This window comes from Caretta caretta, chromosome 3 (genome assembly GCF_965140235.1).
Source record: "Caretta caretta isolate rCarCar2 chromosome 3, rCarCar1.hap1, whole genome shotgun sequence".
Taxonomy (NCBI): domain Eukaryota; kingdom Metazoa; phylum Chordata; order Testudines; family Cheloniidae; genus Caretta; species Caretta caretta.
The window spans coordinates 195,457,838-195,602,016 of record NC_134208.1 but is presented as its reverse complement, the minus strand read 5'-3'; the positions used below and the strand labels follow the sequence as shown (position 1 = coordinate 195,602,016).

Sequence of the window (144,179 nt, the reverse complement as noted above, 5' to 3'; positions counted from 1 at the left end):
TTCTGCAGACGATAAAACTTTGTTTGGTGTACTATTACGATTGCAAGAATGTGATGCTGTTTCAATAGTGTCTGCAATCAAAGAGTTTTATAAAAAACACCAACTTGATCTAATGAAAATGGTGATGTTCACATCTGATGGTGCCTCTGTGATGTTGGGCAAACTCAATGACGTGGCGGCTCAGCTGAAATATGGTATTCCACACTTAGTCCAGCAACATTGCGTTGCACACCGGGAAGACTTGGGGATTTCTGATGCATAGAAAGAGGTCAAGCTGATAAGCGACATCGAAACCTTAATGAGAACTGTTGACACGGTGTTCTTTCAGTCATCCAGGAGAAAATGCAAATTTCAGGAAATAGTGGATGCTTCTGAATGTGAGTCACTGGCTTTCAGGCCACTCAATGAAGTGTGCTGGTTATCTAGGCACTTTGCACTTCGAGCAATTATTCGCAACTATAATCCTCTTCTGGAATATTTTGAGCAAGACAAAGATACTGATCCAGTTTCTAAATACTGCCACAAAAAGCTGAATACCATGGAATACTGAATAACATTAGAAGTTTTGAATGATGTTTTGTCGGAGCTGACTTCACGATCCACGCTGCTCCAGAAACGGGGCCTTACACCTCTTGAAGCATTTCACCTTGCCCGAGGTAAACTGAACAAGATCAGAAGACAGTACCTTGGAGATTCAGTCTTATGGAGTGACAAAGTTAAGGCTCTCTTAGATATGACCTCTCAAGAAAATAATGAAATTGATACCAGTTCCATAATAACTTTCATAAACATCTTGTGTGCACATTTGGCAGACAGGTTTCCAGAGGATGAAGTCCAGGAGTGGTCCGCTTTTGATTGTGCAGCAATAGTTAAGTGTGACTTCAATTTTGGAATTCATCAGATCAAATCCCTATGTTCAAAATACAAAGACTTTCTTGCTGAAGAGTTTGTTACAGTCAGTCAGTACAATGACTTCAAGTTTGCAGTAGCCAAAAGAGTCAAAAGCCAATTGGTTTTAAGTTTCCCGGATATGGTGACATTTGCTCACCAGAACGAACAGTTTCAGGATCTTTCAAAGTTGATGGATATTGGAGGAAGATTCCTAGCATCAAGTGCAGACTGTGAGCGTGGCTTTAGCTTAATGAACACTCTAAAAAACAAACTATGGAATTGTTTACAAGTAGATCATTTGGACATGCTGATGTGTCTTAAGAGTTATAAGCTGGATGGAGGACTGATAGATCTGGACAGAGTTTATATTGAATGGGCAAATGAAAAAGATTGCAGGGAAAAACAGTAAGATTAGTTTAACAGTCTTTGACATTTTGACCAATAAGGAAATTAAAATGCATTTGTAATTACATATCTTATTCTTGGCTGATAAAAATTTATTGATATTTTTTAGGAAAATTTTAAATTTAAAACACAAACTCTTGTTTTTCTTTTTTTACTTATGATGTATCTATCTGAAAACCCATATAAATTGATGTAATGGCATACTTATTAAATTGTCTTTATTATATGTTTATCAAAATCTTTTCAGATGTGTATAGAATGAAAGGTGAAAGTGGACACCAATGGGCAGAAGCCTATGGACTGATAATGATCATGATTAATATGTGCTTGATATATGCTCGTGATTGTCTATAAAAAAGATCATAAAGCGTAATGCTTAAAACTAACTTCTGCTTCATGAAGAATGGTTAAATTTCCTTTTTCTGAGTATTTAAAAATGACATTTATAACATAACATGGTGTAAAACTATTATTATCACAAATTGCAAAATAAAACTTTTTAAATGTATAAGCATTTTAACTTGCTTGGGCGCATTTGCCTCATAGCGCACAAATTTGAACTCTGCTTCAAAAATTTGCACAGAAGAAATTTTTTGCGCACACAGCCTGTCAAAAATTAGAGGGAACATTGATCACACTAGGGGAATTTTAAACTAGAATTACAGCACCTTTGTGCTGAAATGATGCAAAGGGCAGAGTGGGACCAAGGGTCTGGCCTAGTGGGTCAGACTGATTTCAGTTAAGCCAATGTAAATCCAGAGTAACTCCACTTCAGTTACTGGCGCCATTCCCAATTTACATGAAATATTGTTGTTATTACTGATATAACACTTTAATTATTCATAGCACTGCACAGACATTAGTTCATTAACATTCATGTAAATAAGAGCAGATTCTGTCCCTCTGAATACTGATTCCGATCCTAGGAAGAAAAGCTGCTAGGTAGGCACCAGCAGTATCTTTGGATTGCAGACAAGTAGGTGACTGTCATTTTTATGGTAGGCAAATATTAGTTTAGAACACAAATTAGTTAATAAAACCATTTTTATGACAGAATAGATTCCCGGCTTCCTCCCAGCACAAATCATGGGGCATAAGAAAGGGGCATTTCCTGATGGCTATGCTGCAAGATAAAATATTATGAGCATCAGCTGAAATTTTAACAGAGAGTTATAAACAAGTCTTTTGTTTCCCTGTCCTTTCTTCTTGACTAGAACAGTACCTAACTGTTTAACTTGTGGTTAAGGGTTATTTATGTAGGGCACTTGTGTAGGTAAAGCATCGTGTATTTGGCACTTTGCCCATGTAACACTGTGTAGGATCTCTGGTTACAAATTGCAGCTGTAGAACATAACAGGAAATGTGGGGCTTTAAGTTATTCCACTGGAAAGATTAATTATTTGGAAAATAGTTATGCAGCAGCTTTGAGTATTTGTGGAGCAAAAGTGACCAAGACCATCTGAAATTTAAAGAAATAAAGTCATTTGCAATATGGTGCTTTAAAAACCTGTAACCTTTCTTTTCCAGGACAGCACACTTTCATGTTAGAATTGTCTACTAGTCTTGATTAGAAGCCCTGGGCCAAGTTCTAATCTACTGGGGTTGTCCAAAGTGTAAGGGAGCACAGCATTTGGCCCTAGGACTATGAAAATGAGAGACAGATGGAGAACATAGGAATTGTCATACTAGATCAGACCCCTGACCCATCTAGGCCAGTATCCTGTCTCCATCAGCCAGACCCCTTTCCATGGGAAGTTCACCTAGAGTGTAGAGGGCTGGGTTCCAGGGGCACCCCCTGCTCCATTGGAGGTCCTGGATTTTGCCAGAGCCACCCCAAAAGTTCTGTCCATGGAGGGCTGTTTGGTCTTAGTGGCTGGGGATGTGCTGAGCCAGTGCACTTGTCCAAGCAGCCTTCCCAAGCAGGGGATGCCTATGGAGATCCAGTTGCCAATTAAATCTGCTTCCCTCTGATGAAACCCCCTTGGGAAGATAACAGTGCATTCAGGAGGGGATCCCCTTGAGAGGCAGCGGGTGCAGCTTGTGCAGATTACACTCCTCCCCAGATGTCAATGACTCAAACCCTTTATGACTAGTGATCAGCATATTTACACATTCTGATTCAAGGGGCTTTAATTTGCTCAAACACATGAAAACTATCACTAAATGAAATCACTAAAACCACATATTCACTGCAATGGGCAGGCAACATGGGCTAAGGCCCAGTTCTACACTCAGATCTGCTAAGAGTCCATCTATACTCCTACAAGTCCATCTACACTGCATTTCAAAACCCCCGTCGGTGAGTCTCAGAGCCCGGGTCGACAGGCTCGGGCTTGCATTGCAGCTCTAAAACCTGCTGTGTAGACATGCGAGCTGGAACTCGGGCTCTGAAGCCCGGGGAGTGGGGTGGGTTGCAGAGTTTGAGCCGCAACGTCTACACTGCGTGCCATAGCGTGACCCCAAATCTGTCAACCTGAGCTCGGAGAGTCACTGCCACTGGTTTTACAATGCAGTGTAGACAAACCTTAAAGTGACTTGAGAGAGGTCTCTTGTGACCAAATCCAAATGTCTCACCAATTAGGGTTCCTCTAGGCATAGGCACTGACTCCATGGGTGCTTCGGGGCTGGAGCAGCCAAGGAAAAAAAAACAGTGTGTGCTCAGCACCTGCCAGCGGCTGTGCCGATCAGCTCCTTCGCTCCCGCCCAGCACCTCCCATCCACTGGCAGCCCCTCCCATCAGCTCCTTCCCTCCCGCCCAGCACCTCCCATCCACTGGCAGCCCCTCCCATCAGCTCCTTCCCTCCCGCCCAGCACCTCCCATATGCTGGCAGCCCCTCCCATCAGCTCCTTCCCTCCCGCCCAGCACCTCCCATATGCTGGCAGCCCCTCCCATCAGCTCCTTCCCTCCCTCCCAGCACCTCCCGTCCGCTGGCAGCCTCGCCGATCAGCTCCTTCCCTCCCGCCCAGCACCTCCCGCCCACCGTGGATCAGCTATTCAGCGGCATGCAGGAGGTACTGGGGGAGGTGGCAGAGCAAGGGTGGGGCAAGCTCGGGGGAAGGGGCGGAATGGGGCAGGAAGAGGCGGGCGGGGGTGGAGTGGGGGTGAGAAGAGGTGGAGCAGGAGTGGGACGGGGGCAAAAAGGTGGGCCAGGAGTGGGAATTGGCAGGGCGGGGGTGGGGCGGAGGTCAAGCACCCCTGGAGAAATGAGGAAGCTGGTGCCTATGACTCTAGGCATCCAGATGTGCTTAACTGCTGGAGCTCCCTAAGAGCACATGGTTTGGACAAAAGGGGGGCAATATTTGAGGTAGCGCTTAATAAAGGTTTTCCACACAGAAGTCACTTAACTGGAGTCCATTTCAGCAGTGCAAGTTATTCTGCAGCTAGCACTGCATGTTCTGCTCTGCAAGGCTTTTCATCGGTGGCTCAACTCGACCTGCCAACAAGAAATCCCCAATGGAGAAGGTTCTGTGTTCAAGAACTTCAGATAGATATATCATCCACCTGCATCAATGGGTGGGGGAAATTGATGGGGGAGGGGTGAAAAGGGGGCAGGCCCACTAACAAAGGAGGGAGGCACTTACCAAGGGACAATAGGTAGCTCCTCCCATGGAAATCTCTGGCACCCATTGGCCGGCTGCGGGAGAGAGGTGCTGATTGGACAGCATTCCCCAGCTCCCAGGATTTAGCCTAGCGCAAGGGCCACCTGGAACCTCTTTTGGCTCCATTTCAGCAGCCCACCCTCTCTACCCGAACTAGGAACGGGAACCCGGCCTGACAGACAATAGGGGTCTAGCTGCAGCAGATCACCTGTTTAGGGGGTTAAGAAGGAATTTCTTTTTCTCTCATGGGCCAAACTGGCAGAGTACTAGGGTGACCAGATCACAAGAGTAAAATATTGGGACACATGGGATGAGGGGGAACAGCCACAGGCTCACAGTCCCCACCAGAGCCATGAGGGAGGGGGCGCACAGCTCTGGGAGCTGTGAGGGGGCTGTATAACCCCAGCTCCAGGCCCCACCGCAAGCCATGGGTCAGGGCACAGGGGTGCACTGCCCTGGCTCCAGCCCCCACCGCAAGCTGTGGGTCGGGGATGTGCGGCCCCAGCTCTGGCCCCCGCCACAAGCCACGGGTCAGGGGCGCACAGTCGCAACTCCGGTCCCCATTGCAAGAGGGGCTCAGGGCAAGGGCAGGGGCAGGGGGTTGAGGTGCGGGCTCCAGGCAGCGCTTACATCAGGCAGCTCCCTGGAAGAGGCAACATCTCCCTCTGGGTCCTAGGTGAAGGCGCAGCCAGGCGGCTCTGCGCACTGCTGCTGCCTCCACCTGCAGGCACTGCCCCCACAGCTCCCATTGGCCAGGAGCCATGGCCAATGGGAGCTGCAGAGCTGGCGCTCACGGCAGGGGCAGCATGCAGAGCCAGAGGGACATGTTCCCGCTTCCAAGCAGCTGCGCCGTGCTAGGTAGGGAGCCTGACAGCCCCTTGCCAACCAGACGCCTGGCAACCTTACAATATCAGGACAAATGACGTCCTGGTTGTACATCGGTCAGGATATGGGACAAGGAGTTAAATAATGGGACAGTCCAAATTTTATTAGGATGTCTAGTCACCCTACAGAGGACCAGGGAGTTTTTTGCCTTCCTTGCAGCACCTCCACGCCACAGTGGGTTAAGAAGGAACGTGCATGGTACCTAACTGAGGTACTTGGGTTGTGTTGCTTACTCATCACAACTTGTGGCCGGTTTCCAGGGCGGAAAGAGAATAAAATGAATGGTTCCCAGAGATAAAAGCCTGGGATTTTGGAGATGGGCCTTGGGCTTATCTGACATGATGAGATCCTGTGGCCTTTGCAGGCTGAGGTCAGACCTTGTGGCTGCATCCTCTGTCCCCCTCGTGGTGGAGAGAATGCTAGGACTTGGAGAGAGCTGAGTCATGGGGGTAGGCTGAGGAAAGCCTACCCCGTATTCTGTGTTACATGGTAAGGAGCCCTGTAACCCTGGTACCAGTTAAGGACTATATGGTAAGGAGCCCTTTAACCCTCACACTGGAACCAATTAAATGCTGGTACAGAAGAGTATCAGTGATGGAAGGGTAGCGCCCCTCCCTTGTGCTAAAAGTTTAACAGTTGCGGCCTGCCACTTAATTCCATGCACGTGTCTGTCCTCGTTTTGCTTCTGTATCCACATCAATTTGCACAATCACTGGAGGGGTTTCATCCCTTAAAAGGTTACAAATAATATAAACCTGTCTGCCCTCTAAACCTGTTCCCATGTGTTCTGTGCTGTTAAATAGCTTGGTTGCCACGAATGGATGATTCTATTGACAAAATACACATCAACTTGGAAGGTGTGATTCTAGCTAGCTAGCTAGGATGTCCTCTGTAACCCCTCCTGCAGATTAGTTCTGACAGCAGCAGGAGTAAGGCAAATGGGAGTGAAGGTGTATAGGAGTCCTGGACATACTGGAGGAAGGCAGGAGTGTTAGAGTGCAAGAAACATGTCCTCTAACCAGTGATCTGTACTCTGAAACCTCCTTCCAGGACTGGATGTATAGGAGCCCCATGGAGTGTCAGCAGTGCAGATTCTGAGAAAACCAAGAACAGGGCATGACTTTTTACGCCTGGCTGTTACCCTCTTGTATTCCTCTTTTCCTGTACATGCAAAGGGGCCAACCAGAATTAGGCCCAAAGAAAATTACAACACCTGTATCTCAGCAAGGTGTGTCAGGCATAACTTATTCCGGACAACAGACACAGACAGGGTAGAGTTCAAAATCAGTGTAGTTTTTCAGTTACCTAATCACTCAGAGGGGTTTCTTAATGTAAGTGAACAGCAGAGATGAAAGTACGCCGGTACGCCCCAGTACGGTGTAAGAGCCGGTGCGCCGTACCAGGACTGGCTTTCAGAGAGGGCAATTTAAAGCCCTGGGGTAGCGGCAGCAGGGCTGCGGCGGGGATTTAAAGAGCCCCGGAGCTCCAGCCGCTGCTACCTCCCCCCCGCGTCCCCCGCGGGGCCCTTTAAATTCCGGCCTGAGCCCTGCTTCCCGAGCCCTGGGGTAGCGGCGGCGGGGCTCTGGTGGGGATTTAAAGGGCTCCAGGGCAGTTTAAAGGGTGGCTGGAGCTCTGGAGCCCTTTAAATCCCCAATGGAACCCGGCCACCACTACCCCAGGGCTCGGGCAGCAGGGCTCAGGTGAGGATTTAAAGGGCTCGTGGCTCCGGCAGCTGCTACCACAGCGGAGCCCCAGGCCCTTTAAAGCTCTGCCAGAGCCCAGAGCCCTGGGGTAGCAGTGGCAGCCGGGAGCCCCCAGGGCTCCTCAGTGATTTAAAGGGCCCAGGGCTCCGCTGCAGTAGCGGCAGCTGGAGCCCTGGGCCCTTTAAATCATCCCCGAGCCCCTGGGCTCCCAGCCGCCTCTGCAGCTGGTAGCTCGGGGGTGATTTAAAGGGCCCAGGGCTCCCAGCCGCCACTACCGCAGCTGGACACCTGACCCTTTAAATCAAGATTTAAAGGGCCTGGGGATTTAAGGCCCAGCCTCTTCCGGTTCAGGCCACATCTCTTCCGGTTGAGGCCACGCACCCTGCTCAGGACTCCAGCGTACTGGTAAGTCCTCTAACTTATTTCACCCCTGGTGAACAGGCTGGATTAACTTTTTCCGTGCGTGAATTTTAAGTGTAAGGTTTTTAGGGCAGGACTGTGTCGTCTTGTGTGTTTGTCTAGCACCTAGCACACTGCAAGTGCAACTAGAAATAATAATAATAATGGGCTGACAACAAGCACAAGAAATTTCTGCCTAAAAAGTCATTGTGTTAGAAAGTTGTAAGCAATTGAATATAGGGGCTAGAGTTTTCCTTCCTGAATGCTATATTCAAACACTGAGCATCACTGTATTAAACCCAATTTGTATTAAAGTATTGTATTAAATACATCCAGCATGTAAACATTTTAAAATTAATGGAGTTAAATCATGGATGAATTTGGCCCATTATTTTTAACCTTACATCCTAGTTCCTGGCAAAGAACAATATCAGATTAAGGAGGGATAAAGAGATTTTCATGCAAGATCAAAAATGACAGTTACTTAAATGATAGACTGGACGGAGAGATTAGGCTTTTAACATTCCAAGTTTTCTACTTTTGCCTCATTTGCTGCTACCTCAGACTAACCAAAACTCCAGGCTTGTCTAATATAAAACAAGTATTTTTGCAAAACTGGTCAAGCCACAGTAGTTTAGCTCTACCACACTAATTCACTGCTCCACTGTATGAATGTCAATGTACTGAAACAGCTGGTGGGTATATAAAAGGAACAAAATTATTTAATGCTACTACCTTTCAGTGCATTTGATACATGACAAGAGGGCTTATTTTTCATCAGCCAAAGAATAAAGTTAGTGGAGGCCTAAGGCCTAATTCTCCACTGCCCTGTTTGCCCCCTGCACCGGTCATTTACACCGGTGCAGGGTGCAAACTCTACCTATCTGAGCTGAGCTTTACACCCAGTGGGCCAGATTCATTGCTGCAATTATGCCAGTTTTATGGCAAAGTAATTCCATTCAAATCCAGATCCAAAATCTGAATGGTAACATTGGATACCCATTTTGCACTCTGTACAGGTGTAAACGATGACACAAGGTAAAAAGCAGCAGAAACCCAACCCTTTGTTGGTAGAGATATGACTTATCCATACCCATCATCTGTCTTGTCTTACTCTTTGGGGCAGGGGATCTCTTTTATTATTTTAAATGTTTTTCACAGTGCTTTATGCAACGTTGTTGTAGCCGTGTTGGTCCCAGGATATTAGAGAGACAAGGTAGGTGAGGTCATAGCTTTTATTGGACCAACTTCTGTTGGCGAGAGAGACCAGCTGTCGAGCCACCCAGAGCTCTTCTTTAGGTCTGGGAAACTAACTCAGAGTGTCACTGCTAAATACAAGAAGGAACAGATTGTTTAGCATAAGCAGCATGTTTCAAGGGGCCATTCAACTACTCATACTAAACAATCTGCTCCACCGTGTATTGAGCGGTGACACTCTGAGTTAGTTTCCCAAAACCTGAAGAACAGCTCTGTGTAAGCTAGAAAGCTTGTCTCTCTCACCAACAGAAGTTGGTTCAGTAAAAGGTATTACCTCACCCACCTTGTCTCTCTAATGTCCTGGGACCAACACGGCTACAACAACACTGAATTACACTTAAAAAGTTAGCCAAAGGCAAAAGGAGTCCAGAAGATCACGGCCTGCTTTTCACCACATTTTCAGCCACAACCATGTAACTGGAAGCAGCTCCAAAGCTATTAGCACTGTTGATTACAGTTTGCCAACGAGCCAGATGTTCATTGCTACAGGGAAATTATCTTCTCCAGCTCGGCATCCTGGTTCTGTGACTGCCAGTAAAAGAACAGAACTGGAAGTGTTGGATGGTGGGGCAGGTGGCACATTGAGGTGGCCTTTCAAATAATTCGCGGGGGAGGGGTTGTTTTTAGCTGACATGTTAGGGTAAATGCTGTGCAAAAGCTTTCTGAATGTGGCCTGGGAGTCACTGAAATTAGCGTTTATCACTTTATTTTCCCCCTAACTTTGGCTAGAAGCTTTCAAGAATGAAAGATTATTTCGCAACAAAACCCCCTCCTGATAGCGTGTTCATCAACAAGCATCTCTCTAAATGAAGTAGCAAGGCAGGCAGGTGCTGAATTACTGGACATTTGGGAAACGTAAATGCAAATAAAGGAATTTTAAAAAATAATAACGTTGTGTGCTTCCCATCCAAGGAGTGAAAAATGCTTTACAGGCCTTAACAAGTTTAGCCTCACAATGCCGCTCTGAGGCAGGTGGGATTATTAATTATTATTAGTTTATCAGTGACCCCCCCGGCTGTGCATTAGCCATCCCGTGGCCCTGGTTAAATCCCCCCCAAGTCTCTGTGCAAGACCTGAACAAACACTGGGGCAGGCATCTGGCCCCACAGCCCAGCGGTGACCCCATAGTGGGCCCAGCCCTGCAAGCTTCAGGCAGGCACAGAATTTGCCCCCCCGCCCGCCCCCCCCCGGGCACAGCCCTGTTGGCCTTGGCTTGAGGGTCGCAAAAAAAGAAATAAAAATATAAACCAGGGCAGAACTCGGGAGAGGGGGTGGAGTATGTGCCCCCACGTCTCTCCGCCCCCCACGTGTGGGCACTGGGGAGAGGCCAGGGCCTCAGGAGCTGGGCCCGCAGCTGCTGGGACTCCAGTTGAGGTTCTGCACGGGTGCCAGGAGCAGAGTTGGACGCTGCAGTTGCTGGTCTTTGCTTGCTGAGCCGGCGCTAGGCATAAGCAGACTAACCAATTGCTTAGGGCCCCAGGCAGCTCAAGGGCCCACCCATGTTAATTATTAGTATGTGCTTTGGGGGGGGGGGGGGGATATTCCTGCATAGGGCCCCCAATAGGTTAGCACAGGCTCTGGCTGCTGCGCTCTGCACCCTGCTGGGGACGTGGGCAGAGACTCTGCGAGTGGAGGTGCTACACCCCAGAAGTACTGACCCCCCACCAGATGGAGCCCCTTCCTCAGCCTGGCCCTTCAGCACCGCTCCAGGGCACGCAGCCCCGTTCCCTTGCTCGGCTAGGCAGAGCCTGCAAGGGGAAAGCAGACAGGGCAGCACTCAGGAGCTGGAGTCAGCAGGAGGCCAGTACGCACGGGTGCATCTTTCCACTCTGCTCCCGACCCTGGCCCTTCAGCATGGCCCCGACTGCTTTCCCTGCACAGCACTGAAGAGCCAGGGTTGGGAGGGGAGTGGGAAGATGCACCCGTGAGTATTGGCCCCCTGCTGTTGAAATGCAGGATAAAAGGTGACCAGTACCAGACAGGCAATTTGCTATTTAAATAAGGCATGTCCCTTGTAATACAGGACTGTAGCAACCCTAGTGGGAAGAGAGGTACCCAGCCGTAGGGAGTTAAAAGATAGCTGAGGGGCAGGCAGCAGTCAGAGATGCCAAAGGGGCCTGGTCTGGGTTGTCTCCTGCCTACCAGTTGCTCCACATATCCTCAGCTCTCCTGGTCTCTTCCTAAAGAGCTGACAGCCGTTTCTGCTCTGCAGGCTAGGCCCATTCAGCCTTCACTGTCTCCCTGATCCGTATCACACTAACACAGTGGGAGAATCACCACCTCCTCACACCACTCTCCAGCAGCCCCATGGCTCTGTGTATTAATGTGGGGGAGGGGGGGTCCCTCCTCAGAGCAGGAGAGCATGGTCATTGCCAGGCCAGAGGGCCTACATGCACAAACATGCAAAAGTAGGGCCCTAGCCCCTGGGTTGTGGTCTGGCTTCATCATCCCTCCAGCCACTGTCTGGGTCTGGCTCTGCCTATACTGGAAGAGCAGCTGCTGCAGGAAGGCAAGGCTACAAACGTGTCTGAATGGCGGAGAAATCATGAAAACAGCTCCTCCAAAATATCTTTGGCAGGGAGATTACAGAGAAAGCAGTGACATTAAAAGCCTGCTTCAGATCCCATCCGTCTGAGCACAAGCCTTGCCCAGTTTGGCAGAGAAGCCTATTTCCCTTGTTGTTAAGTTTTTGTCTCTAGTTTGGCGGATATTTTATCACTCTCACCCCCACACACAGCACGTGCTTTGCACTCAGGAGGAGAACTGCTTACAGCTACAAATTACACCTTTCACACGGGTTAACAGAAATGACTAAAGTGTATATTCAGTAATGCCCTATTAGTTGCACAGCCCACACACACACTTTGCAGCCTTCACTGGGATCTTTCGCTATTGCAGCTTGCTTCCTGACAGGCTCCTCCCACTGTTAGGTTTTGTTAACTGAGTTTTTCTCCCTCTGTTCAAACTGCCTACCTCCTAAGGACCATTTTGATCCTGGAGGTGGAGACTGTATATTCATTTGAACAATCAACCGACAATTAAGTGTAATTAACCAATGGTGGGGAAAAACCTGTATGGAAACATGGTCCTGCCAGGAGCTGTGTTTGTTTTCCGAAGGTAAACATGAGAACAGTTGAAGAAATAAAAAGTCAGCTCCTTTTTACTTTCTTTACAGAACCTTCTGTTCGAGGTTTAGAATCTAGGCTTGGGATCACGACATTGATTTTAGAGCAGAAAACAGCTGTATAGTCAGATGAAGAATAGACATACCCAGGTGCAGTACAGTAGCTAACACCACTATGAACTCCAAAACCACAACCTTGATTTAATAAGAATGCAGTAACTAATGCTAACACGTTACTGATTAATAAATCTGACCAACTAGCTTTTACAGAACCTTGCACCAGTAAAAAATATATATATATATATATATATATATATATATATATATATATTGGGTTCCACTTGGGGCATGACCTGAAGGGGAGGGAGCAGAGATGGTTATCTATCACCTTCATATCCACCAAACCTGGGGCCAATAGATCTGGTTCAACCCTGTCACAAATTAGAACAGCCTCGGGGTTGCTCTAACTCACACCTGGCTGCAGTAGCTCCCAGTGGGACAACAAGATAATCAGTATAGCAGTGCTCCAGCCATGCCCCCTATGTCAAACAGCCACAGCGAGAGCCAGGCTCTGACCCATAATATACCATATCCTTGTCTTATGAGAAGTCAGTGTGATTTTGCCATTAGAAATCAATGCCATTTTTTCCAAAAGCTTATGCAGGCACAAGTAGCTATTTGAATACCCATTTACAGGTGAAAGTTCAAGGTGGACTTACCTAAGGCTGGGAAAGATTGGTGTGGCAAAGTGGGAAATATCTGTATTAGTTTTTTATGAATATGGTGCATGCCTCTGTGTGCTTGTTCCTGATGGGTTACTTGCTCATGGAGTTGGAACACAAGGATTTGTTAAAGGAACCAAGCAGGAAAGGTAAACCCCTAGATAGGGGTCCTGGAAGAAACCACTGGGGAATAGCCTCACCCTTCCTGGAATCAGGTGGAGAAGAGCTTACTCTTTCTCAGGCTAGGCTCAAAACAAGGATACTCAACATTAGAGGACCCCATGCCTTAGAAGAGGATGGGGGTTGAGTCAATCATAGAATATCAAGATTGGAAGGGACCTCAAGAGGTCATCTAGTCCAACCCCAGGACCAATCCCCAATTTTTGGCCCAGATCCCTAAATGGCACCCTCAAGTATTGAACTCACAACCCTGGATTTAGAAGGCCAATGCTCAAACCACTGAGCTATCCCTCCCACCAATAACCAGAGATTGCCCAGGGATGGTCAGTCATTGAGTGCTGACAGGCTGGCAAGGCGATGCAGAGAGAGCAGGACAGCCTGCTCCTCCCAGCCAGAGAGAGAGTTAGCTGGGCTGGGGGAATTTACAAACACTGGCAAGGGAAGATTAAAGTGTAACTAAGACCCGTGTATGGGGCTTGTGTTGTTTTTACCCTTTGCTCTACGTGCTTTGCACCTTTGGGAACACGAACACATAATGCTTTGTTCTGAGGCAGCTGGTTTTGGATTGCATTAGTCAGCTCGCTGCTCACAGGGTCCCAGGGTGAAAGGCTTGTCACGTTAACATGGTTGGGAGCCAGGGGACTGATGCCCAGAGATCCAGCCTGCACGGTAGGGCCATATGGTTCCACCCGCGGGGTGCTCTCGAGAGGAATTTAAAGGGTTCAAAGATGCCCTGTAGCTGTGACAATTGGGCTTGCTTTTGGTGAAATGCCCACTGCGTTCTGGGCCTCAAGTCATGTGCTCCAAGGGGTGTCGGGGGGGAAGACACTCAATCAGTATTTTCAAAAGCACGCAAGGGCTGCTTCAGGTGCTTCAGACTTGGTTGGGCGAGTGGCTGAGAAGTCAGGAGACACAGGGCGAGGCACTCAAACAGCAGCCCTCTAGAGAGTGCACCCTGCAACAACTCTCCCAAGAGAACGTAAACCCCTCACGACCACAAACAGGCTGACAGGGACAGGGGTGCACATGCGCGGCTCCAGGAGAGGAGTTGCAGCGTTGTGGGCAGACATTAGAAAATCAACGGAGGGAGATTGCAGTGCTGCATTCAACCAGGCTGGGGCGGTAGAGAAGGATGCAGCTCAGAGGGAAGCTCCTTGCACCCTCATGCCCAAGCAAGGACCAGCCCATCCCAGCTTATGGCTGTGCTCCACTGTTAAAACTGGCTGTCTGTACTGAACACAGAAATCTGACATTGGGCTCATAGGTGTGGTAGGAACAAGCAGTTCTCAAAAGGCGACCCAGGGCATGTAACATCATAGGTGCTGGAACTAGAGGTGCGGAGGGTGCTGCAGCACCCCCTGACTTGAAATGGTTTCCATTATATACAGGGTTTACAATTTGGTTCAATGGCTCTCAGCACCCCCACTATAAAAATTATTCCAGCACTCCTGTGTAACATATGTTTTCCCACTCGTTACTAGCCAAAGCACTAAGAAATAGCTGATGTGCACGTATTTCATGACTTAGCCAACAAACACAAACGGTTGGATGAAGGAAGACTTAACAAAATACAGAATGTGCAACAGTGTAAGGCTGAAATAATCAGAGTGTGTTGATATGTGGGATTCATGGTGTGGCACTTAATTACACAGCAACTTGCTTTATGCTGAAAACTGTAGAGTTTAATAGACCTTTCTCCAACAACAAAACGCTACCACCCATCTGTAAAATGGAATACTCTTTCCCTTGGAATACCAAACTGCCCTTGCTTTTTACCCTTCTTCTGTTGTCTTTCACATTTTTCCCCCAGCTTCATTAGCTCTTTAGTAACATTCTAAGTCAATACTCAAAGATCATTTTCTTTGGATGGACTCTGTAGTCCTGAGCATTCAGGCCAAGAACAGGCTGAGAGATAGTTGGCAGGGCCATTCCTCTAGTGCTTTAAGGGAGCCTAAAGCGACTTATCAACTTGTGGTGATTTTCATAAATTTGGTAGTATCCACTGCATGAATGAGACACTAACAAAATACATTTGCTGAGGGAACCAAGAAAAAAAAAGCTTTTTGGACCAAGGAACTAGCAATGAGAGATCAGATTTTGGGTCCCTCAATATCCGAGTGCCCATCTTGAGACAACTTAAAAGGGCCTGATTTCTGGAAAGTGCTGAGACCCACCCTCAGAAATCTGGCTGCGGAAGGGAGTCACAGATTGGGCACCCAAAATCACCGGTCACTTTTGAAAATCTTGGTTATAGTGCTAACAGTATGGCTTCCACTGGGCTGACTTTTCAGAACACCCAATAAAGACAAGAAAACAACCTCAAAATATGTCTACTTTATACCAAATATGCCCTTCACAGAGTAACTTTTAGTTCATTAAAATATTTGGTGTCAACATGCCAAATTTGAGCTCTTCAGCTCTACTTTTTGGATTTTTAATGTTTTCTTTCAACTTGCCATACACAAAACAAACCCCTGAATTCAAATCAGAAATGTTAAAACAACATTCAGTGCCACATTTCCAAAAGGGCTTCAGCTCAGCTAAAATTCCTTTTTGCATGTCCCAAAATTCAGAATTGCAAATGAAAATGACATCTGTGAGGGCAAATTGGATAGTCTGCTCATGCAAAGCTGAGCTCTGAAGCATGCAAAAACGTGATCTCCCAAAATGGATTTGGGTCACACAAATTAAGAGAAGGAGTACTTGTGGCACCTTAGAGACTAACCAATTTATTTGAGCATAAGCTTTCGTGAGCTACAGCTCACTTCATCAGATGTGAATACAGACTAACACGGCTGTTACTCTGAAACAAATTAAGAGATTGCTTAAGAAAACAGTCTAAAGGTATACAGTGAAATGGCAAAAGAAGAGACAATGGGTCTGATTCAAAGCCCACTGGATTCAATGGGAATAATTCCATCAACTTTGGTGGGCTTTGGATCAGGTACAATAAGAGTCAAAGCTTCGACAGAGTCACCCTATTGTTACTAAGTTGTAAATGCCTTAGTACAATGGTTGATCTTATATATAAGATAGAGAACATGCTATATTTCCTAGATCGAGTGAGCTGAGATTGGAGTGGAAGCCCTCGAAGTATCTCACTAAGGGTATGTCTACACTACGAAATTAGGTCGAATTTATAAAAGTCGGTTTTGTAGAAAGCATTTTTATACAGTGGATTGTGTGTGTCCCCACACAAATGCTCTAAGTGCATGTAGTCGGCGGAGTGTGTCCACAGTACCGAGGCAACCATCGACTGTGGGTAGCTATCCCACAGTTCCCACAGTCTCCACTGCCCATTTGAATTCTGGGTAGAAATCCCAGTGCCTGATGGGGCTAAAACATTGTCGTGGGTGGTTCTGGGTACATATCATCAGGCCACCCTTCCCTCCCTCCCTCTGTGAAAGCAAGTGCAGACAATCGTTTTGTGCCTTTTTTCTTGAGTTACCTGTGCAGACGCCATACCACGGAAAGCATGGAGCCTGCTCAGCTAACCATCACCGAATGTCTCCGGGGTGCTGGCAGACGCGGTACTGCATTGCTACACAGCAACAGTTTATTGCCTTTTGGCAGCAGACAGTGCAGTGTGACTGGTAGCCATCATTGACGTAGTCCAAGGTGCTCTTTTAACCAACCTCGATGAGGTCAGGGGCGCCTGGGCAAACATGGGAGTGACTCAGCCAAGTCATTTCCCTTTTAAGTTTCGTTTCATGGCGATTCAGTCCTACCGGAACTGTCTTTTAATCTGCATCCAGCTCCTCATCCCTGCCCCATCCCCGTGGCTAACAGCGGGGAACATTTCTGTTCAGCTACAGGCAAAAAGCCCAGCAGGAACGGGCACCTCTGAATGTCCCCTTAAGAAAAGCACCCTATTTCAACCAGGTGACCATGAATGATATCTCACTCTCCTGAGGATAACACAGAGAGATAAAGAATGGATGTTGTTTGAACACCAGCAAACATACACTGCAATGCTTTGTTCTACAATGATTCCTGAGTACATGCTACTGGCCTGGAGTGGTAAAGTGTCCTACCATGGTGGATGGAATAAGGCTGCCCTCCCCAGAAACCTTTTGCAAAGGCTTTGGAAGTACATCCAGGAGAGCCGCAAATGCCAGGGCAAATTAATCATTAAACATGCTTGCTTTTAAATCATGTATAGTCTTTTAAAAGGTACACTCATGAGAGGTCCCTTCTCTGCCTGGCGAGTCCGGGAGGCAGCCATGGGTGGGTTCGGGGGGTACTGGCTCCAGGTCCAGGGTGAGAAACAGTTCCTGGCTATTGGGAAAACCGGTTTCTCCGCTTGCTTGCTGTGAGCTATCATCCTCGTCCCCAAAACCTGCTTCCGTGTTGCCTCCATCTCCATTGAAGGAGTCAAACAACACGGCTGGGGTAGTGGTGGCTGAACCCCCTAAAATGGCATGCAGCTCATCATAGAAGCGGCATGTCTTGGGCTCTGACCCAGAGCAGCCGTTTGCCTCTCTGGTTTTCTGGTAGGCTTGCCTCAGCTCCTTAAGTTTCACGCGGCACTGCTTCAGGTCACTGTTATGGCCTCTGTCCTTCATGCCCTGGGAGATTTTGACAAATGTTTTGGCATTTCAAAAACTGGAATGTAGTTCCTCTCCCCATACAGCGATCAGATCCCGTAACTCCCGTTAGGTCCATGCTGGAGCTCTTTTGCAATTCTGGGACTCCATCATGGTCACCTCTGTTGATGAGCTCTGCGCTCACCTGCAGCTTGCCACGCTGGCCAAACAGGAAATTGAAATTCAAAAGTTCGCGGGCCTTTTCCTGTCTACCTGGCCAGTGCATCTGAGTTGAGAGTGCTGTCCAGAGCGGTCACAATGGAGCACTCTGGGATAGCTCCCAGAGGCCAATACCATCTAATTGTGTCCACAGTACCCCAAATTCGGCCCAGCAAGGCCGATTTCAGCGCTAATGCCCTTGTCGGGGGTGGAGTAAGGAAATTGATTTTAAAAGCCCTTTAAGTCGAAAAAAAGGGCTTCGTCGTGTGGATGGGTACAGGGTTAAATTGATGTAATGCTGCTAAATTCGACCTCAACTCCTAGTGTAGACCAAAGCTAAAGGTACTAGAACCAGAAATACACTGTGAATAGCAGCCTGATAAAGTTCACAAGTTATCCATATAAATCAAAAATACTTTGTGGACATGAACCAATTTTGGGCAAATCACAATTTTGGGCAATCACTTGGGAAAGATGGAAAATGGAAAATTTCACAGATATTTTTTATAAAAACATCCAGCCCTTTTTTTCCCCACTGAAAATTTGAAATTTTGATGAAAAACTTACTTGAAAACCTCAAAGTGTGGAAAATTAGGACCAGCTCTAGTTGATAGATCCAGCTGACACACTAACCCATGGTAATTTTGCTTAATGGTCTGGGTTTGAACAGCTTTCCTGAAACATACAAAAAACCAGGAAAAGTGGGTCCCTATTGTATCTGTGAGAGCCAAAGAGTCATGAATGAACAAAGCATCAATGTATCAGAGACATTAACAAAAATAATTACAGATGGGTTCAAGCCCTGTATTAAAACCTCTACAAACTCTGAGGAAATCCATATCTGGACCTAGGTCCCAACTTTGTGAGCCCTATCTTTGTAATGGACCAGACCAGACCCTGGATCTGAAAACCTCCAAACTTTGGGGTAGTTCCAGTCAGGATTGTAGTTAGGATGACCAGATGTCCTAATTTTATAGGGACAGTCCTGATATTTGGGGCTTTGTCTTACATATGTGCCTATTACCCTCCCACCCCCATCCCGATTTTTCACACTTGCTGTCTGGTCACCCTAATTGTAGGTCCCAATACTCTCTATTCAAAAAAATCAAGACTAAAGGAACATTGTCTGCTGTCTCCATTCTGTGCAACTTTCCTTGCTTTGTGATCTGAGCAGTATTCAAGTTCAGGGCCTTGTGGTGGATTAGGTGGCTGTCGTAAACCACTAACATTATTCATTTAATTAATGGCTGAGCACTAGATGCACAATAGCCGTTCATCTAACTAGCTGGCCTTTATTAAGTAGACTTGTTTGTTTCTGTTTAGCACTTGATATTATACTGACTTTTTCATATTTAATATATGCATAGAATGATGCGTTGGTCAGGACATACAGTTTTATATCTGCACGTGGTTGTATGTCTGTATAGTTGGGATTTCAAGTCTTCCCTCCTTAGATAGCACTCTACCTTCTTAGATAGCAAGTCAAGCAAGAATGCTGCAACACATGGAGTGTGTTCTTTCTATTGCTATGCAAAAGACATTTTAAATCAGTCTAGCATCAAAGCAATATCCATAATAAGCACCAACTAAAGACTGCCACAGTTCATACACCAGGCCAGAAACAACCATAGGACAATATTTCTCTCTCTTTAGTTTCCACATTGTGATAGGGCTTTTGTCAAAGCCACAAAAAAACAGCCCCTTGGAATATCAAACACATAAGTCATGGTGGCTGCCAGATGATAATAGCTGCAATGTAAAATACAAACCGTTATGCATAATACTATAAAAATTACCATAAAGGCAATGGTAGTTCAATTTTCCGTTTTTGCCTCTTTGTTGCCAGCCTTAGCTGGAGAACTTGATGTTGAAGCCTTGCTAAGAAAACTGTTTACACTTTGATCTGCTTCAAAATAACTCAGTTGTGGCAGGAAAGCAATGTTCATCTTGCATAAAAGAATATACAGTAGCTTCTACTGCCTGCTATTTGTGATGGAAAGTTCTTCCATGTGTCCCCACCACCAATGTATTTCAGCACCTCCCAACACCGTGGTGAGCTAGGGAACTATTATTATCCTCATTTGAAAGGCCAGGACCTGAAACACAGATATATTGAGTAATTTGCCTAAGGTCACAGCAGAAGTAGCAGAACTGGAAATTGAACCAGATTTCTTTTGAGTCCTAGTCCACTGCTTTAACCACATGACCATACTTCCTCTACCCAGAAGGCACTTGAAACACTAATCATGGACAATACTGAGCTATACCTGGAAAGTTATGATTGCATTATGAGTAGATTATCCAAAGGAATATCTTGTCTAACAAATCAGAATGTTTTGTAGCAGTAACAATGGCTGGCACTTAATTGCACCTGATGTTAAAGAAAGCTTTCGCTATATTACTACACTGACTCCATGAAGTCGGAGAGTTTGCTATGGAGGGTGAGCTATTTCAAGGGATAAAAAATTAAAAAGGAGATATGATAAGGAAAACGTGACAGAGGGAGAAGCTTCTGATGTCACAAGGATCATAATTAGAACGGAAATGTTCACTTTAGAAATGGAAGAAGGAAATACATACAGCATATTTATTCAATCTCAACAAAAGCTATTTTAATGTATTAAAGAATATTTCATGTGTTACATTAATAATATACTTAACTGATTAAAAGTAAACCAAGTTGTTCTGGGAGAAAGACAACAGTAGTCACAAATAATCTGGAATAAACAAGGGGAAAACTGGCATTTGTGCAAAATGTAAGTCAACAAAGCTATGGATGAAAAATGAAAGTGAGAGGAAGCGAGAGTCTCCAAGATGTGAGCTGGAAAGAGACTCAGTGGAAGTGGTAAATAAACAGCTATTGAAGTCTTAACCCCAGCATGTTGCAAGACTGAAAAATAAAAGCCAACCAGACTCTGCGATCAGCACATGGAGAATTGATTATGAGATTGAGGAAGTGACTCTAGCCTTTCAGAAGGCCCTGAGGAACTCAGGTTTGAGATGCAGTGCACAGTTCTACTGAAGACAGTGGGGGGATATGTATGAGGAGTTTGATGGGGCAATAACCCTAGTTCTCTCAACCCACATCCCACTGCCAGGTGCCGTTTTGTTTTCTTGGATTCTGCCAAAGGCAGGAAGGGGTCGTGGTGGTGGCAGGGTCTCCTTTTTCCCCTGGAAGGAAAGAAGAGCTTCAGGCAGTGAGCTCTTCTGTTTTCCATTCCTACCCTACATTCCCCTGGGAAGGGAAAGGGAGCCAGCTGGGAGGCAGGTCTGCCAGTAAAGTAAATGAGGCTGATAGGGAACTTCTCCTTTTCTGTCAGGTGATGGAGCTGCTTCATCTACTGGTGGGAAGGCTTGGAGCTCTGTAAATCACCAGTTCCTCTGGCTGCTCCCCCTTCAGATTGCCCTGCCTGTTGAGTCTTGACTTCCTTAGCTAGTGAAGATGCCGAAGAAGGGCAGCTAAACTCTTCCATGGCAGGGAGAGATGGGGAGATCTCCCACTGCTTTTGGAAGACTGTGGGGATCTGTGCTTTGCCTTGTTCAGACCCTGAACAGAGGAGAACCAACGTGGTGCAGGAATTTAAAGGTGTTAGAAAAACTAGCAGAGAGAAGATAAAGGCCATGACCCCACAGGGTGCAGCAGGAAACACAAGGCTGCTGTGCTCCAGTACAGGTCTGAGCAGAGGTTAAATGTAGGAAAAAGATAGATTAAACACAGAGTGGTTCTCTGCAGTGAGTTAAACCCTTTGGGTGCCTGCTCTCTTACACAGAAGAACACAGGGTGAAGAGGGGGCAGTGTGACCGAACCCTCTGTGACAGGTTCGGTCAGAGAGACCCCCTTGGGACTGTCACCTGATGTGCTGAAACTACCTCTGAGTCCGTTTTCCCTGTCAGCTTGGGACTCCAGAACCCTGCCTTGTTGAGCCAGACACACTAGCCTGCTGCAACACAGACCCAGGTCTGGTCCACGCCCCCAAAGCTTCAGGCTTTAACCAAAAACTGCTCAGCAAGTCACCTATCTCCAGCACCCAGATACCCAGTTCCCAATGGGATCCAAACCCCAAATAAAACCTTTTTACTCTGTATAAAGCTTATACAGGGTAAACTCATAAATTGTCTGCCCTCTATAACACTGATAGAGAGATATGCACAGCTGTTTGCTCCCCCAGTTTACTAATAAACAAAGTATAAAAAGTAGAATTTAAGTGGTTTCAACTAATAACAGACAGAACAAAGTAAGTTACCAAGCAAAATAAAACAAAACACGCAAGTCTAAGCCTAATACATTTAAGAAACTGAATACAGGTAAATCTCACCCTCAGAGATGTTCCAATAAGCTTCTTTCACAGACTAGACTCCTTCTTAGTCTGGGCCCAATTCTTTCCCCTAGCACAGACCTCGTTAGTTCCAGCTTAGGTGGTAACTCAGGGATTTCTCATTACTGGCATCCCCCTTTGTTCTGTTCCACCCCCTTTTATAGCTTTGGCACAAGGCGGGAATCTTTTGTCTCTCTGGGTCCCCACCCCTCCTTCTGGAAAAGCACCAGGTTTAAGATGGATTCCACAGGTGACATGGTCACATGTCCTGTGAGACCACACTCTTCATTACCCTGTCAGGTACACAAGAAGGCTTGCAGGTAAACAGAGCCATTTATAGCCAATTGTCCTATCAATGGGAGCCATCAAGATTCTAAACCACCATTAATGGCCCACACTTTGCATAATTACAATAGGACCTCAGAGTTTACTTCATATTTCTAGTTTTAGATACAAGAATGATACATACATACAAATAGGATGAACACATTCAGTAGATTATAAGCTTTGTAATGATACCTTACAAGAGACCTTTTGCATAAAGCATATTCCAGTTACATTATATTCACATTCCAAGCATATTTTCATAAAGCATAAGGAGTGCAACATCACAGGCAGAGTGGTTTAGAAGACAGGTGTGTCAACAAAGACATTGGGTAACATTTTTTAAAGCAACTCAGTGACATCAGAGCCTGAGTTCTGTTTTCAAAAGTCACTTAGGAGACTATTCACTTTCCATGAGGTTCTGTTGTGCCTTTGTTCTTCACACAACATTAATAATAATACCTAGCTCCTCTATAGTCCTTTCAACATTGGCTCTCAATGCATGTCACTGTCTTTAGAGTATTTATTCTCCCAACATCCCAGTGAGGCAGGAACATGCTATTATTCTCATTTTAGTGAGACACAGAGAAGCTAAGTGACTTGCCCAAGGTCACCCAGGAAGTCCATAGCAAAGCAGGGGATTGAACCCAGGCTTCCCAAGTCGGCTGCTCAACCACTGAAACATCTGTCCTCTCTAAGAATTCTTAAGAATATGAGAAAACCATATGAACACACTTGGGTTCCAACTACCATAGTTACTAACTCCATACAAACGTGTATATATATATAAAGGTGAGATACTCTGCTTCTGCAACAGAAGAGTAGAGGGCCCATCATCTATTTAAAAGGACACCACCCAGTTCCCATACACTAGAGGTCCCCTTGTCTTGCTCCTAACTTTTCATCTCTTCTTTATACACACAACCCTCTGTGCCTATGCTGAGTAGGGTAAAGCTCTACAAGGGCATCTCACTCAACAGTCAACATTCTAAAGGGGTGGAAGAATGAGATTCTCCATCCAATGGGGTGTCAGCGAGTGTCACATGGAGGAAAGAGAGGACACACACTTATATTAAAAGTCATGAGCAAAAGAAATGTAGGTAGAATTTCTTTCCATGGACAATGGTTAGCATATTGAATAAATTACTAAGGGTAATAATGGAAACAACAAATAGAAATAGTTTATATAGGGAGTTAGATCAGTATTTGGGGGTGGGGGGGGAAGAACTGTAAAGAACAACTGCTAATTTAGGAGATGATCTTAGCCTAGCATCTGGACCTTATTATGTCCTGGAATGTCCTATGTTCTTACAAAGCCACTAAGTATGACATTACATGCCTGTGTATCATCTTCCTCTACATTCATTATCAATATCATGTGTAACTTCACTGACATCCAAGCCAGTTATCTTGTGACAGTGTAGATTGCATCTCCTCGGTTAGATGGCTGAACATCCCTACACAGTCCATCCACAACTCACGTCAGACAAATTCAAGAGTGGAGCACGATAGGTAGTAAGAACACTGACATCAGGTCAGTTTAATGTTTTAACAGGCGGACGTGACTGTCAGTTTCACACTGTACCCTAACTCTGTCAAAAGAAGGTTGCTAAAACAGTTCAGAGTCATGAGAAAACGTCAGTTGGAAAAGTTGTGTGTGCCAGTCAAGAGACCATACAGGATATGCAGCTGGTGGCATTCTCTCTTGCAGGCAGGTGATGGGTTTCATGCACCAAGATTCATACACATTAATTGTATACAGTCCTTCTTCCTTTAAACATTTGGCCCATTCATCCCTCATTCCCCTAGCATGGCAGAATCCCTGACTGGCCAACTCTGTGACACTTCCTACCCAATCCTGCACCCACAGGGGTGCGTTTGGGAAGTGAGGGCTTGTGACGCAAACCCCAGGGTCCTGCCTGGCTTCCAATACCCTAGGTTTGGGGAAATCACAAAGGGGCTTGAAGCCTCCTGTGTTCCTTCTGCCTTCTCAGCTATTCTAAGGGAGTGCTGGTGCAGGTGAGGATCTGCAAAAAGCCAGGCTGCCTGGTAGTCAGTCCCTGCTGAAATAAGGGGACTGAGCTTAGCTCCTTCACCCTTTGAGCCCGGTCTGTAGTTGAGGCAAAAAGAAAGAGTCCTGAGACACAGTATATTGGTAAATCAGAAGAGGCTCCACTTTAAAAAGACCACTAGAAAATGACAAAATCCTGCCCACTGTGAGGCAGGCCTTTCCTGCTGCCCAGTAACCTAGTCTGATCAATTTCTCGTTAACAGAAATCTCACTATAACAAACCACCCAGCTGACAGTGTTCATTTCTGGAAATTTAAGAGAAGAGAGAAAATCCTCATGCAAAGGACACAGACTAGACTAGTGGAGAGGGCCCTGGGCTGGGTCTATTCCCAGCTCTGCCCCTGGCCTACCACATAACGTTGGGCAAGTCACATCCTCTCTGTTTCCCTTCTACCCTTTTTCTGTCTTATATATATATAGATTGTAAGCTCTTCTGGGCAAGGACTGTCTGTCTCTCACTGCATGCTTGCTGAATGTCTGACACCACGGGGCCTCAGTCTCAAGTGGGACCTATAGTACCTCTGTAACAGAAAGAATGTATCCCTTTTCTACCTGATGAAAACAATAGACACACATCAGTACAACTAATTAATATTATATGTTGAGCTGGGTTGACCCACTGAACAAACCTTGTTTTGAACAAACAGCTGTTTGGCGGCGGCTGGCGCTGAGAGGGAGGCGGAGGAGCGGGGATGCGGCGCACTCAGGGAAGGAGGCGGAGGAGGGAGTGAGGTGGGGCGGGGAACTTGGCTGCCAGTGGGTGCAGATCACCCAATAATTTTTCCCTGTGGGTGCTGCAGCCCTGGAGCACCCATGGAGTCAGCGCCTATGGGATTGATGGACTTGTAGGCTCTAAAGTTTTACACTGTTTTGTTTTTAAGTGCAGTTATGTAACCAAAAATAATCTGCATTTGTAAATTACACTTTCACAATAAAGAGATTGCACTTCAGTATTTGTATGAGGTGAATTGAAAAATACTATTTCTTTTGTTTACCATTTTTACAGTGTAATGAAAAATAATAATATAAAGTGCCTTACTCCCCAAAAGGACACAGGTTGGACCATAATACCCCTTTCCCAAGCCAAAACTGAACAGGATATCAATCCAGAACAAACCACTCTGGGATACCTGTTGGCCTCCAGGACACACTTATATTTCCCCTTCCCTCTAACACAAGATGGGAACAAGACTGGAAACCACAAACCATGCTATATTGCAGGGACCATATTGTTAGAGGCCCTTGCTTGACTGTATGAGCGGAGTGGTACAGCTGGGGAACTCTGGGACTACCCAGTCTCTGTCCATCCTGGGGATCAGAATGCTAAAAAACGGTAGGAAGTTCAACTACTCCTGGGTTAATTCTGTGCCACTGTGCACAGGCAGATTTCATGTCCCCCACAGATTTTTTTTTCTCTGCAGAAAATACACATTCTGCCAGAGAGGTGCTGCATTTACACCTTTCACCCACTAGGTGCTGCTGTGGCACCAGAACAGAGGGCAGCCAGCTCATAGACCAAAGCAACCAGCTGCAGAGAGGGAGGGGGCAGAAGATGCTTTCCTCACAGTGCCCTGTCCATAGGGCCAGGTGAGGCAGCTCGGCATATGGGGGGACAGAGTGGAGCACATGGGGCTGCTGGGAAATCACATTGACTGTGGCTCAGAAGGGCTAGTGAGGGGGACTGACTGGGGTGGGGCTGAATGGAAGTGGGGGTGCTGGCCCACATGGGGATGGGGCAGTGGCTGAGTGGGGGTGCAGGGACACATGGGGCAGGTGAAGGGGTGCAGGAACACATGGGATGGGGTGGCTGAATGGGTGTGCAGGAACAGATAGGAATGGGGTGAAGAGGAGTGACTGAGAGGGGTACAGGGACACATGGGGACAGGGCAGATGTGCCTGTCTGATTGGGAGAGGCTAGGGATCAGCCAGGGTCTGCATGGGGAAGGCTCCCCAACTGCCTAACAATCCTTCCTCGCCTCCCCCCAAAAAACTGTTCCATACTTCTTCCACCCACACCCAGCAACCCACTAAGTTCATTCCCAGTCCCAGTAATTACTTCCCTCTCCTTCAGCTCCTCTGTTCTCCTGAGTCCCCCAAGCCTTTGCACTGCTTCTGAGGGGTGTGGGAAATAAGTTTCTGTATTGTAAAGTTCAAATGAATTATTCCTCAGAGTTCTGTATTAATATGCCTAGTAAAGAATCTATTTGTCAAAAAACATTTCCTGAATCTTTTTTGTTGTCTGTATTGTTACAGACATACTTGCTGACACGTATTTTGAAATAAATTACCAAAATAATTGAAATCAATATGATTATACTGTGTTATTTTGACACAAAAATATGCAGAATTTTGCAAAAATTTAAAATATTGTGCACAGAATTCCCCTAGGAGTATTGGAAGAAGGCTGGGTCAAGGTACCACTCACCTCATGACAGCCTGCTGGCAGGGGAAGCGATGAGCTCAGTCCTAATGACATCCCCATAAACATGGAGGTCTAGTGCTACAGTATGAAAAAAAAAAACACTCCAGCTTTAAATGTGGTAGCAGAGATAGAAAGGGTCTAGCAGTATTGCCCCTTTATACTGTTCCTGGTATACACTGAAGCCCCTAGGTGAATTCCTATGGGAGTTTTTCCTGAGTAAAGCCTGCAGGATTTGGACTCTCAACAGGGTTTCCTTACACTGCCGTTAGAAGACTCAGCCTCATTATTTATTTAAATCTGTGCAATTTTCTCTGCTTGAGTTTCGTGTATCTATTTGTGCTATTGGATCATGGCTGCAAGAGATGGAAAAGCCCTATTATATCATTAGGCCCTGCACATCATTCCCTGAAGTGCAACCTATATGCTTCCAATCAGATAGTAAACCGATACCACAATTCATCTTAGTCAGAAACACCACGAACACCACCCAGCTAGTGCCTCTCTTAGCCTATTTGCTTCCTTAGAAGTTATGACTTGTGTTCTGCTATTATTTCAGCACTTAGGTTCTAGCTTTTTTTTAACTGATTGAACTGGACTGTCCTCAATACTCAATGATGGACACATTTAGCTTATTCCCCCATTTCAATCCATTTGACAGCCAAGATTTTCAAAAGTAACTAGTGATTTTCTGTGCCCAACTTAAGACACCTTAAAGGAGCCTGATTTTCAGAGGACAGGCACTCAGCACTTTCTGAAAGTCATGCTCTGTTACGGGGTCTCAACTGGGCCAATTAAAACCGGAGGCATCCAAAGCCACTTAGTCCCTTTGAAAATCCTAGGTCTGTCCTTAAGCATTATGAATCTCTCATCATGGTTGATTAGCACAAACACCCTTAAACAGCCTAACATCAGGACATTTCAGATGCTCATGTAGCAAGGGACTTTTCACATGTGAATGTAATTAATGAGATTTTAGTCTGTTTTTAATCTGCAGAGTTATTATAGAGCTATGGGAATGTGGCACAGTAAGTCATGACAAATCATGCCAAGCATAGACTTGTAGATTCCAAGGCCAGAAGGGACCATTGTGCTCATCTAGTCTGACCTCCTGTATAACACAGGACATATTACTTCCCCAAAATAATTCCCAGACCATAGATCTTTTAGAAAAGCATCCAATCTTGATTTAAAAGCCTCTAGTGATGGAGAATCCACCCCAACATTTGGTAAATTGTTACAATGATTAATTATTCTCACCATCAAAAATTTACACCTTATTTCCAGACTGAGTTTGTCCTGCCTCAATTTCCAGCCATTGGATTGTGTTATACCTCTCTACTCCTACTCAAGATTCCCTGGTTTATACATCCCAGTATTGCATAAGCTCTTTTGGCCACCACATCACACCAGGAGCTCATGTTCAGCTGATTAGCCACCACAATCCCAAATCTTTTCCAGAGTCACGGCTTCCCAGGGTACAGTCCCTATCATGTACATATGGCCTACAGTCTTTGTTCCTAGAGATATATATTTTACAATTAGCTGTACTAAAACACACATCGTTTGCTTGTGCCTAGTTTACCAAGTGATCCAGATTGCTGCAGTTGGAATTGGACTGTGCAATAGTCCTGAGAAAGCATAAAGCAGTCTCATAATCAATGGGCCCGAGCCTGCCATCCTTCTGCCTATGATTTACTTTCATGCAGGTGTCTCCAATGGAAATGGGCCACTCACAGGACTGGGTCCAGTCTCAAGTGCCTGTTGTGGTTCTGTAGCCCAGTCTCCCTGCTCGACTATCTGTCGCCTTCCTGTGGTTTTAATTCTCCTCTCACAGCAGTGTAGAGCAGGCCTAACTCCATCAAAGTTAATGGACATTCATGTGCAACCGAACCAAGGGAGAGGAGACTGGGACCCTGTTTGTTTAGAATCTACTTCAGTCAACCCACACATTAAATGCCAGTTTTATCCTGGTGTAAGGGGACTGTTGCCCCCTTACTGACATTCAGTGGGGGTGTTTAGGTTGGCTAGCTCCCAGTACTAAAAGGTGAAGTGTCAAGCTTCCTTCCCTACTCTGAACTCTACGGTACAGATGTGGGGACCTGCATGAAAACCTCCTAAGCTTACTTTCACTAGCTTAGGTTAAAACTTCCCCAAGGTACAAATTAATTTTATCCTTTGCCCCTGGATTCACTGCCACCAACAAACTTTAACTGGGTTTATTGGGAAACATAGTTTGGACACGTCTTTCCCCCCAAAATCCTCCCAACCCTTGCACCCCACTTCCTGGGGAAGGTTTGGTAAAAATCCTCACCAATTTGCATAGGTGACCACAGATCCAAACCCTTGGATCTTAGGGCAATGAAATGGCATTCAGTTTTCTTACTAGAAGACTTTTAATAGAAGTAAAGGAATAACCTCTGTAAAATCAGGATGGTATATACCTTACAGGGTAATTAGATTCAAAACATAGAGAATCCCTCTAGGCAAAACCTTAAGTTACAAAAAAGACACACAGACAGGAATAGTCATTCTATTTAGCACAGTTCTTTTCTCAGCCATTTAAAGAAATCATAATCTAACACATACCTAGCTAGATTACTTACTAAAAGTTCGAAGACTCCATTCCTGTTCTATCCCCAGCAAAAATAGCATACAGACAGACATAGACCCTTTGTTTCTCTCCCTCCTCCCAGCTTTTGAAAGTATCTTGTCTCCTCATTGGTCATTTTGGTCAGGTGCCAGCGAAGTTACCGTTAGCTTCTTAACCCTTTACAGGTGAGAGGATTTTTCCTCTGGCCAGGAGGGATTTTAAAGGGGTTTACCCTTCCCTTTATATCTATGACAGGAAGGGTCTATGGGAAACTAGGACCCTGAGACTGATAGTCCCCAGGAACAATGCAGAGAGGCCAATGCTCCTGGTCAGCCTGAATGACAGCGTGGGCAGACTAATCAGAGAGTCAGGAGGCCAGGGAGGTCCTGTCCTCTGTGTGAGCTGGATTTGCCTGGGTCAGACAGAGTGGGGCCGAGCTAAGGAGAAAGCAGGGGTCCAAGCTAAGCTGGGGAGCAGAGCTGTGCCAGATCCCGAGGGACCAGAAAAGCAGCCCAGAGAGAGCAGACCCTGTCCTGGGAGCAGAGCTGCAGCCCCAAAGCCAGAGGCACAGCCCAGAGAGAGCAGACTTGCCCTGGGAGCAGAGCTGCAGCAACCAGAGCCAGAGGGGCCAAAGAAGCAGCCCAGGGAGCTGGAGGCAGAGCAGCAGCAGCAGCCCTGTTGAGACAGAGTGGTGGAGCTGGGGCTGGAGCAGTCCGGAGCTGGGTGCAGTGAGCAGCTCGGGAGAGCAAGGGGGACCCTGGGCAGCAGACCCAGCACAGGGAGACGCCTCAGCCAAGAGGCTCTGCGGGCCAGGCTTGGATCGTAACCCCAACATGGCTGGGGCGACACTGGGAAGAAGGGTCCTACCACTTAGAGCCTGAGAGCGTGTGGCCACCACCAGAGCAAGTATCCAACCCACAGCATCCCTACAGCACAGCCAGGGCCTGAGAAGAAAGCCTGGGACTTACAAGGAACAGACTGTGAACTGCCCTGACATTCCAGAGACACTGTTTGTGATGTTCCCTGCCACAGAGCGGGTTGATGTGTTTCCTTTAACCTTTCCCATTTTTCCTTATTCTTTTTAACATTAATTGTTGATTAAATAACTTGCATTTGCTTTAAATTGTATGTAATGGTCAGTGGGTCAGAGAAGTGCGTGGTGCAGAGAGAGTACCCCGGAGTGGGGACACCCTAGCCCCTGTCCTAGGTGACTACAGCAGGGTTGGGGGTCGAGCCCCCCAGCAATCCTGGGCCCAGCCTTGTTGGGGTTACGAGGACTATGCCAGACAGGAGAGCAGAAGGGGAGTCCTCAAGGGCAGGGAGGCATCTGGGTAAAGGAAGTGGGAGCGAGGACTCAGATCCTTTCGCTAGTCCACTTCACCGGGGCAGTGCAGAAGCCAGGAAAGTTCCCCAAAGTAGCGGGACTATTCCCCCGCTTACACTGGGAAGGGAAGCCAGGGAGACTGCTGCTGGCTCTGGTGCACTCCAGTTACCAGGGTAGGAAGGGGTCACAACCACTGCGGCATCTTCCACAGACAGATGAGGAGAAGCTCAGCCTCTGGAGCTTGGTAAGCTAGGGAGGACCTGGCTACTGTTGCTGCTCCCAAGCTGGCTGTGAGAGTGTGGGTGGGCTGCCCTCCTTCCCTCTGTCTCCTCATCTCCCCTTTCTCTCTGTGCAGAACAAGTGAGCGTGAGAGCTGACGTTTTAAAGTGTGAGAGGGAGGGAGCAGGTGAGTGGAGGAGAGGAAGTGGTGATGAATGCAGAAGGGACAGGGAGGGAGTGAAAGAAAGGGAGATGGAGTCTGTGAAGGGACACGGAGCAGAAGGAATTGAAGTGGGACTGCTTGCACTCATAGGTAGAGCTGGTTGGAAAAGCTACAAGGGGACCATTTTCCCTCAGAGAATGAAATTCTGTCAAAGTCAAAACTCTGTAAAATTGTGTTGATTTCACTGAAATTTTGTGTTGGAGAAAAACTGGGGAAAAAAAGTTCCACAATGTTGAAACATCCTGTTTTGAAGTTTCTGGAGCAAAATGTTTCGGTTTTTCATTTTAAGGTCACTTTGTTTCTATATTACAATACGAAATAAAAACATTTAAAGTAAAAAAGGAAAATAGCAAAGCAAAACTTTCTGAGGTTGTCTAAACTAAACGTTTACATCAACCCCAAACAAAGAATTTTCTGAATTGCTTTTTGCGGAGAATTTTTGAAGTTGACGGGTTTTGTTTCTAATTGGAGCAAGACAAATATCAAAGTCTTGAAATCCTCCACGAAAGGGAATTCCTGGGCCCGGCACAACACTCCTGGTAGGCTGGAAACTTGAGCTCACCCACACAAAGGAAACACTCACTGTCACTTCCCCGCCTCAGAGCAGGGGACCCTGCATTTATAACAGCATTAGGGCAGCCTAGTGTGTCAGGTGGGAGCTCTTTCAGTGAACAGTAGTAAACATTCAAATAACTATGAGGGCAGGGGAGGGAGATCTGCAGACTCTACCCCAGCAGAGGACTCTGCGGAAAGAGGGACACCCCATTATGGCTCTGGTAGGGTGGTGGCAGTGGGTGCCCCCTCAAAGTCTTCTGCTGGAGCGGTATGAGCAGCCTCCACACACAGTTCCCTCCACTGGGGAGCTGGGTGCTCTGTTCGGGTGGGTGGGGAGCGAGTCTTCTCTCCTCCTGGACGGAGCACCCTCCACTGACGCCGTGGAGCAGCACTCAAAGAGGGAGAAAGGCTCTGGCCTGTGCAAAAAGGAGTGGTGGCAGCATCCCTACCAGCCCAGCAAGCTGCGTTTGTGTGGGTGGGCCCTGCCACTTACCACCCCAAGCAGAGCTGGGACTGCTGTGCAGATTGGAGGGGGCTGGGGGGGTCCCAGACAACATGCGTGCAGAGCAGTGACACATGGGTAGACAGGGCTGTGGTATGGGGGGCACGTGAAGGTATGCCTCGGGCACCATTTCTGAAATGTGACCACCAGGGGGTTTCCCTAAGGCCACGGCAGTTTCCTGGGCAGTAGGGGGAGAGCATCAGCCCCTCCCCTTCCTCCCTGTTGCTCTTGCATGCCCCACCTCTCTGGAGACACAGGTGGGACACACCACACTTAAGGAGCAGGGTGAGAAGGCGAACGGGGCGGGGGTGTGTGTGAGGAGGCAAGAGGCAGGGTGGGGGGGTGTGAGGAGGCAAGCAGCAGTGGGCCTGGCGGGGGAGTAAGGAGGCGAGCGGCGAGCCGGCAGCAGGGTGAAGAGGTGGGCAGGGGAGTCTGGCTACAAGTGGGGGCTACAAGCAGAGCGGATGATGAGATGAGAGGCGGGGCCCTGGCGGGGGAGTAAGGAGGCGAGCGGCAAGCCAGCAGCAGGGTGAGGAGGTGGGCAGGGGGGTCTGGCTGCGAGCGGGGAAGTGAGGAGGTGAGCAGTGAGCCACCAGCGAGCAGGAGTTCTCATGATGGGCTGGGGGGTGTCTGTGGCAGGGGAGTGAGGAGGCGAGCGGCGGATTGGGGATTGAGGAGGGACGCAGGAGGCGAGCAGGGGATGAGGTGGTGAGCAGCGGGTGGACCCCCCTTTGGGGTGGCTAGCCCCCAATTCCACCCCTTCTGCCTGTGCTCCCATCCCCGTCAGCTGGAGCCCCGAGACTCCCTGCAGCTGGAGCTGCAGCCTCCCGCTCGGAGAAGTCCCAAGCACCTCCACTGCGGCTGGAGGAGCCCCAGGCTGGCCGAAGCCCCAAGACCCGCCCCCCACACACCTGCCCTGAGGAGCCCCGGGCTGGCTGAAGCCCTGCCTCCCCTCCCCAGACCCAAGCCACCCAGATATGTTTTTCATTATGTGGACTCCTATTATGTCAAAGCATTTTTAAATTTACTTCAGAATTGTTATACAGACAACTATTTTTACCAACAGAGCAAAAGAAACAATAATAAAAAAGTCAAGAATGTGAAAAGCACCTTATTTGTGTTTCTATTCTGTTAGGTCTAGTAAGAATAGAGATAACTGTGCATGGTTTTTATTACTGAGTCTGCAAAAAAACAACCCAGAACCTTACATAAATAAATTACAATGATTTGGATGTGCATATTACTTTATTAACTTTAGGAAAAATAAATAATTTTAGGGAAAAGTGTCAGTGAGGCCACCAGCAACAGTTGGTGGCTGCACTCTGAGGCCACCAAAAAATTTGTTGCGAGAACCCCTGGCCTAGGGCCCCCAGTTGCTTTAAACCAGCCCTGAACTAGCCCAGTGCCCAGCCAGCCTAGAACCACCCATTTGCACCCTCACACCAGGCTGCCATTGAGGGCCACTGTCTCTATAGGATCACTGTCCTCTTAGAAGACTCCACTATATTCACAGTGATTTGCCTGGTGGACCAAACCAGAATGATTTCTTATTCAGAGGAATGTGGGGACAAGTATCAGGCAGAGCATACCTCGCCATCAGACAGCTATTCCGCAGCTGTTCTCCAAACAGAAGGTACAGTAACCATTTCCCTGTTTCATCAATCATTAATGACTGTAGTTTTCTAGCCATCTGGGTAAGTTTTTGTCATATTACATCTGGTACTAAGAGGGGCTTCACCTCTTCTAGACATCTCCTGTCAGTTGTATTTCAGTATGGAAAACAATCCCAAGACCCCCTGCCCCCAGCTGTAGAGTTCGCCAAACCTCAATGAGCCTGTTGTTAACCTGATTTGCCTAATGAAAGCATCAATTCTTAGCAGTGACAGCTGTCATTAAATCAATAAGACATGTAGCCTATTAATCTGATGTTTGACATGAACACGTGAGTGGTCTGTTAACAAGGTTTGCTAACACTGAGATCCTACAGTCCTGAAGTTCACCAGTGTGACGTTCCCCTGGTGTTATCTGGACCGGTGTTCTGCTAGGTCACTCCAATCTTCGACTCTAGGAGCCAGCCTTAGCCTGCTGTGCTGTGAGAACCCCCACTCCTGGGCTGTTCATGCACAGCCTCTAGCATGTAAGCTGCTCCCAGCTACATGAGTGAGCACTTTTGGCCAGCCACTGCTTGGATTGTGCAACCGAATGACACTAGCCAATATCTCCGGTCCCAGACACAACCCTAGGAACCTCCATCTTGCAGTGTCCAGTTATGCCCACTGGATGCTGCAAGCTTACATGAGTTCGTCAATTTAACAAAGAAATTGATATGTAACAGGCTTGTTATCCCAAGGGGAGTCTCTGACATGCCCCAAACCAAACACAGTGTTCCAGGTAGAATAAACAAACAAATTTATTAACTACAAAAGATAGATTTTAACTAATTATAAGTCAAAGCACAACAAGCCAGATTTGGTCAAATGAAATAAAAGCAAAGCACTTTCTAAGCTGATCTTAACACTTTCAGTGCCCTTACAAACTTAGACACTTAGGCTGGTTGCCCTTCAGCCAGGTTCTCCCCTTTGATCAGCACTTCAGTCGCTTGGTTGTGGAGTCTGTCTATGGAGGTGGAAGAGAGAGAGCATGGCAAATGTCTCTCCCTTTTATCATGTTCTTTTTTCCCTCTTGGCTTTGCCCCCCCCCCCTTCAGAGCCAGGTGAGCATCACCTCATCGTAGTCCCAAACTGACCAAGGGAAGCGGGGTGACTCACTGGAGAGTCCAACAGATCCTTTGTTGCTGCCTAGGCCAGTGTCCTTTGTTCCTGTGAGGCTGGGCTGGGTTTGTCCCATACATGCCCTGATGAGGTGTTGTTACAGACTCAGACCAGGAGGATATAAGAGCATAGTAGAAGACAGGTATATCAGCTTCAGAATGAACAGGTCCCTGTTCCGTGGAGAGCCAAACAAAGGCTACTCCAGGCTAATCAAGACACCTGACGCCAATTAACCAGTTAAAGTCGTTAGGCTAATGCTGGCACCTGACCCCAATTAACTGGCAAAGGGTCATTAAGGCTGTTAGGCTAATGGAGACAGTTGGAACCAATCAAGGTCTCACTCATACTGCTTAAAAGCTCTTCTTTCCATTTCCCTTGGGGGAAGTCCAGGTGAAAGGAACTGGAGGAGAGGAGAGGAGAGGAGAGGAGAGGAAGCATTGCTGAATCCTGAGGTAAGGGTGAAGCTAGGAAATGGGGACTGTGGGGAAGTAGCCCATGGAATCAAAGCAGTGGTGAAGGGAAAACCACCAACAGCTGCTACCATTAGGGTCCCTGGGCTGGAACCTAGAGTGGAGGGTGGGCCCAGGTTCCCCCTTACCTGCCATGCTTTACAGAGATCCCCTTGAGAGGGGAGACAGACTTTGGTCCAGGCAGGAGACCAAACTGCACCTACTGAGTTCTAAGGAGCAACAGAGACTGTAGGTATTCCAACCTTCCCACCTCCCATGCTGGCCTGTGATGAAAGTAGCTCAATAAGCTGAGACCTGTGCTGCTATCCTGAAAAGGGAGGCCATATTGAGGGCCTTAGCAAGCTTCTGAGGCCACTGGATCTGCCTGGAAGCGCGGCACCCACCAATATAGGCTTGTCACAGTGTGAACTGCCCCTCTGCTCCTAGAGAGTTGTTCCTGGGCTTGTTTAAACCATGAGGACACAGTTTCAGCCTCATAACTATATACATGAAATTACAACCTATCATATTACTATAACAACAATGCTCACTGCATCATGAGCCTTCCAAAGACACCAGACATGACAAACTTTGCATTGGATACAACACAATCATATTATAAGAATGAACATGGGGGTGCAGGGTGTTCCCCTGAGGTACAGAGTGTCACAGAATGATACTTGGCCTCCATAGAAAGCATTGTAGCCCAGCCAAATCAAAACAAAACCGTTACATATCTTTCCATTACAAAGGAACGAAATAATCAGAAGGCTTTTAGTCATTTCTGTAATGAAAAAATTCCTTCACAGCTTTCTGTCTTTGAAAGGACATTGAAGACAAAATGGACCAAGTTGTCTGAAATATTCTTTATGTTGGCACACATTGGGATTACTTTTTTAAATCATGGAGAAAACAAATATATGGTAAACAATACAGTAAACACCTCTGGAAGCTCTCTTACATGGAGGCATTGTGTGGAGGGTGGTATTAACTAGAGATGGTTGAAAAACAGGAACTTTTTGAGGGGGGAAAAAATCAATTTTACCCCTACTTTTCATTACAATTTTTAATTCCCAACTCTGAAATTTCATCACAATTTTGAAATACAAAAAAATTTCTACTGTCTGCGTAGTTGACCAAAACCCAGGAAAACAATTGCAAAAATGTTGAAAGGGAAAAAAATTAACTTTTGACTGAAATTTTGATTAACTTTTTCGTTTTGAAATTGTTGAGCAGATCTGCTATGAAGCCATAATTCAGGGCAAAGGAATCATTCACAGTACACATCATGCATCACTTTCCCAGTCACCCAAGTCATAGAAGACAATGTGTTTCCATAATGCCTAGGAATTTGTCTCCCCCCATCCCTAAGGGCAACACTGTTTTTTCCACACTTTTCACGAGCTGTCCTCAATTCTTGTCTATACTGATGTCTCCTAAACAAATGTGTGTCATTCATTGTCCCCCAACCACCTTTCTTACCTTCAGGGCCTGTGAAACCCTCAGCCATGGGTTCCTTGATTTCTGGGGAGACCTCAGACTGCTTAACACCTGTGGGAATGGGGAACTGGAACCGATACTGCTAGGTCTGCCACTAGCTCACCGCTTGGTATCAGCCTTCAGCTGAGCTGATTTTCTGTTGAGCAGCCAAAGTAGCCTCTATCTACAAGGAGAAGCATCTCTATAGCATGAGGAAGGCTAGTGCAGTGGGCTAAGCCTTGGACTAAGAGCAAGGGATTCCTGTGTTTTTTATCGTGGTTCACTCTGTGGCCTTGAAGAAGTGATTTAAACTTTTGGCCTCAGACTCTGATCCGTCAAAGACTGACACACATTGAACCAGACACGTTTTCAGTAGTCCCACTGAAGTCAATGGGACTCCTCACAGTGTGCAAACATGTGCATCTGGCTTTGCACAGCTGGGGCCTTAGTATTCACACCTGAAAAATGAGTGATAATATAATGGTTTATATTTGCAATGCACTACAACTGCTAAGAATTGTGTGTGTGTCTATTTAAAGATACAGCGATAGAAATATGGAGAGGACAGAAGAGAGACAGTAGAACACAGGTAGGAGAAAGGGGATAGAGAGAAAAGAATACATGGAGCAAAGGTGACGGTGAACAGAAGAAGAGGAGCAATATGCAAGTGACAGTGTGACAAGGGGAGAGAGAGCAGAACTTGGGTTGATTACGGAAGGAAAAGCAAAAAGAAGGGAGAGCACTAAAATAAGAGTGAGAACAGGAGACAGGAACGAGAAAAAGAAAAGACCAGTAATGATGTGGAGATGGCTAGAATGGGGAGAACATGGACTGAGAGAAAACAGACAGTAGGGAATAAAGAAGGACAGATGCTCACAACTTTGCAGTTAGTGAATGTGATTTAAGTCTGCTGCCTTCTAGGACTGTCCTTTTCTGACAAAAATCCTGTAACTAGAGCTGGTCGGAATTTAGGGGTAGGGGGAGGATTTTGGACTTTTTGACAAAACCAAAACCAAAAATCAGTAGCCAAAATACTTCATCTGATAACCATTTGAGTCAGAAATGCTGCCATGGTGCCCCATGCTCCCATCTTCTCTATAGGACAGGCTTGTTGGTCAGATTACATTTCCCATGATGTGCTCTGATCATCCCTGCTGATGAGGGGAGGTGGTGCGTCACAGAGTTCTAGGCCATGGTACATCATGGCAGATAGTCCGGCTGGGAACTCTTGCCCATGGAGAATGGGGACATGAGAAAACCGATCTACAATTCCCATGAGGTGCCACGGTAGCATATCTGAATCAAAATATTAATTTTCCAGTGTTCAGTTCTTTTAATGAAGAATTGATTTTTTTTAAAACAGAAGGACACCTTGCAGGAGACATTTCATTTAGCCAAAAACTCAATTTTCCATTGAAAAACAGTTTTGAGTGAAAAATCTTCAATTAGCTCGATTTGTAACCCTGTCGATTGGAGGGAAAGGAATAGGAGCATTTGTTACATTATGATGGTGGCTATTCTGAATATTAAGAGTAAAATACAAAAGAATATAGCCCTCTTCTCCCCTGGACTTAGTAGCTCACAGGTCTCTGGTCTATCTGGGGAATTGTCCCTTGAAAAATAATTCTTTAAATAGTGGCAACTGTGCAAGGACCCAGCGCAAGGACAGCAGCATAAGCCTGGGCTCTGGTCAGAAGACAAGGCTGGTGACAACCTACTAATCCAGTCTTTTAAAGCATGGGTCTAAGTAAATTGGGAACACCCCAAACATCCGTCTATTTATTTACCTCTGTAGTAGCTGAGCACCATCCAAATATTTAAACATAGAAATAACACCACCTCTCTCTTTATCCCTTCCCAGCCTGGAGGAGAAATAGCTTGATTAAGTTATAGGTCTGCATGAGCGCAGGTGTAAATCACTGAGGAAAAGCTCAGTCAAAGAAATGACTTTTGCAGTTAGTTCTGAAAGTGCGGAGGAGTACGGTCATTCTTACCTAAGGTAGGGGCAAGCCCCACACTCTAGGTCCAGCTTCCATGTTCATTCTGTATCCGGGCTCACAAGCTTCTCCCTCATGGATGACCGCTTCATTGTTCCAGAGGATGTTTGTTTACTGGCTCTTCCTGGCTGTTTAGGGCCTATGCAGAGAGGTGTGGTTAGGTTAAATGTGAGTCCATAAATCAGATAAGTGTGAGATGTGAGGAGAGTGAAATGTGTTTTGCAAACTCACACTGAAATACTAAGGCTGGTTCTGCCAGACCCACTCCCATTTGCAAACAGTATTTGAAGCCCAGCCACCAGAGGTTAAAGGTCAGCATATTAACCCATCCCAGACTGAACTTGATTCATACAAACTGGCTAGTCCGCGCCCCAGGTTGTGATTTTGAGGAAAGGAGTCTGAAGAAATGTGGCTCTATAAAGTAGAATATCTTCAGAGAAACCCAATTACTGAAAAACGCACCTCTGTTTGAAACCAGCCCTTCATTAGATACTAATGTCTCCCTAAGGTCTGCTCCCTTATTTGGGGGTTTAGGTGACAGCTGCCTCATTCACTTTGTCCTCTTGCTTCCTGTTACTCTGAACAATTAAAGAAATGAATTACAAAACCTATCCCCTTGTTATGTTACGCTAGCCATATGTAAGGGGACTGTTGCCCCCTTACTAACATTCAGTGGGGGTGTTTTGGTTGGCTAGCTCCCAGTACTAAAAGGGGAAGGGTCTATGGGAAATCATGACCCTGAGATTGATAGTCCCCGGGAACAAAGGGGAGAGGCTAATGATCCAGGTCAGCCTGAATGACAGGGCGGGCAGGCTAATCAGGGAGTCAGGAGGCTAGGGAGGTGAGCTGGAATTGCCTGGGTCAGACAGAGTGGGGCCAAGCTAAGGAGAAAGCAGGGGCACAAGCTAAGCTGAGGAGCAGAGCTGGGCCAGATCCAGAGGGACCAGAAAAGCAGCCCAGAGAGAGCAGACCCTGTCCTGGGAGCAAAGCTGCAGCCCCAAAGCCAGAGGCACAGCCCAGAGAAAGCAGACTTGCCCTGGGAAGAAAGCTGCAGCAACCAGAGCCAGAGGGGCCAGAAAAGCAGCCCAGGAAGCAAGTCAGGACTGGAAGCAGAGTCACAGAAGCAGCCTGCAGAGCAGACCTGTCCTGGGAGCAGAGCTGTAGCAACCCGAGCCAGAGGGGCCAAAGAAGCAGCCCAGGGAGCTGGAGGCAGAGCAGCAGCAGCAGCAGTGCTGAGACAGAGTGGTGGAGCTGGGGCTGGAGCAGTCTGAAGCTGGGTGCAGTGAGCCGCTGGGGAGAGCAAGGGGGACCCTGGGCAGCGGGCCCAGCAGAGGGAGATGCTTCAGCCAAGAGGCTCTGCAGGCCAGGCTTCGATCGTAACCCTGACAGGGTGGGGGTGACACTGGGAAGAAGGGTCCTACCACTTAGAGCCTGAGAGCGTGTGGCCACCACCAGAGCAAGTGTCCAACCCACAACATCCCTGTAGCACAGCCAGGGCCTGAGAAGAAGGCCTGGGACTTACAAGGAACAAACTGTGAACTGCCTTGACATTCCAGAGACACTGTTTGTGATGTTCCCTGCCACAGAGCGGGTTGATGTGTTTCCTTTAACCTTTCCCATTTTTCCTTATTCTTTTTAACATTAATTGTTGATTAAAATACTTGCATTTGCTTTAAATTGTATGTAATAGTCAGTGGGTCAGAGAAGTGCGGAGAGAGTACTCCAGAGTGGGGAAACCCTAGCCCCTGTCCTAGGTGACCACAGCAGGGTTGGGGGTTGAGCCCCCCAGGAATCCTGAGCCCAGCCTTGTTGGCGTTACAGGGACTCTGCCAGACAGGAGAGTGGAAGGGTAGTCCTTAAGGGCAGGGAGGCCACTGGGTAAAGGAAGTGGGAGCGAGGACTCGGATCCTTTCGCTAGCCCACTTCACCGGGGTAGTGCAGAAGCCAGGAAAGTTCCCCACAACAGCGGGACTATTCCCCCGCTTACATAATTGGCATCACAAGAGGATCCTATCCACAGCGTCCACCCCATTGGTTTACTGGTTTGAGTTCTGGTAGCACTGTCCAGGCCTGGTCAAGAACCCTGCCATGGCTGGAATTGAGGAACTACGGGCCCAGTTTGCTGAACTTCAGTGCAGATTGTCAGGCCGAGCTGAGGCATTACAACAAGCTAGAACAGAACAGAGAGAAGCCTTACCACTGGCTAAGGCGGTAATAGACCAACAGGCAGCAGAAGCTAAGAAACCCCTTACTATTTATGTCCCACGGGAGCAGAAGGTCACAGAGTTTGGTGGCTTCCCGGCAAGATCAGGAGACATTACAGTAGAGCAGTGGGTCAAGTCTGTAAAGGTGGCTCTGCGTGTGTTAAGAGTACCTGAAGAAGTACCTCAAGGGTCAGGCCAAGGCCACAGTAAAGTTCATGGCAGTGGCAGACAAAAAAGATGTGGAAAAGGTGTTTGAACTCCTCCTGGAAGTGTATGGAGATAAGGTACCTATTGGAACCTGACTAAAGGAGTTCTTTGAGCGAAAGCAGGAGCCCGGTGAAACTATCCGGGCATATGCGTATGATCTCCAGGAGAGAATGAGAAAAGTGGAGTGGCGAGACCCTCAATGAGTTCCAGACCCAGATACGGTTCTGAAAGAGCAGTTAGTGCTGGGACTCCGGGATGGTTCCCTCTGCCGCAAAATGAAAAGGGGGTTTAAGGAAGAGCCCTGTAAAAAGTTTCATGAACTCATGCAGGCTCGCATTATGTGCTCAGAAGAAGAGGAAGTTCCTGTGATAGAGACAGCCAAGCCTAACCCCCATACACGAAGTAGGGGCCTAGTGAATGCAGCTTCTGGGGAAAAGGCCCTGCCCCGAACACAGTTAACACTGGAAAGTTTAAGTGAGGCTGTCCAAAAACTGGCGGTCCAACAGAAGGAGATGATAAAAGTGATGACTGAGTTAATGAAAGAAAAATCCCATTAGTATGTCAAAGTATCAAAGGGCACTGGGATCCTGAAGAGCCTCACTAAAGGATGAGCTGGGAAGGTACATCTGTTACACTTGTGAAAAGCCAGGGCACACTAGCCAGGAATGTCCACCTGAGAAGGAGAACGGCGTCCCAGGCACTGAAAACCAAAGGGGCACCAGGAGCGAGTGGTCCATCTACAGTAGAAGGGCAAGCAGTGGCAGAAGGATTCCTAGGCCTCTCCTTGGTGGAAAATCACTCTGCATACAGTGTTGAAAGGAATGTGGGCAATGCCAGCATATCTAGTGGCTTCTATAAGCGAGCATTTGGAAACAGTCTAACTGCTGAAGTATGTATAGCAGGGGTGAAGACCAGATGTTTGTTAGATACTGGCTCAGAAGTCACCACCATTACTGAGTCACATTTTCAAAAATATTTGAAAGACAAGGAACTGACCATGCACAGCACACAGTTTGTATGTCTAACATCAGTTAACGGACTGGCAATCCCAGTGGTGGGATGCCTCGAAGCAGACGTAGACTACATGGGCCAGACACTGCCAGGGTAACGCATCTTCATCTTGAAAGACAAAGACTCTGAAGGGAGCCATATGGGAGAAGGAGTCCCAGGGATTCTAGGGATGAACATCATTAGTGAGCAGAAGGAGCTACCGTTGCCAGAAGAAGGAACCAGGAGGATGAACCGTCATGGGCACTCTAAGAAGAATGCTGTGCTGAGTAGAGTACTGGCTCAAGTACAGAGACAAAACCATTCATTGGGCCCTGCGGGGCAGATTGGAAATGTTAAAGTGGGAAGAAAACAGAAGACTGTTATTCCTCCTTGGAGAGGGAAGATCCTTGACAAACACTGCTGTGTATCAGAAAATACCAATAGATATTGAGCTCTTGTAGAGCCTACATCTGGTGTAAACCTACCTAATGGACTTCAGACAGCCAATGTACTGACTAGTGCCATCAAAGGAAAAGTACCAGTGAGTCTTCTAAACTCAAGCGTGAAGGCTATGGAGTTGCAGCCTGATGAGGTGATCCCTCAGGTGAAGGTAGCATTTGGGGAGGGGGGAGAACAAGTTACCTTTCCTCAGGAAAGATGTGGTGGGAGACTGCCAGTTCCAGTTCAAGCGGCATGCCAAGGGCTGATTCCTGCACAGGTGGTTAACTTAAGGGTGTTGCCAGAGAAGCATCAAGAAGCCTTTTCAAAGGATGAGGTGACCAATTTCGATGACTGGGTCAAAGGTGTCCATGACAGGCCAAAGACAGCCAGCGAAGTTGCTCTCAGTACAACTAAAGACACAGCCCAAAGTAGGAAAAGGACTTGTGTTGGGGCATAGCACATGGCCCAGCAATCATAACACCCAGCCAGCAGAAGGCTCCACAACACCTCAGTACAGGAAGGGGAAACAACAGTCTGAGATGGACCCAGTGGCTGCACGTGAACAGAAGCAGCCGGCCAGGGGCAGCAGGCTGGGAGCAGCTGTGGAGAAGCCAGGCACTGTAGGAGCTGGGCCTGACGAGGGCCTAGGAATTGGAGGCCTTGAGAGGGATGTTTGAAAGCCTGCAAGCTGGACAGACACACTGTTTGGCAGGGGTCGTGGTAAAGGATACAGGGGCAGCAGTTTGTGGAGGGACTTGGCATCCCTGGCCTGGCCTGTGGGGCTGAGTTAGGAATTGTGGGATCTCTCTTTACTGCAACTGTTCATGAGGTTGTGCCTGGATAATTGAAAGGGGTATTTCTAGCAGCCCGAGTGCAGCGATCCTCTGTCATTCTCCAGCCTCTGGGTGTAGGGTTGCTAACACTGACTGAAGCTATTCGAGGAGATTAATGTCTATTTTCTGAAAGTATCCTATGAAAATCTCCCAGGTTGCTTTCGATAAGTCGCTGGGCGATGGATGCCAATTCCAGGAGACTCCAGGCCAATCCTGGAGGGTTGGCAACCCTATCTGGGTGTGTTTATGGGACCCCCACAAGGCCTATTACCTGAGGGGCCCAGTACATGGAGCACCTACATCACTTGCCTCTGAAGTCATAGTGCATCCAGCTTTCTCAGAGACACCTAGGTCCTGGTATACCACAGCACTGGCCGTGACACTCTGCACTGGTGTCCGTTACAATATGCTCTAATATCTTAATGCTCCTGGGATTTTAGGGTATTATTAAAAGTGATGTAGCAGGGTTCCTATAGCCTTGGAAAGGCAGTGTCGGGTAATGCCCTCTCATAGCACCCCCTTGCAGCAAGACCCCAGCATTGGGGCACTCTGCCTCAGTTTCCTTCCATCGGGCTCTTGAGCAGAGGACTTCACAAACCCAGTGTTTCAATAACACCCTTGTTCTGGGTCATTTATTAAGACAAATAGAAGCCTTTCAAGTCTAAAAATAGTCCTCAGAGTCCAAACCTGACAACATCCAGGAGACTAGAAATCACATACAGAGGGTCTTCTGCCCCCACCGAGGCACCCCTTCCACACTGACTGCGTCCATGGTCTCCCCATGTCCTTGCTAAACATTAAAAGCTAATATGGCCCCTTTCCTGGGCACCTCCAAACTGTTTGTTCCTGCTCTGCACAGCTCTTCCTTGCTCTTTTAGCTGAGCTCTAGCTGCCTCTCCCAAGGAACCCCCTGCTGCTTTTCCTTGCCCTAGTAACAGCCCTGCTCTTTATAGGGAACACCCGTCCCAACCCCCTCCTCCTTAGCTGCATCTAATTAATGAACAAGGCTGGCTGGCCCCAGGCTTCTAGCCCTTAAAGGGGCAGCCTATCCTGTTAAAGGTGGTTTTTAAAATTCTTATTGATAGCTATATTAAATATATAGCTATTAACTCCATCCCTCCACCAACATGCTACTTCACTGTTTGATAGTTCTAAGATTGCTTATATTTGGACTGCAACATATTCTGACAAATCACTCTTGGACAGTCTGCAAAGAGTGCACCATGGCAGTCCAGGACACATACTGTCAGCATTTCTTTTTACCCTGAGCAATATAAGTAAACTGCTGATCAGCAAAGCCATTGGACTGGTATATTGACCCATCTTGTCTGGTTTGCTTGCTTCTGTTTGGAATCCTGCCCCTCTATGAATCTTTCTTTGGGACTACGACAATTCTCTTATGGCAAAGACTTACAAGTTGTTAGCAGGAATAGAACTCGGACTCCAGAAATGTGAGTTCGTACCACCTAGGCTAAAAAAGAACATCTGTGAGTTGTAGCAGTATTAACACTCCAGTGTGAGCCACAAGAGGTCAATCTAACTACAAACACTTGACGTTCTATCCAGTAGGGGCAGTGGTACACCCTCGGCTACTGTACCTAGACCATGGGACGTCAACACACATGAAAAGAGGTGGTGTCAATAGGGCTTAATTCGGAGTCCCTACCAAAACTGATTCTTGCATGTCCCATCTTTTAGTAAAAAGAAAAGGAGTACTTGTGGCACCTTAGAGACTAACCAATTTATTTGAGCATGAGCTTTCGTGAGCTACAGCTCACTTCATCGGATGCATGCCGTGGAAACTGCAGCAGACTTTATTTATACACTGCAGTTTCCACGACATGCATCCGATGAAGTGAGCTGTAGCTCACGAAAGCTCATGCTCAAATAAATTGGTTAGTCTCTAAGGTGCCACAAGTACTCCTTTTCTTTTTGTGAATACAGACTAACATGGCTGTTACTCTGAAACCCATCTTTTAGTATTTCTCCCTCCTATCAGAAACACAGTACCCCTTGGAGTCAAGAGCCTGTGGTAGGTGTTGAGGCTTTGTGAACATTGAACAGTGCTTCCCGTAGCCACGAGGGGTTCTGAAATGAGAATGGAATCATTTTTTTTTTCCTGTGTATCCCCTGCTTTCCCTGAAGAGCAAACAGTGCATACTGAGCACTGTTCTGTTTGGAGGATTGGGGCTCTGGATAGGACTTCTTTTGTGTATTGTGGATAAAAGATGAGGGGAAATGGAAATAAAACCAAGCATGAAACTCCACCCATCATTTAAATAATATTCAAAATGCTCACAGTGAAACGCACCCAGACAATGACTTTCACAGGCTCTCACTTATTAGCTTGCTAAGCATATGCATAATCACATTGCCCTCAGGTGGCAAAGTTTGTAAAAGCAACATCAGACTATGTTATACTGCCAGTCTTAGAGAGACAAGGTGGGTGGAGCAGCTTCTATTGAGACCAGCTACTGTTGTGAGAGAGAGAGAAACTTTTCAGCTTACACAGAACTCTTCTTCAGCTCTGTGTAAGCTCAAAAGCTTGTCTCTCTCACCAACATAAGTTGGTCCAATAAAAGATATTACCTCAACCAGCTTGTCTCTCTAATATCCTGGGACCAACACGGCTACAACAGCACTGTATATTTAAGGTATAGTAGAGTAAGGTGATTTGCAGCCGGCCCCTTCTCTTCCTATTTCTCCCCAGCACCGCACAGAGTAGCCCTAAGGGGCAAGCTGGAAAATTCCCATGTACTAGGACTTTGAAGAGGCCCCAATGGTTAATGAAGACATTTCCATCTTGGGCAAAGTACCAGTTCTAAATACTACTTCATCAATTATAAGGTTTGGGAACGAGCACAGTGTCGGACACAGATGGAGCCTCAATCCCACAATGCACAGTGATATTCTGGCTTGAATGGGATAGCAGTTTCTATGCTGCACCTATTTAGATTTATATACATGCTGTCTGGGTGCTCTAGGCTCCCTGAACAGATGTGCTGTCTCAGTCAAACAAAAAAAATGTGCCCGTGCCAAGCCATTAATAATAGTGCAGTCTCCGGAGGAACCCACGCAGCAGGAACCCTGAGGATCCTGCTTCCTTCAGTAGGAAACACTGTGGGGGCTGGGGAGATTGTTCCTCCTGCTGAGCTGGGATCCTAGATGCCATTTGCAGGACCTGAACTGCCAGCCATTGCTAGTGCTGCTTCTCCTCTCGCCAGGCCCGCGCCACTTCCCACAGCTCCCATTGGCTGGGAACAGCAACCACAGCTACTGGGAGCTGTGGACAGCCATGCAAATTTAAACAAACAGTCTGGCGGCCCGCCAGCGGATTACCCTGATGAGCCACATGTGGCCTGCGAGCTGCAGGTTGCCCACCACTGACATAGAGACTAGGAATGTTTGTTGCTAGAGCATGCTTCAGGGTTAAAAGCTCACGCTTCAGGGTTTCAGCCAGCCACCTGGAGGAGTCAGGAAGGGATCCCCACTGATGTATTCTGGGTTGTTTTTTGTTTTTTGTTGCCTTCCTGTGAAGCTTCAAGGATTGCCATGGCTGGAAACAGGACACTAGATGGGGTGAGCCATGGATTGGAGGCAGCACTGAGCTTTCTTTCTCTTAAAGGCTTGGCTGGCTGATCTTGCTCACAAGCTTAGGGTGTAACTGATCGCCATATGTCGGTTTGGGAAGAAACTTCCCCCCAGGTCAGATTGGCAGTGACCTTAGGGGTTTTTCATCTTCCTCTGTAGTGAGCGGGTGTGGGTCACTTGCCAGGATTATCTGGGCACATCTCACTTAATCATTTCCCCCCCATTGTGGGGGGCCTCAAGCACTCATGCACCTTGGTCCTTCCTCTTCTCTGCCTGTGGCACATAACAGTCTAGTCTCCTGTGTGCTGGAACACTTTGGTCTCATTTTGATCGTTTAGTGTGTGTATTTGGTTTAGTGTGTGGGTGCTAGGTGGTGTTGGTGGTCTGTGATATGCAGGTGGTCAGACTGGATGGTCCCTTCTGGCCTTCAACTCTATGACTTTATCTCACCCAACCCTGACCCTTCCCCCCACTTCCTGTTTAAGTCTCATTCAGAGACATTTTGAAAATTTAGAGGAGAAAAAGAGGAGGTGGGGGGTGAATAGGCAAAACACCAGTGTCAGACATTATTTATTTTATTGTGGATGGGGGGAGAGACACAAAGATTTAAAATTTTTCAAAAATTTTCAGTATTCAGAAACTGGAATAAAACTAAAATTTCTTATTGAAAAGTCAAAAATGTCATCAAAAGATACTTTCCTGCAAACCCCATCCCCCCCAAGATAGCTAAAACCCCATTTTTGATGGGGAAAAAATTGGTTGAAAAATTTCAGCCAGCTCCACTAATTCATCATCATCATCATCATCACTTGAATTTATGGAAAACTAGCCCTTTTCTCCAAACAGGAGACTAGTGCAGGGGAATTCCTATTTTACCACAGTGCAATCACAATATATATGTGTAAATCAGAGCTAAACAAAGTCAGCAGCAGGACAGTGCAGCAAAATGGCCAGTCTCACTCTGGACTTTTCCAGCAAAATTTGGAGTGATGGAGGGGAGAAAAAGGCCAAGAATAAAGACTACACACCAAGTTATTGATACTAGCATGACTCAGTTTGGCCATATGTGTTTCTGCAGCAGTCAAAGTTGCACCATTCTACTGTTGTGAGGAGCCCAAAAAAAAAAAAAACAAACCCAAACAAAAACCTGCACTTCACTTATGATTTAAACCAATGGATAAACCACACTGAGAATCCTGGCTCCCCACAGAAAGCCAGGAATAGAAAAGGATTTTCTAGGTGTCTGGCTTGTTGTAAGTTTAGCGACTTCTAGGTTTTTGAATCACTAATCCTATGTGCATATTACAGGGTTACACAGGCATAATCCAGGCTTCTTGAATGAATCTCATGGAGTTTTGTTCTTAAACGGACAATGAATGAGGTTAAGCAGGGATTAGGGAAGGCACAGCAAATGCCTGGCCTGCCCCATAGGAGCAGGATTGTTTATATGTTAAAGAAAACAGGTTTTTAAAATGTTCCTTGAAAATTTAGTGGTTTTCAAAGGTGAACAAAAATAAAAATCCAGGAGAGTATGGGATACATTAGCAGCAGCTTTCTCAAAGCTGCCAATTGAGTACATTGGAGAGCTAAGGAACCAGAAGGCCTGAGGGCACCATGTGTGAGCTGAGTTAAGAGAGTGAAGCTAGTGTCCCTGGAAAAATGGATGGATTTGATGCACGTGGGCGTGTGTGGCCTTGTCTACACTGGTGGCAGCATCCCCACAGTGAAAGGCAGGCTGCAGCCACCCTGTGGCATGTAGCTACATGTGGCAGTGAAAGGCTCTGGCAGGGGAGAGGCAGCAGGGGAGAGGCTCTGGCAGTGTGGAAAAGCCCTGGCAACAGGGAGCTGCTGGAGCTTTTCCCTGCTGCCGCCACCTGCCAGAGGCTGTAGCCTTTCCCCACCATGGGGAGCTGCCACAGCCTTTCCTCACTGCCTCCACCTCTAGAGCAGTGGTTCTCAAAGCTGGTCTGCCACTCATTCAGGGAAAGACCCTGGCGGGCCAGACCGGTTTGTTTACCTGTCGCGTCCGCAGGTTCAGCCGATCAAGGCTCCCAGTGGCTGCGGTTCGCCGCTCCAGGCCAATGGGGGCTGCGGGCAGCGGCGCGGGCCAAGGGACATGCTGGCTGCCCTTCCCGCAGCCCCCATTGGCCTGGAGCAGCGAACCGCAGCCACTGGGAGCTGTGATCGGCTGAACCTGCGGACTCGGCAGGTACACAAACCGGTCTGGCCCGCCAGGGGCTTTCCCTGAACAAGCAGCGGACTGGTTTTGAGAACCACTGTTTTAGAGCCCTTCTCCTCTCCCACTGTGGTGGGAAAAGGCTCTGGCCGCAGGACACTACACTGCTAATAATAGCTGTGTAGACATGGGAGGCATTGCTTGGGTGCGCAGAGAGCTGTGTAGGGTACATACTCTAACGTGCTGGGGTTTCCTTACTCTACTTACCTAACCAGTGCCTTGCTGTCTACACTGCTATTTACACCCAGGCTGGGGGGACGTACCATGTACATACCCTACATGTTGTAAGTGTAGACACAGCCTGAGAATAATTAGACTGAATTATACTGAGAGAAGAATATTAATTATATTGACCAGGGGAGAGTACATTTAGTTTGAAAAGATCATAAAGGTTTGGTTTTTCTCCCAAGGAATATACGGGGTTTATGGATTTATGTTTTGCAAGACAGGACCCCAAGTAAGGACTGCCCAAGAAAGAGTAGGGTAACAAGCTGCTGTGGTTTATGGGTGGTGATAGGCTAAGCATATGGGTCCCAAATCTGCCCTTTCTTACCCAAACACCTACAGGAGATGCACTCATGGAAGTGAGAAAACTGGGCTTTTTGTCTGGGATGCTGTAGTCAGGTTTGCTGAACATTTGGCAAGAGGTATGGATTTGCTTAATCTTCTGTTTTAAGTGGCATCCATCAGAGACAGGGAATTGAAAGTTACCATGCCGACAGAGAATGTCAGGCCCTAAAATAGTCTACTTGTTCCTGTATTGTGTGTGTATAGAAACAGGTGATAAGCAAACTAGTGGGACTGGCTTACTGACAGGGATAGTAAAAAGAAAAAGGAGGACTTGTGGCACCTTAGAGACTAACCAATTTATTTGAGCATAAGCTTTCGTGAGCTACAGCTCACTTCATCAGATGCATTCAATCATCCGATGAAGTGAGCTGTAGCTCACGAAAGCTTATGCTCAAATAAATTGGTTAGTCTCTAAGGTGCCACAAGTCCTCCTTTTTCTTTTTGCAAATACAGACTAACTCAGCTGCTACTCTGAAACCTGACAGGGATCGTGTTTTCATTTCCCTGGAAAGAAATTCTGGCCCAATATTTGGGAATTTAAAGCCTTCCCACCTATTTACAGCTATTCATCAGTATCAATTCATATTGATTCTGATGCGTTGGCTTCAAAAGCAGCTTAATTTACATTATGAGATGGAAGAATGGATTTGGACCTAAATACGGCTGTGTTGTTCTAGGCACAGGAATAGGCAGTCCTTTAGCATTGGCTCTGAAGCAGTACACCTCATAGCCTTGATTTTTGCATCTTGCACCTTGTTTAATAATCACTTACACCTGTACAAAGAGTGTAAAACCCTACCCATAGTTTGAAAGCAGGAATTCTAATTTGGAAAGCCAGTTGTTTAGACACTGCAGCTGGGAGCATGCTTCCCAGCCTGGCCAGACAGACATACACTAGGTCTGCTCAAGCTAGCATGCTAAAAATAGCAGTGTGGACATTGTGGCATGGCGTAGCCACCTGAATACAGACCCAAGGGGTTGGGCAGGCTTGTATTTGTGTTAACCTGGAAAGGGTATTCAACAGGGAACTACGGGATTTAGTCACAAGCCCCCACCCTACAGACTCATACTCTCTCCCATATCTGTCACTGGGGGTGATATTCATAGGAATGACTCAAAGCAAACAGGATATAGAATATAAACAAAGCCAAATTTATTAAACAGAACTCCCAACTAAACAACAGATCACTAAAAAGGGTAACACAAAGCACTCCATTGTTAATTCAAATGACTTGGCCTTAAGCCAGGGACCCCAAGCAAACATAAAGTAGATATACAAATAAATCAGGTAAGTCAGTACATCATCGGATGAGAGGGTATCACGGACAGGGAACATGCACACACGGATCCAGGGGCACAGCAGGGTCACCAACAGCCTCAGGAACTGGAGACACACGACCACATGACAGGTTTCAGAGTAACAGCCGTGTTAGTCTGTATTCGCAAAAAGAAAAGGAGTACTTGTGGCACCTTAGAGACTAACCAATTTATTTGAGCATGAGCTTTCGTGAGCTACAGCTCACTGTAGCTCACGAAAGCTCATGCTCAAATAAATTGGTTAGTCTCTAAGGTGCCACAAGTACTCCTTTTCTTTTTGCGACCACATGACAGTAGATTCAGGAATGGACACACTCAGGATCAGGAACAGGAATGGCAGGCAGATCTTCTTTCCTTTTTGTTGACATGTAGGACACCCTAAACACTGGACTGCCACCAGGATGAACAGCCCTTGGCACTGGGCACACAGACCTTTTATGCCCTCTTGTTACTGAGCAGATTACCTAGCTCACATGACACCATCATTCCCGCTTTAACCAAAAAGAGCACCAACTGGCCCAACAAGAAGGGCTATCAAAATGGTGGGCAAACCACAACATAACCAAACAAAATGGTGATTTCAAAAAATTCTCTCTACATTCGGGTGCTAACCATTGCTGCCTGCTGTGCCGCAAAATTCACACTGCTAATTTTAACGCAGTGTAGACACCTACTTAGTGGCTAACGCAGCATGTACCACAGTCCTGCGTCTCCCACCACATCTAGAAAATTGACATTTAAACCTCTTTCCATTCAGAAATTCTAAAGAACTATCAGTTCAATTTTTTTGTTGTGCAGTGTGCTACCTAAGAGCAGACCTACATAGGTGAGGTACTGTGGCCTGTGTTATGTAGGAGGTCAGGCTAAATAATCATAATAGTCCCTTCTGGCCTTAGAATCCATGAAACCCATGTATCCTGAGAAAAGATGCATTCATATTTATTTAGAGCCAACAGGCAAGTAGAAGAGTCTTTTATAAAAATGATAACAGGGTCATAATGAACAACGAGTTCTGGAATTTTGGCATACGCTTCTCCTGAAATGCTCTAGGAGGGGGCCTATTTCATTAGATTGTCATCTGCCCCAATTTCCATCCCCAAAATGGTCTATCCTCTTGGAATGTGCTGTCTCTAGAGAAAGAGAGTGTGTATGTTTATATATAATGTAATTTTTTTTTCACTTGTTGATCTGGCTAAGGAAATTAAACACAATTTTCAGAAAAAAGAAACCCATAATAAAAGTGTTTTTTCAAATCCCAAAGACAAATGTATGTTAAGCTTCTCTCTGCATTTTCTCACCAGATATGTGTGTACACACACACACCAGTACATCCACTGAGAACATACCATTACGATGGGCTGGTTTCCCAGAAGTATGTTTCCGGTTTGTTTGATTTGCAGCAGAAACAAGCTTGGCCACCCAGGGCATTCTGAAGTTTTTCCTAATGCTTCTGACTTGTCTGAGGCCAGGGATGCCTGAGGGGGTGGCAAAAGGGGGGCAGTTTGCCCTGGGGCCCCTGGTTGAGAGGGCCCCCAAACCAAGAGGCATTGCAACCTGGTGCACCAGGTCACAGAACCACTCAGGACCAGCCAAGTGGCCCTCCATCATAATGGAGAGCTGCCAGGCCAAACCTGAGTGGCACGGCGACCCCATGCACCAGCAGGGGTGGTGAGTTATATCTCCATGTGGTGCCTTAGCATCAGCAATATTCAGAGCCCCGAGGCCCAGCTCCACCAATATTTGGGGCCGGGTGTCCCCCTTGTCCCCTCTTGCTGCCCCCAGCCTCCACCGCGCGCCTCCCTGGGCCCCGGAGCAGAGCGTCTCTGCCTTTTCCATGCAGCTCCATGCTGCCTCTCTACAGCAACTTCTGCCGCAGGGTCCTAGTGCCCCCTTCTTGACTGTCGGGGCAGACTGACTGAGCCTGCCCTTCCACCTCAGACCCTTCCCTTTTCCGGCGTGACCCACCACCAGCACAGGGGGCCCCCCCACCCGCAGTCACCGCTCCTGCCCCATGCTGGGCAAGGAGGTAGCCCCATCCCTCACCCCCCAGTGAGGCTACAGTCAGGGGCAACAGCGGGGGAAGAGGCACATACAACACGCCCCAGCACCCACCACGGGGGAGGCGAGGGAGATTCTTGGACCTGAGATGGGCCCTAGGAGCACATGCAGTGACTGTGGTGGGGGTGGGGGTGCTGCTTTGGGGGGCGGGAAAGGGGGGCTCCTCCCCCAGAGCTCGCTCCTCCCCAGTCCTCCTCTCTGGCCCCCATCCCAGAGCAGCCTGCCTGCACCCCAAACCCATCCCCAGCCCTGCCCTATCCCAGAGCCCACACCCCAAACCAGAGCTTTCACCCCCCCACCGCACCTTCAACCCTCTACCCTAGCCCTGAGCCCCTCCAACACCCCAAACACCTTATCCCCAGTCCCAGCCAGAGCCCTCATCCCCCTGCACTCCAACCCTCGGCCCCAGCCCTGAACCCCCTCCCAAACCCCTCATTCCCAGCCCCAGACAGAGCCCTCACCCCCTACACCCCTACTCTTACCCTGAGCCCCTCCCATACCCCAAACCCCTCATCTGCAGCCACAGTCCTCACTCCACAGCCCTCACCCCTGTACCACCTCCCTCCGCACCCCTTCCAATCCCCAAACTCCATCCCAGAGCCTGCACCCCAGACCTCCTCCCCCACCCAAACTCCCTCCCAGAGCCTTGGGCAGGTGGTGGTGGGGGGTTTGGGCAGGGGTGGGTTCTGGGCACCACCAAAATTTCTACAAACCTGTCACAGCGCCCAGAGCAGGGAGCCAGGCCCTGCCCTGTGGGACCAAAGCTGCTGCTGCAGGGAGATTGCAGTGTGGGCGCACTCTCCAAACCCACCACCCTCACCCTCCCAACTGACCACACCTCAGTGGTAATTTTTTTGGTAGGGTAGGCGGGCCTCAGTTTCAGATTTTGCCACAGATCCCTAAAAACCTCTGTGCAGCCGTGTCTTAATTCCCCTCTCTGCCCCATCTCCAGCACCCTTTGTCTGGATCCTTATCTTGCTGTCTTCTTCTAGCCCTTCACTCTTCATATGAGCCAAATTACACATGTGCTTAAACATTTGCAGGATGAGGACTTAAGACCTGCTCTCCTTATTACAGATCTCTATTGTATGTATCTGCTTTATCCTTTGTCCTGTGGAAGAATAAAAGAAAAGGAGTACTTGTGGTACCTTAGAGACTAACCAATTTATTTGAGCATAAGCTTTCACGAGCTACAGCTCACTTCATCGGATGGAAGAATAATTTAGAAACAGACATACCATCTCCACCATGTGGAGTGTTGTACTTTTCTCTGCCACTAAGTGGCACTATGCAATCAACATAGCTTGGATTCCAAAGGCAATCAGTAGACTCCTGAATGAAAGGATCTCATTTTTCTAAAATTTTCATGGTCTCTGGTTCGGTTTTTCTTTTTAATCGCTGATCACATCTGATAAGCCCTGCTAATGGTAGGGGAGTTCATACAGCACACAGTGGGCTGACAAGATGACCTTTTTGAAAGAAAAATAAGAAATGATGATTAATACCGAGACTGCGTCTGGTTTGTGCTGTGATGCCCAGAACATTTTTCTGGGCGCAGGAAGCTTCAGTTAAAAATGGTTGAAGATTCTTTAGCTTATCCCCATTTTTGTCACACAATGTATGGAATGTCAGTAGAAATATAGGCCTGGACCCTGAGAGTGCTGAGCACCTACTATCGCCATAACAATGATTGTAATGATGACTTTAATAGGAATTGCACTAGGTCTTGCGAGGGCTAAAGTTGGTCCATTATATTTAGAGTTGTCCCTACTTTAAAAAAAAACTTTCTCGGGCCAAGCTACAAAACAGGATCAGGCCTAGAAAGAATATTCTATTATCACTTGTAAAGATTAGCAACCAGGAGACCAATAATAATAATGAATTATTATTATTCCTCCTCCTTGGAACTAGATTCTGCCACCTTCACACACTCTGCCTGGCTCTTCCTTCCTCCAATAGTTCCATTAATTTCCATGGGACTACAGGAGTTAGGCAAGTGGCTAAGTGTGACTTCTGCTTTTCTGCTAAACTGTTTGTTTTATTGTTACATCATCATCCTAGCCCCCCTCGACCTTGTGTGTCTGTTTCATCTCCCTGGTGGGTCCTGCCTGTGCTTGTAGATTGTGAGCTCTCTGGGTTGAGGACTGTCTTCTTTGTTCCATCTCTGTACAATGCCTGTCACAATGGTGCCCTGATCATTCAGCGGGGTTCCCAGGCCCTCCCCTCATACAAATAATAACAACTGAGGAGTAAGGGACTCTTTAAAGTTAGATAAGGATGATAGAACCTGGCCCCTAATTCATTAATTAAAACCATTCTTTCAGCGTTACCAAATTAGTTTTGATTAAAAGCTTGTCTGGAGATGTCATTGGTGAAGTCACTTCTGCAGAGCATCCTCTTGGTGTAGCATCGTTACTGAAATGAGTAAATAAAAGGTGTGAGATTCATTATAGCCAATGGTACTTCGGCTTTACAGCTGTACATAAACATCTAAATGACCTTAATCAGACAGAAAAAACAGAGACCAGTGTGTGAATCTCTCTTCTTATGTAGCTTGCTCAAGGTTACCCAGAAAATCCGTGGCAGAGCTAGGAACTGAAGCTGGGTCTCCTGATTCCCAGTCCTGTGACTCAGTTACAAGACAGCCTGCCTCCCCTAACAGATATAGCAATTCTACCGTCTCACAGCCAGGCATCCTGGGCTACATGACATGCTCTATGCAGATCCAACACTCCATATTCCCAGTAACGCTGTGCGTTTGTAAAGTTTCTCAGAGACAAACAACACAGAAACAGCATCAGCATGCCATGCAGAGAGACACAGTCATAGACAAGACCCAAAAGGGGCAAGGCACATAGACACATACGTAATGGAATATTACACAAGCATCCTGTACTGTCTTACCAGCAGAGAATCTTGAGAAAGATTACAGAAGGGTAACCTCCTTGATCTCAGGCCCAGGTTAGAGAAAAGAAACCCTCCAAAGGGGTGAGAACCGCACTTTACAAATCAGTTGAGAGGCACTGGGCATCTAATTTCCATAAAGCTCAGTGAAAGGTTGCCAGATCTGCTTGTACTCAGAGTTTATTCAACCCAACAAAGGAGACCCTCACAAATTTTGCAATGCTTAAGAGGACACGGCGCTAATGAACTATATTTGGTATGGCAGTACTTTTCTACTTAGAGAGAGGATCTTCTTAGCAGCCAAAGTAGCTCCTGAAAGCCATCCTCTACTATGACTGTCCAGGCTTAGTAAGTGACTAGTGTCTACAATGCTGTGGATCACCTGAAGCTCAAGGAGTAACTGCTGCTGCAAGACTAAATTAGTTCTGGCTCAGTTCACTCTGTCCTCTGGTCTGCTGTCAGTGGCATCCTCATCTCTGTTCTTTCCTAGTTGTGGTGGAACCAAATTCTTTTCTCATTTACCAAAGAGTAAATGAAATAACTCTACTGGCCTCAGTCCAGCACATTTAGCCCTCTAATGGGCCAGTTCCTCAGCTGCCATAAATCAATGTAGCACCATTGACTTTGGTGGAGTGATGCCAGTTTGCACCAGTTGAGGACCTGGTGCAGTATGTTTACAATTTAATATAATTCTAAAGAAGGGAAATGCACATTCTGTCCAGAACAAGTAGAAAGACAAAGGACTGTTGACCCATGACGATCTCTAGGGTGTTAGACAATTTAAGTTGCTCCAGGAGAATTAAAGTTGCAGACAGATCAGATACTGAGGCCTTGTCTATACTAACAACGTAAGTTACGCTAGTTAAGGTATATAAGTAACTTAAGTCAACGAAGCTTATATCAACTTAAAGGGATGTCCACACCGTGCTACGTCAACGGGAGACATTCTCCCATCAACATAGCTTCCACCTCTCATTAAGGTGGATTAATTAAGTCAACTGGAGAAAGTTCTCCCGTAGACTTATCGTGTCTTCACCAGACCTGCTATATCAATGCCGCTGTATCACTTGCGGCAGCAATGATTTAGCCTGTAGTGAAGACAAGTCCTGAGTTACATAAAGGAACCAAGGAGGCCTCTGAGTGATTGCCCCTCCTGGATCCTCAATGGAGAGTGGTGCACATAACTCAATCACATCATGCTGAGCCAGATTCTCCCCTCATTTACACAAAGTGCCACGCAGGAACAGCACCAGTGAAAGCAACGGCATTTAACTGGTGTGTGGGAGAGGAGAGTTCATGGCTTGTATGAGCTTCTCAATGCACAAAACACGACATACGTTGATTTGAGGGCCATTTGGGACTATAACGTTAGGCAGGAGCTGACTAAATCCTTAGCCAGAGCTGGACAACCTTTACTTCCCCAAAGCCTGGATCTGTCCAGTGTAAAACCATGCAGAGGGCACACTCAAACCAAGTGCATTTTTTGAGATGGTCAGCAGGAGGGAATAGGATGGGAGTAGCAGGAGGAAGTAACGGGCCCCCTGTGCCCATATGTGCCTGGGCCCAAGGTTCAGTTCAGAGGCCTGTGGAGTGGGGGAAGTCTGAGCATGCAGGCTGAGGGACAAACTAGACCTATGTCTTCTCAGTGCTCATTCAGCCCGAAATGCTAATGGACACCCAGGGCTGTTCTCCGGTGGTACCGTCCCTCTGGCTTTCCTTGGTATTGACTGTAGTGATCCTCCTTTGTCTGTCAAGTGCTGAGCTTGTGCTCAGTGCTGTGTGGGACATGTGGTGAAGGTAGTCCCTGCTGGAAGAGTCCCTTTAATAGAGCACTTACCCATCTGGTCATCCACTGAGAAATATTTTGCCTGCTGGGCTCCTTGGTATGTGCCAAACATCACTTGAAAGCTCCTGGGGTGACATCCTGGCCCCAGTGAACCCAATGAATGGTTTGCTGTTGACTCCAGTAGGGCCAGGATTTCACTCATGATATGTCGACATCAAACAGTGGCTTTTGTCTATCAGATTAGTCAACTGGCGATCCATTGGCCTGAGTGGATCCAGCTAGATAGATTTGCTCATGATGTGGATTCCATTCCGGATAGACAGCTTGTTCACTTCAGGCTTTAGCAAAGCCCCAGATGGTGGCTAGTTGTCAGCAGCCAGACCAGCTGCACTGCCTTGGACCAGCTGCCGAACTTTGCTGCTAAGCAACCAATAAGCCCAGCTGCACTTCCTTGGACCTGACAGAATGGCCAGAGCCCCTCATTGGTTGCTGGCTCAGCAGCCCTGTTTATAAGCCTGGCCCCCACAGCAGGTCAGTGGCTGCTCAGTTGTACCATGCCTGCAGCTGTGCTTGCCCTTGTTCCAGCACCGCCCCTGGCTCTGATCCTTGGCTCTGCCTCTGGCTTATAACTCTGTTGACCCTCCAGCTCTGGCATTCAGCTTCTGTCCCTCCCGTACTGACCCTTGGATTGTTCCTGGGCCCCAGATCTAACAGAGAGCCCACACTCTCGTTTCAATCACGAGGCCTAACCACTCACAGCCCAGTCAGCTACACTAGTGGCATTTGGCATAGGGGCTCTTTAGTTAACTCCTTCCTTTGGCAGAAAGAGGTGGAATTTAATTTTGTCCCTGTTACTGTGAGCCAAAAATAACCCAGTATGGTGCAGAGAGGGTGGAAAGGGACAACATGAATAAACATGACCTGAGGTGCAGAATAAGCATCCACAATTTGCATGGGACTTCTTACTCCCCATCATCCTCTGGGGCTTTCAGCTTGTGAGATAGTGGGGTTGCTGCTCTGCGGCAGGCTGATGTTTTTAGGGGCAGGCTCGGTGGCCATGGTGGCTTAACACAATCTTTAAGCTGTTTTTTGAGATTCCCAAGAGCCCATCCAGTGAGTCTTCATTTTGCCTGAGCCCACAAGCTCTGCACACAGAATCAAATCCCCGTGGAAGTTGGAAGGTTCAGGACGAGCTGGTGCTTCCATGAAAGGGAGGAGAACGAGCACTGGCAAACCAATAGGTAAAAATTCCCAACACTGTCAAACTTCCCCTTCTAGTCAGACATGCACTTTGTGCATTGTGGGCTGATAACTGAAGGTCAATTATCCTAGAGTATGCACAATGTTAAATTGGAGTCCATGTGATTTGCTGTATTCCTACTGTCTAAAAAAGCATGGGAACCGTAAATGTCACATACATTGTTTCAACTAACAACCTTTCCAGCACCTGGATTTAATGAATTAATTGGGAAACAGAGCTGTGTTTGCCTGGGAGCTTTCGGGGGGGCCAAGAAGTGCAGCGGTGAGGCCGGACGCTCCTAAGATAGTTGGAGCTTTTGCCCTTTGGAATTGTTTTTCTTGTGTAAACTAAAAGCTAAGTATTTTGTTAAGGAACACCAGGAGTGCCAGCATGAAGCACTTTCCACAGAGTGCAGCTCTCAGGGAATGTTTCAACATGCCCCCTGAGTTGCACACCCCAAAATTGTTGTTGTGCAACGGTGAGAGGGACATACCATCCCATGGGGCTCGGGTCCCAGCCGCGTGGCACCAGCCATTGCCTCTGTAGGCTCGATGGCCGTCAGCAGGGTGCCACCCGCGGCCAGGCAGATGGAGGAGCCCAGGGAACCCTCAGAGGCGGGAGCAGAAGCAGCGGTTAGGGGGAGGGAGCATGGAGAAGGGTGGGGGGGGGGCGGGATGAGATCGCTCAGATCGAGGCCCACTGGCAGAGGGTCATCCTCCCCCTGGGTGACCGGGGTCAGACCCAGGGCTTCGATCTCCTCATAGATGGAAGGGAACTCTCCTTCCATCACCCTAGAGTTCTCCCCGCCAGTGCCTGAAGCGACGCTCGCCTCAGGGCTCACAGGGGCTCCAGATGGTAACGGGGCAGGAGGGGCTCCATCGGGGGCCTTGGAGGGAAGGGACTCCAATGGAGGGGCGGTACTGTCCTCCTGTGCTGCCACGTCTTCCCCAGCCGGTACAGTGGATGGAACGCACCCGTGGGTAAGGCAGAAGGCTTGGCATCGGTGCCCCCCTTTCTGGTCTTCCGGGGGGCTTCCGCATCGGTGAAAAGGAGCGGAGTTCGAGCCTTCCGCTTGCCCCGATTCCCCTAGACTATGGGCCAGCCCTCCATGGCATCATCCAGGGGCCGGCTAACAGGGGTCAGGTCAGGCCGGGGCGATGGCTCAGGGACTGTGGGAGGCAGCGGTGGGGCGGCATGAGGGAGGGAAGATTCCTCCTGGGGCGGGCCCTCTCCCATGCTTGGCGGTATCCCTGCCCCACCCTCCTCTAGGGGCCCCATGGGATTGCAGGCAGCAGAGGCGGGGACTCTCCCGCTCGTCTGGGCGCACTGGGGGGAAGCACCCCTTGGGCCTGAGTGGGAGCACTGGTGGACTGAGTAGGAGGAGAGGCGGCTCTGGGTGCCGGGCAGCCAGCGATGATGGGGCCGGTGCCCTGCCGGGGCTTGGAGGTCCCGGATGCCTCTCCTTGCCGGGCCAAGGGGCAGTCCCTCCAGACGTGCCCCATCGCCTGGCAGAGGTAGCACCGGGCCTCCCCCTTGGAATAATGCACCCGGTAATGGGCCCCCTCATAGGGGACCAAGAATGACCCCGCAAGCGCCTCTTCACCACGCGCCGTCGGCGGCAGTTGAAGCTGCACTTGCCGGCAGAATGAGAGGACGTGATGGAGGGCGGGGTCCTTGCAGCCCAAGGAGAGAGGGCTCAGGACAGAGATGGGCTTCCCCAGGGTAGAGAGGGCGGGTAACAGGGCGGCATTGGGAAGAACGGGAGGGACGGAGGTCAGGACCAGGCAGACATCCAGGTCCTCTAGCGGCTCCAGGGGGACGAACATGCCCCCCACCGCCAGGCCCTTCTCCACCACCTCCTGGGTGGTGGCCTCCGCTGCTAGGAAGAAGACCACCTTTCCAAACATTTTGGAGGCTGCCACAATGGCCGTGGGCCCCACCACTCTTGCCAACGCCCACATGTAGGTCTCCACATGGGGCGAGGCGGGCACCAGGAGGCAACGGACACCGTGCTTCCTGGTCAAGGTTGGGAAGGGGCCCCGGCTGCTATAGATGGTAGCGCGGTGGGCAGGGGAGATGACATAGCAGCAGGCGGGGGGGCTGCCGCCACCTGGGCGTATGCCCTGGGAGCTGGGGGAGGGGCACCCACAGGGCTGATGGAGGGAGCAGTGGGGAGGGACGCTGGGGCAGCCCCTGCCATGCAGGGCCTAGTCTTTTTAGTGGGGCCCTTCTCCTTCTTCTTACCCTGGCCCTTCCCGCCGGCTGGGGGGTTCCCCCAGAATCTGAGGGGGCGAGGGACGTGGCAGCAGCGGAGGTCACCGCAGAGCCCGCTGCTGCCGGCGTCCCAGTGTGGGTGGTGGCAGGTGGTTCGGCAGCAGCGGTAGAGACTTGGGGGGGGGGGGTGATGGAGGGGCAGCTGGGGTTGCTGGAGGGGCCCCACACCCCATGTCCCCTGCCATAATGAGCAGGGACGGAGGGGAAAACACTAAAGAGAGGAGGGGAAAAGGGAGGCAGGTCGACCACTCCTCCCTGCTAGGCTGCAGGCAGGGGAGGAGGGCGCCAAAAGGGGTGGGCTGGACAGGGGGGCTATCAAGGGCTTGTGGGGGACAGTCACCAACTCAGGATAGGAATCCGGCTCCTCTAGCTACACTAAGGGAGGGGAGTCATGACAACGTTAGGGGGGTGCAGTGAGATGGGGCAAACTCAAACAGGGGGAAGAGCACAAGCGCATGGGAGGGGGCATGGGCGCAGTGAGTAAGGGGCTAATCAGGACAGGGGGACCACGTGGGAAGGGGGGAGAACCAGGCTGGAGGTAGGACAGGGCACCAAGGAGCTAGCTTCAGAGGCAGGGGCAGGGCAAACAAACAAAGGCTGCAGAGGGAAAAGGGCGGGGCAGGCAAACAGCCTGAAGCTAGCGAAGTGCTGGGGTAAAAGGGAGAGCAAAAAGGCTGCAAGGGGCGAAATGGGGCAGATAGCAAGGGACAAAGCTGGGGGCTTGCTGAAGGGAGCCAGGCCACGGGAGGGGGGGGCACGTGTGCCTGCACAAAAATGTCAGTTCGGGTTGGGGGCTGCTTCAGGCCCAAAGGGTGGTGAAAGGGGGCGGCAAGCCAAGCAAGCAGCAGAGTCCCAGAGGCAGGAGCTTGAGGCAGATGGTAAGTGTCCACTGGGGATGGTGGAGGGGGCAGCGCTGACGATGGTTGTGGGAGTTGGGGGGGCACACACAGATGGACTGGGGGGCAGGCTCCACACCACACCCCGTGTCCCCACAAACACAGCCAAAACCCCCACCACAAGAGCACAGTTCAAAAGTTACTCAGCCTTCAAGCCCCCTCCACAGTGGTCTGCAGAGTCCCTGTACGCTCCCCCAGCAGCAGATGGCCTCATCCCCTCCTCCTTCGGGGTCCAGCAGCTCCCAGGCAGCAAAGGCGGCAGCAGCAGCCCGGTGGCCAGGCAGGCAGAGAGGACCCCTCACAGGTGGTGGTGTCCACAGTAGCAATGGCTGGGGTAGGGGTCCCTCACTCCCCCCCTCTGGGGAGCAGGCCAGCAGCCCCCCCCCCAAGGGGCTATAGTTGGAGCAGTAGCACCCAAGGGTGTGGGGGTCCAGCAGCTAGCCAGCAACCAGGTCACAGAGAAGGGGAGTGGGTGGTGTCCAGCCCAGCCAGGGGAGTAGTTGGGGCAATAGCAGCAGCAGCAAGAGCCCAAGGCCCAGCAGCAGGAGCAGCAGTCTTCCTCTAGGCCAGTTAGGCTTACTAGAGGAGCCAAAGATGGGTCTACTAGTATCTGGATGAACAGATTTCTGTTGCCTGACTGATCAGAGCACTGGCTGCTCCAGGCTAATGAGAACATCTGACTCCAATTAACCTGCAAAGAGTCAGGTGAGGCCATTAAGCTAATGTGACCGCCTGACTCTAATTAAGGCCCCTCTGATAATATAAAAGGGCTCACTCTAGTCAGGCAGAGGGAAGCTAGGGGAAGAGGAAGTGTGGCTGAAGGGCTGGTTAATGAAGATATCCTCAAGCCAGTGGTAAGGGAGCCCTAAGGTAAGGGAGAAGTAGGAGAGCTCTGGGAAAGTGGCCCAGGGAAATGTAGCAACTTTAGCAGTAAAAGTTTGGCTGCTACCATTAGGGTCCCTGGGCCAGAACCTGGAGTAGAGGGTGGGGCCTAGGTTCCCCCAACCCACCACTACAGAAACATCTCCTGGGAGGGGAAAACAGGCCCCTCTCAGGACAGGAGGCTAAACTGTTTTGGCATGAGGCCATAGGAGTAATGGAGACTGTGGGAATTCTCTCACCAGCCTCCATTGCTGGCTTATGATGAAAAGGTCTCAGTAGACTGTATCCCTGGCCCTAGAGAGAGAGAAGGGCTATGTGGAGGGTTGCAGTGAGCCTCTGAAGCTAGCATAAACTGCGTGGGACCCACAGGGACAAGCTTGGAGCTCTGCCACAAGTGATAAAGGACTAAATTCCAATAGAGTGCATTTGGATGGGGTATAAGACTCTGGCCAAACTTTTCTAAAGTCACTTTTCTATAGCCTATTTAAAATCATGAGGTCAGTTTGATCTCTTGCTGCTCTTATTTCTCATGTTGACTTGGTTATTATCTGAATACCTGCATCAGCTTCCTCTTCCTTTACGTATTCAATGTAAGGTCTTTCCCTCTAGACTGCCTTGAGTTCTGCTCTCAGTTTTGGGTAGTCTCTAGTACCTACACCCTTACCACCTGCCAAATCTGAACATGGGTGCAGCCTTTGACCCCTATGGTCCCACTGTGGTGGGATTCTCCACCTTGCAAGGTCTGTTTTATTGACTCATTTTACATCTAAACTTATTTTTGGTACGTCCCAACATTCTAAATTCACCTTATTTCTCTGGGTAACGGTTTGTATATGGCACTTGGCAACTTGTGAAAAGCTCCTACCTACATTTGCATGAGTAATAATTTTCACTTCTAAAGCACCTTTCATACAAGGCTCTCAGAGCACTTTAAAAATGTTAAGGCTCCTGTGAAGAAGCTAAGTGACATCCTTGCTGCCAGTATACAGATTAGAAAACTGACTCTCGACAGTTGAAAGTTATTTGTCTAGAATCACACAGTGGAACACAGACTTGCTGACTCCAAGACCTTTGCCTTAACCACCCAGAGCAAGATTGCACAATTTCCCCCAACCCCTTTTTTGGATGATTTGCTTCATGGAGGGAACAAGGGTTAAGCAGGCCCTGCTCACAGGACTGCTTGTTACCATCAGTCCTTGTGCAGGTCATGCAAGGAGATGGATGTTTCTCTCCCTCTCACCATTGCCACTGCCTGTAGAAGGTTGAGCACAATCCAGCACCAATGAATAAATACAACTCCCCCCTCTATTTTCATTTTAAAAGCAAAACAAAACCAAAGACAAGAGATGGAGAAAATCCATCCCATCGGAGATGCTGTCTCCTGGTCAGTCCCAGACAAGAATCACAGCTTTTTAAAAAAGCTGTCTCAGAAAGGGAAAAGTGATAAGAATGAGGCAGGCCAAATCACGTGACCTAAAGAAGAAAATCTGGAGTGAGAGGACATAAGCCCTGGTCTACCCTAGGAAATTAGGTTGGAGTAACTACATCGCTCAAGGGTGTGAAAAATCCACACCTCCAAACAACACAGTTACACTGACCTAGAATCATAGAATATTAGGGTTGGAAGAGACCTCGGGAGGTCATCTAGTCCAATCCCCTGCTCAAAGCAGGACCAACACTAGCTAAATCATCCCAGGCAGGGCTTTGTCAAGCCGGGCCTTAAAAACCCCTAAGGATGGAGATTCCACCACTTTCCTAGCTAACCCATTCCAGTGCTTCACCACCCTCCTCGTGAAATAGTGTTTACAAATATCCAACCTAGACCTCCCCCACTGCAACTTGAAACCATTGCTTCTTAATCCCCGCTGTGTAGTAGTCTCCTGTGGACCGAGCTACCACCTCTTGGGGAGGTGGAGTACCTACACCAATGGACGAAGCCCTCTCATCAGCACAGGTAGTGTCTTCCCAGAGTCACGACGGCAGTGCAGCTGAAGCATTTTAAGTGTAGACAAGCCCGTAGTGAGACTACTGAACGAAAGGTTGGACTGCGACCATTAATTTGCCACAGAAGTATGTCCACACTGCATTTACTCCTCAGCCATTTTCCAGGGACGCACCTAGCTTTGGAATTCCAAACCTCTAGCTAGAATTCATTGCCTGCCTTCATCCCCTCTCCCCACTTGCCTCACTAGGACTCATTGGCAGGGTCCATGACTGCCTAGAGCAGAGGTGGCCAACCTGTGGCTCCAGAGCCACGTGGGCTCTTCAGAAGTTAATATGCGGCTCCTTGTATAGGCACCAACTCCGGGGCTGGAGCTACAGGCGCCAACTTTCCAATGTGCCGGGGGGGTGCTCACTGCTCAACGCCTGGCTCTGCCACAGCCCCCACTCCACCCCTTCCTGCCCCCTCCCCTGAGCCTGCAGTGCCCTCGCTCCTCCCCCACAGAGCCTCCTGCACACCATGGAACAGCTGATCTGGAGGTGCAGGGAGAGAGGGAGGGGAGGTGCTGATCGGTGGGGCTGCTGGTGGGTGGGAAACGCTGGGAGTGAGTGGGGGAAGCGGATGGGGGGGCTGCTGATGTATGACTGGCTCTTTGGCAATGTAAATGGTAAATTCTGGCTCCTTCTCAGGCTCAGGTTGGTCACCCCTGGCCTAGAGCATGCGCAAACGCATAGCTGTGTGATAAACTGTAAGAAATCCAGAGATTGTAAGTCCGTAACCTAGGTGCCAACCCTTCTTTCCCCAAGTGATAGCGTTAGATGGTACAGCTGCTGTGTTGATATTGATGTTTTATTGCAACTTACTATTGCTCTCTGCATAAGCCTTCATAACATGTGTAAACACCTACTGTTTGACAGACATGCAGAGGTGAAGGCCTGAAATTCTAACTTCTCTCCACCTCTTAAAATGTTCTGTTCACCATTTGGTTTTCTCCGTCTTCTTTATTGGCCAATAGAAACATGCACCCCTCTGTTATATTCAGCAAATGTTCTTCTCTGTTTTTACTGGAACTAAATATTTTTCTGTATTCTTTCTCTTTTATAGTATTGGCTCTTTCCCCAAATTCCAGGAGCAAGTACTTTGTTTTCTATGGTTTTCTGCAGCTCAGCATGGCCATTTAATGTTCTTTCAGCTTGAGGAGTTGCTCAAGAAAGAGAGCCCAGGACCCTGGGCTCTTTTTCCAAGACGTTGTTTTTCCATGTCTCTCCTCTCCTCTGCTTTCAAAGACTCAGTTTTATTCTTTCTTCCTCTAGATTCTTCTAGTGGTTCTAATAACTTTTTACATCTGTGTCTATTTTAGTGGCCAGTTTTAGATTCTGGATTTGCACTACTGTTACCTGCTTCATTCGTTTTAATACTGTGTTGATTAGGCTCATTGTCAGTGCTGCTAGCTCTTGCAATTTTACTGGGTGTCTCGTGATATTTACTGTGTGTCTTGCAGCCTCAGCTCCAGGAGGCTTCCGAGTAGGTGAGAAATTCAGCTTCCATTTAAAATATAAGTACAAGTCGAGCCCTCGGGGTTGTAGAGGAAAAACTTGAAAATGTGAACTGACTGACCCTCAGAGGCTCAAAACTCAGAAAGCTGATAAGATACTGTCCTCCCCCCGCTTTTTGTAAATCTCATGATTTTAAAACTAATCTAATTGTTTCAGGGAGACCAGACTGATAATTTTTAAACTCTTCGGGCAGGAAATACGGGTGTCGATCACTGTATAGCCATGGCCTCATGGCCCTATGGCCATGATGACCTTCTGCAGCCAACCTTAATGGGGGTTCTACTCCTGAGTCCTGCTCCCCTTGTGTGCCAGTTCAAGAGCAGCTCCACGGGCGGGAGGAAGTGTCCTATTCGATCTAGTGGCAGTTCTTCCTCACCATGCAGCATATCAGAGCGGAGAGGGACGTGGCTGACAGAGGAGCTGCTAAGGCAGCAGAGGAGAGAAGGGAGATGGACAATGCGGAGGAGGAAGGAAGGAAATAGGAATGGGGAAGGACAGGAGAGGAGGAAGGAACACAACATTTCCCAGGGATACCCAGGGTTGTGAGGTCCTTTGCTGTCACCTGCCCCTCACATGAGGGAGCCTTGTCTGTGCCCACTGCGGGTCAGCTTCCCTGACTCCACTAGCTTAACAATAGGCACATTCCAACCCCGAGCATCCCCCCTGGAGTGCCCAGCCCCAGTGCCACTGGAGACTCCCAGTGTTTACCCCTACGCTGTTCCCAAAGCAGCAGGGCTCCCCAGCTACGCCTCAGGACCGCCACTGTGCCTAACTCAGAGCACTTAATGAACATAAGTGTGAATTTATTTAACAAAGAACAGAGATTTGACTAATAGCCAGTGGTCAGATGTATTAAAAACAATTGGTTGCTTCTAATACAAAATCATAAAATGCCTTCTAGACCGTAGGCTTAACTAACAAGACACTTGCTTGCGTAGGAGCTGGAGCACCCACCGGGAAAAAATAGCGAGTGCTCAGTACCCACTGACAGCTCTGCAGAGATCAGCTCCTCCCTCTCACCCCCCCCCCCTAGAGCCTCCTGCCCACCACAATCAGCTGTTTAGTGGCGTGCAAGAGGCTCTGGGAGGGGGAGGAGCTGGGGCAGGAAGAGGCGGGGGAGGGGGTGGAACAGGGGCAGGAGGAGGTAGGGTTGCCAGGCATCTGGTTTTCGACCAGAATGCCTGGTCAAAAAGGGACTCTGGCGGCTTCGGTCACCACTGCTCACTGGGCTGTTAAAAGTTCGGTCGTAGATGCAGCGGGGCTATGGTAGGCTATCTGCCTGCCCTTGCTCCACGCAGCTCCTGGAAGTAGCCAACATGTCCCTGCGGCCCTTAGGTGCAGGGGCAATCAGGGAAGCTCCGCGCATTGCCCCTGCCCCCAGCACTGGCTCCGCAGTTCCCATTGGCTGGGAACCACCAAGGGCTCTCAATAGAGACCTCTTACATGCCACCCTTTGACTAACTATTATGTAGACATCGGTTCCAGGGGATCCCTGTAAATCCTAATGCATCCATTCTGCCCTCTATCAGTTGGCATCAGAGGTCCCTGGGTCACAGGGAGTAGGTAGAAGAAATAGACAATGTAAGGTTTTGGGGTGGGGGGAAGGAGAGAAAAACAAATAATTCAACAGGAAGAAATCTAAAGAAGGCAGAAAGAATGGGAGACTTCTTCAGCTGCTCTGTGTTCACACTTGGTGCAGGTCTGTGCCACTTTTCTACTTCCCTGATCCTAGAGCAAGAACAGTCCTGGTGCAATTTAGAGCAGCACAAGAATCAGGTGGAGTCCATGCATTCTGTCCCTCCCTGCCCCGACACTCATATAGAACTGGCTGACTGAGTGCAGATATTCAATACCTTGGCAGGGCTGCTCTTCCCTGTCATGGATGGACTTCTCCAGGGTCCTAGAAATGAGGTTATTAGTTTATGGGAAGTAGCGTGGTCCAGGTGATAGGACTCTAGACTAAGGGATTGTCTACTCTACACAATTAAGTAGACTTTATCCAATTCGACCTCGAGCCTCCAAATTAATGAAGTCTATTGTGCCTGGCTTCTTAGGGAGAATGCTCATTGTCTCGATGGAGTGTGTTCTCACTAGCAGCATCTGCATCGATAAACAAAGCAGTGCATTGTGGGTAGCTATCCGAAAGTGCAACTTGCTGCAGTTTGCTTTGGGAAGTTTGTGCAATGCCTCATAGGACCAAAACACTGTCGCAGGGGAGAATGGGAACATTGCGTCGGCATCCCTCTCTCATATCAACAGCAAACAACCTAGTGGTTTTTGTGCCTTAAAACTGCTGTACATACGCCATAAACCCAGAAGCATGGACCTTCTCAGCTGTGCACTCTTGCAGTGAGCATCTCAAACACCTCGCGCCTTCTCCTGCAGTATTTCCAGAGCTGAAGTAGGGCCTGCCACACGATTTCCTGCAAGCAGTGCTGCTGCAAGCCAGTGGAAAAAAAAACAATTCACAGTTGCTGATGGCAGTCACAGAGCAGCTGCAATCTGTCGAGCACCGCTTCTGGTCCTGTGAAACAAGCACTGACTGGTGGGACTGCATCGTTTTGCAGGTATGAGGTGACTAACAGTGGCTGCAGAACTTTCAGATGCCGAGGGCCACCTTCCAGGAACTACGTGCAGAGCTTTCCCCTGCCCTGCAGTTCAGCAACACAAAAATGAGAGCTGCTCTGACAGTGGAGAAGTGAGTGGTGATAGCTATTTGGAAGCTTGCAATGCCAGACAGTTACCAGTCAGTGGGGAATCAATCGTGGGAGCTGCTGTGCTCCAAGTGTGCAGGGCCATTAATCGACTTCTGCTACGAAGGATAGTGTGTCTGGGAAATGCGCAGGACACAGTGGATGGTTCTGCCATGATGGGGTTCCCTAATTGCGGTGGGGCAATAGATGGCACGCACATCCCCATCTTGGCACCAGACCGCCTTGCCAAAGAGTATATAAACTGAAAGGGATACTTTCAATGGTGTTGGAAACACTGGTGGATCACAGGGGGTGTTTCATCGACATCAACGTAGGATGGTCGGGAAAGGTTCATGACGCGCACATCTTTAGGAACTCAGGTCTGTTTCTAACAAAGCTGCAATCCGGGACTTTCTTTCCAGACCACAAAATTAACATTGACGACGTTGAGATGCTTATAGTTATCGCGGGGGACCCAGCCTACCCCTTGCTCCCATGGCTCATGAAGCCATACACCAGCCATCTAGACAGCAGTAAGGAACAGTTCAACTATAGGCTCAGCAAGTGCAGAATAGTGGTTGAATGTGCCTTTGGTTGTTTGAAAGGGTGCTGGAGAAGTTTACTAACAAGGTTGGACCTTTAGTGAGGAGAACATCCCCATGGTTATAGCTGCCTGCTGTGTGCTCCATAATATCTGTGGCAGGAAAAAGGATTTTCTGCAGGGGTGGGCAGTTGAGACAGATCACATGACAGCCATTTTTGAGCAGCCAGACACTAGGGCAATAAGAAGAGCACAGCAAGGGGTGCTGTGTATCTGTGAGGCTTTGAAAAGCTGTTTCAGTAATGAGTCACAGTAATGTGAGCTGCTTGTCTGCATTGTGCTTTCCCAAACCTTCACCTGGCTTGTATCACTGTCCCCGTAAAGCCAACCCCCCGCCCAAGCCCACTGCTTCTATTCAATAAAGAACATTTATTTCTTGAATCCATTTACTTTATTTAACAAACATAAGGAAAGAGGGAGAACAGAAGGAAAAGGTCCCTTTGGGGAAAAGGGATTGTAAAGTTGGAATAGGAGAAACATTTTCAGCAGTGTAACATAATCTGGAATGTGGTGTTATCAGAGCTCTGTGAACGGGCACCTTCTGTTCCTTATACCCTCCCACTCCCCCACCCCCAAAAAGCGAAAGAGACAATGGACTTTTCACCCATGTCTCATGGAACACTTAGGGGAGGGTGATGCTGCGCCAGGCGATGCTGGCAGGCTGTCCACCAGGGTCTGCAGAGGGACTCTACCCTCCTGTTTCTGTTCCTGCAATTCAACCAGACGCCTCAACATGTCTGCTTGGTCCCTCATAATCCAAAGCATCTCATCCTGCGCCAAACACTCTTGCTCATTGGAAGCTTTCCTGCTCTCCATGTCTAACTTCTCAGACAGTGAAATCCTCCATGCTCTCAGCTCTGTGTCAGCTGTCCCGGAGGTGTTCATTATCTGTCCTCCTGCGTTCTGTTTCTCCTTCTAATCAGCGAAAGTCTGCTTTCAGGTGTGGATGACATGTCGAAGGACACATTTCCAGCTGTCAGTCAGGGGGAAAAAATAAAGGAGCCATTGTACATGAATAAAATGTTTCCTTAGGAAGGCCCTTTTCATTAAAAAAAAAACAACAAAACAACCCTTATTCCACTAGGTGCAAGCCATAACATAATCGGAATCCATAACCATTCACTGTGCCATTTTGCTGCTCCAGCTCTGGTGAGCGTGCCCCTCTGGGTCATGGGTGACTTTTAATGAAGTTTATGGCAGGCTCATGTCAGAAGTACAGGTAGATAGTTAAACAATAGCCCTTCCCCATATCACCACAGGAAGCCGTTTAGGAACGGGGTGGGGGTGAGGGGAAGTTTTCACTCCCAAATTGCGGAATCTCTCACGTGGGGCCCTAGTCCCCTATCAGCCACTTAAACTACTTGCCGGCTCATGCTGAGCAGAGTAAAGGCACATTAATGGCCGCATGGTCTGGCAATCCGGAATGTGGGGCTTGGGGTGGGTCTACATGCCCTTTTTCTTTTTCGTGTAAGAGCACTTTTAATGAGAACTTCCCCCGTGCCCCCTAGGCAACCCTATGTGATATCAGTCTCCTAAGGGTAGCAGAGACGGAAAGGAAGGAGATGCTGCAAGCATTTGGGTATAGACCTGGTCCTTATGCTGTGTACGCAATGATGCCAGCAGAATTAATTCAGGAGTTGCATGGGAAAGTGTCCTACCATGGTGGAAGATATAAGACTGCCCTGCCCAGAAACCTTCTGTAAAGGATTGCAGAGTGTCTCCATGAAAGGTTCCTAGAGATATCCATGGAGGATTCCTGGGCTATCCTAGGCCACGTAAACAGTCTTTTCTGGGGGCCACCCTCTGCATAGCTAGAGCGGCCTCTTGTAAGCAGAGAACCACAGCACCTCACTTTTTCTTCACAGTAAACATGCAATACCACCGAATGTGTGGGCCCACTAAAGTTTAACTGGACTTTCATTGTAACTGCATACTCACCAGAGGTGCCTTCCCCGGTATCACGGTCGGCCACCATGATGCCCTGTGACCCACAGGGGAGAATGGTTCCACCACTCGCCTGTCTCCCATTCTCCTCCCCCTCCTCTTCCTCATCCACCATATCATCCACCTCTGAGGTGTCCACGTTGCTTGTGGGGGTGCTGGTAGCATCACCCCCGAGAATCGCATACAGCTTGTTGTAGAACCAGCATGTGTGGGGTTCAGCACCAGAACGACTGTTTGCCTCCCTTGCCTTCTGGTACGCTTGGTGAAGTTTTTATTTTCACACAGCACTGTTGTGTGTCCCTCGTGTAGCCCTTCTCCCCCATTCCACGAGTGATCTGCATAGATGTCAGCGTTTCTTCTGCTGGATCGGAGCTCTGCCTGCACAGACTCTTATCCCCACACAGCAGCGAGATCCACCACCTCCTGTGCAGACCACGCTGAAGTAGGAAAACTGAAAACAAAAGCCAGCAGGGAAGGAGTCATATGCCCTTTGGCATTAAAGTGCTTCCCCATTGCATCTCATTTTCTACTGTCTTTCCCACCCCAACGTCCCTCCCCCAACACACACATTTCAGCTAGGGCTGTCAAGTGATTAAAAAAATAAATCGTGATTAAGTGCACTGTTAAACAATAATAGAATACCATTTATTTAAATATTTTTGGATGTTTTCTACATTTTCAAATATACTGATTTCAGTTACAACACAGAATACAAACTGCACAGTGCTCACTTTATATTTATTTTTATAACAAATATTTGCACTGTAAAAAGAAAACATAGTTTTTTTCAGTTCACCTCATATAAGTACTGTAGTGCAATCTCTTTATCATGAAAGTTGATCTTACAAATGTAGAATTATGTACAAAAAATAATTGCATTCAAAATAAAACAATGTAAAGCTTTAGAGCCTACAAGTCCATTCAGTCCTATTTCTTGTTCAGTCAATCGCTCAGACAAACAAGTTTGTTTACATTGGCAGGAGATAAGGCTGCCCGCTTCTTGTTTACAATGCCACCTGAAAGTGAGAATAGCGTTCACAGGGCACTGTTGTAGACGGTGTTGCAAGATATTTACATGCCAGATACGCTAAAGATTCATATGTTCCTTCATGCTTCAACCACCATTCCAGAGGACATGCTTCCATGCTGATGACAGGTTCTGCTCGATAACAATCCAAAGCAGTGCAGATCGATGCATGTTAATTTTCATCATTCTAGTCAGATGCCACCAGCAGAAGGTTGATTTTCTTTTTTGATGGTATGGGTTCTGTAGTTTCCGCATCAGAGTGTTGCTCTTTTGACTTCTGAAAGCATGCACCACACCTTGTCCCTTTCAGATTTTGGCAGGCACTTTAGATTCTTAAACCTTGGGTTGAGTGCTGTAGCTATCTTTTAGAAATTTTACATTGGTACCTTCTTTGCGTTTTGTCAAATCTGCAGTGAAAGTGTTCTTAAAACAAGCAACATGTGCTGAGTCATCATCCGAGACTGCTATAATATGAAATATATGGCAGAATGCGGGTAAAACAGCAGGAGCCATACTATTCTCCCCAAGGAGTTCAGTCAAAATTTAATTAACAAATTATTTTTTAATGAGTATCATCAACATGGATGCGTATCCTCTGGAATGGTGTCCGAAGCATGAAGGGGTATATGAATGTTTAGCATATCTGGCACGTAAATACCTTGCAACACCGGCTACAAAAGTGCTATGTGAATGCCTGTTCTCACTTTCAGGTGACATTGTAAATAAGACACCGGCAGCATTATCTCCTGTAAAGGAAAACAAACTTGTTTCTCTTACCAATTGGCTGAATAAGAAGTAGAACTGAGTGGAATTGTAGGCTCTAACGTTTTTATTCTTTAGTTTTAGAGTGCACTTATGTAACAAAAAAAATGTACATTTGTAAATTGCACTTTCACGATAAAGAGATGGCATTATGGTACTTGTATGAGGTGAATTGAAAAATACTATTTCTTTTGTTTGCCATTTTTACAGTGCAAATATTTGTAATAAAAATAATATAAAATGAGTACTATACACTTTATATTCTGTGTTGTAATTTAAATCAATATATTTGAAAATGTAGAAAAACAACCAAAAATAGGTAATAAATTTCAATGGCTATTTTATTGTTTAACAGTGCGATTAAAATAAGATTAATCGCAATTAATTTTTTTGAGTTAATTGCGTGAGTTAACTGCGATTAACTGACTGTCCTAATTTCAGCACAGCCAGCTTTCCTTAGCACTCCCCGCTTCCCCCATTTCATACAGAACCAGTTGCAATGTCAGCGCTTATCTAGCGCTCCCAGGCATGGCTTTGTCAATGGGGCCCCGCACAGCAGTCCAAGTTCCCCCTCTCCATAGACTCCTTTTTAAAGTATTTCAATAGGTGGGCCTGGCACAAGTACCCATCCAAAATCACCGCTGCCAAGAGGTTGATGGGGGGTCTTTGCAAAGGGCTTAATAACCCTCTGGTTGGCAGCTTCAGGCATCCATCTGACGTTCTTTAGTTCGGCTTTCCTTAGCAACGAAAGGGCTTTTAGTGCTCTCTAATAATGGGGTCTTTTCCTGCGGCTCTCAGAAAGCTTTCAGCCTGCTCCAGCTGCTGCCTCTCTTTATCCATCAGAAACAAAGTACAGCAGCCATGCTCTGCATTTCTTGTGCCTCTAATACAGTGGCTATTTCACCCTAAAAAGGGGGGCTGGCTTTGCAAGTCCCTACTTTCCTAAAGCTCCTTTGCAAGAAACGTGTTGTTCAAGATGGGCTTTTCTGCCTTGCCTGTCAACTGGCTACATTTGCGAGCCTATAACTGCTGCATTGTAGACATCTAGGTGCCCAAGGGGAAGCACATTCCTTGAGACCCTGATTCAGGGAAGCATCTAAATATGTACTGAAGTCCTATTGATTTAAGCACATGCTTCACTCCTCTACTGAATAAAGAAGCTTGCCTAAATCAGGATCTAAGAATCCCACAAACCTTACTCTCTTTCCCTCCCTCCCCATCCCTTTCCATACATAGTGACATGAATAATGTTCCTGGACTCATTCAATAAGTGTTAGTAGCACATCCATGGCACTGTTGTTTCAGCATTTAAATTCTACCAACAGCACTCAGAAGGGATTGTTCTCCCTTATTGCTTTTAGGGTTGATTATGGGCACACACACAAGTCTCTGTTTGAAAATGTGGGGCCTGATTTCCAGCTTCCTTTCCCCTCCACCCTCTCTGTTCCTCAGGCATAAATCTAAGGTCCTTAGCATGCCTGAGTGAGCAGAGCAAGAACTCTGCAAATTGTGAAAGATGGAGACTCTAGAAATGGAGCTGAAACCTTGAAAAACCAAACACACACGCAATTACACACACACACAAGTTGTGCAGCACTGAAGCCAAGAGTAACTTGCAGCAATAAAGGGAAAACTCCCCTTCCAGATATACACAGTGTGTCGAATTCTGCTCTTGTTAACACTGATGTAAATCCACTAGCTTCAGTAGAGTTACTCCAGATTGACCCTGGTTAACTCAGAGCAGAATTTGACCCTATATGGAGTATATATAGCTGGAGGTCAGCTTTTGTGTCATTTCACACTGCTCTCTAGCAGCGATAGACCAGTTTCCTTCAATGGGCAATGATAACTGTGCATTGTCGGTCATTTAGGAACAACTCATTTCTGATTACATTTTTTAAAAAGCAAATCAATGCAGTTACAATTACTGTCGTTGCAACTTTCCAAAATGATTGAAAGGTCAGGCCCACTGATAGCCAGTCACCCTTGTTTTCAACAGGAAGTGAGAAAAGTGCTCTGGAGAGAACGACGTTTCTTTCCCACTCACCCTCAGGATTTAGGGAGGTCTCTTCTCCCCGAACACTGCTTTGAACTCAGTCATGTTGAATTCAAGCAGTTCCAGTCGTAATCTCTCAGGGCTCTGGCAGGAGTTGCTTGGTGTTGAAGTGAGGGAATGGGGTCATGACAGTCTGATAAGTAATCTGGAGAAAAGCAGGCTCAACAGAACTACCATTAAGTGGATACATAATCGGTTAAACAACCGCAAACAAAGAGTAATTGTTAATGGAATGATGTCGGATTAGAGGGCGGTCTCAAGTGGGGTTCCACAGGGATCCGTTTTGGGTCCAGTGTTGTTTAACATCTTTATTAATGACCGGGATGTAGGAATAGAGAGCACGCTGATCAAGCTTGCAGATGACGCAGAGCTAGGTGGGGCTGCCAATACTTTGGGGGATAGAGCTAAAATTCAGAGGGATCTTGATAAATTGGAGAACTGGGCTATAGATAACAAAATGAAATTCAACAAAGACAAATGTAAGGTGCTACACTTAAAGAAGAAAAATCAAATACAAAATGGGGGGAAACTGGCTTGGCAGCTGCACTGCTGAGAAGGATCTGGGAGTTGTGGTGGATTATACCCTCAACATGAGTCAGGAATGCAGTACTGTTGCAAAAAAAGACAAATGCAATGTCAGGTTGCATTAAGAGAGGCATAGCATGCAAGTCATGGGAGATGATAGTACTGCTCTGCTAGGTGCTGGTTAGACCTCAGCTGGAGCACTGTATCCAATTTTGGTCACCAATGTATAGAAAGGATGTAGAGAAACTGGAAAGGATCCAGAGACAAACATGATCAAAGGGATGGAATGCAAGCCATATGAGCAAAGGCTGAAGGAACTGGGTATGTTTAGTTTGGAAAAAGAGGAGATTAAGGTGGGGGGTGGGGGAATGATAGCAGTCTTCAGATACTTGAAAGGCTGCCATAAAAAAGATGGAGAAAAGTTGTTCTCTCTTGCCACAGAGGGCAGGACAAGAAGCCATGGGTTCAAACTACAGCACAGCAGATTTGGATTAAATCTCAGGACAAACTTTCTAACTCTAACAACAGTAGGACAATGGAACAGATGCCTCGGGAGGTTGTGGAAACTTCTTCACTGCAGGTTTTCAAAAGGAGGCTGGAGAGCCATCTGTCTTGGACAGTTTAGATACAACAAGTCCTGCATCTTGGCAGGGGATTAGACTAGATGACCCCTGTGGTCCCCTTTAACCCTAACATTCTATGGCTTTGCCTCCACTTCAGAACTTCATGCCCACCTTGGGGTGGTTGGCATCCCAGGGCGTACGAGCAGAGGGCAGTATCTATGCTTACCAGAGCCTGCAACCATTCCTGGCTACAGTAGAGGGTGGGAGAGGTATGATAGTGGGGAATGCTCCTTTTATCCTTGTATACCCATGTCGGTACCAATTTAAAATTTGGCCCCAATCTAGGCCATTCAGTGAAATCCTTAACCAAATAGCATTTACCTGAAATAACAATATGCAATAGTGTGTAATTTAGTCCAGTGGGTCTCAGCCAGGGGTATGCATATTCCTGGGGTACTCAGAGGTCTTCCAGGGGCTACATCAACTCATCTAGGTATTTGCCTAGTTTTATAACAGGCTATCTAAAAATGCACTAGCAAAGTCAGTACTAACCATAATTTAACAGACAATGACTTGTTTATACTGCTCGATATACTAGACACTGAAATGTAAGTACAATATTTATATTCCAATTGATTGATTTTATAATTATATGGAAAAATGAGAAATAAGCAATTTTTCAGTAATGGTGTGCTGTGACATGTCTGTATTTTTATGTCTGATTTTGTAAGCAAGTAGTTTTTAAGTAAGGTGAAACTTGGGGTACACAAGACAAATCAGACTCCTGAAAGGGGTTCTGTAGTCTGGAAAGGTTGCAAACCAGTGCTCTAGTCTGTGTTGTTTCCCTCCTCCCCCATCCAGATCTACATACTGGTCATGGGCGGTGGGTACCATACACTGTGCCTCCCCAAATAGCCAGGCATGGCCCAGCCCACATTCCACCTCCAGTCCCCTCTCCTGCTTCCCGCTCTGCATGTGGCTCCAGTCCCACAGTGTTCACCCCACCTAGGGCTGGGGCCGGGGCCAGGGCCACGCCGCCTGCCCTCCCAGTGCTCCTGGGGGCTGGTGGCTGCACTGCAGGGGGGTTCTGGGTTCTAAGTTACTTAGGCCTATTTGAATATATTACCCATTGACTTCAACAGCAGCAGGACTGGGCCCATAATCCTGACTGCTATAGCTGTGTGAAGAACGAATAGTGTTTAGTTCATCTTCTTCCCCTTATCACATCAACTGGGGTCAGGTCTTTGTCCAAATGCATCTGCCACCTTCATTTGTCCAAGGCAGCACTAAGGTCCACCTACTTACCACCTTCTTTGCAATTCATCCCTCACTTCCTCAGTGTTCCTTAGGGTCTCTTCCCTACCACTCTCTCTTGCCATGCTGCCCTCACCAGGTACCCTTGGTTTATCCTCTGCGTGTGTCCAAACCTGCCAAGTCGCACTCCCGGGAGTTTGTCAGCAAGTTTACATGGTTTGAAAATGAAAGTGGCAGTTTGTTTACTATGACCTAAACATTGCAGTGGAAAGCGAGGCAGAGTGACATTAACGCCCATGTGACATTTTGTTGTAATTATCTATTGCCTTCCAATGGTTCATCGGTTACTTTGACATTGTGCTGCATTCATGTTACACCTGACTTTCGTATCAGTGTTTTGACTTTCCCCCATATTTAGCTCTGTTCCTGTGCCAAGGGAAGGCAATGAACAATTGTTTGCCCTTCTTCATCCATGCACACAGATTTTCGTATCTCCCATTAAAGTGATTCATCCTGCATATAACTTTCATTCCTTAAAAGACAATAAACAGTAAAAACACACTGGCATTGGGGCAATGTTTGTCATGTTTGGACAGAGACTAAGGACAGCAGTTGAGTCTTTATAGTGCTGAGCCACTTTATAAGCCTATACCCGAATGGAGCCAAGTTACCTGTGTTTGCACAAAGAGAGTTACTCCTTAGTACAGAGGGAACCCTGGGCAAGGAAATAAAGGAAGAATCACTTTCTGTACCTCTACCAAGTGCTGGTGTGTGCCTACCTCTCTAAGGCAGGGATCAAGGATCTATCTGAAGTGGAGGTATGTGGGATCTTGCTCATTGAGCCAATTATCCATCCCTCCTGCAGTAAAGGCTGCTTACCAATCCCTTCTTCACAAATTGATGATACTGGCAATGAGTCTGCCAAAACAAGGTCAATCATCAGTGATATGCATAGCTTGACTAAGATAAGCAGAAAAAGCCCCCAAGGCAACCCTTACCCCTACACACATGACGTACAGGCTGCCAAAGCTCCATGTCATAGATATAGCAATGCATCATAGCACAGAATTGCAGCTGGGAAGTGGAACAAAACACACACGGACATGATTGGATGCCTGCATAACCCCGGAGTCCAGCTGTCTCTGTGATCTTCTGTCCAGTGGTCACATTGCTGGACCAACGTCTGGCAAGGGAGAAAGAGGAGTTGGCATATGTCATTTGCTGACCTGCCACTGTTCCTCCTGCATTGGCTAGTGGCTTCCAACAGCTGAGAGCTGGCCACCTTCTCAAGATGCCTGCATGGCCATTTGATCCACCCGCTCTCAATCCCTCACATGCCCACTGTCTCTTCCACCCCTGGAGCTGGCCATGAGTGCAAGAGAGAGTACTTAAGGGAGTACTACACAGGCCATCATGTGATGTAGGATGGGCTTTGTTCTACAGAATAAGCCTGGAGGTACTACATGTGTGGGTTGCTCCTAGGGATGCACAGTACACACGCCTGCTTTACCGCGTACCAGAGTCAGGGATAAAATATGTAAGAATAAATATTGTGTTTGCTACTTACATCTACTAAGTCAATGGTTTTCAACCTTTTTTCATTTGTGGACTCCTAAAAAATTTCCAATAGAGGTGCAGACCCTTTGGAATCTTAGACGTAGTCAGTGGACCCCCAGGGTGTTCACAGATCACAGGTTAAAAAACACTATTCTATGGTAACAACAAACTTCCACGGACCCCTTAGACATAGTCCGCGGACCCTTGGGTTGACCACAAATTGAAAACCACTGTACTAAGTCAACACTAAATAGTTTTAAAACAGTTCATACTATTGTTCTCCATAAGGTGGCTTTTTACTGAATGTTCTATTCATTTTATGCAAATCAGGCTGATACTACACTTTTCCAAGTTATATTTAGCTTGGGTATTAATTTGGATGCTTAGAGCCAGCTCCTTAGCTAGTGTAATTCAACATAACTCTACTGACTGTAATAGAGCGTAGCTGACATATGCCAGCTCAGGGTCTGCTAGTTTTTCCTTTTATGATAATGGCCCTCTTCTGTATTTGCTAAAGTGAGTCTAACTAAAAAACAAGAATATCAGATAAAGTACAACCTCTAGGAAACTAAATGCAATCGTAACATCCCGCCACTGGGAGTGCACATTATCAAACACTCATACAACCGAAGAAGAAATCGACACTCTCCACTTTTGACACACACGTGAGCTCTTCATTCAAATTATTAAAACTCAAATGGTTCCAGCATCATTTGAAGTTGTTCCTCTGTATCTTTCTCTCTCCTCCCCTCTCCATCCAGAGCTTGAGGATGTCCTGCCATGCAGCTTAAGAGAGCTAACTACATTGCCTTTAAGACCAGCTTGTTTTGAAAAGACTAAGCCCAGCACTCGATACCCACCACATGCTGGATACCGCATACCCAGCATTATTGAGAGACTCACATCTCCTATCTCTTACTATGGTATGTTTCCCTGTTCAGGGGGGACTATACCTCCTGCTTGTTCCTCTTCCTTCCTACTGTCCCCTTTCCTTGCCCCCCAAAGAACACTCCTTGAAGACCCCACAGACGAGGACTCTGTTCCCTGCACTGGCTTTTCTACACAGGGGAACAGTCTTGTCTACTTTGCTTTTCAGTACTCTCCTAAAGCCTGATTCTCATTTACCCTAAGGCCCCTTTGCACCATTCTGGCAGTGTAAAAGGAAATTTAAGCTGCTTTGTGACTGTAATCTACACCCACCTCAAGTCCCCTTTACTGTGCCAAAGCACTGGAAAAGGGCCTTCTTGTAAATGAGAATCACACCCTTAGAGTTTTTATTGTGTCATTTTCTCCCTGGTAAAACTGCCTGGCTTTTGGGAATAAAGTTAAATATTCACCCTAGATCAAACCAGCCCTGTCTGTCAAGTTTATATTGAGTTGGAGTTTGGGCAATCAAGTGATATTTGCAAAGCTACTGTGTGCTTTTGCCATCTGACAATGTGCAGGTGCATGCGTGTGTTTAATCAGAATTTTTTCCACTGCGTGTGAGAACATAAAAAGACTGAAAAGAAGGTGGATCGATGTGGACAGGATTACACTGGAGGGTCTTTTTAATCGTTAGTAGTAATTCTTTATGTAGTAGGACATTAGCAATATTCTTGGGACCTCACATTAGCAGGGGTTACAGGTCCTTGTTTTCATATAACTTGGAACCACCCTTATTCAAAGAGCCCAGATCACTGTGTGGGGGAGGATATACTCTACATAGAGTTTACAATGGGACCGGCACTGCAAGGGCTCTGGAAAAATGATTGCAGAGAGGTCCCTTTTGCAACAGTCCCCATTCTACCTAGGGAGATGCCCTTGGTAGGAACAATTCATGGTAGGAAACCATCCAAGTAGTTTGGCACCCTAGGCATAATATTGTCTTTTTGCCCAGGTATAGTCTGCACCTCAAGGAAGTGCTCTGTGTCTTCCACAGATCTCGCTAGGTCACTATGCTATGGCTTGGCTGGAGAGTTCAATTTGGAGATAACCCCTTTTTGCATGGTCTGTGGATATTCTCCTCAGAAGAGTGTCAGCCTGTGGGACGGCCCTTTCAGGATACTGTTCTCAACCATTCAAACTGTCTTTCCAAAAAAAAAAAAAAAATTGGAAAGGGGTCAACCTTCCAATAACTTCAGATTCCTAAAGGAATACTTGCTGACAGCAAGCTCACGACACAGACAGGTTTGTTCATAATAGAGGATCAGATCTGTAGCTGTGCCTCGGCAGTGCAGAGGGGCCAGAAAGAAGCCAGATCCACACACAGCTGTCAGTGTAGGAAAACTCCCAAATGGCACAATGGCATGGCTGTAGCAGTCCTCTCCCCAAGTATATACAGCTGGCATAAAGCACCTTAGGGAGTTAGACAACCAGCATAGATCAGAGCAGACCCAAGACCTCTCTAACCTATACCAGGGCGGGACAGATCTACCCTGAGAATCAGGGAGTCTGAAACAGCTGCCCGACAGCACCCCCGTCGCTGAAGTTCAGCATAGCAGAGAATCTCAGGCATCTTTCTTTCAATCTCTGAATTGATCACATCAGAAATAGGATGAGAATGGAAAGGATTTTGATGCAGATCCTTTCCACTCTGCTTTTTATGGACTCCCCTGTCCAGCCATGCTCTAACAGAGCTTAGCAAAGTGCCAGTTTTTGTATCAACAAATTAAAATATGGGAAAATCTAAGTGATTGTGGGGAAATCACTCATGTATCTGTTCACTTTACTGATCTACAGCCAACTCCTGAGAGTTGAGGGTACACCCACTTAGTACCTTGCAGGTGTGGATCTATAAACAAGATCTTCCTTTGCCCTCACTGCATGCCTAGGGCTGCATTTGGGAATTGCTATAGGTTGAATTCCGCCCCCCCCCCCCCCCAGTTTCTCTTATGCATATAGTCTTGTCTACATACAAAACTTGCATTGACTTCTGGAATTGATTTTCAGTATGTTTGGACTCCACATATATAGTGATACTATATATCAATATACTTACACAACTGAACACACACAAGAAAGGAGCATATACCTGATTTATCTATATATATTCTAGTTCTGATGGGAACGCTTCATCAAAAAGAAGCATATTTACAGCCTGCTTTAAAAATGATCCGATGTTGGCTTAGTCTGGTTTCCTCTGGCAGTTTGTTCCACAGTCAAGCTCCCTCACCTAAGACCATTTTATCTGACGCAATATTTCATGCTGAGTTTTGTAAGCTGCATCATCATAGAGAAGACCAACTATCTGGGAGCAGGATCATGATAAAGCATTCCCACCATAACTGGGGTTATAAGAAGCCCCCAAGAAGAACTTTATAGAATCTAGGGACTTAGAGCAACTGAAAGCTCCTTGAAGTCCTCTGTGGCCTTGAAACGTGAATCTTATTTACTTGGTCACATCTTAGATATTACACTAACAGGCTCTATAGAAAACCTTAAAATAGATTACCTCTTTGGGCTATATACATGTGTTAGTTTTACATGTAAGATGGTGACTCCATCACGTCAATATGTCAGCACTAATAACGATAGTACTCTCTTCCCTGATACCATTGCTCTGAGGCTCTCAAAGCACATTCCAGACATTAGTTTAACCTTACACCCACGATGTGAAGAAGGGAAGCACAGTGTTACTACTTCCATTTTAAAGATGAAAGGTAGAGAGAGAGTGGGAGATTCTCCCAAGGTTACTCAGGACAGCCATAGATGAGTTGGAAATTAAACCCAGGTCTCTATACCCACTTTCCTTTACCTTAACCACAGAACCTTCCTTCTCTAAAACATGGCAAGTCAGAATGACAACAGAAGCTTGTCTATGACTGTAGCACAAAGGCACTGCTACCAATTTCTCCTCACTTCAGGCCCGTTAACCTCACAGTCCATAAGTAATTACAACAGCCCCCTCAAGGGCCCAAGGCCAGTTCAATCACTCCCTCAGCCCCCAGCCCTTCTTCCCAGAGCTAAGTCCCAATGCAAGGTGTCTCACAGGCTTTACCCAGCTGAAGCGTGGCCCTCTGGTTCTGGCTTTCAGGGCCAAACCCTCCTCTCAGTCAGGGTCTCTAACAATAGCCTCCTGCTTACTGCAGCTCCTCTCTGTCACAGCTCCCTTAATGACAGGGTCTTCCCTACCAAAGTCTTTCACACTCCCTGCAGTCTTTCAACCATTTCCTGAGTGACCCCAGCTTCTTGGCAGGCCTCCTGTCTCTAACAGCCTCAACTACTCTCTGCAGCTTCCTCCTGACTTCTATATTAGAATCACGCGAGTCCTCTCAGGTGTGTGTAGCTCAAGGCAAGCCACCTTGGGTATGTCTACACAGGGATAAAAGACCCGTGGCATGGCTGTGGCTGGCCTGGGTCAGCGGACTTAGGCTCATGGGGTCTGGGCTGTGAGACTCAAAATTGCTGTGTAGACATTCAGGCTCAGGCTGGAGCCCAAGCTCAGAGACCCTCCACCTTCACATGGCCCCAGAGCTTGGGCTCCAGCCCGAGAACTGAACATCTACACGGCAATTTTTCAGCCTGGAGCCCAAGTCAGCTGACTCAGGCCAGCCACGGGATTTTTAATCACTGTGTAGATGTACCACCTGTTACATTCACCCTAAGAACTGACGTAATTTGTTTAGAACACATCTGTGGGATCCATTCCATTGGATTTCCATTTCAAATGAGACATCTGTCTGGCATAGAAAGGATATATAAAGCATGTAAGTCATAGAATGGATAACGGCCAGTATTTTCAAAAGTGACTAGTTATTTTAGCAAAAAGAAAAGGAGTACTTGTGGCACCTTAGAGACTAACAAATTTATTTGAGCATAAGCTTTCGTGAGCTACAGCTCACTTCATCAGATGCATTCAGTGGAAAATACAGTGGGGAGATTTATATACATAGAGAACATGAAACAATGGGTGTTACCATGCACACTGTAACCAGAGTGATCACTTAAGGTGAGCTATTACCAGCGGGGGGGGGTGGTGGTGGGGGGATGGGGGACACCTTTTTGCAAATACAGACTAACACGGCTGCTACTCTGAAACTAGTTATTTTAGGTGCTTCAGTCCTTGGGTGCCCAACTTGAAACATCTTAAAGGGGCCTAATATTCACATAGCAAGTGTTCAGCACTTTATAAAAATCAGCTGTCTTGGGTCTAGTTGTTTTTGCAAATTTTAGCCAATGTATACAACTTTTGCCTTGTCATATATCTTGCCCACAGACCTCCAAGTATATTTTAACTGATAATATTTAATAACGCAACAATTGCTTTCTTTCTAAAAATTAGGTGTCTATTTTTTGCTAAACCACAGTGATTTGCCCAGGGTCACACAGGAAGTCTGTGGCACTGCAGGGAATTGCAGCTGGGTCTCCTAACACCTAAGGACAGGTTTCAGAGTAACAGCCGTGTTAGTCTGTCTTTGCAAAAAGAAAAGGAGTACTTGTGGCACCTTAGAGACTAACCAATTTATTTGAGCATGAGCTTTCGTGAGCTACAGCTCACTTCATCGGATGCATACCGTGGAAACTGCAGTAGACATTATATACACACAGAGACCATGAAACAATACCCCCTCCCACCCCACTGTCCTGCTGGTAATAGCTTATCTAAAGTGATCATCAAGTTGGGCCATTTCCAGCACAAATCCAGGTTTTCTCACCCTCCGCCCCCCCCCCCCCCAACTCACTCTCCTGCTGGTAATAGCCTATCCAAAGTGACCACTCTCTTCACAATGTGTATGATAATCAAGGTGGGCCATTTCCTGCACAAATCCAGGTTCTCTCACCCCCCTCCAAAAACCACACACACAAACTCACTCTCCTGCTGGTAATAGCCTATCCAAAGTGACCACTCTCTTCACAATGTGCATGATAATCAAGGTGGGCCATTTCCAGCATAAATCCAGGTTTTCTCACCCCCCCCCCCATACCCACACAAACTCACTCTCCTGCTGGTAATAGCTCATCCAAAGTGACCACTCTCCCTACAATGTGCATGGTAATCAAGGTGGGTCATTTCCAGCACAGATCCAGGCTTTCTCACTCCCCCGCCCTCCCCCCAGGGGGGACACACACACATAAACTCAATCTCCTGCTTCCGCCGACGTGCACGGGCTGAAATTGTGGAAAAGCAGCATCACTTGCCCCATAACCTCAGCCGTGCGGAACACAATGCCATCCACAGCCTCAAAAACAACTCTGACATCATAATCAAAAAGGCTGACAAAGGAGGTGCTGTTGTCATCATGAATAGGTCGGAATATGAACAAGAGGCTGCTTGGCAGTTCTCCAACACCACTTTCTACAAGCCATTACCCTATGATCCCACTGAGAGTTACCAAAAGCAACTACAGCATTTGCTCAAGAAACTTCCTGAAAAAGCACAAGATCAAATCCGCACAGAAACACCCCTGGAACCCCGACCTGGGATATTCTATCTACTACCCAAGATCCATAAACCTGGAAATCCTGGACGCCCCATCATCTCAGGCATTGGCACCCTGACAGCAGGATTGTCTGGCTATGTAGACTCCCTCCTCAGGCCCTATGCTACCAGCACTCCCAGCTACCTTCGAGACACCACTGAATTCCTGAGGAAACTTCAATCCATCGGCAATCTTCCTGATAACACCATCCTGGCCACTATGGATGTAGAAGCCCTTTACACCAACATTCCACACAAAGATGGACTACAAGCCGTCAAGAACACTATCCCCGATAATGTCACGGCTAACCTGGTGGCTGAACTTTGTGACTTTGTCCTTACCCATAACTATTTTACATTTGGGGACAATGTATACCTTCAGATCAGCGGCACTGCTATGGGTACCCGCATGGCCCCACAGTATGCCAACATTTTTATGGCTGATTTAGAACAACGCTTCCTCAGCTCTCGTCCCCTAAAGCCCCTACTCTACTTGCGCTATATTGATGACATCTTCATCATCTGGACCCATGGAAAAGAAGCCCTTGAGGAATTCCACCATGATTTCAACAATTTCCATCCCACCATCAACCTCAGCCTGGTCCAGTCCACACAAGAGATCCACTTCCTGGACACTACAGTGCTAATAAACAATGGTCACATAAACACCACCCTATACCGGAAACCTACTGACCGCTATTCCTACCTACATGCCTCCAGCTTTCACCCTGACCACACCACACGATCCATTGTCTACAGCCAAGCTCTGCGATACAACCACATTTGCTCCAACCCCTCAGACAGAGACAAACACCTACAAGACCTCTATCAAGCTTTCTTACAACTACAATACCCACCTGCGGAAGTGAAGAAACAGATTGATAGAGCCAGAAGAGTTCCCAGAAGTCACCTACTACAGGACAGGCCTAACAAAGAAAATAACAGAACGCCACTAGCGGTCACCTTCAGCCCCCAACTAAAACCCCTCCAATGCATTATTAAGGATCTACAACCTATCCTGAAGGATGACCCAACACTCTCACAGATCTTGGGAGACAGGCCAGTCCTTGCCTACAGACAGCCCCGCAACCTGAAGCAAATACTCACCAACAACCACATACCACACAACAGAACCACTAGCCCAGGAACCTATCCTTGCAACAAAGCCCGTTGCCAACTGTGCCCACATATCTATTCGGGGGACACCATCACAGGGCCTAATAACATCAGCCACATTATCAGAGGCTCGTTCACCTGCACATCCACCAATGTGATATATGCCATCATGTGCCAGCAATGCCCCTCTGCCATTTACATTGGTCAAACTGGACAGTCTCTACGTAAAAGAATAAATGGACACAAATCAGATGTCAAGAATTATAACATTCATAAACCAGTCGGAGAGCACTTCAATCTCTCTGGTCACGCAATCACCGACATGAAGGTCACTATCTTACAACAAAAAAACTTCAAATCCAGACTCCAGCGAGAAACTGCTGAATTGGAATTCATTTGCAAATTGGATACTATTAATTTAGGCTTAAATAGAGACTGGGAGTGGCTAAGTCATTATGCAAGGTAGCCTATTTCCCCTTGCTTTTTCCTACCCCTCCCCCCCCCAGACGTTCTGGTTAAACTTGGATTTAAACTTGGAGAGCGGTCAGTTTGGATGACCAGCAGGAGAGTGAGTTTGTGTGTGTATGGGGGTGGGGAGTTGAGAAAACCTGGATTTATGCTGGAAATGGCCCACCTTGATTATCATGCACATTGTAGGGAGAGTGGTCACTTTGGATAAGCTATTACCAGCAGGAGATTGAGTTTGTGTGTGTGGTTTTTGGAGGGGCGTGAGGGGGTGAGAGAACCTGGATTTGTGCAGGAAATGGCCCACCTTGATTATCATACACATTGTGAAGAGAGTGGTCACTTTGGATGGGCTATTACCAGCAGCAGAGTGAGTTTGTGTGTGGGGGGGGCAGAGGGTGAGAAAACCTGGACTTGTGCTGGAAATGGCCCAACTTGATGATCACTTTAGATAAGCTATTACCAGCAGGAGAGTAAGTTTGTGTGTGTATGGGGGTGGGGGTGGGGGGGTGAGAAAACCTGGATTTGTGCTGGAAATGGCCCACCTTGATTATCATGCACATTGTAGGGAAAGTGGTCACTTTTGATAAGCTATTACCAGCAGGAGAGTGAGTTTGTGTGTGTGGTTTTTGGAGGGGGGTGAGGGAGTGAGAGAACCTGGATTTGTGCTGGAAATGACCCACCTTGATTATCATACACATTGTGAAGAGAGTGGTCACTTTGGATGGGCTATTACCAGCAGGAGAGTGAGTTTGTGTGTGGGGGGGCGGAGGGTGAGAAAACCTGGATTTGTGCTGGAAATGGCCCAACTTGATGATCACTTTAGATAAGCTATTACCAGCAGGACAGTGGGGTGGGAGGGGGTATTGTTTCATGGTCTCTGTGTGTATATAATGTCTACTGCAGTTTCCATGGTATGTATCCGATGAAGTGAGCTGTAGCTCACGAAAGCTCATGCTCAAATAAATTGGTTAGTCTCTAAGGTGCCACAAGTCCTCCTTTTCTTCTAACACCTAAGGTAGCACCCAGTCCACTGAACCATCCTTCCTTTCTTTGTCTTTGTATGGTAAGACAACTCCTAGAACAATGGGGCCCTGATCCTGAGTAGGCTTCCTGGGTGATGTTGCAATAAAAATAAAAATACTGCAGCAGAACCATTGTTCTAGACACGTTCACCATCATTTTTGTAAAGTCCAGTATAGGAGAACAAACTAAAAGGTGGGAAGGATAAACAAATTGTCCTTGATTCACAGGAAAAGATATGCATGCTCAACTTAATTTCCATGAGTTTTAATTTCCATTGGCTGGAGCACTTCTTTCCATCTGTTTCAATGGTCCTTTGGAGCCGTTTTCAGTCCGCACAGTGAGGTTAGTGTTGGTAGCCTGGATGGAGATTGTAAATTGTACTGTTCTACTCCAAGCAGGCTGCCAGCAGTAGGAAATGTCATCCCCATTCGCTGGTGCCTGGGCCCACAATGATGATGGTTATCGGTTTCTGTCACTGTGTATGTTAAGGTAGAATTTAGACTAGCATCCCCAGACAGGAGGAGGGTTTCACTGGACTAATGTGCTGTACAAACACAATCAAACCTGAGCCCTGTCGCTGTCTAGACACACAGGGCAAGAAGCCAGCCCGGTGCAAGGGGCTGTGAGCGGGAGGCTGGCTCTGTGGCGTGATGCGCTGCTGGGAGCATCTCTCCCGGCGGCTGCCTGACCCTTTATGGGAAGAACCGGGAGGCCAAGGGGCCGAGGAGGGCGCTGGCCCTAAATAAACCTCAGCCGGGATTGCGACCCCCCCCCTTTGGCCCAGTTCCCCCCGGACAACCCGCCGGCTCCGAGCCGCTGTGACAGCCCCAGCAGCCGGGGGGGCCGGGCCCGGGGGAGGGGGCCCTCAGTGCTCGGGGGGCGGCGGCGGCCGGCGCGAGGGGCAGGGCCAGCCTTGCATCATCCCCGCCGGGCTGCAGCGGCGGCGCGGGCGCCTTGCCTAGCCGGGGCTGCAGCAGCGGGCATCGGGCGGCCCGGCCGGCGGCATGGAGAGGCCGAGCGAGAGCTGGAACGGCCACGTGCGGAGCGGCGCCCTGGCCGGGCGGGAGGCGACGGCGGGCCGGGCGCTGCCCGCGGAGCCGGCCCGGCGGCGGGGCGGGGGCTGCGGCCGCTGCCTGAGGAAGCACTGCCTGGTCATCCTGACCGTGGCCGGCGTGCTGCTCGGGGTGGCCCTGGGCGCGGCCGTCCGCGGCGCCCGCCTGAGCCGGGCGCAGGTGGCCGCCCTGGCCTTCCCCGGGGAGCTGCTGCTCCGCATGCTGCGGATGGTCATCCTGCCGCTGGTGGTCTGCAGCCTGGTCTCCGGCGCCGCCAGCCTGGACACCCGCGCCCTGGGCAAGCTGGGGGGCATCGCCGTCGCCTACTTCATGGGCACCACCCTGGTGGCCTCCGCGCTGGCCGTAGCCTTGGCCTTCATCGTCCGACCCGGGGCCGGGGCCCAGGCGCTGAACACCAACGCCCTGGGGCTGGCCGACGCCCTGCCCACCAGCAAAGAGACGGTGGACTCCTTCCTGGACCTCGCCAGGTACCTGCCTGCCCCCCGTACCCGTGCTAAGGCGGGAGCTGGCCCCCCACCTGGGGGGGGGGGGTGTCTGCTGCTGGAGCCGAGGAACCACCTGTTACGGGATCAGCCCCAGCTAGACCCTGGCGCTGACCGTGGCTAGCACTAGACGCTTCAGAGGAAGGATGTGCAGTAACCTGCCCCCAGTAATGTGCAGTAACCTCTCCTAAGCCCCTTAATTAGAGGTTGGTTTATGCCCTGAAGCGGGAGGGTTTCTAGACTTTTTTTTTTTACTATTATAATTCTACCCATAGAAGTGTCTGATCCCACTTTGAATCCTGCTCAGCTCTTGACCTCAGTCATATTTTGTAGTAGTGAGTTCCATTGGTTAGTTACGTGTTGTGTGAGAAAGTTATTTCCTTTGTTCAATTCTGAATTTGGCTCCTTTTGGTTTCATTGAAAGCCCCCGGGGTTCTTGGGTGAATACAAGGTGTGTAGACCATTCATTATTCTGCATGCTTTTATCATATCCCCTCTCATTCATAGATCTAAGGTCAGAAGGGGCCATTGTGATCATCTCTCTGGTCTCCTGCATAGCACAGGCAACAATGGGACTTCCCCAAAATAATTCCTAGAGCATATCTTTTAGAAAAACATCCAGTGTTGATTTAAAAATTGTCAATGAGGGAGAATCTACCAGGTAAATTGTTCCAATGATTACTTACTTTCACCATTAAAAATGTACGCCTTATTTTCAGTCTGAGTTTGTCCTGCTTCAACTTCCAGCCACTGGATCATGCTATATCTTTCTCTGCTAGATTGAACATCCCATTATTAAATATTTGTTCCCCGTGTAGGTACTTACAGACTGTAATTAAGTGACCCTTTAACTTGTGTTAAATTAACTAGATTAAGCTCTTGGAGTCTGTCACTATAAGGCATGTTTTTTAATTCTTTAATCATTCTTGTGGTTCTTCTTTGAACCATCTCCAATATACCAACATCCTTCTTGAATTGTGGGTGCCAGAACTGGACACAGTATTCCAGCAGCTGTTGCATCAGTGCCAAACACAGAATTAAAATAGTCTCTCTACTCCTACTCAAGATTTCCCTGTCAAAGGCATCCCTTTGAATGGTGAAGGCAAACAATCCCAGTCTTTTCAATCTCTCTTCATATAAAAGTTTTTCCTGCTCCCAAATCATTCTTGCTGCATATCTCTGAACTCCCTCTAATTCTGCAGTATCCTTTTTGAGAAGGGGTGATGAAAACTGGTCGCAGTATTCCAGTTAAGGCTATCCCATTGACTTATACAGTGGCATGATTGTATTTAATATGTTTTGTATTATCCTCCACCCCACTCCTTTTTCATCCTGACATTTTGTAGGTTCCTTCCACCTATTGCAGAGAAAGGGAGCCAGCTGAAAAAATTACAGCCCCATGAGAACTCCTTCAAAGGGAAAGCTCCCATTTCTAATTACGTAGCAGTTATTCTTATTTTGTCTTATTGCGTAGTAGGTGTTGTTATTTAATTTTAAATAGGTGCTGGGGCGGGGGTCAGAGTCTGCAGTAACACTTCTACAGTTCACTATTTTTAGTGTGCAGATGCTGGGAAAATCTGAATAAGAGAGATTTGTTTTTTTTAAAAGACACATTTCAGTGAAACACACAGAGCCAACGTTTTCATCATCAAAGGGAGAGATTCTTAATAATTTCATAATTATTTCCAACTGCAGTCTCTTATTCAATGATTAATCTTTGTTCAACTCTTTCAAAGTGTAACACACAATATATTAGTAGTATTCAGGACCTGATAGTGTCATCTTACTCACGCTGAGTAATACTTTACTCTGTGAGTAGTCCCATTGCGGAGGTTAATCAAAGAGGAAATTACTACATAATCTGAAAAAAGTGGCAGAATGAATGAGAACCTGCAAGTTGGAGTGCAGTGTCTTCAAATAAAAATATACTGAGGGAAATTGTTATAGTATAATGGGTATGAATGTATGGAGATAAATTCCCTTTTATAAGAACTGATAGTCTCCTGTTCATATTTTGTCTATTTTTGGGCTGGGGAGAAGAGTTACAATATAAAAGCAAAGTGACCGAGCTCTTATGTTTAACAAACATGTTAGTTCAAAGGTTTAGTTGTTGTTGTTGTTGTTTTTTAAATATACATTGTGTTATTGTTGAGGGCTATAGAATGCCCATTGAGATTAATTGGAATCGATGGGGTGGGGGAAACCAATCTAAGAAAAAGAAAAACAATTTTTTTAAAATGTAGAAAGAATCTACCTGTCACTGCTAAACTCTGAGAGTCTAGAAGACCATGATAATGACCCAAGCTGTATGCTGCGCATTCATAGGATGCTGGGCATGTGTGTGGTATTTTCTTGATCCTGGAGTTCTGAGTGTTCTGAATGCATACAGGATGGATGGGGGCCGAGCACTTCCAAGTGTGCTTGGTAGGATTTCTGAAGTTCCACCTAAACTTGGGAGCAGTAGACAGATTCCCCCAGCATCATCTAAATGCAAATGCTGAGTTTAAATGAAGTAGATAGAGCTCAGAGTCAGGGGTTTGATAAGGTGTATTGTGATGGTTCTCGGGGTTCCCAGGACTGTGAGTCATCTTGTTCCCTACCATCTGCCTCTTGCGAGAGAGAGTCTTCCCTGTGATAGCGGGGTGTTGGATTCCTAACACCACCAGCCTTTTAGCCACTCACCCACTCTCCTCCAGGTTGTGCCAGTATCCTGTCTTTGCTCTGCAGGTAAACAAGAGGTGCACCACAATCCCCTTGAAGTGATCCCCTGTGATATCCAGCCCCTGACATGGGATACTCACGGAAATCCCAGATCCTCTGCTCCCAATGGAGCAGTGTACCCCACTTTACCAGTTTTACCTTAAACTACTGCTTGCTGTATCACACACAGCACTTATGAGCACTTATAATAAAACAAAATAATGTATTTTTAAGGAAGAATAGAGGTTCCACTAGAAACAAGAGAGTGATGGAAACAAATGGTTACAATACAAAACAAAATCTTAAAACGCAAACTAGGGCCCTCCCTTATTAATAGTTACATTTTTCTATCTCATAAAGTAGGTTTTCCCCCCAAAGGTTTAGAGCTCGCTGGCTTCACAGGAACCAGGATCCAGTCTTTCATGAAACAACCCAACTCCATCAGATGTCTCCTCAGTGAATGGATGCAGAGTATCTTTCTCCACCCTGTGATGTATCCATCTTTTATCTTTAGTCACAGACCGGGTGACCCCTCGGAATGTTCCTTTCTACCCCTAAGTGGTTTTGATTGTTTGCCGTTGTCTTTGATGGTTTTCCATTGACTATTTTGAGATGGGGTAAGGGTAGACAATTGAACCTTACATTACATCACTGGCTGACCAAGGAGGGATAACAACTCTCTACCGCTTGAATGGGCCATCATCAGGCCATATTATCCTCTGGTGACTAACTTTTACTCCAATCCCATAGGCATAGTTTTCAATATAGTTCTGTTATTCCTTAAATATTATGTGTACAAAGATCTCACAATGATTGAGTATTGATAAGTTACAAGCTTTCAGTAGAGATCTCACGTGCTACCTTTTATGGGTAAATTCCATGAAAGCAGTGTATTAGGTGTAGTGAGTTTGTCAGGTCTGAGACAGGAGCTGCTTGTAAAGAACAGTGATCCCTTTGCCCAGTGGGTTTCTGTGTCACAGTTACCAATGGAATGTAATCCTTCATGCTAAAAAACAAAACAAAAACAACACTTGCTGGCTCAGTAAACAACACTAATGTGCACATTGGTGCCATTTCTAGAGAAAAAGCATTGACTGATTTTTTCCCCCATTTTGGTTTATACAAAGATAACTAAGTGCCTATCTTATATTCAAGGTGCCCATACATAGTTTAATCTAATGAAATATCCTAAGATAATGGACTACTCTTCCCATCCATATGAAGAAATACACACCAACCATAAAAACCTTCCCCAGCAGACAGAAAAACCCCTTCGTACCTCAGCCAACCTGTCCTCAAATGTCCTCGAGAAAAGAAGATCCATGCAGCATGTCCTGATGATTGACAGATCCAGCCTTTGGTGAATGAGGGAAGGGAGCAAATTCCAAAGTCAAGAATCCCTTGAGGAGCATGCTCTGGCAGCAGTGCCCCAACTCTGGCCCTCTGCATTGATTTCAGTTGTGGCAATGTCCCACAGGGAGAGGAGCAGTCGGTCTCTCAAGTAATCAATCCCTAGCAATGAGCACCCCTCTAAAACACACTAGGGGGCCACTACGATAATGGGACAAAATCCAATTTGAAAATATCAGATGAAATGGATTGTTCCAACACACCATCGCCGCCCTCCCCCATGTATCACCTCCAACACACTGGCCCGCTCAACACAGAATCCCACCCTGAAACCTGGAAACACCATCCCTAGACTGTTGCTCTGTCCCCTCCCCAAGCACCATGTTTTGTTTTTGTTTTTGAAGAGCTTTGTGTCCAGAAGGTTAACAAATCCAGGCTCTGGCTGACCAGGGGCAGAGCAAGTTATGTGAGGGACTTGCATGGAAAACACCCCACTGGTTATTTCCCTCTCGCCCTAGTATTGCTTTTTAAAATGTTTCTGCTGATCTCAGCTGTGGCAGAATGCTACAGGAGAGGAGGTCTTTAAGCTGGCAAAGCGTCAAACCATTTAGGGCTTCACAGGTTCAAATCAAGACTGAACTGTGCCTGGAATCAAACTGGCAGCCAGTGCAAATCACTTTCACACTGAAAGCACACAACACTGATGCACTATGATTTTTTTTTTAGTATGAAACACTTCAGTTAAACCCAAGGACACGTGGCTTTGATTTTTTTGGCTGTTATCTGTGGTGTCTGGAAATGTCCTTTGAGATTCTGCTACGCAGTTCAGTTCAAATTGGGGCAACAGCAAATGCCAAAATATGTAGACTGGTCAAAAATCAATTAAAACGTTTTCAGTGATATCAAGACAGTTCATAATTAGCTTGTGAAAAACAGGTGGCAATGACACACCTGAACATCAAGACGGGATAGTCTCTCTGAAAGATACACTCCAGCTCAACCCGAGGTTATGGGCTTGAGGCAGGAGTTAGTGGAACAGTGAAATGGTATAGCCTGTTTTATGCAGGAGTTCAGACTAGAGGATCATAATGGTTCCTTCTGGCCTGACAAGCCATATATCTGTGAATTGGACCGTGAGTTGATTATTAGTGACATCATAAGTGGCACTCACACTCTTAGTGCACTTTTTAGGCACAACAAGGCTTGAAACCTAGTGTAAACCTTCCCCTAGGTGGAAATAGTGAGTGGGAACTGGGACCCAGCCTGGAGAGTCAATATTTAACATAGATTCTCTGGAGATTAGAAAAGCTGTCTTTTACCAGGACATGCAGTTCTGGTTTTTTAAAAGTCTATTGCTTGGTGGCCAGAAGTAGTGCTTTGCATTGTTCCATGGGAGGCTGGGATTTGGCTCTGTTCCCAGGCTTGGCCACTGATCACTCATTCACTAGGCCAGACCTCTGAAGTGGCGACACATATGAAAATGAAATATTTATTGAAGGACAAAACAAAAGAGAATATTTTCCTCCCAGTTGAGGTGAAACCAGATTTCAAAATCTCGGCGTTTTCTGCAGGGTGGAAATTCCAATTTTTGGCTAGCTCTAGTTGTAACACCCTTGGGAGGGAGTGAAAAATTATCATCCCCATGTTATAGATGGAGAAACTGAAACAGACTGGATCGAGACCCCAGGAATCAGTATCAGAGCCAGGCTCAGAATGCAGGAGTACTTTTGCACTTAGTCCCATTCTCAGTTGAGTTTGCAGAGAATACTCTGCCTTTGGGTTTCAAGAGGGGGAACCTTCAGCCGTAAGGATTGAGATCCCCAGTCACTGACTGGAGTCACCCTGAACATGGACACTGGACTATAACCTCTGGATTATTTCTAAAAGGTGGCCTTAAATCAACAATCTAGTGGCACTACATCTCACAGTCATGGATTAGCCCTGTAAATTGAGGGATGGATAGGCATGGGTTTCACAGATCCCAGTGGCTAGCCCTAAGCAACTGTGGTGGAGTAATGGGCCTTAGAAACAATCAGCGGACTGTTCTGTGATTAAATGAATCTGTTAAATCAATCTGTTTTTGAAAGAGTTATAAAAATGAGAATATCAGTAAATAGCAACAGTCTACTCTGAGACCAAAAGGGATAAAAGTCTTGCATTGTAACGACTATGACGTGGGATAGGGAATGGTGGGTTAGTAGTTACAATTATACAGTTGCTTGAGCTGTGTATTTTCAAGAAATGCTAAACACAGAATGTCATGTATTGGCAACAGGCTATGTCCATTTCTGAAACCTCATAATTATTGCATACGCTATGAAAAAGGGAATGTTGTAACTTAAACAGGAGTTGGAGAGTCTGCACTTGCTTTTTGCCGCATTCTGATTCAGAAACTAACATCCCCTACGTTATTGGTGGAACTGATTCTTTGTAATTATTAGGGAATGGAACAGTAGCTGGTTTTACAAGGTTGTGCATTTGTGAACAGGATAAAAGCTTCTGAATGAGTGTATATCTTTAACAGAGAAGACCCCAGTCTAATCTCCTCTAACCGTAGTTATCTCCTTATCTAGGTTCCTTTTAAAATGATTAAATTAAGTTGGGTGACAGTGCGTCTTGCATCAGGTACAGGGCGGGTATTTTGCAAGCTTCCTCACTCTGCTCTGCCAGTGCCCCAGACCCTGAGGCAGTGCTGTCCGTTCATGCTGAATGATGCCCCCTGTGAGTGCTGGCTGTTTTTCTTTTTGCAAAACGTACACTGTGTTGTGACAAGTGGAGAGTTCTCTGCCCAGCTCGCAGCCATCCTCGCTGGCCTGGGCACTGAGGAGAGGCACAGTGGGAAGCATTCCTCCCCTTCAGAGCACAGAGGTGGTCTGCATTTGCTACCACCCCCCTGAGGCTAAAGTTGCTCCTATGTGTGAGGCAGTCCCCTTTCCTGGGGAGGGGAGGATCTGTAGCAGATCCTCTGAGTTAAACAGGAAATACATCTCTAACTCAGGCATGTTGACATGCACCGTACAAGTTATGTAACTCTCTTCCTTCTCAGCACCGACAGCATTCAGTTTTACCACCTATGTAATGGTAGCAAGGAATGTACTATCACTGGACCACATGCTGGCGAGATAACCAGCATACTCAGTATCAGACAACCCCAGTGTTTGCTCAAGGGTGGCTGGTATAGTGATAACAGTCATGTGCTTTTGTAAAATATAACAGGTACTTCAGGGTTTGGGGTCTTTTTAGAGCAAACTAAACTTTTAATGTTACACATTCAAATAACCCATTAATCTAACCCTACTCCCCAAGCTCATCACACCCCTTATCCACAACTACTGTGGACCTTCTGGACCATTCCCCTGTGGTTCCCTTCCTGAGTTTGGATCGGCCCTGTTTCACAGGTTTCTAAGGGCTTTTCTGCCTGCGGAAATTGCTATTCTAGAATAAACTTCCTATGTGGACACTCTTAATTCCAGAAAGGAGGGTTGTCAACATTTGAAAATTAATTCAGATTAAGGAAGGGTGAGAATTTAAAGTTCAGGAGTATCTCCCCGTGTGGACACTCATATTCCAGAATAAGAGTGCCATGTTCCTGTTTAACATAATCCACTTCTGAAGAACAACTTTCCTATCTAGACAAGCTCTAATTGGAGCAGCATACTGTGGGAAGCTGTCTATCCTTCATAGCAGAAAGTAGGCTAGGAAAAGAGCACTAGATACGGGGGACCAGTAAATGTGAGTGTGTGTGTGTGTTTTTGTGGTGATCCTGGCAGTTATTTTTTTGTCTCATCACCTGAATTACTTCTATCCTCTCTCTCTTCCCCCCCGCCCCCCCCCAAAAAAAAGTTATAGGGAAGCAATGGATCCTAGTGGATAGAGCACTGGTCTGTGACTCAGGAGACCTGGGTTCTGTTGCCGCCACTGGCCTGGGCAGGTGATCTTTGGCAAGTCACTTTCCTTTCACTGTGCCTCACGTTACCCCTCTGTAAAGTGGGGATAATGATACTGATCTCCTTTGTAAAGTGTAAAAGATCTGTGGTGCTCTATATAATTATTTATTACTTTGTTTCATAGTAACCCATGTAAATTCCAGGTGTACAATGGTGTATTAAGAAAAAATATTGTCCAATGGCTGTATCTGATTTTCATGTGCAATTACACATTCGCCTAAATGCCATCCTTCCTTTATGGTGGCACACATGAACAGGAAGTATGTTTGTGCTTCTCTGTGTGAATTTTCCATTTTGAATTGGGGACATAATGAACACAGACTCGTACTGACAGAACTGGGGCTGGCTTTCCAAGGTCTCTTAGTTTTGCTTCACTGCGCATGATAAACACTGCCTGGGATGTGAGCACATGATCAGCCCAAACAGCCAGTCAGTTGTGGGGTGACATTTTCCTATGGAACACATTTGATTGAACTATGTATTGTGCTTTATATGGGGGTGTTTGCACAGATTCATCCTCTGATGAAGTTGAAAGCCTGTGCACTTTCACACTGGCCTGTCTGTCATCAAAGGCTGATTTAATTCACATGATGAAGTACAGTCACATTTCTGTGCACTGCATTCGCCAATGTTCAGAATGGCCTTGAAGCATTATCTAGCAGTTGGAGCCAAAAATGCCACTTGCTTTGCTGAATTGGGGCTTTCAGCCACACTAAGCCATCTACTAAAACCCAATGGGATTTAAGCACATGCTTAAATTTAAGTATGTGCTTAAGTACTAGGCCTAATGCTCTGATCCTACAAACCGTTACATGTGCACTTAACTTGATGCATGTGAGTTGTTCCATGGAGGTCAATGGCACAACTCACATGCATCAAGTTAATCATGTGCATAACTGTTTGCAGTACTGGAGCCTGCTTGAATTTCTTTTTCTTTTTCTTCTTTTTCTTTTCTAATAGCTCAGCAAAACATTTATATTGTGAATTTCTATTAAATAAAATCATATTTCTCAGCTACAATGCGATCTGACTCAATAAGCCCCAAATTAGTCCTATCATGCTTTCAATGCTGCTCACAAAAGCAACAGGAAAAAAGGCTGTGAGTGTTAACAACCAATTGTGTTGTGAAAGTCTGTGTACTTCGTAGTATCATCAAGGCTGTGGGAAAGTCCATACAGTGTGACTGGATAAAGGAGCTATGAATAGGAGAACACCAAACAGCGTATCAGCTGAGTTGATAGCATATGTTAGGTTATGTCTACAGATACAGCTGTGCCGCTGTAAGTTCTCCCCTGTAGCTGCTCTGTGCTGACGGCCTGGGCGAGAGCTTGCCCATCGGCATAATTAAACCACCCCCAATGAATGGTGGTAACTATGTTCGTGGGAGAGCATCTCCCAATGACATAGCACTGTCCATGCCCCTGCTTCTATTGGTGAAACTTACATTGGTCAAGGGTGTGGTTTTTTTTCACACCCAGACTGACAAAAGTGCTAGTGTAGACATACCCTTACCTTCAACTAGCTTCTCTTTCCTTTCAAAGACGTAACTTCTCCACTTACTTTCCCTTTGCCGCTCCCTGGATTTACTACCTTCCATTTCTTCCCTACCCTAAGGCCTCAACTACACTTAAAAGTTTTGCTGTAAAGCTATATCTTTATAGTGTAGACTGATCAGGTCTACTGATGTTATAGCCATATCCTCCTAGCATAGATACAGTTATACTGACAAGACTATGTTTTTGCTGGTATAGCTTATAGTGATTTGGTGAGTGAAATAAACTGTGCTGGCAAATATTTTGGGCAATATAACTGGTGACATAGCTATGTTAAAAAAAAAAAAAAAGTCACACCCCTAACTGACATATTATGCCAGCAAAACTTTTAAGTGTTGACTTGGCCTAAGACATACCTTTTGGCAGTATTTTCACCACAAACTTTATCTTCCGATTCCTGTCATGTCCTAAGTGTTAAGCCTGACCATTCCCCATCTCACCTCAAGACCCAAGGTAAATAAACAGCATATCATGCATACTGTGTGGTAGCTGCCTCAGGAACCTCCCCTCAGAATCATGCCAGCTGGCAGGATGTCTTTAACATATCCAAATAGAGTAGACACTTCTCTTTAAAGCTTTTTCTCTTTCTCAAAAAGGTCATTTACAGATAGGTGAAAGATCAAGCCTACAATTAGAAATGTGGGTAACTTGCTACATATGCTTGTACATACGTAGCGTACAGAAGAATATTACACACAGGCAGCGGGTACAGGCTTGTTAAGCATCAGTTAATACAAAGGTAGGAGATGTAATAGAAACCTTAACATCCTATGTTACAGTTTTAAAAGTACAGGATTGTTAAGGATTAGCTGGGATGGTAACTGGTTAAAAGAGAGGAAACATAGGGTAGGAATAAATGGTCACAGTGGAGAGAGGTAAATAGCAGGGTCCCTGAAGGAGCTGTAATTAGTCCAGTGCTGTTCAACATATTCATAAATGATCTGGAAAAAGCAGTAAACAGTGAGGTGGCAAAGTTTGCAGATGATACAAAATTATTTGAGATAGTTAAGTCTAAATCTGACTGCAAAGAGTTTACAAAGGGATCTCACAACACTGGGTGACTGGGCAACAAAATGGCAGACGCAATTCAATGTTGATCAGTGCAAACTAAGTACATTGGAATACATAATCCCAACTATACATACAAAATGATGGGGTCTAAATTAGCTGTTGCCACTCAAGAAAGATATTTGAGTCATGTGGATAGTTCTCTGAAAGCATCTGCTCAATGTACAGCGGCAGTCAAAAAAGCTAGCAATGTTAGGAACCATTAGGAAAGGGATAGATAATAAAACAGAAAATATCATAATGCCACTATATAAATCCATGGTACGCCCACACTTTGAATGCTGTGTGCAGTTCTGTTCACCTCATTTCAAAAAAGATGTATTCGAATTGGAAAAGGTGCAGAGAAGGGCAACAAAAATGATGAGGGGGGTGGAACGGCTGCCATATGACTTGAGGTTAAAAGAACTGGGACTGTTCATCTTAGTCATCTCTTTTCTAAGGGGGGATATGCTAGAGATCTATAAATCCATGAATGGCCTGGAGAAAGTGAATAGAGAAGTGTTGGCCAAGATGGTCAAGGAGGCAACCCCATGTTCCGGCTATCGCTAAACCTCCAATTGCCAGAAGCTGGGACTGGACGTCAGGGGATGGATTGCTTGATAAATTTTGCCCTCTTCTGTTCATTCCTTCTGAAGCATCTGGCATTGGCCACTGTTAGACACAAGATGCTGGAGTAGATGCCATTGGTCTGACCCAGTATGGCCCTTTTTACATTCTTATGAAAAAATTTCACATGAAGAGAGATTGAAAAGGTTGGGATTGTTTACCTGAGAAAAAGGAAACAAATCAGAAGAGACAAGATAAAAGTATATAAAGTAATGAATGGTCTCAAGAAGGTAGATTACGAGCTTCCATACACAAGAACAAAGTGGCATTCAGTGAAATTAAAAGGCAGCGCATTCCAAAAAAAGAGAGCTATCGAACAAATGATTGTAAAATGGGTTCATGTTGTGAAACTTGCGTAGATCTGACAGTCTATTGGTGTGCAAAACACGTGTAATTTACCTACTGAGAGAACAGAAATGAAGTATAGCAGTAAAAATAACTGATGGGGAGCAAAATAAAATAGGGGGTACGGCTTTATCTTATAACCACCAACTATTTGTTTTTCCTGTTAGGCTTGTTTTACACTTTTACACACACACACAGAGAATGCTAAATTTAAATGAGTTATTACTTTGCACTTCATACCCATTTTCAGGACTCTTACGCCTGATGTGCAGTTTACACTGCTATTTTAAACCAACGTTGAATTTAGACTACAGATTTCCATGGGATTGCACCTTCTTAAACCTAGGATTTTTAATCACTTCAGTGCTGCAGGCAGCAGCTGTCTGTGGTATTGTCAGGTTTTATACTGGGTATTTAGGGAAGCAGATTTCCTGGATCTACTCAATGGCCCTTGCAATATTAAAGGGTTAAATGGTCCCCTGAAATTGATTTAGCTGATTATAATGATGCTCTTGCTATGAGAAAAAATCACATGAGAATTAGGAGAAAGAATGGGTATTAATTTAACTGTAATTCAATTACATGCTATTCAGTAATGAGGAAAGTAATGGCTTCACTTAAGCATAAAACTGATGGAAGTTAATTAAATATAGAGCATTTTAATGCCAAAATATTTGCCCTTGCTATAGGTTTGGTGTTTCTCCAAAGTAAAAAGCCATGATACACCCTTTTTATTCTTTAGATAGGAAATATTTTATTTTATTTTGTTTTGTTGTTACAGAAATCTGTTTCCTTCCAACCTGGTTGTTGCTGCTTTTCGAACGGTAAGGCCTATGTAAGCTTTCAGAAATGAGCTGCACTGAGCAGGCAGGCCAAAGGAATGCTGGCTTTTCATAAATGACTGCACATGTGGTAAATTGTAAAACAAACAAAAAAACCCCCACCACAATAATTCACCGTTTGGGGGCATTTTCAAAAGCACCTGCGGTAACTTGGCACCTAGCTCCCTTTGAAAGCCAGTATGAGTTAGGTGCCTGGCTACATTAGGCTCTCTTGAAAATCCCACACAGTGGTGGTGTATTGATGGGTCTGCAATATGGCTAACATACATCCACTGACCAGCTATTCATATGGCCTATAGACAATGGTGTGGAATTAAGTCTGGAATGAACAAAGCTAAAACACCAAAGGTCCACTGGAATACAGCAAAGAGCTTTACCTTTTGCTGCCTAATATTATTCATTACATCACTTGTCCCCAGTTCAGTCTCATTTCTCATCTGACATACAGTGCTATGAGCGAAGCATGGTAGTACACTAGCTGGCACCAGAATGTATGAACTCGTTTACACTAGATGAGCCTGAGCTGTGAAGTTTGAAGAAGATGTTGGTTTGGGCCCATTTCTAATTTTAGATGTATGTAAAAGATACTTATTGCTGAAGATACTCTATTGCTATAAGACAGGGTAATTCTTTCAGATAGCCGAGCTGAAAAATAACAATTGTTAGCTCCATTGTGCTCTTTTCTTCAAAGCAAGACAGAACTCCAAACTCAGGTTTCATATAAAACCATAAAATAGTACAGGTCAAAGTCCCACATAAAATAAAAGTGGGAAATATAGCCACAGTATTCCTTGGTGTAGTGGTATTCTGTAATAAGATTTAAGTGGGGAGATTCTGCATTTCTTTACACTGTCATTGACACAATTCACAATTATTCAAATTCTTTGTTTCCCTATTTTGAAAAATATAAATCAAGAGCCTTGCTCCTGGGATGTGTTTAATTTAGGCATCAAAGTAAATTTATGGCCTTGTTTTTTGTGTGTGTTAATTAATATTCTTGATATCCCAATCTAATTTACAGGTAAGTTTTAAGGGTGACACTTACATTTGTATAGGTGGCCAAAATACGCACCATATACATTCCACTTAAGCCGTCAAAATAAGATGTAGGTGTTGCATAGGCCTTGTGCTTGTCCTCTGCATAAGGGTGAATTTTAGCTGGCTAGAGCTTTTCAGATAGTGACTTCATTTACCTTAATTCTCTGGGCCATTTGCTGTTTGTTTTTCAAAGAATACTAATTGAAGTCAGTATATTTGTCTGAAAAGCTGCCAAAAATATATTTGAGAGACAAGGCTCAAAAGCTCGTCCCTCTCACCAACAGAAGTTGGTCCAATAAAAGCTATGACCTCACCCACCTCATCTCTCTACTATCCTGGGACCAACACAGCTACAGCAACACTATATACCAAAAATACATGCCAATCCCCAAATACTCTTCGGTTTTGAAAATGTAAATCATGACTTTTAGTTTAAAACTGTTTGTCTATAAATATCTATTTCTGAAATACCAATGTACGGCAGTGGGGACGTAACAGCTACTGGGCAACTTAAAGGAACACTGTCACTTTAAACCTGTGCAGTGGACGATTGTGCTCTGGTATCCCCACACAGGGAGGGAACTGTATACCTAATTGCTCCCTCCTCTTATGCAAGAAGGGTCAAAGTCAAGTTGGCTTAATGGGCCTGATTCTGATTTCTATTGCACTGGTATAAATTAGGAATAACACCATTTATCCATTACCAGTAGAATTATTTCTGATTCTCACTAGTGTCCCCTCTCTCTCTATGCAAGTTTAGCTTAGTTTGTAGAGATCCTTTTTTATCCTGATCTATAGCCTGGGCCCAGATCAAAACAGTCTGGTGAAATCATACTGGTAACCTTACAGTGATGAAATGTCGTACTAACACAGATAGGGTCACAGTGATAATCTGATGCCCACAGAAAACGTGTTGTTTTTTGTATCCACAGTATGCAACGGATTATAAGATAATAGTAAGAAACATCTCCATTGGAAATGTTACATTTGAGAAGGTAAGGCAGTTTCTCTCTCTCTATCTATCTATCAATCATACTTATATGGCCCGTGTTACTGTAGTATCTGAATGTTTCATAGTCTTTAATGTCTTTACCTCACAACATCCCTGAGAAGTAGGGAAGTGTTATTACTCCCATTTTATAGATGGGGAGCTGAGGCTCAGAGAAGCCAAGTGACTTGCCCAGGGTCACACAGGAAGTCTGTGGAGAAGGGAATTGAAATCACAGCTCCAGAGTCGGAGGTTAGTGCCCTACTCGCTGGAGGACTCATCCGTAGCCCTTAGTTTCTTAGTCCTTATTCTTGATAAACAAGTATAAGAGAAGCGCAGACGTGACTCCTTTCCTCTTTGCATTCTTTAAACCAGTCAGTTGGTTGAGATTGTTTCTAGTTACAGCTTCATTGCATCTTTATTTTATTTAATCACTGATTCAAGGCAGCAACAGTTGGTTCAAGGGGATGAACATGACAAATTAAGCAGAACAGAGGCATATCTGCAAGTAGCCGGAAAATGAAATCTGATTTGCAGGTGCTGCAGATGGCTGCCGTCTTTATTTTCAAAAGTATGGCCTGTGGAGACTTTCGGTGTCATTTCCAGAAGTGGTCAGCATTGGCCTACCTCTGCTCCCACTCAGGGGAATCTTGCCCATAGGGTGAGATTTTCAAACACGCCTATTGTTAGTCTTGTAAACTTACTATATTTGACCTGGAAGTTATTTAGAGACCAACACAGGATTCCAGGATACTATTTTTCATGGTCACTTTCCCAAGCATAACAGGACTTTCAGCCCATTCTGGTGGGGGGGGGGGGTTGTTTATCACACTGAATTTTTTACTCAGTTAATGTTTAGCTTGAATTTGGAGTTTAACGGGCCCCCTGCATGCATTTCCAGTTCAGGTCTAGACTCTCACAGCCTCCACCTCCAGCCTACTTCATAGCCACGGGTACAGGGGGTTGCCCACACTTTCTCTTGCTCCCTGCTAGCAATAGGGCCTGGGGAAGGCAGTGGAGGAAAGGAGATAGGAGCTGGATCCTGTCAGTGCTGCAGATACAGAGCCTCGGCCTGCCTCCCCCTCAGGTTTTCAGCACTTTCCTTCTCCCCTGGCTGGTAGCTGTGGCAGCAGCATTCTCTCACAACCTATACTGGCTTGAAGGTGCACTGGCCAGCCTGTTTCTCAACCCACCAGGATAATGAGACTGGGAATCCCCACCGCATTTCTTCTGTGGCTGGATCCATGATTCTAACATGCTCCAGCAGAGCAGCAGCTGTCGCTTGCCCTCTTCTGCTGGTTCTCATCCTGGCTGGCCCCTTGGGTCTGCAGCCTGCTGGAATTCGGGATTCTCAGTCTCTCACTGGGTTCCTGGAGGCAAGGAGAAGAGTGCTTCGTCCACAGTGGGATCTGTGCATGGCAGCTACAAGCTTGTCAACTGCTTCCCTCATCCCCATTTTCTTGTCGGGCCCCTCCCAGATCCTGCTGCCTCCAGAAGTCACTTTTGTCCCATTGGGTCAAATCCTGAGCAGTGCTGACCCCTGAGAGATCAAACCCTTCCCCCCTGCAGTGGAAGTTGCAGGTACTCATTGTGACAGTTCTCAGGGTACCCAGGACCGAGAGTCTTCACCAGCCTAGTAGTCACCCAAGCACTCTCCTCCAAGCTATGCCAGCCCTGACTTTGCCCTGCAGGTTATCAGGAGGTGTACTCCAGTCCGTGTCCCTTTGAAGTGTCCCCTTGTAGTGTTCAGCCTCTTATCCGTAGAACACTCACAGAAATACCCAGTCTGGTGTCCCCAAATGGACAGTGTACACACCAGCTTTTATGATTCAACTCAGGATCAGCACGTTGCTTAAGATCACAGCACTGAAGTATATTTATAGAGAAAATAACAATAAGTTTATTATAAAAGAGTCAAGTGATAGTGAGTAAGGAAACTGGAAACAAAAGGTTATATGGAAAACAAAATTATAACACACTTCCTAGAGACTAGACTAGACTTAACAAGTTGTTATCTTGCCTAAAGAAGCTTATCTCACCCAAAGTCCTCTGCAGCATTTCACCCAAGGTTTCATCCCATTTCCATGACTGTAAAGACGCTGCCCATTTATTTCCTAGGCCCAGGATCCGGAGGTGCCTTCTTTGCCTTCTGCTTATATCCCCAAAGTTCATGTATGTTTCAGAGACAGCATAACCCCCATGGATTGTTTTCCTATGTGCTGCTGCCCTGTTGGCTTTACCTCTCTTTGATAACTTCTATGTAAATGGACAACCATTGTGTTCGCTTACAATGCTTAATTAACATCTCAACAGAGACAGGTGAATAGACATCTTTTGTTTGACAGAAAGTCTGTTTCTCCATCTCTGTTGTGATGCAGAATATAAGAACACATTTCAATATATAAACATGACTCCTTACCTGATATCTGTACATACATTTCACAATGATATCAATGACCAGTTGTAACCCTGGCTTTCATTTGAGACCTCACATGACATTCTTTGGTAAACCAGAATGCACATACCAGGATCAGGATTATCCTTGTAATCCCCTTGCCAGTTGTCATTAAGTCCTAGCAATTTACTCCAGGAGTTTGCTCCCACTGAGTAATCTGCAGTATTTAGAGTCTTTCACTACACCTTGAAAAGATGGGGAAATGAAAAACACCCACTGATAAACTCTTTGAGGAAGATCCTTTTAATTCCAGTCTCTAAAACTGCCTGACACTGACTTTTCTGTTCTAACATTAGAGTGTATCACCCCTAAAAAACTGCCAAGCAAAGCAGCATTATGGACACAAAACAAAAATAGCTTTCATAAGAGCTTTGTTCGCTGGTGTCAGACAGGACACACATCTTGTTGCCTTAATTTAGGTATTTAGCAGAAACATTATTGATCGCTGTTCTGTTCCTCAAAACTCACTGAAGAGCTTACAGTTTGTTTATTTTTTAGCAGACTGAATGAAATCTATGTCCCAGAAAGGGTCTGCTAAGATATAGACCATCCAATTTCAATCTGTAGTTAACATAAAAAAAAGGAATATAACAATTAAAAGATGATTAGTATTATCTATATCACAGGAGCATCTGTGAAGCTCAGTCCAGGGCCCCTTTGTGGTAGGCAATATGTAGACAAGTAATAAAGGTGACAGTCCCTGCCCCAGAAAGTGACAGAGGGGATGCAACAGCAGTACAAAACAGATAGATGGGGTGGAGTTGAGTGGGAGCATGAGATAATAAAATGAACATAGCTGAGCAAAAATATAACTCCCCTCTAGCATAATCCACCGATACTATAGGGCCTGATCCAGTAGCCATTCAAATCAATGAGAGGCTTTACAGTGACTTCAGTGGGCTTTGGATCAGGCCTGTAATGTAATTAACATCGGACACATGAAAAGGAGAAGAAGGAAAAAGATTGCCCCATGTTAAATTGAATACTTTGTATCTTGATGAAGAATACTGCTGTAAGGCACCTAGCACATTCAGATCTAGTCTGGAGCCCATCTTAATACTAAATGCTATGTGTTGTTAAAAGATAAAAAGTCCCTGTCCAAATGTAACTATCATCCATCCATAAGTAACATGACAGCAGAGTTGAAATGCAGCTGCTGAATGATGCTTTTAGTTTCGTTTTGTCTGACCACCCTTCCCTAGAGGCACTAGGACTACTCCTGGTGGAATTAAAGAGGCTCCACCCTGGCATAATTCCGGTGTTTGAAAAAAACTTTTTATACGTGATCGGGAAAAAATCTTTGCACAACATCACTGGCTATAACAGCCAGATATTAATGTCAGACTACGAATACTCGATGGTGTTCCAGGAAACACAGCACTCCATCAAAAAAGAGCCCTGCAAGGTGTAAAAATTAAAAGAGAACAGAACAGAAAAGAATGCCACCTTTTAAGCTGCCAAAAGTCACATTCAAATCTTCTAAGAAAAAGAAACAGAAACATGGTTTTCAAAGTGCATCCCAAAGCGTGCTTGGCAGCTAAATCCCAGTCAGATAAGTACAGTGGGCCTGAGTCCATGCAGCTCACTGGGGTGTCAACTCCTGGCAAAATTTGGCCTGGTGCACTGGTAATGAAAATTCTTCTCTCAGTTGAACCAGGGTAATTTAGGAGTAACTCCACTGTTTGTGTAAATAAGCATACATAAGTAAATATACTTAAATAAATCCTTTCATGTAGAGGAGAGAAAACATTTATTGCAAAATGAAAATTTCAAAAATGAAACATTTTGTTCTGATTTTAATGTTTGAAATTTTTATACTATAAGATTTCAAAACAAAAATCATTTCAAAGTGAGTAATCAAAACGTTCTGATAAGGTCATTTTGACCTTATTAAAATGATTTTTTTTCAATTTTTTTCCGAAATGAAAATTCATCAATATGAACACATTCCCATGAAAAGTTTTGAGTTCAACAAAAGGGAATTTTCTGATGGAAAAAATGTTCAGTTAGAAAAAATTTTAGCAGCTCTACTGACACTCCTTTTCCTTACTGCCTGCAAGCAAACGCAGCTTGGAATCTGATTCAGATTGGGTTCTTTCTGACCTGTGCATCACCTATTCCTGAGGGAATTCCACACTGAAACGTTAAAAATTCTGTGCACAATATTTTAAAATTCTGCATATTTTATTTGTCAAAATAACACAATATAATCACACCATTTTCAACTATTTGCTGACAATTATTTGGAAATAAATTACCAAAAGAATTGAAAATGGTGTGATTACATTGTTATTGTGTTTCTGTGTTATTTTGACAATTAAAATATGCAGAACTTTGCAGAATTTAAATTTTTTAAACTTTTTGGTGAAGTATCCTCTCAAGAGTATCAGTATTCTGTGTGGTTCAATCTGGGTGCGGGCAGCTCGGTGCGGGGTCTGGGTGCAGGGGGGAATCTGGATGCACAAGGGCTTGGTGCAGGGGGAATGGGACTCTGCAGGGAAGTCCAGGTGAAGGTGGTTAGGGCTCAGTGGGGGGCTTGGTGCGGGGGGTCAGTGTGCAGCTAGTTTGGGCTCAGTGGGGTGGGGGTCTGAGTGTGGGGGGCGCCTGATACACAGGCTGAGACTCGGCGGAATGAGGGTTTAGGGAGTTGTTGGTGGGGTTCTAGGTGTGGGGGGCTCCTGATGTGGAGGGGGCTCAGTGGGGGGTGGGTTTTGAGTGCGTGGGTTGGGGAAGGGGTCACTGTACAGGGAGCTGCTCCCCCTGTCTGCCCCAACCCCTGTGCACCCAGACACCCCTGCACCCAACCCCCGCCACTCTTCAAACAAGGATTCTCTCTCTTAAAGTTGCTGGTTTTATTTGAAGTGCATCAGTGTTCTGAATTTTTGTCAACATTTATTCTACATTTTAAACTTTTATCTGGGAATATATTTATCTTTCTGGTGTTGAGCAGATGTCTACTTCAACTAGCCAGAAGTCTAGTTATTTATTACCTCTAATCTTTTATTGTGCTTAGATTAGCTAATAAAACAACCTGGGCTATTAAGAGGTATGTGTTGTCAATGGGAAAAAATGGTTTGTCAAAACGATTATATTTTTATTAAGCCATGAGAGCACTCAGTCAGATCCTATTTTGTTGTTATGCCAAACAAGTCCACAGTACTTCTAGGGAAGTGAGTTCAAAAGGACTGGCAGAGAGCGCTTGTCAGCATATCGTGAGCTCATTTATGTGAAAAGCTAGATCAGTTTTATTATCCCCTTACTTGCACCAATTAGCCAAACTATTTCTGAGAACATGAAGCATGTTTTCATTTGCACCGCCTAAGCCTGATGGTGCTGACAGAGAAAGATGGATTAAGAACTTTTCACTATTTCCCACCTTTTTTCTAAATACCACCTGTAGAATGTATCTGTAGCTAACCAATAGCAAACCATGAGTCTAGAATGCAGGAGGCTGTTTGCATAAACGAGTTATTATAGGAGGTGGAATAAGCCTGAATAGGGTTTGGTTCCTCCCACTAAATAATGCTATGTATTATCAGTAGCGATGGGTAATTAGCTATGGCGGATACCTGCTTTACAAAAATATAGGAGTAGCTTTGATACCTGAAATATCTTACAGAACATGCTCCCTCCCAGGGCCATGGAGAAGAGACTTTCTAACCTTTAACTAGTGCCCCAGTTCTGTCCTGACCATGAGTGATTTGTCACCATTTTGACCTGTACCAGTCCTTCTGCCCTGATGCTTGGATAACTACTGCTGGAGTCAATGGGGAAGTTTGCATGCACAAGGACTGCAGGATCTGACCTTAACTAGTTCCCATGAATACTGAAACAGAAGCACATTCCCTTTTATTTCCTCTGCAGTGTTGTTGGGTTGCTTTGCATAATGTCCCTTTCCTTTCCTTGGGAGGTTCTGCCATGCTGATTTCAGACTTATCAGACAGCAAAATAACAAGAGGTTCATTTTTATTCAATTCCATATCAGTATGATGCCTAACAAACATGCTGTTTATTTTCATACCACAGATCCCTATTGCCACAGAGATCGAAGGGATGAATATTCTGGGACTGGTTTTGTTTGCTCTGGTTTTGGGAGTAGCTTTGAAAAAGCTTGGCCCAGAAGGAGAAGATCTGATTCGTTTCTTTAACTCATTCAATGAGGCAACTATGGTCTTGGTGTCTTGGATTATGTGGTAAGTGTGGTTGTAAATACGTTACCAAGACAGCAGTGCTTCCTGGTTTAGGAATGTCTGTCTTTACCTACCTAGCTGGGTTTTTGATGCCACATCCATTACCAGAGTAAAGAGTGAGTGGCATGGCATCAGTGGAATGAGTCTGGTACTTTATGGCTGTTTTGCCCACTATATTTTCTCCCGTGTTTATCTGTGATGCCTCTTGAAAATAAAGAATGTAGCCTCTTTCTTTGCACATGAGCAATATCCAGAAGGTCGCTTGCACTGTAGGCTGTCTCTTGAGAATGACAGGCAGTCCTCCAGGAATCAGCTGCAGGACTCAATTTTGATTACTTTGAAAATCAAGCCCTATTTTTTCTAAGCACCAGAAGCCTGGGTGAGTACACAATTACATGCCCAATTTTTATGCAACTTTACTGTGACTGCACAAGCAAGTTGGGAATTTGTACATGCAAAACCCCAATTTGCATGCACAGTTGTAATAATTGCATGTGCAAACTAGGTGCACAGTTGTGATCCCATATTTTAGTTCATTCCTTTATCTTATGATTATTTGAAATTCAGGCTCTGAATACAAACTCAGATATAGCAAAACACTCGGAAAACAGAATATGTTTAACTATAACACAACATTACTCGGGTTCCAAGGAAAGTCTACTTTTGAAGAAGTGCTTGGGTACAGAACACAGAACTGACAAAACACAACTGAAAACCGCGGTCCCTTCATATAAGAAGACTAGTTAGGAGTTCCCATTAGAGTGACAAAATAGGTGAAAATCTTGACCCTATTGAAGTCAACAGGAGTTTTGTCATTGACTTCAGTGGAGCCAGGATTTCCCCTTAGATCTTATGTCTCAATTCATATAGGAAAGACCTCTTTCATGTTCCTGGGTGGGAAGGGAATATGGGAGCCAATACTTTCAACATACAGATAGGATTGCCAATTTTAGTTGGACATATTCCTGGAGGTTTCAACTCATGACATAATCTTTAACTAAAGATTAATCTTTAATTCCTGGAGACTCCCAGACAATTCTGGAGGGTTGGCAACCCTACCTACAAACCAACATCTCATTAACATTCCTAATCTCCCAGAGATAGCCCTCCTCCCACATCTGCTGGATGTCTATGTATTTTCTAAGGAGGCTGAACCTCTGATGATAGTTTATTTTATCTCCTTCTGCAGAATTGTAATAGTGGGACCTCCCCTTCACCCCCTTCTCTGGAGTCCAGCCATTTCCAGTCAATGAACACTCGGAGACCAGTCATGCATACATTTCTGTGTGACATTTGCCATGAGAGTTTTAGATCCCTGCTAAAGTATGAGGAGAACTAACTATCCTACTATCCAAAGTATAGAAATGAAAAACCATAAGTACAATTACAGTAAAAGATAGCTGAAACTCATTTGTCCCAACATTTTACAAAAGCTAAGGTCAATCATAAATGTTTCCAATATTATATATATATATATTAATCCAGTGTTTTTTTTTAATTTCAGTTTTTAAAAAGTAAATATTCCTGTGTGGTAGTTGCAACTTGACCCGTGCAACATTAAGACTATAAAGGAAAGTAAAAGTGAATCCACTGATTTGTTTTTCATTGTCTAAGCTGAGAGCAAAACAAGAAGCAAAGAAACAGTGGAAAGAGGAAAGTGGAATTTTAAACACTCATCCAAGTTTACTAATCTAAGGTGTAATTATTGATGGGGTAAGAGAAGGTGTTAATTTTAGATCAGATTTGCCAGCTGAAACACTCAATGTCCATATGGATAGGTTGGTTATGACTCTTCACAGTGAGCAACGTCATACTCAGCAAAGACCTCTGAAAAGTTTCAAAGCATGTTTCTAAAATCACTCTGCTAAAGAGTAACTCGTTTTACACCAGTTTAAGTGAAATCGCAATCAGAGCCCCAGATGTCATGCCTGCCATTCATTACATACTGTATACTGAATGGCTGGAGGTTACATCTTATGTAAGAGACCCAAACTGCTAAACTGTCTATGGGAATATCATTCTGCCAATCAAACAATGCTTAGCCAATAGCATCTTACCCTAGGTGCTGAAACTGCACCCAGAAGAACCACAACCATTCAGGAAGTCTCTCAAATTATGCTCTGTCCTTTTCTACCTCCATGTATATACATCCTGACAGGTGCGTTTTTTTTTCACTTGAACTGCTGTTTTTTCCCCAAGAAGTGGAATGGATTCAACAAAATATCTGACCTTATAAATACAGACCTTTCTGTTCATTTCTGTCATTAGGGATTTAAATTTAAAAGTCTCAAAGCAGCTTAAGGCTTTCACTCTGGAGTGTAATTCCTAGGCTATCAAAAACTGATAGAGGGTGGTTCTTGTACTCAGCTCATTAATGAAGCTAACTCTCCACATTAATCAGCCATATGTAATCCTTTTCTTTGTGGATTATTGGAATGCTTCTGAGCCTGACATGGCAACATACAGTAATTCTCACTTCTCTTTCCTTCTCTAAGGCTATCGGTGTCCTCCTGATATTTATCCAAAATCTCTCACACTTTTCAAGTAACAGTTAGGGATGGGCAAAACTGTTCTTACGAGATAAGTGTCTGGAATCTCCTCCCCTTCTGTGAACCAAACCCAACCATCAAACCTTTAAGGGCTGTTGTCAGCTAGTGGTTAAAGTAAATTGAAATAAGATGAGAAGCCTTCATCATACCAGCCAAGGAGGGGGAGCTGCTGCTCACACAGGCCAGGGCAAGGACTGGGGTACTGTACAAGAGGTGACATTGGCTCTCTCTTGAGGGCAGGGGCAGATTGTGGGATGGAAGAGGAAAGGACATGTCAGTGGATCTACTCATATTCTGATCCACCAGCTATTGCTTTGGGGGCCCAGGGACTAGAGTAAGCCTGGAAACTGGAGTAGCAGCTGCTGTGCTGTGGTGAGAATTTCTTCTCTTTTCATCTCCAGGGAATTCCCCAGCACACAGCCGGGCTCCTTGGGCTGGAGATGTGTTTGGGGCCTAAATGCAGCTCCCAAGGAGCTCCCTTTGAGGACTGTAAACTGTTGCTGACAAAGGAAACCACAAACAAATTATTGATGCCTGAAGATTTGGTGTGTCCGTAGATGGGTGTGTGTATAGAGCTGTAGGCCTGAGTGAGACTCCAAACGTGCAGTTGTTGTAGACAAATACTAGAGTTAAATGGCTTCCGTGGGCTGGCCCTGTGCCTTCTGAGCTTCAGGAACTAACCTGGCATCCTCGCTGATGGAATAAAACTCCACAATACACATCTTCTCCTGCACTCTCTCCTGTGGGCATGCAATCTCCCTGATAGCTTCTGCCAACATTCCTGTACCATCTCCGCTCCTGGCAGTGCCACTTTACAGCCTTCTTGGATGTTACTTTCAGGCCAAGGGCCAATGACAGCTTATCTAGCCTGACAACGTCCCCTTTAGCAACCAAGAGAGAGCACAGTTCATGGTAAATTTGTTTAGTGTAAGTGTATAGAGCGCATGGCCCCATGTAGTCTGTGGTTCTGGAGGCATGGAATTCACTGCAGATTTCACCCCTTCAGTAGGGGAAGAGTGCTGTACACAAGTTGCCTGGTGGGAAGAATTTGGTCCCTAAAAACGAAAGTGGCAGGTGTCTTTTTAAGGCTTGTTCCTCTTGCTTTATATTAATCAAAGACAACCCTTTTTTTTCTTTATATAGGTATGTGCCTATTGGCATTACATTCCTTGTTGGAAGCAAGATTGTGGAAATGGAAGATATTGTCCTTCTGGTAACCAGCCTGGGAAAATACATCTTTGCCTCAATTCTGGGTCACGTCATCCATGGAGGAATCATTTTGCCGCTTGTGTATTTTGCATTCACACGCAAAAATCCTTTCAGCTTTCTCTTAGGACTTATAACGCCATTGGCAACGGCCTTTGCCACTTGTTCAAGGTGTGCTATTGTGCTTGTTTCTGAAATGGAATAATGGTATGCTAAATCCACGTTTTAATTTGAACAAGTTTCAGATGCAAATATTGGCCCTGATTCTGCAAAGGACTGTGGTTAGGCATATGGTATCCCCCTTACGGATTCCCACTGATGTCAGTGAGACACCAGAAGGGTTAACTCTACATCCGGGCATAACCTTTTGCAATATTGATGCCATTATTAGCAATGATGTGCAGCCCATATTTCAACAACTTCAGCGACACTGTGTGTGGGACGGGGGAATCTGTTTGCTTTCCCATTTAAAGAAAATCTCTTTCCTAACCATAACCAAGGAAGAAGGCAATACCACTTTGCAAAGGAGCTGTTGCTTTTGCTGAGAATAGTTATACATTGCTCTTGGCCAAGCTTTTCAAAAGGGACTAGTGATCTGGGGTGCCCAATTTGAGGCATTATAAAGGTCCAGATTTTCAAAAAGTTCTGACCCCACACCTGCCCTTTGAAAATCAGGCCCTTTTAAGACCTCTCATATCAGGCACCCAAAGTCACTAGTCAGTGTTGAAAATCTTGGCCTAGAATTCTATGTAGCAGTACTAGGGAAATACTAAGAATGATAATAAACTGACAGCTTATGCACTGGGTTGGACAGGACTGCACTGCTCCATGGTTGTCTTATTTCCTGTCTGTTTCTAGCTCAGCTACTCTCCCATCAATGATCAAGTGTATTGAAGAAAACAATGGAGTAGACAAGAGGATAAGTAGGTTCATCCTTCCTATTGGGGCCACTGTGAACATGGATGGAGCCGCTATATTCCAGTGCGTGGCAGCTGTGTTTATTGCTCAGCTGAACAATGTTGACCTCAATGCTGGACAGATCTTTACTATTCTGTAAGTTACTTGTAATTCAAACCACATCTCCCTGGCCCCCAAACACCATGCTAAGCCTGGGGTCTTTCTGTTTTTAAACACAAATCATTTTTTAATACCTAGCAGTTCAAATTCCAGACCTACAGTTGCCAGTTTTGGTTGGATGTATTCCTGAAGATTTCATCACATGACATAATCTTTGATTCCTGGAGACTCCAGGACAACCCAAACCAGACCTCTGAACTGAAGTTGTACATTGCTGTGGAACGTATTATCCAACAATACAACAGGAGTCTTTAAAGCTTTATAAATCTCGTTTTGACGTGTACTGGAATTTAGGGAGGTTTGATAAATTTGGAGATTAAGGGCTAGATCTGAATCTTAAATGGATACTGAGCATCTCAAAAATGCCATTTGTGCAGAACTCTTCTCTCCATCTCAAGCTCCCCTTTCCCCATCCCCTGGCCATCAAGCTAGGTAATTCCATGGCCTTTGCTATGCCCTTGCCTGCCATATCCTCCTTAACCCCTTATTCTCCTTTACCTCTCATGTTTGGATGCCAGTAAGTCACTTCTTTCTTTACAACCAATCCAAACCCTGTCCTTTCCTTCCCCTCCTCACTGCTAATAGCTGTGTTCCTTCCTGCCTTGATAATTTCCCACCTTGTCTATGGTAACTTCCCTTTCTCTGGCCTTTCCTGTGCCCATGCTGCTGGCCTTTCCTGTGCCCTGTCTATCCAGAATGCTGCCCTCGCGTTCGTCATCCACACGCAGCCCTTTGACCACATTGCTCCCCTTGCGCTTGCTTTGGCAGCTCCACATCACCTTCTGTGTCAGTTTCATACACGTGCCGTATGCCTCTGCCCTGGCCTGTGTCCCATCCCTAGCTTTCCATGACTGCCCTGTTCAGAGCCGTTACTCCGCGTATCCTTTTGCATGCCCCTTTTTTGCCCTCCTATTTGTCTATCAATACTGCACCCATCCCTGTGTTAATCAAACACCTTCTCCCTCAAGCATCCTCATGCTGGGCTGTTCCGTCCACACCTGAAATAGCCTATATACCATGAGCCGTCCTTTTCATCCTTCAGATCCCTCCCCAAGACCCTCCAAAATTCCTCAGTGATCCCACAAGTAATTTTTAGCACCCCGAAGACACCAACATTCTGCATCCCGCAGACATCCCTGGGACATATTCTGGGTACTCCCCTTCCTCCCAGCCATCCGCTTCCTTTCCTTGCTCTTTTGCTTGCATGTTGTCCATTTGGATCACTTACACTCCTCTGGGCAGGAACAGGTCTAATTCTGACTGCAAAGCATCCAGCACACTTTGATTGCTGTTATCATTTTTCATGTACATGGCAGAGATAAACTGTGATGCACGTTGCTCATCTGAAAATACACTGGTAGTATTAGCAGCAGAGTCATTCCTTGGATAGCTAGTTTTGATTCTTGCAGAATAACAGCACTCAGTACCCAACAGTATTCATTTCCATTACTGTACATCAGCAGAACACGTGGCCCAATACGGAAGAATCTGTAGACAAAGAAGTTACATTTGCCCCCCTCCTTTTGCTTTGGTTAAAATTGCCCCTGTAGGAGAATATGCACTGTAACCATTGAATGAGTGTGTTACTGAATTTGCACTAACTCGTGTTTGAAAACGTTCTCAGTGTGACTGCCACTGCAGCCAGCGTTGGAGCAGCTGGAGTCCCAGCTGGAGGTGTTCTGACCATTGCTATTATCCTGGAGGCCATTGGACTTCCCACCAACGATCTATCCTTGATATTAGCAGTGGACTGGATTGTGTAAGTACTGTATAATATATATTATCTGCTGCGGCATATGTAATTGGAAGCACAGCACTGGGGGAACAAAAGCAATGGTCTTGAAAATAAAAACTCAACTCACACAGTTGTATATCGAGTTTGCGCACACACTCTTTCTATCTTCACCAGAAAAGGCCGAGAATAACATAATTCTGTTTCAATTAAATAAGAACTGTAGGGCAGATCCTAAAGTACTTATTCAAATTTTACTTAATCTTTGTTGAGATGAAATTCCCATTGACTATAGTTCCCTGAAGAGGAATTATTTAGAGCTGTACAAGAGGGTATTGCTATAAATTAGATAGAAGAAAAAGAGAACTGAGGCTGAATAATGGGGAAAAGTTTCCTGAGCATTGGCTTCATTAGGCAGTGTGATGGTCTCCTGGGGAAAGCAGTACACATCCTGTTGCTTCAGACATTTAAAACTAGGTTAGACAAAGGACTGGGGAATATACTGTAGGGAACAATCCTACATTGGCAGAAGTGTGGAGTCAGGGGACAGCCAGTGATCATAAAACAGAGCTAATGCTGCTGCATGAACATGTTATGGGGCAGGTGCAATGTTCATCAGGATTTAGTTAGCTATTTTTGCACCTCTCCTTTCTTTGCTGTTGGAAAGAGCCAGATAAGGCCCAAATTCTGACATTCTTATTCAGTTCTGCTCAGCTCTTACCAAGACAAATCTCCCTTCTGAAATCAGCCTAACAGATCCCAGTGTGAAGAGTCTTATCCTGCTATTCAGACTAACTTTCTTCTCATGACTCCTAGATTTACCTTCTTGTACTGCCCTAAATAACTCCTCTCCCAGGGAGAAAGGTTAAAAGACTCCTTGTGTGTAGCTCTGCTTAGTGACATGGGGACCATCTGCGAATACCTGAGAGGCATAGATAGCTCTCCTGTCACTTTAACTGAGCTATCCAAAATGGGGCTCTTAAACTTTTCGCTCAACCAATCCCTTATGCACTTTAATCATTGCTGTCTGCCTGTGAGCTCCCACCAATTGGTATGTCTAGCTACAGCAGTGTTTCACCCGCTGACTCTTAACCCCTCCCTGCCCCGATGGCCAGAAAATTTATCAATCTTAATAACCCAGAAAGCCTAACATTAAAGTACTTTACCACCGACACTGCAGTGCTAGTGAAATAACAGGTTTACAGTGCACTGACCTAGGCTGCAGTCAAGACCATTGGCCAGAGAAGGCTATTGAGGCAAATCCTTGGGCCAGGTTATTGTTGGATGCACAAGGCAAGGGAAAAGGGCAACAGTCATTCTTCCTTCCCACCTCACCCCCACCCATTTCATTCTCATTGTGCAGGGGACTCAAGTTCAGGAATGGATTCAGGGCTCTCTCTTCCTTGTGCTGGTGGAGACAGCTGTGGAGGGAGGGAAGTGGAAGCAGTGGGATAGTGGAGAAAGCACATCTGTCTCAAGGGAGATCACTTGTGTGTGCTCCCCTGTCTAGAGGGGAAGTGTTACACTGGCAGCTGAAGAGGAAGCATAGAGATTGAGAACAACCAACACTAATAGTTGGAGCCACCCATAAAACACTGTACACTTCTATATTAAAACTGTGATGGTCCCTATAGAGAACATCTAATGCCACTGTCTATCCACAAGAATTCCTTCTGTCTCCATTGACTTCAGTGGTGTTACACCAGGGATGAATTTGGCTCCATATATGGAACTGTACTGCTTACGTTAAAAGGGTGCCTTTGTGCTTTTGCCATTGACCAGGGATCGAACCACCACTGTTGTGAACGTTGAAGGAGATGCCCTGGGAGCAGGTATCCTTCATTATCTGAATCAAAAAGAAATGAAGGCAAAAGAGCAGGAGCTAAATGAAGTCAATGTAGAAGCAATTCCCAACTGCAAATCTGAAGGGGAAACATCACCTCTGGTAACACACAGGAACCAAGTCCCAACCCCAGCCAGTACTGCGGAGCCAGAGTCAAAAGAATCAGTACTGTGAACTTGGGGAAAGCCTGCAAACAGGTGGACTGCTGACTTGTTAACATGCTAGACCATTTGCACTGCTGTTAGGGACTGGCTGTGTGTTCACCTTTTGAGTTTCAGTGGCAATGATTTAAAGCTACAGATTTGTTAGGCATGTGTGTGTGTGTCTGTCTCTCCCTGGAGCGAGCAATCAACTCATAATGATGTTATGATGTTTCCTACAACACAAGTATGTGTGTGGTGTGCGTACATGCATACATGTATATGACAATGGTACCAATAAGGATTCTTTTTTGGGGTTAAAAAGATATTTATTAATAAAAGTCTGGGGGGCCAGGCTAAACAGAGAGCGCATACTGGTTGTAGATGGAATTTGCACCACAAACAGGTCTGAGAGCTGGGGGATCCCGGCTGGCAGGGTAATGTTATGCAGGTGCCAATACTTTCTCAGAAACACCTATTATTTAATAGTATCTAGTGGGAAAAAGGAAGTGCATTTCTAACACACCACTCCCCTTGTCCTTTGTGCCCACGTTACCGCAAATAAATGCTGAAGACCAGAAATTTTAAAATCCAAATGAATAGCTCAAGGGAGTCTGATCCTCAGTCCATTGCCATGCAACTTTATCCAAACATCCCCAGGAAGCAGACACTGGCAGCATTCGCTATCTATTCTCCTAGCTTTCAGTGATAGAAATCAACCCCGCAACTTTAAACTCTAAAATAACAAAGATTGGATGCAGACAAAAGATCTGCCTTGCTCTGTATTTAAAACTGACAAACCAATTTTAACCCAGTTTTGGCAAAGTAATTACACTTGGGCTGAGAACTTCTATAGCAAGTTACAGTATAACTGTGTCTACAAGAGAATTGTCTATAACAACACTTAGTGACAAATAATTAAGCTCTACGCACCTAAACACACACATGCATCTACTGCCACTAGAAACTCTTCATGTTTCTTTAATGGCTCAAGTCAGACATATTGGAACATATCCTTTTCCAAGCAACATTTCTCAGACAAGAAAAGAATATAAAAACTCAAAATGTTTAAACTGATGAAAAATCCAAAGCATTATCCCCTGGATGTCCAGAGTAGGGACTACTGATGGCATGAGAGGGGGAAGGAGTGTGGAGTCCAGTGATTCCTAATAATCCTCCTGGCTCTTGGGACGGCTGTGCCTGCCCCTCTTTGTATGCTGCCCTGGTGTCCCTGTCCCTTCAAGAAGATAGCCAGCTTGGTGGATGTGCTGCTGTTAGGCCCCTTGTCTGCAGCAGTTCACTCTTATCATGTCTGTTCTTACCACAGGAGGTGGAAGAAACCATAGGCCAGGACTTAATGGTGCAAGTTTTAATTCCTACAGGGTATTCTGCCTGAAACTGAGTCAGCTGCTCCCTGACTTCTACACTGCCCCCACAGGGTCAGAGCCACATCTCATTGAAATCAGTGGCCAAATCATGCTCAAATAAATTGGTTAGTCTCTAAGGTGCCACAAGTACTCCTTTTCTTTTTGCGAATACAGACTAACACGGCTGTTACTCTGAAAAGTGGCCAGACTGCCACGGAGACAGGGCCTCAGAATGAACACTGTTCAAATGGTGGGGCTTCCCTTTCCCCATAAATCAATGCAATGCATAACCCCGGCTCCTCTCTGTGTGAGCCTCCCACGTGTGTTTAGCCTGATTATTGCTTGTGGAACAGCAGGGAGCCGTTGGGCTATTGTTGCCTTGTCTCAGCAATGAACGTTTACCCTAGGAAAAAGCAGCATTTCTCTCCCTTAGTCTTCCTTTACAAACTGATACACAAGATGTACACAGGGATCACAGCCTGCACCAATGAAACGCAGCCACCTATGAGGTGATATGCAGTGCATGCTTAATTGTGCACAGCAATGCTACACACATGCTTAAGATAGAAAGCGGCAAATGAATCAGTCAGCTCTGAAACTGCACGTAAAATTTATTCTTTTGATTTAAACCCATGTTCATAAAAAAGAGCACATGACACTCCTTGCTCATTTTTAAAATACAGTGGTATAAAGAGGCTCCTCGCAGGACTCCCCTTTGCCCAGTAATTAACATGTGCTCACCACCCAGCACCTGACAGTAATGTCACAATCTTACAATCCCCCATAAGATTCCTCCCAGTTCCTCTCAGCTCAGGAACACAAAAGGGGCCTTACCACCTGCCCTGAAAGTCAATACACTAGTGATATTTTGGACCAAGGTGGGGTATGACCCTTAGATTGGAGGGCCCCTGACAGAATACCCTGCCCCCTCCCTCTGGGGTTCCAACCCAGATGTCCCTATCCTACAGTCCCAACTGTGGCAGCATAGCGTGCTCATTAGGTCCCAGGCCATTGAGGGCCTTGTAGGGCAAAGCTCATAGTTCAGATTCTACACGGTACCCGATAGGTTGCCAGTGCTGATCCAAAAGCACGGGTATCATGTGTTCCCCAAAGGGTGTACCCTGTAACAAACGAGCTGCGGAATGGTGCACCAGCTTCAGTTTCTGGATAGATTTTAGATGGAGCCTCATATAAAGTGCATTGCATTAGTTAAAGTTAGGGAGCTAGGCTAATTACTGGAGTTGGAATTTAACCAAGGCTAACGCTCCTGCTTGTGCAAAAATGTGCCAGAGGATTTGTATGGACCACAAGATTGTTCAGGACCATTCTTCTTAATGGTCAAGAAATCTGGAATCTTGCAGGTAGCAAAACTGTATTTTAATCTTGTCAACTGAGCCAGTCCTTTCATTATTCTAATGTAGCAAGAGACAACCCAGAGATTCCTTGGAAAATCACTTTCTCAGTGCCAGTCAAACTATATTTCTTTTGATAATCCTTGTCATAAGTAATATTTCTCATTGTCTGCTCTTACACATGATGTTACCTGCCTTAAACACTGTGCAGTCCTAGATGATGACTTTGTCATTTCTATTTGGGTGTTCCTTTTGTTTGTACTCTTTGAGTTGCATGTACTATGCAAAATTGTAATGGATCCAAGGTTATAGTATCTTTTATGCAAATAACACTAAACATTTTAGCATCTGTCCCTGTTGTAACATGGGGCCTGATCCAAAACCCAATGAAGTTGATGAGAAACTTTCTGTTTACTTCACTTAGCATTAAATCGGGTCCTTAAAATAACATCATTACAAAAAATATTATATAAAAGGTCCTGGTATTCAGCTATAGTTCTTATGATGCACCAGACCGTATTACACAAAGAACACCATATTTCAGAGCACTTTACAGAATCTGTGGCAAAGGGACTGCATGCCGGCAGACAAAGCAGCTGTTGTGTGCTCAGCAGCCTGCCCAGTAAAGCCAATCACATCTGTACTGCTGCCAGCACAGATCACCAGGATTTCATTGTAATATTGATACAATCTGTAAACAATTCAAATTACTTTGCATTAACGTGTATAATTGAGTCGTACAATTTCACTGGTCCCTGCCATGATTTGTCTCCAGGCTGGAAACATGTTGAGTCAATTGATTTTCCTTCCATTAATATACCAGTTCCCTTGTATGAAATAAGTATTTTTTGGCCTTTGAATCAGAAGGGGGTCATTCCTGTGCCTTCTCCCTGCAGCCAGTGTACTCCACAGGGGTTGAAAGATAGCCCTCCCCAACAGACTCCAGGATGCCATGGCATCTTCTGAGGTGGTGCCCTCCCTTTCCTGTGGTTGCACTGTCTAAGGGGCGGGAGCCAGGGGCCAGGATCATAACAGCATAGTTTAGGTGCTAAGGCCCTCACTTAACCCTATTTAGCACTGGTGCAGCTGTGTGGATTTCATTAAGGTTACTACTGATTTATACCAGTGAGGGGGAGGCAGAGAGGGACCGTAGGTGGGATTAGAAGATCTACCAGGTTATCCACAGATATCTCAGACTCTGGTTTAGTGGTGGGTTTCTCTGGCACAAGACCATTGTTTTCTTGACATCACTCCTGGAAACGTTATTCCACAAAGCGATATTTCAACGGGATCACCTCATTATGCCAGTCAACCAGCCTATTCCAGCCAGCAACGCTCATGCAAATACTGATTGCAGAGGTGGCTGGCACTTCTGAGTGTGACATCAGAGAAAAGAGTGCCACATTGTTGTTCAGTGGGTAGAGGGTCTTTGGAGACTTCAAGGAACCTGCCTTTGCTTTGGGTAGGAGGCTAATGGGAGGTATCTAAAGTTTCCTAGTTCGAACAGTCCAAGAAGTTATACAAACAGGAGTATTCTCGTCCTTAGTATAGCAGGGGTCAGCATATCGGGACCTGTTGGTTTCACTCTGGTACTTTGAACATCGCTCAGGCTGTCAGTATGAGGAGCAATCTTTATATTGCAGTTCCAAAGTGCTGTTGTTTTTGTTATGACGTGATGTGGCCCTTTCCCCAATTTGTCAGTTTGCTGTGATTCAGCGGTGGAGTGTACTATGGGAGGGAATGCTTCTGGTTTGGCGACACGGCCTATGAGAGGCAGTGTGGGCTAGAGATAAGTAGGGGATTGGTGGCCAGGAAGCCCTAAGGTCTAGTCCCAGTTCTGCCACTGACTCAAGTCACTTAACTTTTCTGACCCAGATTCTCATTTACACATAGGGCAGGTCGACACTAGAAGTGCTACATTGGCGCAACTTCACTGACGCAGCTGCTCCACTCTAGTGTGTCTGGTGAAGACGCTCTGTGCCAGTGGGAGAGCGCTCTCCCATCGGCACAATTACTCCACTTCTGTGAGAGGCGGAAACTATGTTGGAGGGAGAACGTCAGCGCTTAGGTCGCTCTAATTTGCATCGCTCAGTGTGTGTGTGGGGGGTCTTTTTCACACCCCTGAGTTACATAAGTTACATCGACTCAAGCGGTAATGCAGACCTGCCCTAAGACTCCTTTACAACAGTTTGACACTGGGGCTTCAATGTCTGTTTAAACTGCCAGCACGGCGTAAAGAGGCCTTAGGGTAAAAAAGAGAATCTGTCCCTCTCTCATTTCCCACTGCAGATGGAGACAGCGCAGTACTAAGCCACACCTGTGTGTGTTAGTCGTTATTGATGCGTTGTGCCTCGGCAGCACTGCAAAGAGTGAGCCTGAAACGCAATCTCAACGCAGGAAGTGCTCCCGGAGCCGCCTGATGCACAGTCTGACAAGGCTCAGCGCTGTTAGCGTACGGCTCAGTCATCTTCAGTGGCCATTTTTTAGAATGGGGTGTGCCACATAGCCTTCCTGGTTCTGTGACAAGTAGTTCCTAGAAGAAGACTAGAGGAAAGAGAAGCAAAGTGGTTAAGTGGTTATAAACACCACACACACACACACGCACAATTTGTGTATATGCTCTTTTTAAAAATGTTTCCTGGAGCAAGAGTTTGGCTCCAAGGCTGCTGTGGTATAAATGCTAAAGGTAGAAGGTTGTTGAGTTTCCAATGTAGAGTTTACAGTAGAAAGGGGGTTCCAAGTCTTTCTGTCTGGGTTGTACAGTACCAAACACACTGTGGTCCTGGCTTCTAGTCCCTAGAATGTAATAATAATGTAACAGAAGGGGTGGAGTCCCCAAACTGCTACCAAAATGGCAGCTTGACACCTTCACTTCCCTTGGCAGCTGTGCCTCTTCATGCTCACATTCCCCCTACACCCCCAAATGCCTCCCACCCATGTATTTATCAGTGATTAGTGCCCAGCTGTGCACAGGTGGATGTTGGTGCGTGAGTGCGGTATAGACAAAGAAAGCCCCACCAGCCAGTCAGCATGGGATTTTGGACAGTCTGTTCCCAGCCATATGCTAATAATACCTACCTCCCTCACAGGGGCATTGTGAGGGTTCGTTAGTTACTGTCTGACCAGTGATTTGAGCAAGTGCTGTGCTTTGGAAATGCTCAGTCGTACCCGTGTTATCCTGAGAAAGGGGACTTTTCCCCCTGCTGGTGTGATGGGGGGGTTGCCTAACAAGCTGCTTCTATTTTAAGCAGAGGAAGTGTCAATATACTTCTCAAGGGGTGAAACATTTGAATAAAGTCGTTTATTGTTAGTAGTTGAGTTGTAGTGGTGCCGTCAGGCTGCATGAAACGCAGTAATTGTGAGTACTTAAGATCCTCCTGGGATGTCCCTCACGGTTGGTGAGAATGGCTACGCCTGCCTGCTAGACACAAGCTTAGACGGAGGATGAACGGTGCTCAATAGTTTTGGACGGAAAGCTCCAGGAAGCAGGGGCTGTGTTTACAGTTGTGCATTGTACAACGCTGTGCACGTTGTTGGCCCTCAAGAAAGAATAAAAACAAGGGCTGTTAGCCATGACCAAATCAACTGATAAAACCAAACCCCTGCCACCTTCTTGCCGGATAATTTGGCTCCTGTGGCATGGTTGCTTATCTGGTGAATCCCTTTTTCTTATGAAAACGTATGTCGTATGCTGCAGTAAAAAAATAAAGGCTGAAGCATTAGGCAGCTATTGAAGAAAGAGCTTCATCTGTCAGGCAGGCCACACACCAAATCCAAAATTATAGAGCACTGGGCTGTCTCCTTTCCTTGTGTTACATACCAAACTTCTGAGGTACAGATACATGAGGTACCTTTTGCAGAGAGAGTCAAGTTTGAGAACGCTCTGGGGCTGAATCTCTATTCACAGCATTCCACAAGCACAGCCCCGTTCTGTATGGCACAGCCCACTGACAACGTTCTTGATGTTGAGATCCATCCTTTGCCTCTCAGTCTCGACAGGTGCCACCCTTATAAATAACTCCCCTTGAAGGAGTGAGGAACAAGCACAGGACGGGGAGTTGGGAAACTTAGGGACAGATCCTCAGCTGGTGTAAATTGCCTGAGATCCATTTACTTCAGCAGGGCCCTGCCACTTTACACCTGCTGAAGGTTGGCCCCCTAAATTCTAATCCTGCCACTGATTCACTGTGTGGAGATGGGCAAATCACTGAAATCCTCCATCACTCAGTTTCTTTATCTTTAAAATAGGAATAACAATACTTACCTGATAGGGGTAGCGTGAGGAGCAAGGAGTTAAAATGTCTGTGAAGTGCTCTAAGCCCTAAATATTAATAATAATTAATAAAACATAATAATTAACCAAAGACTAAACATTATCAATCTGTTGTGCAACAATTCAAGTCACTGGTGCAGTGTACAAGGTGCAGCGTGTTCTTTATTGGACAGATAAAGGAATTGACCTCTTACAGGTTAGATTCACTGTGCTAGTTCAGTGGATGCTTGTGGAGCAATTTCAGATCTGCTTGCATGCCAAAAGCGGTGTGCTTTGATCAAACAAGGGAGTGCAATGCCCTGTGAAATCACAGCCCTCCATCCTGATGCTGGATTACATGAAGGCCAAATCAAGTGGAATAACTAGTGCTCATTTAGAACCACAAGGCAGAGTAAGTATTGGGAAAATGTATTTCCCCACATGTATCTTGGGTCCTGCTTTGAGCAGGGGGTTGGACTAGATGACCTCCTGAGGTCCCTTCCAACCCTGATAGTCTATGAGTCTAGTCTATATCTGCTAATATAAGGGTCCCCATGCACACCTTAACACTGGTGAAGGAGAATAGGGATTTAGGGAAGTGGCTGGATGGTTTAAGTTATATAAACACTTTGTGGAAGCTAGGGAAAAATCTAATCCTGCTCTCATTTGTCTCTTCATCATTTTAATTACATATGGATGAGCAGTGACATCATTGGACGGAAACATTAGATGAAACATTGAGGGAACTTTCTGTGTACTAGGCAATAGCCACCGTATCCTAAACAAACTCCTAAGGCCAAAGAGGTGATAAGATGTTAGACAAAGGCTAGAGTAGAAGCTTTACAACTGTGAAGGTAATAAAGGAATCCATTCATCTGAGATATGCGGGAGGGGACACTCTTTGCTTGTGAGGAAGGAGGAGGAGCTGGGAGTGGGAAGAGATTGAGAGGAATGTGGGGGGTTGATAGAGAAGGGAATGGGCTGAGAAGCAAAGGTGGCCATGTTTGCTATGGGCAAATGGACAGGGACTTGTATGGGCTAAAGTGTAAAAGATTGCAGGAATTTGCATATTCCACTCTGGCAAAGATTTGTGGGAGGCCAGGCAGAGTGCAGAGATTTGTCTGGTGTTCAATTATTGAGAAATAAGCATACAGCGTATGCTAATTCAAGGCCTCTGATAAACCGCTACTGGCTATTAGCCATGAACATGGAGAAATAACAGTACAATTCTGGATCACTGACTGTCCCACTTTTCTATATGCTGAATGGCTGAGGCAAAGCTTCTCAGTATGACACACATCAGCTTTTATATAAACAGAAAATGGAGTTTGTTGAGTGTATTGATGAGAACCATGTTCCGTTGCCACTTCATTCTCATGGAGGAAAGAAGGCAACAAGGGAAATGATTCCAAGACCTTTCCAAACGTTGGACAGCACACTGAAGGAGCTTCCATTCTATTCCACGTGATGAAAACGGCTCAGAATTTGTCTAGCTACAATAACTCCATCTTCACACCTGAAGAAGTTATACAGCTCATACTGATATTAATTCTTCACGCGTCCATTGTGCCGCCCACACACACATATCTACAGACATTTGTGATGGGCAAGTACTATTGTCCCATTTTACAGGTGCAGAAATGAATGTACAGCAATGTGAACTGACTTGCCAAAGGTCCCCCAGAAAGTCTGAGACAGAACTAGGAATAGAACTCAGCTCTCCTGACTTCCAAGTCCGGTGCATTAGCTAGAAGACTATCCTTCCCCTCAAAAATAATGAATATGTAGTGGATGCAGAACATCATTCTGGGGTTAATAAATTGGGCAGGGAATATTGCTGTTTGAGGTTGAGGAAAGATGTCACAGACTCTGGTTTATACTGGGTGGAAAACTAAAAGTGAAGAGTTAACATGTAAAGGTTCATCTTTCCTTTGAGATGAAGTTCTCACAAGCTAAGAAACATTAAATGAGGGTCTCATTTATTTGACACCTCCTGACAAGCCTGATTCTGAGGTTCTGAGAATCCTCAAACAACAGCGGGTGTAATTCATATTTTACCGCTGACTTCAGTGAGAACTGATGATCCTCAGCACTTCAGAGGATGAGACTCCATGTGCCTCACTCAACAAAAACATACAGTAGGCTTTTCCAGGTAGGCAAGTTCCCAAAAGGCCACAGAAGTTGGCTGCAAGGCAGGCTGGCCTACTCATACAAAAGGTCAACCTGCTACAGAAACCTGACAGAGTAAACAACTGCAAAGACAACCCTGTATTAAAGCAACATGAATGTTATGGTTTTAAATCTACAGAGGCCAGGAAATACAGCATGAAGAGTCTCAGGGTAATGTTAGCTCTGTCCTTTTGTGCAACTGCATTATGACAAGGTCTTTCATCACATGGGCCCATAAGGCTGATCAGTGCAACATGCTATTTAGCTAATATTTACTTTATGAACAAAGACAAACTATGTGTACATAAAACCTATGCTAACTGAAGTACAAATTGCAGAATTAAATATGAGATCTTTCCTGAATGCTTTGCTCCAAGGAAATTGTATACACATTGCCAAAAACCCCTGGGTATTAAACACATTCCCACAGAGAGAACAGTATTCATATTGTATAACGATGAAAATAGCCCCAAATATTAACTAGTACACACTGGAGTTTACATCAGTACTAACAGAAACAGATCCTCATCTGGCATAAGTCACCATAGCTCCATTAATTTTGATGGACTTTACTTCAGTGGTGCTACCTCAATTTACACCAGCTGAGGATCTGTCCCAATATTGTTTTCATTTTAAGAAGCTACTGTTCATGAGAATGCCCATCGTGTAATAAAGAGGAAAGGGGTGCATATTTTCAAAGATTGTGGGACATTCCGAGAGGCATCTTCGTCATGGGGCGCTCATCATTAGCCAAGTAACCATGTAAACTGGATCCACTCAAAGACAACTAGTTCTGGAGATGAATCAGCCCTGATCCCCAAGCAGGTGGCCCTAATTCCTTGGATTCATTTTCCCACTCTGTATTCTGGCTGCAGAGGCGACTCCTGCCATAGTAGTTGCTGCCACGGGGAACAGATCAGAGCGAGGACCAGGGCCCTTTAGTGCATTGTTAGTAAAGTTAACACTGTCTCCCCTGACTTGGCTCGCCAGTGCTGGAGCATCTTATGGCCTGCTGCAGGGAGCTGGAGCCATGGATTCCAACTCTGGGGGAGGGGCTGGGCTGAACAGCTGCCTAGAGATGACGCGACGAGACCTGAATAGTCTTTCACCCTTGGGAGCTAAGCAGGGTTCCATGGTTAATGGTCCCAATCAAGCCAGCTAAGTTCTGGCCAGCTCCTCACTGTGATTCCGGTAGGCCCTATGTTACCAATAGCACCTTACAGACCAGCGCAACTGCTCATGAGTGGAAGAAATGGGCTCACAAGCTGGCCCTATCTCATTACCTATTTCACGTTATTTTCCATCCAACACTTTATTTACACTGTTTAACATCTATCTTGATGATCTTTGTAACACCTTTGTATGGCTTGTACATACAAACATGAATCATGTCTTAGGGAGAGCCTGACTAGTCGCTGGCATGAGGAACCCAATACTCATCTGTGGTATGTTAATGGAAGGTATTTCTGGTTCTCTGGAGCCCCTCTTGTTTAGGGGAAACTGATCATGACCCACTCATACTTTGGGGGGTTGACCAACAGGCTAGACTCAGAGGCACCAGACACATTTATGCAGTATGAAGAGTCTAATTCTAAACAAGAGCTATGAAACCTGCCTCATTGTGTTTAAGGTGCTTTGGCCTGATTCCCTGTTCACTGTCTGGGTGTTGACTATAACTATGCACCCCCAGGTAAGTGACTCAGTTGACAATGGAGATAAAGAGGAGTATGTGACAAGCTGGCATCAAAGTGGAACCTGATTCAAGGAGATGGGAAAAGTGAGTGTCTTTCCTTTACCCTCTCAACTCCTCACCGTTAATGTTTCTGCCTTTGCGTATGTGGGTTTTGTTTTTTTCATAGGCACAAACTGTCCCTCCTTAGGAGGGACAGGTCTTATATTTTTATATGTTAATTCCTTTAATAAAATAAAACACAAAAAGCTCCAACATCCGTACTAGAGCTTTTCAATGGTGACTGAACTAATATCCCTCAGATACAAGTATCTGCCTTGAGACCAAAACTAATGTTGCTTGTACTTATAACTACTCCATTCTATATATATATATATATATATAGCTATCCATCTATCTATCTAGTGCTGTTGTGTGCACTTCGTGAATGTCTGTAAATAATAGTATTTTAAAGATATTCTCTGGTTTGACCCTTGTGACTCCATAAAAGTCTAGTTATTATCCATCTAGCTCAGATTTGTATGAGTGCGCGCACATGCATAAAGGATCTTATTGTTGTATAGGTAACTCAGTGAATTTTGGGTAGCTATGATTCTGTTTTCTGTGTACTGCACCTTTAAATGTACAAAAGTCCCCCTACCTGTCTAGTGGGGAATGTAGCGCTGCAGCTCACAGCAAAATGGTTGTGACAGAGGCAGTGACACTGTGCTCACTCTCTCGTTGAACATTATTATTTGTTCTTTCTTTGGTGGTTTCCTTAATCTGAAATAAAAGTAATCTCGACACAGTTTGCTCTTTGTACGTAGAAAACATAACACATTACCGGGCCTACGTTCCTAATCTGAGATCTTGATCAGACAAAACTCCCAGAGGGCCTGAGCAGGGGACTGCAGGTTTGAACCCCCAAAATCCCAGTCCTAAAATCTCTACTCTAGCAAATTGCTATTGACTTCGTTGAGAGTATTCCTAAGGACAGAGTGAAAACTAAGCAGGGATCTTGGGATTTAGCTGCTCTCAGGTCCCAAACCTTTGCTCCTACATTGCTCAGACATACATCAGTGATGATAGCTGTACATAATTCCACCCACCATTGGCCACACGTATCTCTGGGCAGCCCGAAGCTGCATTACATTTCTGCACATCCCACTGTAGCAAGAACCCTTCTTTAAGGGGGCTTCTTGGGACAGCCCCTGTTTGACGATGTGGGGAGGAGGACAGGCTTCCAGAGACTCTCACCAGCGTGGAATCAAAGAGGTGCTTTTGTAAAAATTTTAAAACAAAAAATATCGAAAAGATTTTAATGAAATTTTTGTGATTTTTTTTCTAAATGTGAGTACAAAGGAAAAAAGTTTGGAGAAAATATTTGTAACTTTTTTTTCTATTCTTCCTAACCAGCTCAAGTTGTTGCTCTAAAAAGGCCATATCTGGGTTCGGTAGGATGATAGACCAGTCTTTTTTCAGCTCAGATCTCTATGAAGCTCCTTGTGTTGGTGGGTTAAATGGTTGCAATAGAGACATGCCATATTTTTTCTTCTATATTTTGCTACCAAGTGAATGGCTGGGTTCTAAAATGGGTTTTGGCATAATTCTGCTGTTAGTTATGGAATCATGAAAGTTACAGACAACAGAAGTTGTTGCTTTTCTACTAAAAATAAAATTCCGCCCCTGCTTTGTATTTTTCTTTTGCTAGCATCTGTGTTTATTTTTCAAGTCTTTTTATTAGGAAAGAGCTGTAGTAGTGGATTTATAATGCTCTCTGGCTTATGTGACAACAGTTTATCCTCCTGAAAGGACAGATGCCCTTTGAGAGTTTCCCTCCCCCCCCCCCTTTTTTTTTTAAGCATTAGTTCTCCAATACAGAATACAAATGGATGCACTTTATCTTAATGTCCAAGACAGTGTGTGTGGCACAGAGATGGAGAGAACTGGAGCAGAAGGAGGATGGGTGTGACAAGATAAGAAGGATCTCTACCACTACTTAACATTCCTTTCCTTGGGCAGCAGGTGGGAGTCACATAACCCATTCTTAGGGCCAGATTCTACACAGGTGTAAATCAGTGTAACTCCATAGACTTCAACAGAGCTGCTCTGATTTGCACCAATCTATTAAACAACATGGGCTTTGGGTATTTTTTCACCAGAAGTCAGATTTTTTTTTAAAAAAGTGCTAATACAGTACTCCCAGATTCTGCAGATGTGATGTGACTCATAGTAAATCATACAGCTCTTCATAATATAATTGTCCCCCTTGTTTTGCGTGCTTTGATCTTTAGGAAAATAGTTAACAATGGTTATCATTAAATCACCACTGTTTGACCTAACTCTGAGATGCATTGGAACACCCATTGTTTCAGTCTGGCAGCTGCAGGCACAGACAGCCATCACTGCCTTGGTTTACATTTGATTCACTCTTTGAATGTTATTGTCATAATTATGCAGTCTAGGCTGCTGCAATTTATGCCAGGGACCAGGCTGATTTTACAAGCTGGCTCCAGAATCCAGGGTCATCTATGTTGCATTAAGCCCCACAGCCATAATAGGATTAATGCTTCTCTGGAGAAGGGTGATCAGAAGTGCTGGGTTACTATCATCAGAAGGTCACACAAATACAGTATATACAATCATGAAGCATTATATCCATTGCTCTGCTATGGTGTAATGCACTATAATTAGATGAAGGAGACTGGAGGAACCAGATTCAGAGAGAGGCCTATAAAATTTGTACATTGCATATCACACACTAGTTGATCTAGGTCATGTGCAGTGAATCAGCATTGTTTTCCTGCTAGTGCATCTTTAATCAAAATAATTCAGCTGAGTATGCTTCCCGCAGACTCTGGTTTTGTTCTCTTTAGCCTTGTATTTTGTTAGTGAAGCTTTGTTTTTTAGAATACAATTCTTCTTGTTCAGGGCCTCTTCCTTTTCTTCAGCTCTAGCCAAAAAAGCACGTAAGGTCCAAAATCTAATGCAAATGACCTTCCCGCCTAATACACATTGTCAAGGTGGTGTTGCTAAAAAAAAAAACCTTGTGGCTTTGCCCATTCAAAAAAATTAAAATGTCACTTATTATCCAAGCCTTTAATTGTAAATACCAATCCCATGTCTATTAACATTCACATAGATTAAAGCTGCCCCTTGCCCCTGATGTGATCCCCTTCATTTCACAAGAGTGTGTCAATCTCAACTATACTGGTATGTACTGTATCACCTATTCCTGCTCTGTAACTACCAGAGGTCCTCATACGTCAATGCTGGCCCTGTCTAGATCTGTTTATCTGGGAATTTTAAAACAATCAAAAGGGAAGCAGTTAGCAACAACAAAAGGAAAACTCTAAACCAGACATCCAAACTCTGTGTTTAATCTCCTAGGCGACCAAGCAGCCTTTGGAGCAAGGGGTACACCATGTGGCCAGACAGGGGAAGTGAAATCTCTTTATTTATTCCCCTTTTCTTTAGCTCATTCTTGTCCTCTCCCTCCAGCTGAGGAGTTGAATGGGGAAAAACTGGAATTTTCTTGTCACTAATTGTTGGTTATTTTTATTGGTCTTCTAGTTTCTGTGCTTTTAGGGTGCACTTTGGATGGAAAGCTTGAAAACATGATCACCAGGAAGGCTAGAAACTTTTTTTTTTTTTTAAAGGCAAAAAAACAACAAAAAGAGCGGAGATTCTCGCCAATCACTTGACTGTAGGAGCTGGGGGTTTAAGAAAGACACCAAATTTTCTTGAGACTCATGATAATCACAAGAACTGGCAACCCTGTCACTGGGCCAATGCCCTCCTGCTTGATGTTTACATCCAGCCCATGCAACATATTGGGATTATGCAGAATTTAAGATTTCGTTTGTAAAAGTTACATTTCTAGATCCTGTAGTTGCAAAGATAGACTTATGAATGTGAGCTGATGGAGGGCTGTCTCTTTGAATCTGCTGACAGATGAACTAAAACAATGGCTCTGAGGGATGTGTGAACTGCTCCCTTTTGTCTACACAGGGCTGTTAACTCTGAGGCCTATCAATGATAATTCCAATGGTAAATTAATTCCTGATCATTTCAGCAGAAGTATCAGGCTGCTAGCTTTGGTGATGATATGGGGATGGAGAAGCACTCTTTCTCACAGCTATTTCTAGGGCTCCCATTACTGATGGATGGTGGTAGATTTTGGGGTCACGCTGACCACCCATCACATTGATTTAGAAAAATAAGCTGTTGTAACTGTTCTTTCCTCTGACCCCTCAGTGTCTAAGCGCATCTGCTGACTGGAACTGTGCCTAAGAGCAGGTGTGAGCAGAGAAGTTAGCAGAGGAGAGGAAGGGAGAAATGAGACAGCTTTGGGTTTCCTAGATGGGGAGCAGGGAAGGAGGGCAGGTAGATTAAAGGGGGGAGGGATAGCTCAGTGGTTTGAGCATTGGCCTGCTAAACCCCGGGTTGTGAGTTCAATCCTTGAGGGGGCCATTTAGGGATCTGGGCCAAAAATTGTGGATTGGTCCTGCTTTGAGCAGGGGGTTGGACTAGATGACCTCCTGAGGTCCCTTCAAACCCTGATATTCTAGGATTCTGTAGCTGGTTTGGTTTCCAAATAGCAGCCGGAAGCAGCTTCTTCCCCTCTCACTGCCAGCTGCTTCCAGGCAGAACACGGGCCTGGGGCAGAGAGGGGCTCGGGAGGAAGACACGCTGCACAGGCAGTAGTGGGGAGAGGAGCTGCCGCCCCCATAATGCTCAGGGGGCTGGGGATGGGAGGAATAAGAAAGGTATGATACACAGGAGAGCGCTGGTAGGAGGCTGCTCTTCATCTCCTGCTGTCTGACACGGCTGAGGCTTGCACAAGATTAAACCCCTGTCATGGGGCAAGGGTTAGTATCTTTTGACTCCAGTAACTATGGTTTCCCAGGAGCAGGGGCTCTTGGTGGAGAATTACCCGTTGGGGCCTGCAGTGAGGTAAGGGTGAGACCGGGGAGGGGGTGGGAGTGAAGCCCAGACAGGGTAATTGGGAGAAAGGGCACTAAGAGCAGTTTACCATTAAATCCATAATCCAAACCTTACTCCTGTTCAGCCTCAAAGCTGAACTGCAGACACGTGCATTAATCTAAACAGCACCTGCACGCTGCCTCCCCAGCTCAGCTGCAGTAACCAGTGGCTCCGGACCATTGTGCCGTTGTCCCTAGTGGCAGCTCCTATGCTCATCGCGCCAGCCCACAGACGTTAACACAAAATGCAATTTAGCCCGGTCCACCAAATGAGTGTGAGAACCCTGCGTTATGGGCTGCGAGGGGAACAGAGCCCTGCCCGATCAAGGCAGCCAGAGTCAGCAAGCAGCACAGGGGCCAGCAAACAGCTGTAAATAGGAGTTTGGGGAAGTGAGGGTGTGGGGTTTGTTTTGCTGTTTGTTTGGGGGTTAGTTTGTGTTTTTCTAGACAGGACTTTAGGCGGGAAGGCTCTGACAGATACAGAGGCAGCAGTGGAAGTGATCCAAGCAGCGGAAGAGACAATGAAGATGGGGAAGCTGTGGGATTTACATTATCCTGGAGTAGGTACCTGAGAAGAGCTTTGTTTGTATGAAGTGCTGCCTGACAGGGCTGATGGAAGAGAAGATCTGAGGCTTGGAGATGCAGGTGGAAACTATGGTTGAGTTTCGAAGGGGGTCAGGCTTTGCCCCAGGCCCCCTGAATCCTCTGGGAGGCCCTGAAGTGGGTTCCAGCAGATGATGGAGGGAGGGCAAGAGGAGGCTGGAGGGAAAAGTCAAGACTTGCTGATGCAAGCTGGACAGAAGAACTCTGAGGGGAGACTGCTGGGTGAGGAAAGTATGCGACTACAAGAACCACGTAGAGGAAAAGACTGCCTAGTGGAGGAGAAATAGCGCTCAGGAACAAGTTTGCTGAGGCGGAAAATGAAGGAGGGTCACAGCTGGCAGTAACTGAATTTGGGAGGGCAAGGAAGAAGAGAAGAGCAGCTTGTCCTATATGAAGAGGAGAGCCAATGGAGATATCCTGGGGTTCTGAACTCTTGGTAATACAGGATGACTCTCAGAAGATTGCAAGAGAGAATGAAAGACAGGAGGACTTGCAGCCAGAAAGAACAGGAGGAAGGCCAGGGTATCACACCATCATCAGGAAAAGGCAGGTCTACGTGATTGTGGACTCCTTACTAAGGATAACAGACAGGCCTGTCACCAGAGCTGATCTATAAAACAGAAGGGTGTGCTGTCTGCCGGGAGCTAAAATACGGGATGTAGACCTGAGGCTGGAGAGGATCCTGATAGAATCCACTGATTGTCCTTCATGTGGGAACAAATGACACAGCTAGATTCTTTCTGGTATGTATCACAGGAGACTATGATAGGCTGGGGAAGATGCTTAAGGAAATGGAGGCTCAGGTGATCTTCAGTGGGATTCTGCCTGTTCCTAGAGGAGGAGAATGAAGGTGAGACAAGGTTATGATGACCAACAGATGGCTCAGGTAGTGGTGTTGTAAGAAGGGCTTTGGGATGTTTGACCACTGGGAGGCGTTCATGGACAGTGGACTGTTCTCATGGGATGGACTTGAGTAGGGAGGGAAATAAACTTCTGGGAAGGAGGTTGGCACAACTGATTAAAAGAGCTTTAAAACTAGGAACTTGGGGGAGATGCTCATGTAATCTCCACACCTGATTCTAAACATTGAGAGGGAGGGAAATCAAGTAAGAAAGGATACAGCAATGGGGAAAGGAACAGTAATGGATAGGAGAATGGACTTTAAGAGGAAAGACAGTGCTGATACCAGTCAGATAGGCGATACTGGCAGTAGAATGACTGTACCCAATTAGGCGAGAAAAGTGGGTGAAGCCAAGAAGCAACAACTAAGATGTTTGTACACCAATGCAAGGAGCCTGGGTAACAAAATGGAGGAACTAGAACTACTGGTGTAGGAAGTGAAGCCAGATATTATAGGGATAACTGACATATGGTGGAATAGTTGTCCTGATTGGAGTACAAGTATTGAAGGGTATGTGCTGTTCAGCGAAGACAGAAATAAAGGCAAAAGGTGATGGAGTATCATTGTATATTAGTCTACCTCATCATTAAAGAAATTAAAAGTGATGGAATAGATAAGGCAAAGTCTGTCTGAGCCAAAATCACTTTGGGGAAGAAAGCTATTAGAGGTTCCTCTGGGATAGTACAGACTACTAGGATCCAATATGGATTTGGATAGAGACCTCTAACGTTTTTACGGAAATAAATACTACTGGCAATTGTGTGATTATGGGAGACTTTAACTTCCCAGATATATATTGGAGGATGAGTGCTAATAGTAGCAGCACTCAGATTTTCCTGCATGTAGTAGCTGACAGTTTTCTTCACCAGATATTTGCTGAACCAACAAAAGGTGACGCCATTTTAGATTTAGTGTTGGTGAATAGTAAGGACCTCATAGAAGAGCTGGCTGTAGAGGACAACCTTGGTTCAAGTAAACATGAGCTAATTCAGTTTAAATGAAATAGAAGGATAAACAAAAATAGATCTGCAACTAGGGTCCTTGATTTCAAAAGGGTGAACTTACAAAAAGTAAGGGAATTAGTTAGGGAAGTGGACTGGACCGCAAGGATCTGAATGTGGAAGAGGCTTGGAATTACTTAAGTCAAAGTTGCAGAAAGTATCAGAAGCCTGCACCCCAAGAAGGGGAAAACATTCGTAGGGAAGGGTTGCAGACCATGCTGGATGAGCAAGCATCTCAAAAACAGGTGATGAAGAAAGCAGAAATCCTTCAAGGAATGGAAGATGAGAGGGATCAGCAAGGAAAGCTACTTCTCGGAGGTCAGAAATTGGAGGGGGAAAATGAGAACAGCCAAAAGCCAAGCAGCGTTGGACCTTGCAAAGGGAATGAAAACCAATAGTAAAAGTTTTCTTCTCATTTATATGGCTACAGAACCAAGGAAAAAAGAAGTGGGACCGCTAAACATTAAGGAGGGGGTGGAGATTAAAGATAATCTAGGTATGGCCCAGCACCTAAACAAATACTTTGCTTCAGTTTTTAATAAGGCTAATGAAGATTTTTGGGGTAGTGGCAGGGTGGCTAATGGGAACAAGGATATGGAGGTAGAAATTACCACATTGGAGGTGGAAGTCAAACTCAAACAGCTTAATGGGACTAAATCGGGGGCCCCAGATAATCTCCAGCCAAGACTATTAAAGGAACTGGCACATGAAATTGCAAGACCAATAGGAAGGATTTTTAATGAATCTGTAAACTTGTGGGTCATACCCTATGACTTTCTATTTTTAAGAAAGGGGGGGAAGTGATCCAGCAATCTACAGGCCAGTTAGTTTGAGCTTGATTGCATGCAAGGTCTTGGAACAAATTTTGAAAGAGAAAGTAGTTAAGGACATAGAAGTTAATGGTAATATGGATACAACATGGTTTTACAAAAGGTAGATCATACCAGACCAACCTGATCTTCTTTGAGAAGAAGACTGATTTTTTAGACAACGGAAATGTAGTAAATCTAATCTAGATTTCTATAAAACATTTGATACAATTCCACATGGGAAATTATTAGTTAAATTGAAGAAGATGGGGACTGAGATGAGAACTGAAAGGTGGATAAGGAACTGGTTAAAGGGGAGACAACAATGGGTCTTACTGAAAGGTGAATGACAGGCTATAGGGTGGTTACTAGTGGAGTTCCTCAGTGATCAATCTTATTTAACATTTTTATTACTGATCTTAGCACAAAAAGTGGGAGCATGCTAACAAAATTTGCAGACGACACAAAGTTGGGAGGTATTGTCAATATGGAGGAGGACCGGAATATCATACAGGAAGACCTGGACAACCTTGTAAACTGGAGCAATAGAAATGGGATGAAATTTAATAGTCCAAAGTCATGCATTTAGGAACTAACAACAAGAATGTTTACTATAAAGATGGGGATACATCAGTTGGAAGTGACAGAGGAGGAGAAAGACATGGGTGTATTGGTTGATCATAGGATGACTATGAGCACCAGTGTAATATGGCTGTGAAAAAGAATAATCCAATCTTAGGATGCATCAGAAGAGGTATTTCCAGTAGAGAGAGGGAAGTGTTAATACTATTACACAAGGCACTGATAAGATCTCATCTGGAATACTGTATGCAATTCTGGTCTCCCATGTTTAAGAAAGACTAATTTAAACAGAAACAGGTGCAGAGAAGGGCTACTAAGATTATCTGAGGAATGGAAACCCAATCTTATGAGAAGAGACTCAAAGAGCTTGGCTTGTTTAGCTTAACCAAAAGAAGGCTGAGGGGAGATATGATTTCTCTCTGTAAATACATCAGAGGAATAATTACCAAAGAGGGAAAGGAGTTTAAGTTAAGTACCAATGTTGACACAAGAACAAATGAATATAAATTGGCCAGCAACAAGTTTAGGCTTGAAATTAGGCAAAGGTTTCTAACCAGAGGAGTGAAGTTCTGAAACAGCCTTTCAAGGGGAGTAGTGGTGGCAAAAAACTTAACTGGCTTCAAGATTGAGCTTGATAAATTCATGAGGGAATGGTATGATGAGATTGCCTACAATTGCATGTAGCCAACCTGCGATTGCTAGAGGCAAATATCTCCAGTGCCTAGTGATGAGACACTGGATGGGGAGGGCTCTCAGTTGCTACACAAAATTCTTTCCGAGGTTTCTGGCTGGTGGGTCTTGCCCACATGCTCAGGGTCTAACTCACTGCCATATTTGAAGTTGGGAAGAATTTTCCCTGGGGTCAGATTGGCAGAGACCCTAGGGGGTTTTCGCCTTCCTCTGCGGCATCGGGAATGAGTCACTTGCAGGTTTAAACTAGTGTAAATCGTGAATTCTCTGTAACTTGAAGTCTTTAAACCATGATTTGAGGACTTCTGTAATAGACACCTTACCTCTGGTGGAGTTACTGGAGTGGATGGGCGAAACTCTGGCCTGCAATGTGCAGGAGGTCAGACAAGATGATCATGATGATCCCTTCTGACTTTTAAAGTCTATGAGTCATGATAGTGTCATATAAACAAGTCTCAGGATGCAGTGATTGTGTTTTACATACACCTCAGACCAGCTCTCAGGGAGTTTTAACTAGGGCATGGGATAATTTCTAGGGTTTTGATGAGGCCAATAGTGGTTGCTATGCAAGCACATAGGGAGGCTTTGGACCAACCCTTTACCTTGCTGGGAACTTGGCGCATCCAAAAGCTTACAAGTTAAAGTGACCTAATCTGCAGATTGGGTTAGCACATTAATTAAACAGAAGCCTCAAGAAGGAAAACTCAGACTATATGGACCCCTGGATCTGAATCAAGCAATAAAACAGCTATATTACTGTGACATAGCCAGGACACAATGCAGACTAATAGGTAGTTACATCACCCCTGCCCTCTAACCTCGGGTGCCCTTTACTCTGCTTTGCTGCTGTAGCCTCTAGTCTGGAGGATTGCTTACAGACAGCCTCCAGCATGCAAGCCACTCCCAGCTATGCCTGTGTGCGCTGCAGCCAGCCACACCATGGCTCTTACCAGACTTGGTTATACTGCAGGGTAACCTCATCAGACCCAAAGACCTAGATTTTCCCCCAGGAAATGTATGTCCTGTACTGCCCAGCCCTCTCCTGGACAATACAAATTCATATAAAGTCCATATTTCTTTAACAGAAATAATATGCACACTTTGTTACCTCAAATGGAGTATCCCAGATGACACTTCAATTTAAACACACTGGATTAGATAAAACAGTAAAACAAGCAGACTAACTACAAAGAAGGATTTTAAGTGAGTACATTAAAAGCTTTTTTAGCTGGCATGCTGGGGGAATGGGGTGTGCTGGTAAGTGAAAAAGTCCGGTTAACTAAGAGGGAGGGAGTTTGGGTGTGGGAGAGGGTGCGGAGCTGGGGGTTGGGGCGCAGGAGAGGGTGCAGAGCATAGGCTTTGGGAGGGAGGGAGGGGGCTCGGAGCATGGGAGGGGGGGTCGGGGTGCTGGATCTGGGCAGTGCTCACCTTGGGCAACTCCCCGGAAGACGCAACCTGTCCCTGCTGCTCCTAGGCGGAGGCATGCTGTCCCTACCCTGAGCACTGGCTCCTCAGCTCCCATTGGCCAGAAACCATGGTCAATGGGAGCTGCAGGGGTGTCACCTGTGGGCAGAGGCAGCGCACAGAGCTGCCTAGCCACACCTTCACCTAGGAGCCGCAGGGACAGGTCGCCTCTTCCGTGGAGCTGCCCAAGGTGAGCACCGCCTGAGTCCAGCACCCCAAAACTGCTCCCACACCCGAACCCCCTGCCCTGGGCCCCCTCCCAAACTCCCTCCCAGAGCCCATGCCCTGAGCCCCAACCCCACTCCTCCTCCCGCACTCCAAACCCCTCATGGCCATTCTTCTGCCTATGAGCAGCAGGGACATGTTGCCACTTCCAGGGAGCCACGCAGAGCCAGGTAGGGAGCCTGCCGGCCTCGCACCAACCGGACTTTCTATTAGATTAGAAATGCCGGTTTACAGAGCTTTCCAGTTGGTACAACACTGGATAACACAGCTTTTACTGTACAAGTAATGAGGAATAAAAGTCAGAAATGGTTACAAGAAAAATTAATATAACACAACTAATGCCTAACTTAAACTATGTTAGATTCAAAGCAAAGCTTCTCTCAGCATATGCTCACAACAGTCTTACTGGCCCAACTTCTTAGGCCTGGATCCCTTCTTCTGTTTAATGGCTGCTTCCTTTGTCCCTTCTCATGCAGGGAATCAATGGCGAGAGACAGGGAGGAGGAGGGGTGCCTTGGGGTGTGTGCCCCTTTTTATAGTCCTGTGTCCCCTTTGAGAAGCATTTCCAGCTGGGAAGCAAATTCCATGCTGTGTCTTTGCTAAGATGGAGATTGTTTTTCCCCTGCTCCTTTTCCTGCCAAAGAATGGTCCAGCAGTCTTGTTTACACCTGGCTGAGGCATCAGCTTGCCCTTTGTCTGCGAGGAACTGGTTTGGCCACTCCTTAGACTTCTCTTGAAAACATGCTTTTAGTCATGATCTCAGCTTATGTTTATAACTTCACATATGTTCTTTTTGTCATGATATTATTGATCAGCAAATGATGAGTTTTTAAATGCTATCTCACAAGGTGTACTTTACAATACACCAGGATGTAGGGTGAGGACACGGTACATTCTGTCACAATTACCCTGTGCCAATCCTTGGAGACCATACATTCAGGCAGGGCTCAAAGGTGTACCTGTGCTCACTGTATCAGAATCCTACAAGGTAGGGCAGTTGTTCCCACCCAGGGGTACGTGTACTCCTGGGGGTACATCAACTCATCTAGATATTTGCCTAGTTTTACAACAGGCTACCTAAAAAAGCACTAGCAAAGTCAGTACAAACTAAAATTTCAGAGAATGGACTTGCTTATACTGCTCTATATACTCGACACTGAAATGCAAGTACAATATTTATATTCCAATTAATTTATTTTATAATTCTCTGGTAAAAATGAGGAAGCAAGCAATTTTTCAGTAATAGTGTGGCTGTGACACTTTTGTATTTTTATGTCTGATGCTGTAAGCAAGTAGTTTAAGTGAGGTGGAACTTGGGGTACACAAGACAAATCAGACTTCTGGAAGGGGTACAGTAGTCTGGGAAGGTTGAGAAACTCTGTGTTAGGGCAAGATTTTGGGCAGCTGAACTCTCTGAAGAGTCATAACGAGTTTAAAATTTTCAGCAACACTTTTGGCAAACAAAGAGGGGCAGGTCCCAGCTGCCGTAAATTGGCATAGGTCCACAGAAGTCAAGAGTCAATACACCAGATGAAGACCTGGCCCGGCCTATTTTGCCTGCCATTGGGTTTCTCTCAGCACAAGACTAGGCTGATGAGACATGAAAGAGTTAATGGAGTTAGAGCGGTCCTTTATGACATCCTACTAGAGCTCACATGACAAAGGAACACAACAACTCAGCTCAGAAAACTAGGACTTGCAATTCCACAAACAGCTTTCAACAGTTTTGATTGTCTAGTCCAGGGGTCTCAAACACGCTGCCCAGACTTATTTGCTGCGGCCTGCCAAGCTCCTCCCCCCCCCTCCCCGAGTTATTTCCTGCGGCCGCCAAGCTTCCCTTACCCGTCGCCATCCGCC

The 144,179-nt window shown here is 46.0% G+C and overlaps 1 protein-coding gene and 2 long non-coding RNA genes across 3 annotated transcripts; 1 reads left to right on the top strand and 2 right to left on the bottom strand.

Annotated features, from left to right (window-relative positions):
• Nucleotides 1–54,815: 54,815 nt before the first annotated feature.
• On the bottom strand, nt 54,816–56,589 carry LOC125633429 (uncharacterized). Its single transcript, XR_007355599.2, has 3 exons — nt 56,505–56,589; nt 55,931–56,015; nt 54,816–55,069 (listed from the first exon to the last, which is right to left on the bottom strand). It is a non-coding gene; the product is annotated as an uncharacterized LOC125633429 (long non-coding RNA).
• Nucleotides 56,590–70,807: 14,218 nt separating this feature from the next.
• On the bottom strand, nt 70,808–76,241 carry LOC125633430 (uncharacterized). The gene is made up of 3 exons (XR_007355600.2): nt 76,155–76,241; nt 72,313–72,769; nt 70,808–71,347 (listed from the first exon to the last, which is right to left on the bottom strand). It is a non-coding gene; the product is annotated as an uncharacterized LOC125633430 (long non-coding RNA).
• A 13,742-nt stretch (nt 76,242–89,983) lies between these two features.
• SLC1A4 (solute carrier family 1 member 4) lies at nt 89,984–131,871 on the top strand. Its single transcript, XM_048842703.2, has 8 exons — nt 89,984–90,609; nt 102,975–103,017; nt 105,006–105,068; nt 111,543–111,709; nt 115,399–115,632; nt 116,320–116,514; nt 118,163–118,297; nt 120,053–131,871. The coding sequence occupies exons 1-8, from the start codon at nt 90,074–90,076 to the stop codon at nt 120,285–120,287; spliced, it is 1,608 nt and encodes a 535-aa protein (XP_048698660.1). The 5' UTR covers nt 89,984–90,073; the 3' UTR covers nt 120,288–131,871.
• Nucleotides 131,872–144,179: the final 12,308 nt, after the last annotated feature.

What these genes read in the sequence shown, in the direction of transcription:
- SLC1A4 (XM_048842703.2), top strand. Translation starts at nt 90,074, where the DNA reads ATGGAGAGGCCGAGCGAGAGCTGGAACGGCCACGTGCGGAGCGGCGCC. An exon ending in TCCTTCCTGGACCTCGCCAG is followed by an intron (nt 90,610 to 102,974) that starts GTACCTGCCTGC and finishes TTGTTGTTACAG; the next exon opens with AAATCTGTTTCCTTCCAACC. An exon ending in GCCTTTGCCACTTGTTCAAG is followed by an intron (nt 115,633 to 116,319) that starts GTGTGCTATTGT and finishes GTCTGTTTCTAG; the next exon opens with CTCAGCTACTCTCCCATCAA.